Source organism: Phallusia mammillata, chromosome 6, assembly GCF_965637545.1.
Source record: "Phallusia mammillata chromosome 6, kaPhaMamm4.hap1.1, whole genome shotgun sequence".
In the NCBI taxonomy this organism is placed as follows: domain Eukaryota; kingdom Metazoa; phylum Chordata; class Ascidiacea; order Phlebobranchia; family Ascidiidae; genus Phallusia; species Phallusia mammillata.
The window spans coordinates 17,342,994-17,469,124 of NC_137257.1; the positions used below are offsets into that span (position 1 = coordinate 17,342,994).

The following is a 126,131-nucleotide window of genomic DNA, read 5'->3' on the forward strand; positions in this document are numbered from 1 at the left end:
TATTTAACTGAAGCTTTTTCTTCAGCTACTTCAACGGGTGCTTGCTCTAGAGCAGTGGTTCCCAACCTTTTTTTGTCGCCACCCAAATACTTACCAAAATTTAGTTTTGTGGCATCTCGCGACCCATGGATATACTATTTGGGTTGTATTTTTGTTTGTAAATCAGGAAAGTTTTTCGAAAATTACTACGCTAGTTTGTAAAATAAATAACATTAAACAAAAATTATTCGTTTTTAGTCATGAAATTGATATTGGTAAACAATTCATAGCCTTGGGAAACAACAAAATAACGCTACGAAACGTAGATGCTCTTTTTTCACAAAAACTGGCGACCCAACTTTGGGTCGCGACCCGTAGGTTGGGAAACACTGCTCTAGAGCAGTGGTTCCCCGACTTTTTGTGGTCGCGTACCACTTGAAGGACCCATGGTCGCCGTGTAGCATTCATTTTAAAACAAATTTCATCAGACAACTGCATTTTTCTGAATCAAACAATTTAGTTATTTTAGTACAACGAAGACCCCATCACCGTTTAATGGTACAGCAACCATGGTTGCTTTCCACCAGTCGACGAGTGCGGGGCAAAACGTCAGATGACACATTATTTTGTCGGTATTTTAAGTTTTACCTATTTGCAAGATTGCTCAGACGTTTGAACATTCAAATAATAAGGCTTAAGTTAGCCTATTAGGCCTATAGTTAGCCTATAACAATAAGGCTTAAGTTAGCCTATTAGGTTAGCTAGTAAGTTGAATGAAAATTGCAACATAATTGAGTCCGAGTTTGAAGTCAGACCCAAGTCAACCTGGTTTTATTATAATCTAAGCCCGAACCCGATCCGGAGGCAAACACAACCCCAAAAGCCTGGCCCGACTGCAGGTTGATCTGTTTGCGATAATCTTTATCTATAATGATTTCTTGCTATTTAATAAATATTTATTTATTTGTTTAGAAGCTTTATTTGATTTAAAAAACAGCAGGAGTTAGTTGATTTTTTTGCAACTTGGCCTAGCTTGTATTTTGTGTATACCTGTTATGTTTAAATTTAAATGGTACCTGTACGGACTTTAATATAATGTATTTTTTCTCCAGTAGAGCATGGTCATTTTAACTTGTGCTTCTAAAACGCCATTTTTGTTGCAGTGCTTTGGACATGCCGGTAGAGTAATTTACGAAAATAAAATGTTTAACAATTCATCAAGTTTTCATGACTTTGCCCTTTGTCTGCCGATTTGCATTACTGAATGGACGTTGAACCTGATACTACTTGCTGTGGCATTTTACCTCACTGTAGCATCATTTGTTTATCAACTTCAATCACGAAACAAAGGACTTCGAATCAACAACCGGTTTGCCACTTGCTCATGTTTCTTGCTGCTGCTGGCTTTGCTAGATGCTGCAGTTGAAATCGCTCTTGATAGTTTTGATGATACATTGTGTACCTGGATAACTAACATATACATGACGACTGGCACTATTTCATTATTTCTTGTCTGTCTCTCACTATGGATTCGACAACATTCGCTCTACAAGACGATTCGTTCAAAAGATCCATGGGCAAAACGTGCTAAGTTTATAAGCAAGATTGTCCTTCTCGGAATAACAATGTGCTTAATTCTACAACTTTCACCTATTGTTACGTCATCGGCACACTACTACCCTGGTGAAAAATGTGTTATTAACCTGACTGTTATGCCTTTTATGTCAGCTGGGGTGGCAGGATTAACTGTTTTTCAGCTTGCCTTGCTTGTACTGTACTTGCTACCTTTATCTAAGTACTACAGACATCTTACCGGTTGCGATGAAATTCACAAACGTTGCATAATTTCTACAACAGTTTGTGCTGTTTCTAGTCTTCCCCTATCAGCCGGCTTACCGTTTTCAGTGAAACTGATTTTGGAAGTGGATTTTATAACTCAACCAATCTTTGTCAGTCTTTGTCTCAGTTATTACCTTCTTAACGTTGTCGCTTTAATACTGTCTTTTCCCGACTCTCGCAAACGGCTGTTTCCTTTCAAAGCTATGCTTTCCAAGAAACCTATGCGCATTGGGTGCGTTTAAATTTAAACCAACATTCTCAAAATCTTTTGTGGTAAAAAAATATTTGAAACAGTAGTTTTAACTATGTTTTATAGTGTGAAGGAATCGGCTCATTTTTTGTTATTTTACCACGTCTGTAGGCCCATGAGTTATTTTGTGTGACCCGATTTTAACAACTTAGGTAACAATGTGAAGAAATGGTTTTATGAACTAGAACAAATTTTGAATGCCAGACAACAAGTTTGCATAATTTACTACTTTGAACATTTAGTGGAGCTTACACTTCTTGGACTCCTTTTTAAATCATTTTTGGATTTGTAAAAAGTGTATGTATACTTATTTAATGTTTTAAAACGTTTCCTTAAAGTTGAACTGAATCCATTGTTTGTAACACTGCATCAAAAGTATTTTACAATACCCTATGTTTCGCTTGAATTTGTTGTAAATGTAAAGTAAAAGTAAGGGGCAATTCTTTCGCCAACTCAGTTATGGCTTTTGTATGATTGCACAGACAATAGAGAAAAGTGTATGTCAATAAAAGTCATGTATATACCATTTTCGTTATGTTTACAAGGTAAATAAAGGTAACATGCTAGAGTCATTCTTTTAACTGAGGTTTACCCTATTAGTTTATGACATGAGGATCGACGTAAAGAATAGTATCCACTTTCTACAGTAACTTTGCAGTTAACATTTAGCTTTATAATCTTTCAATATTTTTTTTGAACAAAGAAAAACGCCTACCACTTTGAAAAAAGTATGCTTTGTCTTTGGCTGGTTTTGTATTTGCCCATCATGATCCCAAGTTTTGTGCCATTAAATTGTCACACTGAAACATGTCAATATACAACAGATTGATATTACTGCCAAAATTTCCGGTATTTGGGTAAAACGAATGCAGGCCTTATTTTTGAACAAGTTTATTAATACCCAAACATGCAAATATGCGGGTTTAGCTAAAGCGAAAAACTAAACATTAAGGAGTAAGTACATTCGTTCAATTATAAGCATGAAAAGGTATTTTAAGTTAGTGCGCAATTAAAATAACAAGTCAACACCCCAAAATAACATATTCTTATATAGTGCAAACTACACAACGAAGTTCCCTTCCATTAACGTATGGTTCACACTGCAGAGAAGGACACGAGGTCTCCACAGTATACAACAACTCCCCGCCCTGGTCGCCCCCAGATCCGGGGACCACTTGTGGTGTGCCGTCAATACACACGTAATCTGTTGAGTGTTTATGACTATGGGCAGCACCCATTATAAAGCCCGTGTATTCCTTGATCCAACCGGTTGGGCATTTGTCGCTACCAGGAATCATAAGCTGCAAAATAAGTCTGTATTAGACACCGACAACATAGTTAAACTTAAGCATTTTTTGCTAGTGACTTAATTATCGAGAACGACGAGTCCTGTAACCGTTTCGATATTTATACGTGTAATTCTAGCATATTCTTCAGACAATGTACAGTGTTTAGTGCAGGTGTTGATGAATGATAGGCCGTATTGGCTAGTCTTGCCATCCAACGACACTTCGGTTTGTTGGGAGTAGGGGACTAAAAATCCATGCCTCACCTAGTCTGTTCGATGTTGCACTGATGGGACCTGATAGATAGCAACTGTGTTCACTGTCTGCAGCTTATCATTTATTATCTTGAAACATTGTTTAACCCTATTAGGTGGATATAGGGCAGCAGTACCCGTAAAATTAAAGTATAGATTATAAACTTATGTGGTAATACTGAATCTGAGCTATGCAATACCGCTTCATTTTGCTTCAAGTATCCAAAGATTCGCGTCCAATCGTTTTAAAAATCGAGACAAAACAAACTAAATTGGTGGTACCCTAACTTTGCGATGAAACTAGGAAAACTCAACTGTGTGTTAATATGAGAATATTTTCGTAAGAAATAAATGGACTTTGGTTAACTCAAGCTTCGGACGTGAGCTTTAAGAGCACATGTAGTTTAGATCGCAAGTGCTAGTGAAAATTGCAAATGACAGTTCAAAATATTGCAAAAAATATTTGGAAACCACTAATAACGTATTAAGGGAAAAGCAACTGTTCACGGTAGAATCAATAGTGCGAAGTTTCCATTGCAAGTTGTATGGATTTTAACGATAAACTTTTTTGAAAAAAAACGGCAACATATTATGCACTTCAATTCATGTAATATTCGTTTCGGTTTTAGTTCTAAATTTTGCCTTTCTATGCAATAGACGTTACCTGGTTAAGTCGAGCAGAAGCCATACATACTGCACATGGAACAGCGTGCTGGTTAAAATTCGTCCCCTCTGTTTCAGTGAAATCCCACAGACCATACAAAGTAGAGGCTCCTCTATATTCGACACCGTATATGTAGGATGAATCTGCCAAGCATGTTTTCATTTAAACTTAATTCTAACTCAAGCTATAATTGCTTGTTACCTTGAAACCCGTCGACAAATTTTCCATCCTCGTAAGTAACGTTGTAACTCAGATACAGCAAATTGGATCCACCGCCAGTGTGTGTGTAATAGGAGCCAGCTGCCATTCCTGCCAATAATTTCAACAAATACTGTATTAATTGATGTTTTGAAAATATGAATTTGCATTCCATTTTAGGAGCTTGAATTTGACACCGTTTTTTTTCTGCAGATGCGTGAAGTTACGTTTAAGGCTTAAACTTTAAGCAGTAGTCTTCATTCGCTCTTGACAGGTTTTTTATTAACAATATCATGCACCTTTATATCTCCCCGATAAAAGAACGTAAAACCAATATTGTGACATTTGATTTTTGAAAATATGAATTTGCGTCCCATGTTAGGACCTTTAATTTGGCACCGTTTTTTTTTACTGCAGATGTGTGTTTTTTACTGCAATGTGTAAAAAAACGTCATCTAAAATGTGCCCTAAAAAGTCTTGTTTTATGAAATAGTGTAATTCCTATTTCGAAGTGTATGAATTCCATATCAAGGGGATAATCCTGTTGCGGAAAAGTGTTTTTAACCACAATTTACCGCTTCTATTTTATGTAAGTTAGATCAAAGATTTAATTTCTACTACTTTGATATAAATAAGATTTAATATATGTTGCGTAACCAGAATAAAAAAACAAGTAAGAATTGGTCTCGTGGGAATCATGACGGTTCCATGCAGGAATCCTTAATAATCGTGGCAATGAACTTGCTCGCTATGACCCACAGACGACCAATACGAACCACGTTGGAAAGGAGAGACGTCGCTATTAATTGTGGGATCCACTTGCACCCTTAAATTGGTGATATATAGTCTACACGAGTGAGTTTTTAACAAGGTATTCTGCAAGTACCTCCTCCCCCCATATGTGGCAAAATACTGTGTAAGATGATTTGCTGCCACTCTAGGATTGGTAACTTTACCTTGAAGCGTAAAGAAATCTTATTTACCTGTGTATACACGACTTGTATCAATACCCTTTGGACAGTCTCTTCTACCCCATCTAGTGTAAGTAACACCTCCATCTAAAACGCATAGTTTACATTTTTACAGCGAATCTTATTGTGTAAATATATGCAATTTAACGTGGTTTTCTTAACACGAAAGAATTTGCACGTAAAATAAAAATCTTAAGTATAAGTTTTTGACTATTCCTTTCTTATTGATACTTACTGAAAGATCGTGTGATCGCAATTGGTTGATCCTATAAAAACAACGCATGTTTTGTCATTTCTGTTGAGACGAGTCAAACAAAAAAATCAGAACTTTAGTGATAGCCAATTTTTCCCATTTAGAGCTGTTTAAATCACACCGAAAACCCAAGTACTAATTAAGACACCTTTGTTGTCGAGCATTATTTCTTTGAGCTCACAAGGTTGCGGGTTTTAGACCCGTGTCTGCCATTTGACCAGAGTATACTTAAACAGGATTATCCTAACGCAGATAAAACTGATTGGCTGAACTGAATTGAAAACACCATTCCACATAGTTAATAAAATGGAAGAAAAGTTATCCTATTGAGTTGCAATATGCAAACACCTCGTTTCAATAAAATCGTACCTCACTGGCACGCTTGTTGAGGCGCTTTACGAGAGGCACATCTTCTTTTTGTTTCACTTGGACGACTTCTCTCTTTGCTCGCTGTTCGGTTGAAAGACTCTCGATCAAGCTCTTCAGAGTCTCGATTTCATGAGATTCAAATCTGTCACATGCGAACAAAATCAGATTTTGATTTTACACAAAGTTCAGCAAACAATGGATGTCTTTTATTTTTGTGCTGCCTGTTTTTCTATTTTTCTGGATTGAACTACGCTTGTTTTTTCAAGCAATATCAGGTTGTCTTTCTGGTTTGCAAGCAATCACCTTATGTCAGGGGAGGGCAACCTTTGTTACTGTAGGTCCAATTATAAATGTCAAAATTGGATCGAGGGTCGCACATGTGCATCACACAAAGTGATTTTGCTTTGTTTCTTCCCAAATGTGCTTAACTACGCGGGCCGCAGGTTGCCCACCCCCTGCCTTATGTATTTCAAAGCGGTTAGCTCACTTCAGAATACAACGTTGTTTATAAATATTTGAATAAATAGTTTCATTTTGAATTGTGTAATTTCCGTTTACAGGTGCGGTTTAATCGTTCTGCCACACAGCAATATTAGATGCGTCCGAGGGCGCTGTAACCTAAACATATTGGTTAATATTTGGCAAACCCGTTCGGAACTTTTTAGTTGCTATAGGCACCACAATATTGTTCAATTAATTGCTATTAAAAAGTTGTAGACGGCGTTACAAAATTTAAGTTAAATAAACAGTGAAATAGATTGACCATTTCCCGTGCTTGTGTCGCTCAGCTTACAGAGTGTCAGAAACAAAGAGGCTTATGGTATATTTTTTTGCCTATGAAAATGTTTGAGAAACCGGCGTGATTAATATACCTATAGTTTGCCTGGTGTATTATTAATTACATTTTCTATAATGTTTGCTGCAGAATTTGAATTTAAACTCGGTGTGCGTATCATACGTGTCCACTATTTAACTTACTTGTTCGGGTAGTTGGCAGATCCCAAGTAGAAGAACGTGACACATAGGAGCGCGACACCAGCCAATGAGGAAACTGCTTTGAAAGATGCCAGAAAATGCCTCATACTGACGAATCTCCGAGATCTTCTAATCTCAGAAATGTCTTCCATTTCACGTATTCGCATTTTTAAAAAACACGCTGAAAGGATTTATAAAAACACCCTAAAATCGTTTTTGGTGCAGGTTTTATACCCGATTTTTTTGTTTTTCTGTATTGTTTTTCGCAACTTATTTGTCCAAATAAGGAAAAGCTACAGTGTTTTGTTGTTTCTTAGCTACAGGCTAGTCATTTTCGACATGATTATGCTGTACACAGCTGTGTGAGGATAATGTTTGTGGTTTCTGAAAATGTCAAAATTGCATCTGTGACCCACCATCATTAGCGTCATAACACTCAGTTATCGAGTAATTGATTGTGTCAAATGGAATTAAGGCCAAGTGAATTGAGCTTTGAAACGAAAATTGCAGGATGCGAGTCAAATGTGCGTAAAAATAGATTCTTTACATCAAATGCTGCGTGAAAATGTCAGGTTTTAACAGTAACCTTGCAGATTTGCAGCCAATTGCGAACAAAGCCGCCCGTGGTGAGTAAAATTCCCAAAGTTTGACTGTGATTGTTACTCTTGTAGCGGTCACGTGCTTTTAACCCATCATTTTGGCACGTTGGTTTGGCTAAGCATTAAGTAATGGAAAATTTTAAGTTTGCAAGCATGACTTTTCGTCCCATGGAAATTATATGCTGCTTTTGCGACATATGCTACCGAGCGGGGTAACTTTACTGTTCCATGTGTTCTCATGATTCAGTAGCTATTGGAAGCACATATTCGGTGTCGTTGTTACATGTTCCCGTCATCCTCATATGTTCCAACAGCCTGGCCATAAGACAGGCTGTTGCGTAAACCGGGTGTTTCGAAATAGTTGTGCAATCCATTGCAGTGCTGCATATCTTTGCAAGCGTTTAATTTAAAACAAACTAATAACTGATGTGAGTAAAAGAAGGTACTGTTCTGGAATGATCGCACGAAAAACGAGTATCAGTTTAAAAGCCAATGTTTATCGTTGATCTTTCTCTTTTCCATCGTATCCTTTCCTTGAGATAAATGAGACTCGATGTGTGTTGCGTAACCAGAATAAAAGACAAGAACTAAATTGATCTTTTGTGGATCATGTCGGTTCTATGCAGCAAGCGTTGAGAATCGTAATAATGAACTTAATCGCTGCTGCAGACGACCGATACGAGCCACGAGAAGCAGAAGAAACAACGAGGTTTCAAGTAAACAATAACACAGCACGCGCGCGCACACTCGTCCCCGCACTCTCAAGATTGATATAGAATTGATTTCATCAATTTGATTCATTTAACACATTTGAAAAGCAAACCTACGTGTACAGAGAAACTGTAGTGTACATAGATTGGGGGTTTAAAGTTAAGGATGTGTTGGACTAAACTAAATTATAATGTTCTTTGTTCTTGTGGACTTTCTTCTTTTCAAATGTTTACCACATGAACAGTAACTAAAAATCGTATTGATAAATCGAATCACAAAACAAAACTTCTTCTCTGTAAATAATCTTCTCTGTAAACAAAGCGACGTTGTTAGCTTATAAATACTCAGGGTCTACATAAGTGATTTTCAACCTTTTCTTTGTGTTAATTCATGTTGCAATCAAACACACGTGGTTGATATGACAATTACAGGAGCAATTTTAGTTGGTTTACAGGCGTAAAATGTAAATATTATGCCCGAAAAAAAGCAAATGACATTTTAAGAAACAAAACTGCTTTGAAGTGGTGATATGTATGTTATCAAAATTACACTCTGAATTGCCCATGCACACTAGAACAAGTTGTAAATGTGAATTCAATGGTGTGTAAAGTGAACGTGCAAACATACCTCTGGTTTGACGAAATTTACATCGGTGAAACGGGCAGAAGTCTTAATACGCGCCGGAAGGAGCACGAAAGGGATGTGGGCAAGAATGATGCCAAGAAATCAGCGTTGGCAAACCATGCAACTACTCACCACCACAGCATTAATTTTTCTGCTGCACAGGTGTTGGTGAAGGAAACTGATTACCACAAGCGCAGTTTCCTAGAGTCTTGGAACATCCATTCACGCGCCAACACAATGAACGTAAAAACAGATGTTCTAATGCCGATAAATTATCGGGCGCTTTTACAGCACTGAGCTGTGTTATCATTGCGTGGTGCGAGTTTGCAGCCGCGCGATCTTCTTATCGCTATTTTTGTGTGTGTGTTTTGCATTTTGTCGCTTTATAAGAATTTTGTTCTCCAAGTTACGTCATTATCCTGATGAAGGCGTCTTGTATAGGACGTCGAAACGTCGATTATTTATAATAAAAACTGCTGGATGAGCAATACTTTGTTATACCTCTGGTTTATATGTGATATTGTTTTCCAAAAATTCCAAATTTCAAGTCACTAATTTGTCAAACTCAAACACACCTTTAACACTGTCAATTTACAATACGTTGATACTACCGGCAAAGTGTGTAGTAAAACTCAAACACAACACGTCAATTTGATAATAAGAATGCAACCCTTTAATAAACGAAGGTATGTGCACGTAACAACATAGCACAAAAGTGTAAGTAAATCTGTTAAAATTAGCAGTATACAGAGATTCAAGTTAGTGTGTTAGAAAATGACACGAAAACACCAAATACCTTCTCCTTATAAGGCTTATATAGTGCAAACTACACAACGAAGTTCTCTCGCATTAACGTATGGTTCACATTGCAAAGAAGGACATGATGTCTCCACATTGTACAATAGTGCTCCCGACTGGTCACCTCCCGATCCTGGGACAACTTGAGGTGTGTCGTCAATACACACGTAATCTGTTGTGTGTTTATGACTGTGGGCAGAACCCATTATAAAGCCCGTGTATTCCTTGATCCAACCGCTTGGGCATTTGTCGCTGCCAGGAATCATAAGCTGCAAAATAGGCCTCTGTTACACACTGGCAACAGATTTAAACTTTGTATTCTTTATCTTTTAAAACTGACTAAAATTGCCAAGAACAATATAGCTACTAACACTGAAACCTCATGTCAGCCAAATTTGGCCAAAATTCGATAGGTGGCGCAAAGAGCACTAACACCTGTTTAAAACGATATTTCTCCAAAAATGCTGACGGTTAAGTCGGGCTCGGGCTTTGGTTGGATAAAAGAGACTTTATTTCAAACGGAATTCACACTCGGTCATAATTGATGATGAACATATTCATACTGGGATCAGCCCTGAAGCGTCAATGCAGACCAGCGATCACGGCAAACATATCGATAAGTCCCGGAAAAACTCCTGTCGTAGGTTCGAATCCCACCCCAGGCTAGATTTTACCTTTCTTTCTAGATTTTTGCCATATGGGAATGCTTGGGAGACCAGCTGATTCGGCACAACGCCTTTAATAGGCCTGGCATACTATGATTGATCGTTCATAATTATGGCAATAGTTTATCGTGGTATATTTATATTTTGCTTTGAACGCCAAATTTTTAAACAAAATGTTGTCCGTTGTTAAAACTTGTAAACAAATTTGTATTTTTAGTACTTTATTTTATAACTTTCTAAACTTTTGAGGCGAAAATGCCTAAAATGTTACCTGGTTAAGGCGAGCAGAAGCCATACACACTGCACAAGGGACTGCGTGCTGGTTAAAATTTGCTCCTTCAGTGTCTGTAAAATCCCACAGGCCATACAAACCAGACGCACCTCTGTATTCGACACCGTATATGTAGGATGAATCTACCAAACAATGTTTTCATTTAAACTCAATTTTCCAACTAAAGCAATATCGTTTTTACCCTGGTAGCCGTCGACAAACTTCCCATCCTCGTAAGTAACGTTATAACTGAGACACAGTAAATTGGATCCACCGCCAGTGTGGGTATAATGGGAGCCAGCTGCTATTCCTGCCAATAACATTCCAAGGTTGTGTTAAATATTAACGTGTTGGCTGGTATTTTGAAAATTTGCAACTTGTGAGTTAATTTAGGCCATAAAATACGCACATGCTGAAGTGTGCTTAGTAAAAGGAAATGAAGAGGTCTTAATTACTAAAGGCAGTTTCGGTAAATCATTGTTCGCCAAGCTATGTTAAAAGATTCCTTATTCGACATCATCAGTTATGTTTACACCTTGCCGATACAACACAAAGTATAGAAAATTAACATTTCAAAAAAATGCACCACATAGAGCCTTGTTCATAGGACCGAAAATCCTAATTCTTTCCAGGATTTTAAATGGGTAAGTTCTTTTCATAATGAAAACCACTGTTGTAGATGGTTTGTTGCCCGATAGTTACTAACTTTGAGTTAATATGGTAAAGAATTCGTATTTACCTGTGTATACACGACTTGTGTCAATACCCTTTGGACAGTCTCTTCTGCCCCATCTAGTGTAAGTGACACCTCCATCTGAAATATACAGTTTACATTTTTTATAACAAATCTTGTGATTAAGGCTATAATGTGAATTTACTACGTTAGGAATTTATCCACAAGAAAAGTAAATTATGTATCTAAAGTTAAAATTTATGTAATTTTAGTATTATTGTTTATTCATAATTACTTACTGAAGGATCGTGTGATCGCAATTGGTTGATCCTAAAAAAAAATGTTAAATTGTCATTTGTGTAATAGAGAAACAAACACAATTGTCAGTACTGTTTGCACAAAGTTCACTGCTGTTTACATTAGTTTAGTTGTCGAGTGTCTTGCGTTACTGCCTTGTGCTTATATTGTTTTGAGTCTTATCCGGCTTTAGCTATGCCATCTGAGCAAGACGCTTATAATCTACATTGCTTCAATCCTAAAAATACTGACGTGTTGAACTGAATTTAAGTCATTACTCTAGAACAGTGGTTTCCAAACTTTTTCATATTTTTTTCAAAACGGTCCCTTTGCCATTATTTCGAGTGCTCGCGGTCCTTAAGCCTAAATGTGTATTTCATAAAAACGAAAGTTGATTGCAGGATTTTAGCTAGTTATGCAAAATTGCGCATAACAATCATCCAAAGACAGCATGTGACATCACAAACAGGACAAAAACATTACGATTGTGCGCGAACAATTGCATTTTGATAGTTGTCATTCAATAAAAGCCATTGTTTAGCAATGGAGACAGTCGATTCTCAATTCTACTTTGATTTAAACTGATTTAGTGGCACAAACTGACGCCAAATAAGATTAAAGAATTACTTTAACCGCTTCGCGGTCCCCCCAAAATTGCCTCACGGACCCCTAAAGGACCGCGGACCCCAGTTTGGGAACCGCTGCTCTAAAAAGACAAAACATAAAAATAAAAATGATCCAACGGACTTGCATGCAGCTCTACAGCTTATGAGCGCATTTTACACCGGAGATAAACGAAGCGAAACAAAAAAAATGATGCAATAAAATCGTACCTCACTGGCACGTTTTTTGAGACGCTTTACGAGAGGCATATCTTCTTTTTGTTTCACTTGGACGACTTCTCTTTTTTCTCGCTGTTCGGTTGAAAGACTGTTGATCAAGCTCTTCAGAGTCTCAATTTCATGAGATTCAAATCTATCATTTGCAAAAACACAAATGTTAAATTAAGTTAAGACTTTAATACCCTAGTGTACTATAAATTTAACTTTATTTATTGTTATTCTGTATAATTTGTATTTTAAACCACAGCATTCGACTTATACGCAGAAATCACTTGTTTGAGTGATTGGCTGATCCCAAGTAGAAGAATGTGACACATAAGAGGCCGACACCAGCCAATGAAAGGACTCCTTTGAAAGATCCTAGTAAATGCCTCATGCTGACGATTCTCTGAGATCTCCCAAAATCGGAAATGTCTTCCATTTCACGAATTCTCATTCTTTGAAAAAAACTAAAGGAATGCTTTGGTGTCTAGTACAGTTTCTGAAAAATGATGTCATCAAATTTACGTCGCCCTTTTTTAAACTTTGAGTCGCCCTGTATAAAAATTTTAAATGAAGGTAACGCTTGTCAACAAACTGTGCAATAAACTAATTTTTGAACCAAAAATCACAGCTATTGAGCATTGTCGTTTTTGGTGCAGTTTTTATACCCGATTTTAATTTTTTTATTGTTTTTCGCAACTTCGTTTTTCAAACAAGGCTTTTGTTGTTTTGTAGCTGCAGGCTGTTAATTTTGGTCGTGATTTTGCTGTACACGGCTTTGTTATGATATTGGCTCGTAGTTTCTGTGGTTAAGCTTCTTTCTTTAGGAAATCTGCTTCGTCGCCAAGATGATCGGCCGGTTCTAAAAACTTGAAACGCGTGCGGTTCGTGAATTGACTGATCTTTTGAGTATCAACTGAAATAAAACGATCAACAAACAGGAAATAAAAAAAATAAAAAATAAAATAAGAGACTATAGCCGTCTTTATTAGGAAGCCGCCTATTTTTTTAGTTGTTTAAACTTTATTTTTTGAAAAACAAAACATTTGAATTTGTTGCAAAATTGCTTATGTTATCCCTGGTCACAACCGTCGTAACAATAGTCCTGTGGTTGTATGTGTCCATGAAAATTACGGCAAAGTAATATTTACTTTCAGTTCTTTTATTCATAAAAATACATTCATAAAAGAGACACAACCCATTCTCACGATGTGGTTCAATGCTTTTTTTATAGTATCTCTCTTTTTGAGGTTGTTTTGCATTATATGTGAAAATATCACGTTTCAACATTGGCCTTGCAGATTTGCACCAGGTTGCGGACAAAACCGCCCAAGGGTTTGTAAAATTCCCACATATTTTAGCTTTAATCTTGTAGTTTAGCAAACTTGTTTGTAGTGGATTTTTTCTCATTTTTTTGTCAACTGCACAACGATCTCGATCAGAAACGAAATGGCCATCTTTTGAAAGGATGCGACATGTAGTTTCGAGGGGCACAGGTGTATAGGTTCACTAGAAACCATTAGCCAAGAGAGAGAGCCATTTTTCGATTGTGGCATAAACATTTTCTTTCGTAGCACGAAATTAATGGTGTGTTGCAAATAACTTAACAAAATAATTTTGGATTTTTGACGAGTGGAAAGTGGGCGCTGTGCGTGTTTTGGTACGTATATTCAATTTTTTGGGAATGGTTTCGGAGAGTACTTATACGGGATCACGATCTATGAAAGATTAACCGCCCTGACAGTTTGCTGTCCTGTAGTTGATTGTGTCAATGAAAATTATGACAGAGTAATATCAACGTTGAAAAACAACACGCAGAGTTATAGAAAAAAGTCCTATGTGAATAAAGTAAGTACAGCCTAATATCACGATTTGGTCGAATTCTTATTTTATAGCATTTCTATTTTTTGAGGTTATTCTTTGCACCATTTGCTGCGTGAAAATATCACGTTTCAACATTGACCTTGCAAATTTGCAGCAGGTTTGCGAACAAAACCGCCCGAGGGTTTGTAAAAGTCCCGATGATTCAGCTTTAATCTTGTGGTTCAACGAACTGGTTTGTCGTAGATTTTTTCTCATCTGTTTGTCATCTGCGCAGCGATCTTGATCAAAAACAAATTTGCTATCCTTTCAACGGATGCTACCTGTATTCTATGTGTAGGGTGGCTAGAAACATCTGCCAAAATACTTTAGGCTATCTTTCCATTGTGGCATAACTCTTCTCTTTCTTAATGCGCAGAATTAAACGTGTGTTGCAGATATCTTTCCAATTTGGATTTATTGCGAGTGGATAGTGGGCGCTGTGTTTAGGTACGCATTTTCAATTTTTGAGGCATGGTTTCAGGGGTTACTTAAAAAGGATCACGATCTGTATAAGGTTGAGAACCACTGATCTAAACCAACCATGCCAACTAAACTATAAAATAGAGGAAGAACATAAAAATTGCACGAAATAAATAGCTTTGAGGGCCCCGGTTGTAAACACTAAATTACAATTGCGACAAGAAATAAAGCTTCACTTTTAGTTTCAGTTTACAAGGTACAAATGCACATATAACATCCGGCCTGACTTAAATGATATTCCCTTAAAATATTTTGACATATTTACACTCATTATACATGAAAACCAAATGTTTACGTGAAGATCGTAGAATTATTTTCCCCCTTTCAACATGTACCACATTGAAATTTTAAGTTTTTCTGCGAGATAAAACACAATGCAAAGTCAGTATTACCAGAGTCTTCGTTCACAGTGTGGCATGGTTAAACCATATAACAGTAGGCCTGAAAAACAAGTGGTTTCCTATTAAGCATGTCGAACTACAGAAAGTTAGCTTCTTAAACAAACTTGGTTTGATTAGTTTAAACACAAAATGAAGACAAACGCAAAAACGTCTACAACCATTCCCGTGCGACATTTTCAACTCAGTGTTATTTAACCAGGGTACATAATGAACACAAAAGTTTGCAAGTGTGAGTAATTTGCAGTGGGTGCATCACTAGTACATACCACAACTTTAAAACAGTTTCGTTGTTTTAAAAGTGTCACATTTGAGTTTTTTGCGGAAGGTTTATTCATGTCCTAAACCCAGCCCCACTACTCCCTAACTGTGATATTATTCACAATAGTGGATGGAATTTAACAACGGATGCATAAAAAGAATAGAAAAACAGGCTGAAGAGCAGTGGTCTGCATTGCCATACTTGGTGGAACTACTAACGTAAGGACTCACAGTAGCCAGGTTTCTGGATTTCTGATAGGTGACGCAACGGAGTTAGCAATTTGCTAAATCAGCAATTGTTGTTACCGTAAGCGCCTATGCTCCGTTGCGCCACCTATCAGAAATCCCGAAACCTGGCTACTGTAAGTTCTTACGTTAGTAGCTCTATCACCATACTTAAAACGTTATAAATAAAACGTTATAAATATGAACCCGTCGGTTTCAAACAGTGTAACGAAAAATATCATCACGGTAGTAAAGGCAATTTCGGAGAGTTTACGGCAAACGTTCGTCGTTTTCGTTCATCCAGCCACTTTCTTAAGCACGCTATTGGCCGTGAATCAAAATGCGCATCCAGTTTATTGACGAACATCAGCGGCGATTTCGTCAGCCTCTCGAGATCACGTGATCCAAAGACGCAAATATAATGACGCCAGTAACCTGCGAAAAGGAAAATGCTGTGTGATTAATACTGTGGGAATGGATGCTTTTGTCAAATATGAAATAATTGGAAATCCAAAATGTAGCAGCTGAATTCAAAACTAAATAAATTTAGAGAAAGCTTTGCATGATTTTTCCAACCTACGCTTTGTCATTTGTGAATGCCTGGTGAACGGCTTTTTGGTATGACCCCTTCAATGGGTCTGGTCCTGGCGTAATGTGATATCATGCATTTAATTGCGACACATAGTCTATACACATCTCCATTGCAGTTTATTCTAAACGCAAGCGGTTTTGTTTTTGATCTTAAAGTTTTTGCTGATTGAAACTTTTTGGCGCTGGGGATCAAAAAGTTTTCGTCTTGTTTACCACTTGGTAGAATTTATTCCCACATTTCTCTTAACAAGCTAAGCCTGCAAAATGATTGCAAAAACAAATTGTAAGTAAATCCATTGTGTGTGGCCTTGTTAACAGTTTGTTGCTAGATAACATGCGTGTTCATGTAACCCTGTGAAAACAATTTAAACCAAGGCGTATTTGCTACATTTTTGTCAGGAAATATCAGAAACTTTTGTTTCTTTACATTTTACTTCCAAAACATGTTAAATTAACTGCCGACTGAAAACCTTTCAGGTTAACGAAACAAATAACATCATGAAATGGTTAGTTGTAAATATACATTTCATTTTCATTTTTTCCGATTTTTTTCACTGGTTTGTATCAGTATGGCCTGCTAAATCATTTTGCACATAAAATTGCACTAGGGCTAATACATTACAAAAAATGTTTTAATAATTACAATAAAATCGGTAGCTCTACAGCGGACTCTTTGTGACCATATAACGCATTGTTTCCCAACCTGTGAGTCGGACCCTTAAGGGGTTGCCAAGCACTTTTAAGGAAGTCGAGAACACTCATCTCAACTCAAGAGAACTTAATTCGCATCAACAAAGTTTATCAATGAATGTATTTCGCCAAATCTATTTAGGTATTTCTGTGATCTTATTTGATTTCAGATTGTGGAAAGGGACAATATACGTGCATAGTGTGGTCAAATGTACAAGTCTTCAGTGTCAAACCATACTTGTTAATTTATTCACACGTAACAAACGATGACAATTGTTCGCGCAACATTTTATAAAACTGGTGTTTTTTGGTTAAATCAAGCTTTAGCTGAGATATTTAGCATTAAACAACGTATCCTTTTTTGGGCCGCGATAACAAAAAAATGTTTGGAAACCAATAATTTGAATGCTGCGCAGCGAAAGTCCAACTAAATGTTGCAAAATCATTTTAAATACTTTACAATGAACCAACCAACAGAGTATGAAACCAGTAGTTGTGATCCTGTAGTTTAGTAAGCTTAGCTGTTTGTATATGTTGCTCGTTTTGGTGCCTGTGGATGGACCGCTAGGTCATTCGGGGTCAAACTTTGGATAACTAACTAACATGTGTGTAAATGTGAAGACGATTAAAACACTCGTCAGACAAAAAATACAGACAAAAACCATATGCGCCCCTTTCAGGGAAAGCGATTTTATTGATTAGCTGCTCAATTAAAGCGCTGACTATCTTATTGACTTTTGATAGTGAAATTATGCGAAATGAATTCTGGTTGTCGTTTCTATGTTTGTAAACATATGCTGGACGGGTATCGCGTTGTGTTGAAAATTTTGTAAAGTAGATTTGCAAGTACAAAATGTCAAGAACCACTGACATATGTAACGCTTTCAGGCGTTGCCGAGGATAAATTGAAACAAACAAACATAGGGCGTAGGCAGTGGTGGGATTCAAATACTTTGTCAGTCGGTTCTATCACAAAAGTCATATTTTTTAGCCGGTTTACAAAAAGTTACAAAAAGTCCATTCACTGTAACCAGTAATGCTAACCGGTTCACTGATCTCATTAAATTTCGTGAGACGGTTCTATAGAACCGGTGCGAACCGGCTGGATCCTACCACTGGGCGTAGGCTATACCTAGAAATTTTTACTCACCTTTACAAGGTTTTGGCGACCCTCCCCATTGTATGTAACGTGAAACCTGCCATTGATCTTTTCTGAAACCGGCTCCTGGGACATCTTCTTTTAGGTCTTCCAGGGAACGCCAGTAGTGCTCATCGGGGCTGTAGGTGTCCCTTGACCAGTCCAGAAAATCCTTGGCCTTTTTACTGTCTCTTAACGCCCATTTCAGAAACGTCCGAGCGTAGACATTGTATGCAAGGTTTTTGTAAATTGTAATGCCATGTGGAGCCGGAGACTTGAGTTTACTTGTTTTCATGATGGATTTTTCTACTTTTCCGTTCTTGTTTGTAATGTTGTGGATTCTGGTTGACATAAAAAAAACTATTACACCTAAATTGTAAATCCTTTCACATGTAGATAATTAAACTCTTAAGTCTGGTTACAATGGTATTAATACACAAATCATTTTGTTGGCACCTGCATTGGTATTTGGGACAAATTAATGAGATTTGCTTTATGAAGTTCGAATTCGGGACGCTTTCGAATACAAATCCCAAATAGTTTTTCTCTGAATTAAAGTTTAGATTCAGGTCTATACTACATATAGATGTACGGGCTGTACACAATAAATTAATACTTTTTGTTCGCATGTACATTTAACTAAAGTAAAATTCATAACGCAAGTTATAATTCTAGCCTGAATTCAGCAAAGCGCTTTTAAAATGTAAAATCAAAACCAACTCAAAAAGCTATGCCCGACTTACAACTCTGTGCAAACCAATACAAAATGTAGGGATCTGGCTCCTACAATAAGTTTTCTGTCACTTTTGTTCCATTCCGATGCGTTTTACAACCTTACGTATGATTTTGTTGTCTAGAAATAGTATATCTTTATACCTGTACACGTATGTCGTTCGTTCTAAATCTTGTTCTCCAGGAAGGTGACCACCAATCGCGTTTCGACCCTTCAACAGTTTTAACTGTTGTACAATCTCAAAGTTGGTGCTTAAGGGGTAGTCCTGTACATAGAAAACAAAGTTAACGCGTTAGATAAATCTTGATGCCGTTTTTTGTATTTACACCCAGTGTACGCCGAAAAAACTTAACAGTTATGGAATGTATCATAAGTCAGACTCATGAAAGGCGTCATACCAAATCAAGCTGATCTGCCAAGCATTCCTACATGACAAGGCACAAGCTAGAAAAATATATCCAGAGTTGGAATTCGAACCCACTAAAGGAATCTTTCTGGGACTCGAGATCTCCCATCTGAGCTGCACGGGCTCAGTGGTGAACCCGCTGAAAGTCGAATCACAAGCACCGTTTGCCTGTAGTAGGGGATCGCCAGTTCGACTATTGCTCAGGTAAGATGAATGTATTCATACTGCTCTGAAGCGTCCGTGTAGACCAGCGATCACAACACACTCATATATATATATGATTTTATATAAATCATAGTACACCATTAAAGGCGTCACACCTAATCAATCCGGTCTCCCAAGCATTCCCATGTGGCAAGGCACAATTATGTTGTGAATTGATTATAAAGTCTAATGATACGATCCACGCGATACAAAACAGCCTACCTGTGCACATAGGTTGATGAGATGTACCCAGCTGTTTTTGTGATCCAGCAGATCGTTCATACAGTTTATGTCCGCTTGAAGACGAGAAAATCCGGCATAAACCACATCTTCGCTTTTACTGGACCTATACACCAAAATTTTACACAACAAATTGAATAAAGATGGGCGAAGCTTAAAAACCAAAATAGTCCGTGTTGGTATGTCCTGAGGTTTGTCCTTATTTTGAAGAAATGTTCTCGTTTTTTTCTTGGGTACTTGTTTAATTTTATAGTTTCTGTAATTTCGTTTTGAAAGGCCAACTGTACTTTGAATGTCCAAAATTATTTTTTTATTCACTTTATTGTTTACATCAGTTAAATAAAACAAAAGCGTTTTCAGAAAAAAATGTTTAATTTTTAAAGGTAAAATGAACGTATTTTTTCCTCTTAGTCACTACAAAGGGTAAACACAAGTAATATATTTTATTGATCTTGGCACACCTGAAAACGTTTGGAAAACAGGAGTTCAGCTGATCCACCAGCTTTTGCATTGGCTTAGGTGTTTTGGTATCCAGGTGAATACAATAAACATTCTGTGGTGCGTAGATTGCACTTAGCAGTCGGATGAGCTGATGGCTATAGCGGTGGGCAAGAATACTGAACGCTATCGGATAATTCTTTTCATCTTCTGTGATGTAAGTGTCGTTTTCGTTGATTTCAAATAAATATCTGTGTTAGATACACAAGGTAATGATTTTTACCCTGTTAAAACTGTAGCAAACAAGATGAAAAAACAATACATGTATAATTAATGGTGAATTAAAAAATATAACTTCCAAGAGTCCAAGATTGTGTGCATTTTGCTTCGTACCGCCCGCGTGTTTTGGATTTACTCGTTGTGTGTTAGTGTGTTGAGGATAAGCTCGTCGCTGTTTCCTTTAGTAACTTGTGTCAAGACACTTGTGTATCTTGTTGTGCACCTGTTCGTGTTATTTAGTGTCCCGGCATTTATTCTTCAATGTATTTCGTGCCACGTGTTTGTATTCTTTAAAATCCCTTGTATGTTTCGTTTCGCCCCCTTACTCTTACGTTTATCATCTTGGCCTCTTAGTCCCTGACTTTTAGTACACCGTCCCGTTAATAAAGTCAGATCGCCGCTTTACGAGTTCTGCGCGAGTCTTCTAACAGCCTAAGGAAACAGTTAGCGACGACAGACAGACATCCTCACAAGCAATTGAAGCAACATTCTACCGCCTTCAACAAAACCGCAATAGGGTATGCATCATGTACAAAAGGAAATAGGGTATGCATCATGTACAAAAGGAAATAGGGTATGCATCATGTACAAAAGGAAATAGGGTATGCATCATGTACATTTGGCAACAAAGCTATAATTGTATTCAGGGTTTGTGTAACGTCCCGTGAACGCGCCCCGGTTATAGCGCGGAACGTCACACGAGGAGAGAATTGAAACGCGATTCCTAATAGCCTCCAACAACCAGTCCACACAGATAGATGTTTTGCTGATCTTATTAGGCGAATTCTTTGAATGTAGGACGATGAAAACGAATAGGAAACGTATAGGAAACGGTTTCTGCATAAAGCATGACATTAACACACTGCGCTTTAAATGCAGAAATATAGCACAAATCTTACCAACTGTTGTGGTAACCGGAGAGAGTAAATAGCACGGGTATTCAACTCGCATCAATTACTGGTACACACCTAAACATACAATAACATATATCACCACACTGCGCCTTTATGACGTCACACACAGTTCTTACCAAGCTATGTTGGGCGACAGTACAGAATAAGTCACGCTTCACGTGAAGATAAAACAGAAATACTGCGTAAACAAAATGCAACTTAAGCACCTTGTCTAAACCCAATTACACGTACAGTACAACTATTACAAAGCGAATGACATATTAGGTCATTGCGGTTAAGTTCACATTCATTACAATAATTCACATTTTGGAGTCATTAAACACATATGTACAAAGTGACTCACCAATAATCGTCAACACGACAATAAATAGCCTTTTCTAATTCAACCGACGCAGCACCGTGCTCCACGGAAGTCAGCAACAAAAAAGAACTGAACCACGTTGCGTTATCACACAAAACTGGCAGCCGATTATTACGTCACACAACGCCATAGATTACAACACAAGTTGTACTGAGGAAATGCGGGAATCAATAGAAATCTGCAATTACTGGCAAATAAGATGTAACATACCCCCCCACAATGTACGAATCCAAGGAGTACATTTACAACACAACACACAAACATCGGCAGTAATTGCGAACACAAAAACACACAACTAATCACGCAACGCGTCGTCGTGGCATAACAAGCACAATTTTGCAATTGGCCGTCTCAAGGCACCAGTGTGAGTCTTGACCACCACCTGGCGCACTACTCCCTTTCGATCAGGAAGCACATCGGTCACGCGACCCAGAAGCCATTTGCTCCTGGGCTGATTATCATCCGTTACAAGCACAACGTCACCGACTGCGAAATTAGAATGTCCATTTGCCCACTTCGATCTGGGCATTAGCGTCGGCAGGTACTCGCGCGACCATCGTCGCCAAAATTGGTCGGCCAAGTATTGTACTTGGCGCCAACGGTTACGATGGTAACAGTCCTTCCCCGTAAACAGTCCAGGGGGCATATTCGGCGCTGCACGTTGCAGCAGTAGGTGATTTGGTGTAAGGGGCTCATCATCCTTCGAATCGAACGTCACCGGAACCAAGGGACGAGAGTTCAGGATGGCCTCGACCTCCACCATCAGTGTCATCAGTTTCTCATCGGACAATGTCTGTTCCGAAATCAGAGCGTTGAGAATTTTGCGCACAGAGCGTATCATTCGCTCCCAAACCCCACCCATGTGGCTGGCAGTGGGAGGATTGAAGCTCCAGGCAATATCACGTTGCTGCAGATATTTGTAGATCTGCCTTTGGTTCCACCGGTTTAGTTCTTCGCGCAGGATGCGCTCAGCTCCAACGAAGTTTGTGCCGTTGTCGCTGAAGATCTGGTCTGGTCGTCCTCGACGACCGATGAAACGTCGGAGAGCTCCGATAAAGGAGTCCGTAGACAGTGAATGCGCTATCTCGATGTGCGCGGCCCTGGTGGAGAAACAGCTAAAGATGCACCCGTACCTCTTTACCTCACTTCGTCCTTGCTTCACAAGGAAAGGTCCAAAGTAGTCGACACCGACCACTGAGAACGGCGGCCTATCGGTCTGCAGTCTCGCAGCAGGAAGGTCTGCCATCATCTGTTTGCCCAGAGAGCCATTTCTTCGTCGACAGGAAACACACTTGCCGAGAACACGACGAACCGCTACCCCTCCTTTGATGATCCAGTAGCGTTGCCTGAGAGACGACCACGTGTGTCCCATTCCAGAATGGCCAACCTCGTCATGCTGCTGCATAATCACCAGGTCTGTAAATCGATGGTCGTATGGAAGAATCATCGGATGCTTCACATCAAACTCGACACATGCTCGCTCAAGCCTTCCACCAACTCTCATAACTCCATTGACAAAAATTGGGTTAAGCTTTCCAAGAGCCCTCTTTTTCTTTGGTAAACGAACAGGTTCGCCTTTGGCCTTTGACATCGCAGCCATAACGTCTGGGAAACTTCGTCTCTGCACATACTTTACAATCTCAAGCTCGGCAGCCTTGAGTTCAACAACGGTCAGTTGCCCAGTAGGTACTTTATACTTGGCAGGAAACCTCCTTGACATCAACATCGATTTGAATCTGAGCAACCAGCTTACAGCCCTTTTCAGCCGATTGAGTGATGAGTATCTGGCAATGAGTCGATCCGTAGCGGATTCGCTGGCGACCAGACAAAGGGTTTGAGTTTCTTTCTTTAACAAAAGAAATTCGATTGGCAATGAGGACAAGTCCGGACAGGTAGGCCATCCATCTTCTTGCTCCCAGAGAAACTGGGGTCCAGTAAGCCATCGGCTGGACCTAAGGAATTTATTCACACTGAGTCCACGAGACGCCTCGTCCGCTGGATTTACCTTGGTGCTGACGTGTCTCCATTGACTAGGCCGGGAAACATCCTCGATTTTGGCCAAGCGATTTGCAACAAACACTGGAAAGCGCTTATTGCAGTTGCGAATACTTTGAAGAACCGCAGTCGAATCCGTCCAGAACACGGATTGGCATTCGTCCAGTTGCAGCTCCTTTCTCACAAGTTGATCCAACTTGGCTGAAACAACGGCCGCCGTCAACTCCAAGCGGGGAATCGAACATGTCTTCAGGGGGGCAACGCGTGCCTTGCCTATTACAAACGAGCAGTGAATGCGTCCTCGCTCGTCTACCAGCCTCAGATAGGTCACCGCACCGTAAGCTGTAGATGACGCATCTGCAAAATGGTGCAATTCCGTTTTTCGCACCTTACCAAAATCGTGGGGCTTCACGCATCTTGGCAGAACGACGTCTCCTAACCGCGGTAGTTGCTGCAACCATTTTGCCCACGATTCGGAGTCTTCATCGGAAAGAACGTCATCCCATCCCAGCTGCTTTCTGCAGAGATCTCTTTGCATCGTCTTTGCCACCACGATCACAGGCGCTGCAAAGCCAAGAGGGTCGTATAAGGAACTTACCACCGACAGGATTGACCTTCTGGTGTAGGCTGTAAGCTGCTTTACATCGACATTGAAACCGAACTCGTCCGAAGAAACGTTCCATCGAACGCCAAGTACCCTCTCGCACGAGGAACCATCCACGTCCAGCTCCTTCACCGATTTAGCCCGTTCCTCTTCATCAATGGACGCGAGAACTCGCTCGCTGTTGCTAAGCCACTTGGTTAGCCGAAATCCCTTCTTCTTAAGAAGTGCACAGATACCTTTGACCAACTGAACTGCTTCTGCTTCAGTCGACACGGATTTTAAACAGTCGTCAACGTAAAGGTTATTTTCTACAGTCTCGACGACTTCATTAGGAAATTCGCTTCGCAAATCATCAGCGGCTTGTTTAAGACAAAAACTCGCACAGGAAGGTGAAGAAGTTGCTCCAAACAAATGAACAAGCATCCTGTGCGCGGTGGGCCTTTTCGACACATCGCCATCAGGCCACCACAAGAACCGAAGTGCATCGCAATCTGTCGTCTTCACACGTATCTGATGAAACATGGCCTCCACGTCGGCCACGAGAGCTACCTTTTCCATCCGAAACCTTGAAAGAACTCCTACTAAGGAATTGGTCAGATCCGGACCCTGGAGTAGAGCATCATTCAACGACTGGTCGCGGTATTTGGCAGCACAGTCAAAAACTACCCGCACCTTTCCGGGCTTGTGTGGATTTGTAACAGGGTGATGCGGCAGGTACCATACTACCTCTGCTGACTGTTCCTCATCTGGAACTTCTTCGGCATAGCCTTTAGCTATGTAACCCTGCACCGTCTTGGTATACGCATCGCGTAGCACGGCGTCGCGTCTCATGCGACGTTCCAAAGAACCCAAACGATTTAGCGCCATGTCCCGGTTGCACCGAAGCGGTTGTGCGTTCGGGCGCCATGGCAACGGCAACTCGTAATGACCTTGCTTAAATTGCACACTGGTTTTCATTTTATCCAAGACGAACCTGTCTTCACGCGACATAGGCATCGCGTCGGGGTTGGTGTCTTGAAAGTCGGTCTTCCACATTCGCTCTAACTTCCCTTGCAGCGAATCATCGGCAACTTGAGTAAAGTTGACGGAACACAAATCGGTTGACTTGCTAGAGACAGGTCCTGCCAATGCCCATCCAAGTGGAACTCTAAATGCAACAGGTTGCTTCGGTTTTCCCTTTCGTACCTCTTGCACGAGAAAGGCCTCTGGAACGTCCAGCCCGATGAGCAACAAAGCTTCACTGCAATCTACCTGTGGGAATGACAGGTCTCTGATATGTGGCAGCGCATCCAATTCCGCGTTTCTCGGAAACTTGTTGGCGGCAATAGGCAGACAATCAACAGCGAACACCTCGGGAAGTTCCACAGTTGTGGAGCCATCGAGCGAAGCAACAGATAAATTTACTCTTTTGCCCTTGCGCCTGCGACTGTCCCCGTTGATCGTTTTAAGCGTCACGTTGCTAGGTTCACCTTGCAGCCCAAGCTTATCTGCCAGTTTCTTGTCGCACAAGGTAATGCCCGAGCCAGTATCTAAAAGAGCGTATGTATTAACAGCCCTACCGTTAGCACGGACTTTGACCGCAACCATCATCAAGTTGACGCTCTGTCTACCAGAGGAAGCATGACAGTCCTTTCCAATCGCCGACACAACCGAACAAACTGTCCGTTCCAGCGCAGGTCCTTTGACAGGAGACTCGTCCTCTCTCTTCTCTGGCGGATGCAACAAGGTGTGATGGGCTTCATTGCAGTCCCTCACGGTACACGCTTTGGGGCTGTTGCACTTAGTGGCAAAGTGCCCAAATCTGAAACAATTATCACAGAGTCTACGGCGCCGGGTGACGCGCAGACGATCGCGGTAAGGAAGGGATTTAAATTCCTCGCACTTAGCAAGCACGTGGTTTCCCGAACAGCACTGGCACAACGGGGTAGTGGGAAAATGGGAAGGTCCGGCACGAACCTTCGGCCTAGATTCTTGTTCGCTTACAACGACATGACTGGAAGCCTTTACATGACTACTTTTACCTTTCGCCTTCTTAGCTTCGTTGCGATGCTCATCGAGCATGCGGCTGAACAACGAATTTGCAATCCGATCCTCAGTTTCCACAAAGTCGACAAGATGTTCAAACAAAGGTTCACGGCCAGTATCTCTGAGGATTTTCTCAACACGCCGTTTCCAAGCCTCCTGCATCTTAAACGGTAGACGATTCACAACAGCAATCAACGTAGGGTAATTATTCATCTCGGAATGCTCGTCAATGTCTGAAAGTGTAAGTAAACAATCGCGCAGCGACTGCGCAAACTCGCTTAAACCAGCAGCATCGTTCGGTCGCAATTCTGGACCGTTGACAACACACCTCACACATGCATGAGCGATTATGTGTGACTTGCCAAAGTGGTCGTACAGTAACTGTCTCGCTTGTTGGTACCCGTTTACCTTTAGTCTAAAGCAGTGTTCAATCAATTTACGGGCTTTGCCATCACAATGCTGCGCCAAATATGACAATTTGGCACCGTCGTCATCGACCTTGTCGTCGATACGAGAATCAAAATTGCGGACAAACTTCCAATAGTCCATTGGATTGCCGTCAAAAACGAGAACTTTAGGCTTTGGTCTGTTTATGTGCTTCACAAGCGATGCAATCTCATTGTCATGTACGCCAGTTGGCTTGACTGAACCATATATACAAGAATTATTTACAATTGGGTTTGTTGCGGTGAAAGAACCTTTCTCATCAACCGAAGATTTAAATTTAGGCGCATATTGGGACAGGGGATCTGACGGAGCAACATAGTCAACCACATACCGCTGGTCAGGAGGGCTTCTCTGCGACGTGACAGGCGGTGACGTGAACAACACGCGACGTTGATCCCCGAGCGGCTCCTCCAGGGGAGGCGTGGTCGATTCACCAGAACCTTCCTTCACCGTCACGTACTCCGTGTTTCCTGACATCTCGTCCCAAACCTTCTCTTCAATCTCTGCGGCTTGTAGCTGATGCTGCAGTTCCAACATTTCTATTTTATCTCTTTGGCGCCGTTCTTCTTCAGCACGACGGATTTCTTCTTCGGCCCGTCGTCTGTCTTCTTCTGCGCGTAGTATTTCCGTTTGCCTGACCAGCTCCTGCTTCTGCGCAGTCTGTTGAATAGCAAGACGCGCGAGCTGTGTCGTTACTTTAACTCTAGTTCTACTGTTAGTCGAAGAACTCGAGCGCCTACTTCGTCCGCAGAACGAGTCGTTGTCCTTTGGACTCTTATCACCGCTTCCACTCGGACTAGCTATGTTAATAGGTAAAACATTGCTAGATAAAGAATTTACGTCACGAACCCAGTGAGAAACACGGTCATCGAATTCGGTCTTGTTTTTTCTCACGCTTGCTAGTTCTTCGGCAAGATCAGGATGCGCCTCGTAGGCAGCAACAGCATCGACAAAAAGATGTTCAAGCGCAACCAATACCGTCTCGAGCATCTGCTTGTTGTGGTGGTCCTTCATCAGGTACTCGGCGACTAGGTACTGTTCACTGAGACGTCGACGACAATCAGCGACCGTATCAGGAGTCGTGACGTTTGATTGACTCATCTTTGAACCGCTTAAATATTTAACAAACGGTTAAACTTGTCTTCAACACACAGTTGAAGCTTATTTCAAAAAGCAGTTGAAACTTGATTTCAACTGCAGATTGTGTTCAACACCCAGTTGAAACTTGATTTCAACTGTATTGTTCTGTTCAACTAACAGTTGAAACTTATTTTAAGAAGCAGTTGAAACTTGATTTCAACTGCAATTGTCTTCAACAAACAGTTGAAACTTTCATGTAACGTCCCGTGAACGCGCCCCGGTTATAGCGCGGAACGTCACACGAGGAGAGAATTGAAACGCGATTCCTAATAGCCTCCAACAACCAGTCCACACAGATAGATGTTTTGCTGATCTTATTAGGCGAATTCTTTGAATGTAGGACGATGAAAACGAATAGGAAACGTATAGGAAACGGTTTCTGCATAAAGCATGACATTAACACACTGCGCTTTAAATGCAGAAATATAGCACAAATCTTACCAACTGTTGTGGTAACCGGAGAGAGTAAATAGCACGGGTATTCAACTCGCATCAATTACTGGTACACACCTAAACATACAATAACATATATCACCACACTGCGCCTTTATGACGTCACACACAGTTCTTACCAAGCTATGTTGGGCGACAGTACAGAATAAGTCACGCTTCACGTGAAGATAAAACAGAAATACTGCGTAAACAAAATGCAACTTAAGCACCTTGTCTAAACCCAATTACACGTACAGTACAACTATTACAAAGCGAATGACATATTAGGTCATTGCGGTTAAGTTCACATTCATTACAATAATTCACATTTTGGAGTCATTAAACACATATGTACAAAGTGACTCACCAATAATCGTCAACACGACAATAAATAGCCTTTTCTAATTCAACCGACGCAGCACCGTGCTCCACGGAAGTCAGCAACAAAAAAGAACTGAACCACGTTGCGTTATCACACAAAACTGGCAGCCGATTATTACGTCACACAACGCCATAGATTACAACACAAGTTGTACTGAGGAAATGCGGGAATCAATAGAAATCTGCAATTACTGGCAAATAAGATGTAACAGTTTGGTTTGGGTGACCGCTAAGTAGTTTTAAGAGACCGCAAGTGTTTCATTTAAATACCAAAAAATAGCCATATTTGCTTAAACGAATTATTTATTCGGCTACTGGCAAATTTTGGGAAACCGCTGGAGAAATTTGGGGGACCATTTCGGTCCCCCAAAACACCTTAAAAAAACACTGAATTTGTATTGATTTATTACCTTTTCTTAAATTCTTTACATCCCTTTTGCATGACATCTAACACCTGCTGATCCTTTGTATCATCGGGCAAATGGGCTGTTTTATTCCCAGCAGCCGTGCCGTACAAAAGTCCTTGGCACATTTCATCATTTACAAGAGCTTTTTCCTCAAAAACTTTGGCTTCTGTGGTTTCCGACGTTATTTGACTTCTTGAACTCAAGGTCACCGCTTTGTTGGATGAGACCAACTTGAAATTACGATGTATTGCCACGTAAACAAAGACTGACGTGAGACACAAGGCCAACATCGCTGGTGCTTTGGGCATTTTACGTGTCCAATACTTGAACATTGTGCTAATTTATGCTACACTTGTGTCTTCATAACCTCATTTAAAGTGCGTTTTGCACTTGTTTAAACAGATGTAAAACCTCGAAAATAAAAATAGTTCACATTAGGAAAGACACAACATAAACGTTTGTTACTAAGCCCTATTTTGTGTCTGTATAATATTAGCTTTTGTAGCTTATGTAAAAGTATATTATTTCCATTACAACACTTGGAGTCATTTTCCTGGAATATGCACGAAACCGGTCATTTATTCTACTGTTGTTTTAATCTGACTAAATCAGCTTGTTGCCTGTGCAATCTCTGAAAAACCACTGGTAGGGTTGATTGACGTATCCGGAACACGAAGTAAGACCTTTTGACTCAAGCAATTTCCTGTGTCTGCCATTGCCTGGTTAGATCTTGTTTATCAATAAAACACTAAATTGCGCTGCATAGTATAGCACCAAAATTATAGCTTTTTTGGTGATTTGACAAGAAAACACTTTTTTGTCACAAAAGTGAATACTTCAAACAATCTTAAATTCGTGTTCTTTGGATCAATTGTTTTAAACCTTTATAGATTTCCATCAACACAATCATCTCATACTTCACCATAATCAAAACCTATGACTTGCTATATCCAAAAACTAGGACTGCGTAATAAGAGTCAGTTTTTTTAAGGACGGTAAAATGTCTAGCAGGAAAGGAACTCTATCTTTCAAACTCATACCAAGCAGTGAAATGCTAGACTACTCATAAGCCTGGAATAAAAGTTTGCTTACATTGCAGACAAAGGCCAGGTCTAGTTACTGTTGAAGACTTAAATTCGGAACAACAAACAAGCGTGATTTAGCTTCTGTTGCCACAACTCTATTTCTTTGTTTAACTGTTTTTGTGTTCAAACTTGAATCAATAAGCTACACTTTTCTTTAGTTAGTTTTGACTAAGTTCTGCTTGGTAGAAACGGTTATAACTTTCAAACATACTAAACCAGTGAGGAAATTACAAACGTTTGCTTCTAATGGAATTGTGCAAAATGTTTACAAACTTTAGATGACCGTTTCCAAATGTAACTTCCATGACTTTTAACTGGTTTACTTTTTAAACAACTCAATCCTAAACGAAATCTTTCAGCAAGCAAAATAAACTTAAAACTGGTAGCAACTGTACCATGCGCAGTAACGTTTATCAGTCAGTACATGCCTGCTGCGCTTGTGAATAGTCTCTTGCGGATGTCACGCAGTTGTTGGGTGCCATTGTTGATCAAAAGGTTACAAACGCGTCAAAACCCGACTAAACATATTTGCGTGGCCAAGAAAAATCGGTGTAACTGGTTGTATTTTAAACACTAAGTCAATATGTATCGATATTTTGACCTCTTTACTATACAAGCTTCAAAGAAAAATGTAATTGATAACCACATATATTGGTTGAATCGATTTATACCAACACAACTGTTACGACATAGTTGCATCTATTGTTTGTGATTCTACAAGTAGCGTATTACTAGATTGTTACCACCCTCGGTCGTCAGCCGCATATTGAGGTGTCACAAAAATATTGTAAGATTGTAAGCCGCAAAATTTGATACTATTGTTTCACTACACGTGATTTTGTTGTTACATGGTATAACTGTTTGCCTATACTTTAGTCATGTTGATAACTGTGCGCAGCAGAACTTATATCAACGTATAGTCTGTACGTGTAAGCGAATTTTAAACGCAAAATAAATTAAAAAAACAGGGGTGTAGAATCGGTAAAAAATAAAATGTAAACCGCCCTCGATTGAAAGCTGCACAAACCGTAGGGAGAACACTTTATAAGGCGCGGCTTACAATCGAATAAATACGGTATACTGCTTTCAATCGATTGATGCCAAACTCAATTGTTACAAAATAGTGGCATCTATTGTTTGTGATTCAAAAAGTAGCATTAATGAAACTGGGGATATGATTTGAGTCAGATATAGACTGCCAAAGGTACAAGGCCGTGCATCGGCAAGCGTAAATTATTCATGATCAAGTGTTTTTCAAATTTTGTATGTAGCGGCCCTTTAAACAAGCTATAGTCCAATGAAAACAACCCCTTTTACAGACAACTACAAAAACAATAAATTTTATCAGTTTATCAGGATTTTGGGTTAGAAGTATTCAACACAAATATATTCCAAATCGCGAATTTGTTCTCCAGGGCCCACTTTATGACTAAAATGCCTTAGGAATACCACTTTAATAAGAATTATAATAATTTACTAGATAGGCTACGCAAATTCGGCACAAAAGCACGTTGATTGCTGCTGCGCGATCAACTAAAACTGTTATAAATTACTTTTATGGCGGTACTTTTAGTTTCTTTAACACAGTAAAGCAAATTCAACACAGTAAATAAGTAATATTTTGTAAAAGTGCCGTTAAAACCAAACGTAAATAAAGTAATCCATTGCATTGCCTAGCATGTTATGTATCTCTCCTAGCGAAAATCAACAACAATTAATTTAACATCTGCATTGTAATGTCACTGATTTGATCATTTCAATACATCAAAATGAAACCTTGTTTACTTTTCTGCAAACACCTATTTATTTCAGAAAGTCACGTGAACATTAGCGGCCCTGTGATTGGTTGAAACAGCATTTGTACCTCAAAACTGACAAATAAAGAAAAATTGTCTCAAAATCTTCACCCAAAACTTTTGAAAACAGTTGTCAAACCCAAAATGTGTTCATGAAATATTCAAAGAGTTGAATCGAGGTGGTGGACATTAATTGGATTTTGTATAGGTGCCGTGCAAAAACTTAAACTAAAGGCCGACGCACACACGATGCGATGGATGCGATTTTTTGTCGCAAGGCCAAAATAATTGACGTCATTTCCGCTCTTCAGCGACAAATGCGACAAAATCGCAGAGTTCAAATGTTTGCTACAAAATCGCGGTCATCGCAGAGGTCAGTGCGATATTTTGGCTTTCTTTGCTGTCGGTCCACACTCCACAACGAATCAGCAAGTTGCAAAGCTGTAGTGATTTATTTTTGTGCACAGAAAATTAAAACATAATGTTGTAGTGAAAAGTTACAAGAACAAGAACGACATTATAAATTCTGGATCACCAGGTAACTTTCACAAAAGTGTCGTGTTTGTGTTTAGAAGACTTTTGAATAGATTTGCTTAGTAAATCTGAATCACCTTGTAAACTGGATTGGTTTTACTTGGAGAAACAGAAGTAAAAGGATTGTTATGATGTTGTAGATACTAGTTTCACTGACCAGTATTGAAAAAAAAAAGAATTTGGATTTACTGCCTTTCTACTTGGAACATAGACATATTATGAGACAATCCAATTTTTTTGATGTTTTATATTTGTTATTTTATTTGCACAACTGAATATTTTTGTTTCTTTTGAGCAGCACACCTGACAATGTACCAATTCAAGTGCAAGCTGAAAGGGTGTTGTGATGAAACATTGAAACTAGCTACTTTCTACTTGGTTAACATGTAACTTTTGGGTTACATTTGATGTGGAAGGTGTCCACTACACTTGCATCAACAAACCACATCAGTGTCCACCGAACAGATGATTTTGATTATTACTCTCAGAGATAGAAACCTCCCACATAAAAGAATAAAATGACAGGGTTGGACAAGCAGTGATAGAAGCATAAATCAACTGTCACAAACAGCTCACCATGTCTGCTTTCATTTTGTCCTTGGTGTTTTATTTTTTGCAAATGCTCATGTTCATGTATAGGAAATGACTAAAATAATATGTTTTTCTAAACATTGTCAAGACAAAATCAACTCAAATAAGGCTTACTGTTTAATGGACGCTATTTTAAAACTGCTTCCAATTTTTTTACATGATTTATTTACTTACAATTGATTACATTTCCGGTGTCATAAATTTATTAATCAATTTATTGCAAAATGTTTACATAACATCAGTTTTATGAAGAAAAATGCCTTCATTACTGTAACCCATCCAAACAGTTCCATTGAACAATTGTTTTTGTTTTCTTTTTATGTTTATTGTTCAGTAAAGAAATATCTTACTTATTTCGGTCGCAAGGTAGCCTACGCTATATTTGAAGTAGCGGGACCTGGTGTACTATTGTAATTAATAATGCAATATCTGTAAACAGCAGATTTTATATTTCACACAACCAAGAAATATTATGTATGTGTAAAATGTTAGTTTTGTATTTTGGGACAAAAATAGCCTAATGATTTAGAAATACGTTTAAACTGATATTAGACCAATATGTGTGACGTACTTTCACTAGAACCATTAGGACATCCTTGCGTAGATTTTTACAAAATATTTGCTTCGGGGTCCACTTTGCAGGCTGAACGCAATAAACTTATTTTAACTTTTCTGTGATTTTTATGCCTGAATTTGATCAAAAAAGCATTCAATTGGACAGTCACTTTTTTGGTGCGTCCCAAAACTTCAGACGTTGCAACTAAAAGTAAATATTTCTTGACGCATTCGGAAATCTGTCTTTACACATTTTAAAAACATATGGCTAAACCAGTGGTTCTCAACCTTTTTTCTTTCGTGGCCCACTTTCATTGCACAAAAATTCTGTGGCCCAGTAAATTTTTATGAAAGAAAGAAACAACTATAAAATAGGTTCAGAACAAAAAAAGACTGCAGGACATATTTCAAACAGATAATAAGTTCAATATAAGTTAATGCAAAAAATCATAAAACAGCACTTTCCCTTCTTTAATCAAGCACTTTCAGTTATGACCGAATAATTGGACAATTGATATGCTGCTATTATCTGGCTTTATTGTAATCACAAAGTAGTTTATTACATCATAAACATACGGGGTTGCAGAAACTCAAAGTAACTTTATACCTTGAATAGAATAATTAAAAACTAATTTACATTCCTTCTCAATTCCTCCCCAAGCCATTATTCTTGTAAAATTGAGTGCAGTGACACAAATGGAAATTCTTAAAAAAAACTTTCTATTTGATTGGTCTGTGGCCCAATCAAAATGCTTCCGTGGCCCACCATTGGGAATCACCTGGCCAACACACACAAAAAAGTAGGCGTTTAAGATGTTGCCGTAGCACGTACAAAAAATATATGGATTATGCGGCTTAACACTAAGGCATGTTACCGATTTTTCTACATCAGTTAACATTATATACACACAATGTGAAACAACACAAAACAACAATTGTGTTTGATTTAAACGCGCACAAGGATTGCACTTAATAGCACTTGAAGCTTAAATCTATTCAACCGCACTGATGTATTTGGATCATGTTGATTCAAAGCGGTTGCGTAATTGTCGACAATGAACAAGTTACAAATCATTTCGTTCTTTGCTAAAGCTAGATGTTGTATTGCTTTAGTAAATTTTGTGAGATTTAACACTATTTAACTTACTCTGCTGTACATTCAAGTGTAAAGTGAGTTTTAGGGTGCAGGTAAAGATTGCAACCTCTAAATTACAGAAAATTAAACCAAGGCATTTGTTAAAGATTGTTTACCAAAAAGCCTTTTGCAGTGTGCTGCAAGTTGTGACTCGGCAAAACGCTGGTGACCTCAGCAGATTTTGTTTCATTGTACCTGATATGCATGACGACGATTGTTTTTTCAACAACATAAATCCTACAGAAAAATATTTTATTGCATGTCTACAAATAAGTTATTATCATGTCGTTATAAATTGGTCCGAATTCTAGCAAACAATTTCTTATTAAGGCCAAAACAAGGTCATTACATATGTTTGGTTGCGGGGTAAAATGTTTGACACGCCGTATACTTAGTGGGTGGTTAAGGGGGCGTGTTGAGCACTGAAATAAAGTTGATCTTCTTCAAAACGTGGAAAATTACACAAAATATGCTACGAAGGGAGGAACCAGAAATGTCCTGTAACCATAATTTCTAGTTGTGTTTGTTTGTCAGTTGGCAAGATTAAAATTACAAGTAGTACCGTTTAGATTTAAGAGATTGCGTTAATACTTTAAAAATATATAAGATGGTGACAGAAAAGATACTGTTACATTCCATGATTTAATATTGTTTACTTTTTTGTTAAGTGAAAAATTGATAATCATACATTTTGTGATTTGAATGTAACTAAAACGAAATGGTTTGAGGACCTTAAATCTAAAAGTTTCAATTAAAAAAAATCTGCAAGACTTATATTTATGTGGTTTAGTGTACTAGCTTAAATATCCAATGGGTTTATAAGAGAATACAAATCAAATGTAGTAAAACCGCTAACGTTGTACTTCAATCATAAATCTCTTTTATACAAATCACTCAAGAAGAGCGGCAGACGATCAGCGTCATTTAAATCGTTTGTTTATTTACGTGACAGAAATATTAGTTTCGTCCATTTAAAGGCATCGTCAGTTTTCGTCAAAAAAGAACAATAAAATTAAACATAAGCAATAACAGTTCGCAAAACCATATAGTGCGGATAAAAACAATATAAATTAGGTCTTTAACAGACACCAATTCTGACAAACTGCAAGCCGGTGGAAATTAAGGCTTCGGCAAAAACAGCAAAAAACTTCAAAAATACCAAAAAATTAGAAATGTAAAGGACGGTGACATAATTAAGCTTTAAGAGGTGTAGGTGCGTACACGGTATCGAAAAACAGATTCTTATTTCACCTTTATAATCGTATTGTGCATGATGTAACTAATTAACATACAAAATTAATTTATTTTCATGTTTTCAATAGCATTATACATCACTAATTTATAGTACAGAAGTTGCACCTAAAAAGGCATTGCACCACATCAAATATAATTACCAGGATTAGTATTTATTGATGCAACATATCAGTTTAAGTAGAATTTGACCACACTGCATAAATATGGTGTTGTTAACTTAAATGCCTTAAGGCAATTGCAAATTTTTAGAAGTGTTTACGCAACGTTGCAAAAGATTTAATGGTACAGTTGAATTTAATTGCCACGCATGAAATTTATAGTTCTGCACTTCTGCTAAAGTTTAGCAGCTAAACGAATCTTTTTACCACCACCGGTAAAAACAGAAGAAGATAAAAAACAAGTTTTCCCCGGAAACATATAATCTGGACTTACGACGTTTTGCAAATCTAGGGCTAAGGCGTTTGAGCTTTTTTATCCCTTTTCTCAAATAGTTTTCTGGCAGATTTTTAGGTGTACAACATACAACTAAAAAGCTTGTTTAGGTTTTGGCTTGATAACTGCCTATGCAAGAAAATTCTACACTAGTAACAACTGCTGTATTCTGCTGTGTGAAATCAAATTGTCCTGACCACGACGCATTAAAAAGCTACAACCGAGACATGTAAAAGAACCAAGTGCCTTAAAAAAAACTTGAAAACAATGTGCAGATGTAATGGAATTAAAATAACTAGTCGACTGTCACAAAACGTAAGTAACAAAAAAACACAGATCAGTAAAAATTTGGGCAACCCACACTCGATGACCCAGAAATATTCGAAAAAAGCAGCTCTCAAAGGTTCAAATAGGACAACGAAGCACCTATGTCATTGTAATAGACACCCACTTATCGTCAATGCCCCAGTGCAGATCAGCAAGCGTTTCACACAAATGCCAAGCTGACAGACAATGGACAAGTAAGGCAAGTTTTTGCACTATTTTTATGAAATATTAGCGTTTACTTTCATAAGCACTGCCGCTGTTACTATACTTTATGCGGTAAGGTTTAAACTTAGTCCTGAATAAATGTTCCCTTTTTTTCAAATAAAGCATTACAGTATTGTATAGTGAGGCCACGGTAAATTTGTTTACCTGATGGAGACCTCTTCAAGTAGGACTTTGACATTTACATTGTGTGTGTACGTAAATTGGCAGTGCGTGCTTACGGCATAAGTGGCTGATGGCAGCATGCCTTTGACTCCACGTGTCTTTCCTGAGGCGCACGTTTTGTTCTTCACCTTGCAGTTTTTTTGTGGCGTCAGTCATTCTATTTTGGAAACTGTGCTGTGTGGACCTTGCTTAAGAAAATATATGCTTTGAAACTGACTGATGGCTTCGTGGTATCAGCCGAAAAGCTCACAAGGTTATTTTTCACAAAATCGCGTACAACACCAGGTTATAAACGCGACAGACTTAACCAACAACAAACTACTTCTATATAAAAGCTGTTGCTGCCAGGCATAATATAAATTTATAGAGCTCTTCTGACAATTTTATTTTTATTCCGACGTTTCGACTTCCTATATTAGTCGCCTTCATCAGGGTAAATAACACGGAATGCGCGAATAAACAAAGAAAAAAGAATTAACGCAAGCACGTCAACTACTTTATGAGTATAAAAGCATCGAGCCAATACATAACGAGTGTTTTTAATAAGCCTCTTCATCGCTGCAATGCCTTTAACAAAATGCTTGGCAGCGACCCTTTACCGCTCACGTGTGACGTAAAGTTTAATAAAAATGACCCCAAGGTGTCGCTTCGAATGCAATTTTAGAGCGTCCTGGGTACAGAATATTGCAAAAAAAAAATAACCAAGCCACGACATGCATTTGGTCAAATGGTCCGAGGCAGTGGTTCTCAACCAGGGCTAATTGCCCCCCAGGGGAGCCACGAGCTGTGTTTCGGGGGGCCACGAGTGTAGATTCACCAGAAACAGCCACTAAAAGCCATTTTCTTCTTAAATACATTTCCCAATTTAATCGACTATGTCACATACTATTTGTCTATATTGAGGTTTTTCACGATTACGGATTCTTGTTTACTCTATTCGACCTGTTTAAAGCCGAAATTGCTACCGAATTCCAACACGAAAATGCCATTTACATTTTAAGGGGGGCACAGGTTCTACAGGGTTACTTGAAGAGGGCCACGAGTTACTTTTAGGGGACCACGGTCCACAAAAGGTTGAAAACCACTGATCTGTGGGGTATGGTCCATGGACACACATAAATAAGCGACTGAAAAAAAGCTCGTCATAGCGGTCAGTACCTGCGTAAATACATAACAAAATCGAAAGGAATTCGAAATCATTTAATGTCCTCCAAGGCATTGTTAGGCTATTGGGCAAACAATTTATTTCGCTTATAGTTTAAGACAGGGGTCAACACACTGGGCACGCGAGGTGATTTTGCATGGCCCGAGAAACAATTTGCAATATTGGTTTAAATCAGGGATCACCAAACTTTTTTCACGGCGGGCCGAAAAAAACTCAAAATAACATGCGATGGCCACATAGGTTACAAGCCATAACGCAGCGCCGTTCCAAACGGTCCGCTGATCAACAACAGTAGAATCTTATTTAGAGTCAAACAGTGCTACTGTTAAATAATCCAATTGTGTTCACAATTACAAAAGTCACTTATTTTGTCACATTTAACAATAGAAAGGCGTTTGTTCGCGCACAATAACAAATGCATTGATACTTTTAGTACTATCTGTGATGTAACAAACAACCTTGAGATCATTTTATGCGTTCTGTAACACTTGGTGAACTTGACCCTAATGCATGATGTTGCAGAAATATAGCTATTTTAACTTCTATCTTTTAACGGTTAACTCAAGCCTTAAGGCTAATTAGTTTTTTAGACGTATACTAGGACCAAATACGTTCGCGGGCCGGATAAAATGACGTCGTGGGCCGGATCCGTCCCACGGACCGTAGTTTGGTGACCCCTAGTTTAAATAATTGAAGAGCTTATTGAAATAATTAAAAACATTCGATTGCTTGTTTTAATTAGTTCAAAATAGCCCGGAAAATCAAGAATATATGCGTTCTGTGGTTGCTTTATGTAAATCACCTGGCCAACACACACAAAAAAGTAGGCGTTTAAGATGTTGCCGTAGCACGTACAAAAAAGATATGGATTAGGCGGCTTAACACTACGGCATATTACCGCTTTTTCTATGTCAATTAACAGTATATACACACACTGTGAAACAACACAAAACAACAATTGTGTTTGATTTAAACGCGCACAAGGGTTGCACTTAATAGCACTTGAAGCTTTTAATTTATTCAACCGCATTGATATGTTTGAATTATGTCGTTTCAAAGCGTTTTCGTAATGGTCGACAATAGGCAAGTTACAAATCGCTCCATTCTTAGCTAAAGCTAGATTAGGGTTGCCATATTTTATGAAACACAATCCCTGACAAAATTTATCTCGGTTGCGTGAACCCAGTTTTTCTCAAACTTTAACTCTAAATGTGTTAACGTAAGTCTGAATGTGTATTTCAGAAAAACGAAAGTTGATTGCAGGATTATAGCTAGTTATGCAAAATTGCGCATAACGATGATCCAAATCTGACATCACAGACAACACAAAAACATTACAATTGTGCGCGAACAATTGCATTTTTGTTAGTTGGCCTATTGTTTAACAATGGAGACGCTTGATTCTCACTTTCACTTTGATTTCAACTTATTCAGTTGCACAAACGGACGCCAAATAAGAATATAGAATTACTTCCACCTTTTCGAGATCCCCGCAAAATGTCCTAAAGGACCGCGGACCCCAGTTTGAGAACCGCTGCGTTAACTATTTTTGCGATCCAAACACTTCTATTCCGGAATAAATTAGAATATTCGGAATTCACACGGACGGCGACACGAGAAAACGTTACATACGATACTCTGATCCTTGTCAATTACTTTCTGCGCAGGCTTCTGTTTAGTAAATGGGAGTCACAAGGACCTTTTTAAATTGGAAGAAAAATGTTTAATGTTTTTATGTCTCACGCATTCGACTATTAGGTACACAGTTAAGGAAATGAAATTTCCTACGTTCTCATGTAGCATCGAATGCTGTGTTTTCTTGAGACGCAGATTTTTATTTGTGTATTTAACGCATATTGTTAAACATCAAGTAACAAACAGGTATTGTTACGCGCGCACACACACCAAACAGTAACATGTACGTTAACCTGCGCGCCGCCAGTTTACCTCTTTGCGTTTCATGGTATAGACGCGGTTGTAGCTAACTAACTTACTAGAAACTTTCTCCGTTGGTACATTAATTTCAATTCCTGACTTTTAAGTACATTTTAAGATTTCTCCCTGACGCAGATTTAAACACTAAATTCCATGTCAGACGAATGGCAACCCTAGGCTAGATGTTGTGTCGCTTTAGTATGTTTGTTTGTGAGATGTTACATTGTTTGTTATGCTGTACATTTAAGTGTAAAGTGAGTTTGTGGGCCCAGGTAAAGTTTGTAATCTTTAAATTGGAGAAGAGTCATTTGTTAATGGTTGTTTACCACAAATCTTTTGCAGTCTGCTGCAAGTTGTGACTCGGCAAAACGAAGGTGACCTCAGCATATTTTGTTTCATTGTACTTGGCAATGCATGACGATTGTTTTTTTAGCAACAACATAAATCTGACAGAAAAATCGTTTTATTGCATGTGTACAAACAACTTATTTTCCTGTCGTTATAACTTGGTCTGAATTCTAGCAAACAATTTCTAATTAGGGCCAAAACAGGTCATTATATATTTTTTGCTGTTGAATAAAATTTTGACACGCCGTATGCTTAGTGGGTGGATAAGGGGGCGTGTTAAGCACTGAAATAAAGTTCATCTTCTTCAGAACGTGGAAAATTACACAAAAAGTGCTATGAAGGGAGGAACAAGAAATGTCCTGTAGCCAAAATTTCTAGTTGTGTTTGTCTGTCAGTGGGTAGCATTAAAGTTACAAGTAGTACCGTTTAGATTTAAGAGAGATGTTTTGTTTGATTACTTTGAAAATAGGTAAATTGGTAAGACATTTGGCAGGTCCATGACAGGCTAGAATATTTGCTATCGTTCCACATTTCTGGTCTCATATTGGTTTCTTTTTGTTTTGTCCTACTCTTACCTATTTGAAAGGTTTATTTTTTTATTTTTTGCTAAATCATAAATTTTGTGTTTTGAAAGCGAGTGAAATCGAAATGGGTAGCGGACCACCTAAAAATTTTAATGTTACAAACAAAATTTACATTAGGATATAAGTTTTTAAGTTAGTTTCATTTAAATTTTATTGATAATACCCAACCCCAAGCTTGATAGCCCTAATCGGCAGCTTGTTTTGAAACATATCGTTTTAAATAGGATTTACTGCTCTTTGCGTCACCTAAAATAAGCTAAATGTGCGGCTGACGCGAGGTATGGTGTTGGTAGATTTTCCTATTTATTGATGCCACATATCAGTTTTAGCAGAATTTGACCACACCGTATAAATGTGGTGTTATCAACTTAAATGCCTTGGGGGCAATTGCAAATTTTTAGAAGTGTTTACGTAACGTTGCAAAAGATTTTATGGTACAATTTAGTTTAATTGCGACACAAATTTATAGTTCTTCTAAATGGGTCTGGGTGAATTTCAGTTGTATGTCACGTAACAAAGCTTAACGTTGTTTGATTTCGCAATAGATAGCCTACATGACTAAACCTTTCCCGCTCGTTTTGAAACGTCTACATTGCAGACAAGGAGTATACTGTTTCCACCTGTATATCTTATCAGTGCAGCTGGTGACGGGTCGCACAGGCTGTGGGGTGGTCGGTATACTGTACTCCAGTTTATTAAAAGTAATAGGTATAAAAAGTCATGTCTGTATTTGTCTACTCAACCTTTAGGCCTATGCACCTATCGACTTGTACACACCTCTGGTTTATTGAAAAATTTGAGATTGAGAAAAATCTAGAAAGGTAAGAGACAATAAAGAAATAGAAATATGAAAGATAAAGAAAAAATTATAAAATGAACAACAAATGCCAAATTGTGACACAAGAAAAATGTGAAACATAACAGGAGACTCCTACAGGTTTTAAAATTTACAAATTGTTGCAAGCAGAACAGGGTTTGGAATAGTCCTTGTTTATGTTATTACGCATCTTTGAATTCGATTTTAATTATTTAATAAAGTCATATATGAAAATAAACACGTTACGTTTAAGTCTAATAAATTATTGTGTAAAACAAACATCATTTTAAGCTGCTTACTGAAACTGGCGAGCTTTGTGAATTGACCTAGTTAAAGCACTTTGTCGTAACTTAGTATATTTTTGTATATTTTAAAGAAGTTATTTTCGAAGAACGAATGAAAGTGTTTATGTACTTTTTGAAACTCAAATACGTTTACATTATAATACCAAATCAACAAATTTCTTAAACAAAGTTGCCAAAATTACCCAAAAAGTCTCCAAAGTTTAAAAAAATTAGACATTTGATGTTGTTTTTCGTGGTAAAATAATTATTTGTTCGCGAAAACCAAGATAATTATGTAATTCGAAAATTAGCATTTTTGTGGCAATGACGCCTCTCCCGATTGCGCCATGTTATGTAATGTTGTTGGTGTGACTGGGCAAGTCCCAGTTTGAGTAGGTGCCTGTAAGATTTCTGTAAAAAAGTACCTTAATAAGGCAATAAGGTCAAGAGAAACGTTTTGGGATAATGCTACAATTAAAATGCAAACAGATCACCTAATAGCCCATCGCTTTAGGCAAAATTGTAGTTTGAATTTGAGCTTAAATTGACGTGTGCACGTGACAAAACCATACCTCTTTTTACCGGAACACCATGAGTTTACACTTTCTTATTTAAGTGAATAAATTGCATTTAGCTGTGCAAGCTTAGGTTTTTGCGATACACACTAAGAGATCGAAATCCGGTTTAATTCAGGATAAAATTCATGATGTTAAGATAATCTGAATTCCAGTGAGGTTTGTTAAAAAATGTAAACGATAAAAGGATTTTTAATTTGCAACTAAAATTCAAACAAGTCTATATAAAACACTGAATCTAAAACTTTTCCTTTACAATGGTATTATTCATGTACTAAATTGCTCAGAGTTTTGACACTGTAATATGCCTTTGGCGGTGAATAATAATTCAAAATTGTCGATATATGGTGCAACACCCGCTAATTACAAATCTGATAATTATCGAAATTCTATGCAAAGTTGTGAGATCAGTATTAAATCGTAAGTTACAACATTTCTTGTTTTGGGGAAACGGGTAGATGTTTTTGAATTAAAATGAATTGTCGGAAAAACATACAATATTATTACAAAGATATATGAGTGTTCTGCTATTTTTTTGAATAATATATATTTTAAATAGGTTATTGTGTACCTAGGACAAGTATTGTTAGGGCATTTGCAGGTTAAAGTTTAATTTTTTTGTGTAAAATGTATATCTTTGAATTGTTTTACAAAGTTAAAATTGATTTGAGTTTATTTCCGTGATTTTTGTAGATTTCAAGACAAAGTCGCATAAAAACAAGGCTTATATCGTATCGTTCAGACATTATGAGTGGCAACAGATTATTAAGAGTAACAAATAAGTGGCAAAACTAAAACGCTTGTTATCGGTTTAGTACTTCTTTGTACCAAATTTGTCATTCTTGGCATGTTGTGTTTCATACAATAATATTTTAGGGGATTCCTTTTGTTTTTGTCTTGGGTTTATTCGCCCATATGGCTTTAGCGAGTAACAATAAAGGTAATTGTACAAATAACAAACGTTCTTTCGTATAAAAAAACACTATTTATCATTATTATGATAAAATTTAGCATCATCCAAAAAACAACAAGAAATTTATTTCAAAAGATTGAATGGCGGTTTATCTTTGTCATAACTCATAATATTCCTTTGCCCAAATTTTTTACCACCTGTGGATGCGGCAAAGTCACGTAGACCGTCACTCAATCCTTTCAACAACATGTTTACCACATATAGTCAGTTTCACATGGTTGCATAATTGTCCAAAACAATTTTGTTTCTTTCAGTCATCAGCAGTAAGGCAGCATTGAGAAACCGTTTTTCTGTCAAGTCACCCGTGGACACGCTTAAATGCTTCCACGTTTTTTGAATCAGTCGTTTTCTTCGTACGACAACGGGACAAGAGAAACACTCTGTTTCGTCATAATCACGTTGCGTTGTAGCTTTAAGCAGTCATAACTTATTTGGCAGTCGGTTTTACAGCCTTGTGGTTTATGTATAAACTGCTAACTTGCTACTGCTTAATGAAAGTTTAGAATGAACTTGCTTTAACGGCAGGCCTGCATAGTGCGTATGTTAAGTAAGGATAGTAATTTGTTTATAGATGTGCGGTTGTAATACACTAGGTTACAACAATTGAATACGACAGAATAAGCTTTTCAGTCTCAAATTACAGGACAGAATTTGTTTTGAAGTTTACGTGATGTGGTTTACATATGCAGAATTTGTTTAGAAATTTGTATGTGTTTATAGGCAATGGAAGACATGCCTATTTATGCATATCCTTCAATATCTGTTAACTGTATGTATCAAGGTTTCAGTAACAAAGACGTGTCTTATAAAACGCTAAACAAAATGAAAAGCATCATTTGATTGGTTTTGTTGCGATTACCGTAGTCAGATAGAAATTAATTTGGCTTAACCTTGTAATTTCGATTTTGGTCTCCGGGGCACAAAATTGTCAATTGTTTTTGAAAAGGGTACAACAGTACAACTAAACTCGTTAAAGTGCCTCCCGGAAAACCAACTAAGCGATCTTATGTCTTGCTTTAATAGCACTTGATACGATGGCAAGGAAATGAACAGCGACTATAGTGTTTCCAGTAAATAAAACTTCCTTAACCGCTAGTACCGTTCATACATTTTATCACTACCATTTTTTCTCGCACAGAAAAAATATAGCGCGTATATATATAAGTAGGATATTGATTTAAAACCAAACCATGCGGACCGCTATTTTTGTGTATTTCATTTTCCTGAGCGCCACAGCATCTCAGGCTTCTCTTTCGCTCTTGGAACGCGTCACACGCAGCCAGAGAGCCGTCAACTCAACCGTCGAGGATTTAGTTGCCCAGACGTCAAACCAGTCAACTGTAACAGCACTCACGACGACCATAAGGCCGCCATCGATCGATTCGAATAACTCTGAGACAAAGAGGACTGTAGTGGTCGGCGTTGTTGCAGTTGGATTGCTGTTGCTTATGGCTTGCCTTACTCAATTTCGAAGGTCATTGGCAAGAAGATTATGTTGCTGTTGTATTTCCCATGAGAAGGAAAGTGAAAAAGAAATTGAAGACGAACCAGTTAAAACGTAAGTTAACGCTTCAGGTTTTTGTAAGTGATTTAGTTGGATATATATCGATAAACACAGTATCATATTATCTGTTGGCACTTGCTTTTTGTTAAAAAGGTACTTCAGAGTCTTATTGGAGTCAGTTTATTAATCGTATACTGTGAAACATTTAAAATTCGTTTGATTTAAACACACTTGAAGGCTGAAATTACCACTGTCTCCAGCTATACCAATGATTCATCATCAAAAGAAAACGTTTTACATTGTGTTTACCAGTCCATAACTTCAATTTGCATGCTTAAAGCCGATTCACCTATTCTAACTCGGCCGGTCGCGTTGGTATTTGCGGTTTAAACATGCGTTGGTTTATATCGTGTAAGGTTTAGTGGCACTAAATTGCCAATAGCGTTGCTTGTCCTTTAACGAAACCGCGTACCAATTAGGCTGATCAATCTAAAATGTTAAGTTTTGCACGGCCTTTGAATCTGTTTTGCACGAAATGTGCAAAATGTACAACCGCTATTATATGTTGCACGATATTTAAAGCCAACAAAGCCTTGTGGGATTTGAAAAAAATACCATAGCATCGTTAAAAATCGTAACCATGGCAGCGATTGACAACTATCATTATTGGATTTCTGTAAGACCCCTATTAAGCCTCTACCAGAAGCTTCAATATGTTTTATTTAAGCCCTCGTTTCTCAGCCTTGCCATGTTAAGTACAACTTCACCAGTGACGGTTAACGATGCTTAATGACGTCATTTTCAAACCACAGAAATCGTGCTCTGCGTTGTATAAGGTTGGGCCCGTCAAGTATCATAGCCGCTGTGACCAAATATGTCTAGGTCTCGTAAATTTGGTCGTAAATCTGTAATGTAACAAATGAAAGCAATATTACTGATTAAAATAGATTTCATTTGCTCATAAATTTTGTCTGTTGCTACGTTTTTTTATTGTAAATTGATGTTTTTGTATTTCTGTACTGTTAAAATCCCCTAATTTCTTTGTGTTATATGTAATTGGTTTATCTACTATATCAGTGGTTCTTAACCTTTTTCCTTGATGCACCCCTTTCAAATCACTAACCAATTTTCGCACCCCCTTTCAAATCACTAACCAATTTTCGCTCCCCCTTCTGTAATTGCTTAAATAGAATAGACCTAACCAACCTTAATGATTCAGCATCCCCGGGGGTGCGTACACCCCAGGTTAAGAACCCCTGTACTATATGTTAAAATTTGGGGTAAATTTCAATTCTAATTTCAATTAACCAGTGAAGGCTCATAGTACCCTAACTTGATGAAAAATACGTTTTATGGAGGTGCAAATTTGAAAATTCATATTGGTTATCACAAAGCTATTATTACACGTTACCAAAATAAACCGGGCGCACCCAGGCTTAAAGAGTTAGCCAAGCGAAACGATGTACGTAAGACGCCTTTACGTTCTGTTCAACCAAACATTCACTACTTTTCAAACCTTTTGATTCAAATTTAAAATGGGAGTTTTTCGTTAACGGATGACAGCTTCAATTACATGCCATGCCCTTATTATAATGCAACACACCTTAAGTGAACGGCACCGATTCAGGAAAAAGTTTTTTTACGTTTACGGAAAACTTCCAGACTTCAATGAGACCCATATAAAATTGATTAACAAAATAAAAAAGTTTGATTATGTTAGTGACCATGTCTGGTGATGGTAATTCCGTTTTCTGGAAAAAAACAAACTTAAAGCCAAATTACCAAATATCTTGGGTTAGTTGTGGTACAACATTTGCTAAATGCACATTTATCTCACTTTTATACATGGATTACCCACCCCAGTTACTGGCGTATTAAATTGATGGTTGTTTGTTTGAATAAGGGTAAACCCTCCATGACGCCATAATAGGAATCACAGTTGGTTGCGCGCGACTTGACTGGCGTTTCTCGTCATCCGTTGACCTTTCAGATCAGGGGTTGTCGATCTTTATGCCCCAACGCCCAGTTTTTACTTTAGATTTTTATGAAAGCCTTTCACCCACACAAATAGTTTGGACAGAAATAATGTATTGTTGGACCAACAATCCTATTTCCCACCCAATTCCACAAACGCCCAAAAACAAACGATGGGTGTTACCGCCCGGCTTCCTGGTTAAATTTTTAGCCCAGTGCCCCCTGTACTTTTTTAATGTCGGCGATTTAAAGCGAATACAGTTTAATATGTGAGTTATGTAGCCTTATATCACTGATGATGTCATGAATATTTACCGAAACATTTAAACAATAAAGCATGACGCTTTTTACGTATATTTGGGGCGTTATATCCGTCATTAAATTTAAATATATTTTGTAAACACTGTTGGCGCTCAAATTTTGGTTCATCCAGGTTTGCCAGAGACAATTAAGCAACAAAATATGCGTTCATTATAACCATTTGTAGTTTTGTTTGGAGTAGGATAAGGCTTGCGTGGTTGACCAGTCCCCTTATATTTCGAGTAGCGTCATGGGTGCTTTAACTGAACGATACCGAGTATTGTGCTTCAATGCACACCAGCAGCAAATTGGAAAGTACATGTTAAAAATAAACAATTGTCTATTTGCTTTACTTGGAGTAATGGTTTTCGTTTGCCAATATTCGAGATTTCTGTTTCCTACTTTCGTTTTTACAACACCCTTTACAGATCCACAAAATTCTAAACCAACAAGCTATAAGACGCACAAGACCCCACTCAAACGATTCTAGTCATTAAAAAAGCGCATTTATTTCATGTTATTACCTAACGTTTACTCGAACGCATATAGTAACCAGAAATTTTTAACTTAAATTTAAAAATTCTTTTGAATTTCCGGTTTTAGCGACTTTTGGCGGAAGTTTGCATCATGTAACCTGAAGTAAAAGAAAAAGCCCTAATTTAGAAACAACAGAAGTGTTTAGGATTTGGGCTAATACGTGCTCTTCAACATTCCAGTACATGAACCCTTATCGAATTGCCTGTGGGCATTCAAACGCTTGATTTAGCCGGCTACAGATAATCAAACAAATTTGGTGTTTAGCTGGAACTGGGTTAAATACTTCAGGCGAATATTACTTTTTCCGCGAACTGCATTTGATGGTGCACGTTTTCTTGTTGGGTTATCACCAACTGTGTGTCGCATATACATGTTTCACACAAACCTAAGTGTCTTGTTTACAGCTTGGCCATTTTTGAAGATAACACATTTTTTGCAAATTTGTTACAAATTCCAGATCGATCGTTTTTGTTTTGTTAGTGACCTTGTTAGGTTGCTAGCGTGTGACATTGCGAAAACCATAAATAAATGGATTCAGTAAATCAATTTAAGTAAATGATGTTTCATACATAAATCATGTTTCATGCCCTTTATATTTTCCTCAAAGTATGCCAAACTCTTCCCTCAAGAAAAAGTACAGCCTTTATGTTTATAACAGAAAGTTGACTTGCTTTTTAGATACTTTTTCGGGGTCATTGTTACGAAAAATATAATTTTGACACGCTGTGTTATATTGCACAACCTACAGTCTTTACAGCAAGTTGTAATCTAATGTTATTTATTTTACAGACCAGAAGCTTCAGACGAAATCTACGTGCACTACGATTTGTGGGAACGGGAACCGGAAGTGAAAACAGTCTCGGGCACAATCGCGCGTCTGACGTCACAACCAGCCACGCGTCATATTCGACCTAAAGACAGTCGGTCTGTGACGTCATACAGGCGGTCGTTTCGTCAGTTTGTCAAGGAAAAAGGCGGAACGTCGAGTGAAAGCGACGGTTTACCGCACTATTATGACATCACAAAGAACAACCCAGTGTCACGTGATCCACCACCCTCGTACGGTGATTTGCCAGCAACGAGCGGTTTGGCAGCTGGCCACGTGAACGGAACTTTTGTGGCCAACGAATCGGGATAGACCATTAATGGTTATAGGCAGTGGTGGGATTCAGTCGGTTCGCACCGGTTCTATAGAACCGTCTCACGAAACTTTATGAGATCAGCGAACCGGTTAGCATTACTGGTTACTGTCAATGGACTTTTTGTAACAAAACCGGCTGAAAAATATGACTTTTGTGATAGAACCATCTGCCAAAAAAAATGAATCCCACCACTGGTTAAGGGTTGGGACTATCGTTAAATTTTAAGCGACTTTTTATACCGCTGTACTTACACCATAAAAAGTGGAAATGTTTTCCACATTTTTATCTTAATTTTATTTCTTAAAATTTTATTTCTTTCCCAATTTGGTTCATTGCTTGGCTCAAACAACTCACTAATCAAGAACATTTCATATAATGTTGGTTCAGTTTACCATCACACGGACTTGAAATAAAAAAATGTGTTTTATTTTACCACATAAATCTGCTCGAACTGCCCTACAAGGGCTGCGCAGCTTGCAAAAAGAAAAATATATACCTATTATCTTTTTGCCCGGCATGCGTCTTTAAACCTTAAATTATTGTTTCTTTGAAGTTCCTGTATCCTGCAGTACAGTCCTAACTACAGAGGTTGTATTTAATAACCTTTTTGTGTTGCGCGACCTGAGTGTTTTAATTTGTGCAAAAAAAAACATTCATATATAGTGATGTTTTTCAAATTGCCTTTGCAGTTCCCTTCTGTTGTGTTACTAAAAATGTATTTCTCGTCGAATTTCGCTTATATACTGCCAATTTGTTGGTATTTTCTATGCACCATGCTTTTTATGCCGTATTAAATCCCGTTTTTGTTTCCCTATGACCATAGTGACAAATCACAACAAAACTAAAATGCATCGTTCACAAACATCTAATGTGGCATATCCAATCATCCCATTCAGGCCTTATAAAAGTTTTTAAGCCGTGATACCAAATCAAGTCGATCTCTAATGTTATTTCCATGCAACATGGCCTAGGATAGAAAAATGTAGCATTTCAACCCACGAATGTATTTAGCCCATCCGGCTTGCGTTCAAATTCCATACACCGATGACTTTCCCTCATGCTACACATGTCACATGTAAGTTAGGCAGTTTGTGTATAACCTTATCCCAGTATTTTGTCAAGGTGTCGGCGGGCCCGGCTATCTAAGCTGTACATTTGTAGATAAGCATCGATTTCTGGTGCATTTGTTGTTTTTTGTTTGTTTTTCACCTATTTGTATCATTTCCGGGCGTCAAAGTTACTGAGGCATTTCACTGCCAATATTTTTCAATGGCGTTTTTGTTGTTGAGTTTTTTGTACACTGTGGACTTCAAACACGAAATTGTGCACAGATTTTTACGAAAATTTATAACACTACACAAAAGCAAATGAAAGTTTTGTATGCGCCAACAGGCAGTGTTGTGAGGCTTGAAGTCAGAAGGTTGTTGTGAGGCTAATCGGGGATATTTTCTATGTAACACTTTACCTAAAATATAAGGCAATGTTGTAGTTAGATATAGGTATACAACCAGCTTAAAGCATTCACCTGCGGGTACTAATTAGAACAAATGGTTTGGTTGAACATATAGCTTCACATCAATCAGTCTAGCAAACGGGCTCGAAATAAGACCCAAATCCGAAAATGCAAGCCCAAAATTGGTTTTGCTCCGAAAATCTTTCTAAAACGCTAACGTAAGATTTATTAGAGAAAAATTGTCACAGAAATGTAACCAACTAAAAACAAGTCCAATTTAGATCCATTTTTTAAACAGGGGCCTGACTAATAAGTATGATATTGGAATTAAGCTCATTAACAATCTTGTAACATTTTTGCCAATCAATGTGAATTTAACTTTGTAAGGCAAACGTAACAATTGTTTTGTGACGTATCAGCCGGTAAAACAATTAGTGTTCCATTGGTTGGGCTAAATTGCCCGCTTGCCTTGTGTATGTTGCAATCTGTGTAGCTTACCTCGTAGTAAGTGCGTGTTTGCTGTCTATAGGTGTAATATATGTCAAAGCACCCAGACAAGGAATGTAATACTGTTGTTTGGTTGGCGGCTAGAAAATTATAAGTTGTTCTGATTCTTGACTGAGATTTGAGCTGCCTATTTTGCATTGTAGTGGTAAGTTAGGCTTTAACTTATGTTTGTATAGTCTTGATGTCTAAACCTGAAAAATATTTGCTCATTATGCAGGATGTGTTCGGTCTTTCAAATCAATATGTATATATATGCGTTTTTGTTTTCTTGCAGCAGTACATTTTTATTTTGACACGCCGTGTTACATGCACTCCTTCTGGGGTTCTTCGTAGCCTAAAAATAGCATTTATTTTTCGTGTGCAAGGTGCAGCTTGTCAACATTCCCCAGTCCCCGAAAGGGTAAACACCTTCCGGGTAAACAGACTATTTCTTTTCAACGTGAAATCTCATTTCACGTGACTTCCAGAGTGATCACGTTACCTAGGTTGCGTCACGGAATTTAGAATTACGTCAGTTCTAGGCAGTAGAATGCAAATGTGCGCACTGAACTAACTATTAGTCCGAAAACAGTATTTGCATAGATTTTTAGGGAACAATTAGTTAGACACATCATTAATTCTCAAATTATTATTAATCATTAGTTGTTTTTTAGCACTTCATTCAAAATGGAGGTATTGGTCGTATGTATGTTTTTTTAACTTTTCCAATGCAACTTTCTCGATACGAAATCTACATTTTTGTGGTATGCTGTATTTTCTTAGGTGCACGTGCGCAACTTATAAATAGAATTTGGGTTTGAAGATTACCGCCTTATTACGGACAAATCGTGACAAGATATGATCTTGTAGTTTCGCCGGCGATAAAATGAGTAGAAATCTTTTGGTGTTTGGTTTCACATAATTTTTTGCATTTTTGTTTCACATAATTTTTTGCATTTTTGCTGCGATTGTCATATTGATGCTCGAAACTGCCGCTTTAAAGTTACGCCATACCATAAAAACTAAAAAGCGTATTAGATGAAGGGTTTAGCAAAAGTTAACGAAAAAAATTGGTACATGTTAATGAATTTGTTTGGAAAAATAATAAGGTATTGGATATATTTTGTTTTAAAAAATTCTAAAGACATGTTTGGTTGTTTTTCTTCTAATCTTCGCCGCCTTTTCTTCCTGTTATTAGCTGTTAAAAACCGCGATACCAATGGCAAAAACTCTATTTGCATCATTTACACTCGTAACGGGCATGAAAATACTTGACACACACAAAAATACGATAAAAATGCGAGAAAGAAAACGAAACATGAGGGACAGGCGATGTGGCAGCCAATAGATAAATTAATGTTCGTCAATTGGTACCATAAAAGTAAGGAACTTCCACAATAATATCATATTTTCAGAAATAGCCAACAGAATCTCAGTTTTGACAAAGCAACAGTGTGATTTTACGCACGTTGATATGACAAAGACATTTTATGGTACATAAATTTGTTGCTGCTTTTCATAATACGGAAACTTTTTTGCGTTGTTTTAAAAACTGCAACACCTTTCAACAAGATAATAACCTTTTTTGCAATCCCGAATTGGATTATTAAAAAAATGTTTGTTTGTCGTTATTTGTAACAAATATTGATACCATGATAAAAAAGACAGAATTGTGCTAACACAGTAGACAAGTATCTTAACAAGATAAAACAAAATGTGAAAAAAAAATGAGTTTGTTAAAATTACATAAAAATCCCAAGTTTTACGTTGCAATAAGCTTAGCACCAGCATTAATAGCAAGGTAGTTCGCAAATTGAGACCAGCTAGCATTGTTTTTTTACTTGTTTGTTTAAAAGTTTTGATCATGCATTTAGATATCAGTATCATATATAGTCCACAAGTTTCAACCTATCTTCTCTACCAGGCGTTCACATACTGTTGTGCGAGATCATAATCTAACATTTGCGATTTCGCTCTTTTCATCTCACTTCGGCTCTTGTGTGACCTCATGTGGACTCTCTGTTTCAAGGTTTTCAAATCGACTTTGTATTCAACCGACGACAGGTCTTGGTATTTTGGCCGTTGAATGGTGTTGCTCTCTTCAGCTGTCAGGTTGTCGATGACGCTGTGGGGTCTCGCGCTCACCCACTTGGGGCTACGAGCAGGGGAAGTACCCCCGTTGCTGCCGTAGTCGCTAGTGCTGCTCGTCGATCTATAAAAATTAGAAAAATAATGGGTTGCTTTTCATTTCATTGTAATAATAACTTCTATCTCTGATTTGGAGTAACATAAGCTTTTGTTAATTTATCAAGAAGATATAAAATCATTGCTGTAGGAGATTTAAATGTAGTCAACTAAAAAGCATTATTAAATCTGACTTAACTAAACCGTTTTTTTGTTTATGGATTTCATTATCAGGACGTTGTTTAAACGAAAATGGAATGTGGCATAAAAAAATTTAAGGTTTGGGGATTTTTTTTAAAAAAAACGTTGTAAATGTTCTTTTTTTTCGGCCAACGGATAAATGAGACTTAAATTGTTGAATCCTCTGGTTTAATGTCACCAGCCAAGTTTTTCAAACTTAATTTTGAATTTTTATTTATTTATTGCTACACTTAGGTGTGTTTCACTTACCCTGGTCCTGTTTTCTTTTGAGAGTCCCCAATTCGTTTTAGAGTCGATTGACCCAAGTTCGACTCCGGCAGTGGTGTTTCATCTAACTCTTCACAATCGCTTATATTTGTTTCATCATAAAGTTGACGACCTCCACTCAATACGATTTTCGAGTGTCTTAGTCGTTCCACTGGCTTTGGTTTCTCTAGTTTACTTAACTGACGCTTTATTTCTTTCTTAGCCTTGGCTGTTCGCTGACGCCGGTTAATTCGGTCAAAGAAACTCAAATCGGTGCTAATCACATCGGGATTTTTCGGTTTTCCGAAGCTGAGGTCGGGAGTAGACATGGTCATCTTTTTCATGAAGCTTAAACTTCGGGAAGGACGACGCACGGGAACTGAGGTTGGTGGCGGAGGCTCATATCGGAGTAGAGGAGGGGAAATGTACGGTCGGGCTAGGGTAGAACTGCTGTCGGCCGCTGCATATGCATAACGGAAATTATTATAGTTAAATCCCGGTTCCACAGATCTGTTAAAGGGGTGGTGGCGTAAAACAATCAGCTTGACAAAAAGCATTCCCACGCACCATGATAAAGGCAAAGAGTAGTGTACTGGGCTGATATTAAACTGCATACTTGTGCGTAGTTCAGTGGTTCCCAAACTTTTTCATATTTTTTTCAAAACGGTCCCTTTGCCATTATTTCGAGGGCTCGCGGTCCTTAAGCCTAAATGTGTATTTCATAAAAACGAAAGTTGATTGAAGTATTTTAGCTAGTTATGCAAAATTGCGCATAACAATCATCCAAAGACAGCATATGACATCACAGACAGGACAAAAAACATTACGATTATGCGCGAACAATTGCATTTTTGATAGTTGTCATTCAATAAAGGCCATTGTTTAGCAATGGAGACAGTCGATTCTCAATTCTACTTTGATTTAAACTTATTTAGTGGCACAAACTGACGCCAAATAAGATTATAGAATTACTTCAACCGCTTCGCGGTCCCCCCAAAATTGCCTCACGGACCCCAAAAGGACCGCGGACCCCAGTTTGGGAACCGCTGGCGTAGTTAGTTTAACATACATTCGAGAGTAAAACAAAATGTTTTTGGTGAAAGGTTTATTTGAGAATTAAATTTCGTTCAAACCAACTACAAATAGTTTGAGACAGAGTTGTAACCGAGACGGGTTTCGGGCTTAGGATTTTTTCCAAATGGTGTTACTAATCCCCAACAGCCCGAAAACGTCTTGCTTAGGCTGTTGTGTGTTATTGTCCCTTGTGTGCGTCTTCTTATTACATACCTGTCTTTGGGCCCTAAACAAGCTTCTCAAAAACGAATCGGGTTTGTGCCGTGCTTCGAGATTATACATTCGGGTTTGGGCTTACAACTCTGGTTACCAGACGTTTTTTCGCCTTTTATTCATATGGAATTTGTTTTAAACACTTGGTATCTTTAGAGCATGAACAGTTATCATTGGAAAACCCTAATACATCTAGTTGCAATGTACGTTACTTACGTTTTGCGGTGGTGACGGGGGCACTTCCAAATTCAAGTTGACCGTTTAAGTGTCTGGCAGAGGGCGCAATACCGTGCCGTTGAAAGAAGTCATCCGTGTCTTCATCAACCACGAGCAGGTCAACGCTATTCGATCCGCGGATTTTAGCAATGATAAACGCATGGCATTCCTATAAAAAAATTTTTATTTAAAGTTACAATATATTCCACATTATAGTCAACATCCCGAATTACTGTCAGAAGGGATTAAGGGGAATCGAACGGGAAAGTACAAGTCAAAAACCCGACCTTGTCCCTATTATTTTTAAATATTGAACATTGAATATGTCATTTTAAAAAATACGACACAAATGGGGACCGAGTACGCAAGTAAACTCGAAGTTTTTCAAACTCCCGAACCATACAGGTTTAAGCGTCCACCAGGTTGCATATTCATCCAAGCTTTAAAGAAGCCAATCGTTCTGAGTGGGCGAAAAATTCTTTAAAACAACGAGTATTTTGTCTGGTTGATCGATAACTTTGTTAAACACAAGAGACGACAAAAAGCTGTGAAACTGTTGTGACAAACCACAACATATAGCGTAAATATCAGAGCAAAAATTCATGGGTCACTGGGTTAATTGCAGTTCTTAACTCCAGGCCAATAAGCATGATCGTCAATGCACTACTTCTTTGTTTGAGATTTCAAAACTACCAAAAATTGAACGATAAATCTAAGGAGATTTGGTAATTGTTATTCATGGACGCTCGCTATGGAAAACAGATGAACCACTATTTTCTCCCACCTTTTCAATATTCACGCCATTTACTTCAATAACTCGGTGACCAGTTCGTAATCCAGCTGCATATGCTACTCCACTCTTCTCAACAGATCCAACAAAATGACCTACACACGACACAAAAATGTATGTCATATGGTTTTAGTAAGAAACCCAGCCTTTTTAGCATCGACTAAAGGAGTTTCGAAATTGTTCAAAATTAGTTAACTATAAATGGAACTCCATTGAACTTATTCATTGCATTGCAAGTTCTAACAATAAAATTCAGTCAAAAGTTTTTACGCTTTCTCTGTAGACAATTACATTTTTTGAAAGCCTTATGTACAAAAAATGTATGTTTCAAGTTTGTACCTGCCGTTCCTCGTAATTGTTGTCGGTATCTTCCCGTTTCCATGCGTTTAGATTTTCCCACTGTCTGAAGGATAAAGTCAAAACCCTGCAAAATAATATGTTTTAGTTTGTCAGAAAAATTAAACGATGAACAAAAACTATAAAACATCATTTGACATTGTTACATTTTATGAATGGGTTTGGCACTCAGCGTAGCCAACCACCTACAAATTAGTGGCTATATACACGAGTTGGTTTTGAAACACCGCCTTACAGTAATTTACATATGTTTTGGATAAGGTTTTTTGGGGCTATGGACTTTTTTTTGACTCAGGTCCCTAGAACCAGTTATTTAATGAATAAATGTTGCCTTAACATAAATATTTTTACTAAAATACAGTCAATTGTGCAAAAGCGGACAAAAAAACGTTCCAAAACAGAGAACATAATTTGCATTGTAATTCATAATACCTGATTCCTTTTGTTGACTGTAATCAATTTGGGTCTAAGCGATTCATCACAGTTCTCTAGTGGTCGAACTGTCATGCCGTTGCCAGGCTTACGGAAGTAATCACGTGCCGCGTTGCTATGGGCAACTACCAGCTTAACACTTTGTAGGCCTACAAAAAACAATTTGTTTGGTTATATGGTGTCTCATTTAGAGATAAGTAAATTTTACGATACGCAGCTTATAATACTTAATATAAAAGCTGTATAGAAACTTAAATACGCTAAAATAAATGTGTCCACCTTGGGTGCAAACACCGTCAAATTTATGATATTCAGTTTTAGACTAAAAGTTACCCTATTTTACAGAACTCTTATCAATATAGGGTAATGACAGAAAACTCTGGGTTAAATGGTGTCCTGACGTGGATAACCACGTTTCGCTGCATTCTTACCTTGTAATCTCTCCACAACCTCTTTGTGCGACTCGCGTTCCACGTTTAAACCATTCACCTGAAAATTTTAATACAGATCGTAAAAAGAAACACATATAAGTAGAAACAACGATGGGGCAATATTTGTTTTTACACTTTTAGGCTGAAATTTGAACTATTTTAGTACTTTTTAAACGCCTCACCATAAACGTCTTGAGAAATTGGAAATCAGTTTCAAAACCTCTTGCAGTAATTTTTTTTGTTAATATGTTACACCTAAATCATATAGGCCAGGCCCATTGAAGGAAATCAGCCGGTCAGCATTCCCGCATGTCTAATCAGCCGGTCAGCATTCCCACATGTCTAATCAGCCGGTCAGCATTCCCACATGTCAAGTCAAAGGCTAAAAAAATCTAGCGTTCGATGGGATTCGAACCCACGACAGGAGATTCAATGTTTTTTCGCAAAAATATCCAAATTAAAAATACTTCTAGGCGCTAACGAAGATCAGTATTTGTCCATAATAAAGAATCAATAATCATAGAACCCCCCAATTTTGAGAAATGTGTTATTGTCGCAAATCGTTACAATTCGTATAGTCGCGTCATTCAAAACTGTGCTTGCATTGACAGAAAATAAATATATAATAATCTCCTGCCAATATATAATCGTTGACTAAAAACACCATTTTGAATCATTTTTCGAAGAAATCGGTTATCAGACAGGAATCCTATTGGCGACCGCAAGCCCACAGCAGTGTACCACAAGCGTAGAAACATGAAATCCCACGTGATATGGTGGTAATTGGATATTATTTGGCGTGGGGTAATAATCATGAAGCTACGCTATATAATGCGTGGAATTTCCGATCAGCAGCCTCTGTGACGTAAAATTGTGCTTATTTTCCAAACGCCCCCTTCATTAAGTGGTACATAAGAAAGTGAGCGAATTTCCTATTTGTTTTTTTTCCGGCTCTTCGACAAGAGAACATGTCTAATGTAGGTATGTCAATTCCAATAATGCCTATGTTCAGTCAAAGGTTTTTTAAAAGTCCTAACATACACTTTAACAATTTTTACAAAATTTGTTTTCTTTGTTCCGGATTCTACAGGTTAACAAGTTATCTAAATCGGTGATTGAGTAAAAATAGAACAATGTATTACTAGACAAAAAAGTATGACAAAAACACACCAAACCGCTTACTGATATTTCACTTTTTGTAAACGAGACAGAGATTTTATTATATTGCACAAGAAACTTCTAAGCTTATCTCACCACGTCATAATTATATTTGTTCAAAAAGTGATTATGTCGATAGAACACCACTATTTCCGCTATAGTATAAAGTACCCCTAAGTGGCCGCGACCTTTGGGTAACAGGTGTTTATATGTACAAACGCTGTTGTCGTGTAACAATAAATAAACTTTTTGTGGCCCGAAGTCATTTGAACGTAAAGCAAACGTGTGTACGTGATCGTGGTCCTGTCCTGTGTTTAAATTGTTGCTGTCCTAAACGATTGCTGCAGTATTGTAAGCGACCCGGAAATTGAAACCGGAATTCAAAATTAAGCTTACTATTTGAAACTCAACCCGAATCCGAAATGTGTTTAAAACAGTGACGGGCAAGCTACAAGCCCGCAGATATTTTTTAAATTAAACGCTGACAGTTATTAATATGAACAGGCATTGTTTGTTCAAAGACATAACTAACAAGCAAGCACTGTTCACTTGGTAATTGTACACATTCACATCAAACAAATACTAAGTTAAGTTTGTCTATAGTGCTAGGCCATTCCTTTATGTTATTGCATGACAGGGGTCACCAAACCTAAAAAAATCTTTCGTACAGATAAAGTAAATTAATTTTTGAATGCTATTTATGAATATGATTTGACAAACCAAAAAAAAAAAACGGTCGAGGGTCGGATGAAATGACCTTGTGGGTCGTAGTTTGGTGACCCCTGTTGCATGAGTATATGACATTTTTGGACCCCGAATGCAAAATGTTGACCACCACTGTTTCAAAACCAAGAGCGGTATTGGCCCGAAAGTTGTTGGAATTGCGGCACAACTGTCAGGCCCAAAACAAGTCCGTTTTGATCAAACCTTTTCTGACCATGCTGACATATTTACACTTGGCGAAGTCGTTTTGGTCTACATACCTCAATAATCTTGTCTCCAGGCATCAAGTTGGCGTTGCTTGCCGGAGAGGATTTCAAAACGTGAAGCACATAAGTGTCAGTTGTGTCAGTTTCACAACACAGAATAAATCCAAATCCGTTTTCGCCTGTAATAAAGATATAATTTAGTAAAAAATCTATAGACACGGATTGGAAAAGTTACTTAAATAAAATTAAATTCGCAAAGCATCTGTATTTAACAAATTGAACAACAAATGTTTTAACAATCGTTGTTATCTTCAGTGCAAATGGAAATGGTGTAGAGTAAAATTAGGTTTCTTTTTAAGCCTTAGTTCGACTCGGAAAGTCCCTAAAAACGTTTGTTAACAGACATCATTTTCAACAAACTTTATCGGACATTTCTGTCCCAGCATAGAAGTACGTGTCAGTTATATTGAGTACTAAATATTCAATTTGGTCAGCTACTTCTACCTTTCTGGATATGGCAGACACGTTTCTTATTTTCCATGGTAATATCCAGTGACGGACACTTGCACGAAGTAAAATTTGTTTTTAACGAATTAACCTATGTTGATTTCGATCTAAGACACAACAAGAAATGTGTTAACGGCCCAGTAAGGTCGTTTTGTGCTAATTTCCGGAATTAACAAAACCAGCACATTAACCTAGTGTTTTGCAAGAAAATCCGAAATCAGCTGCTTACAATCACCTGACATTCTGTCTTAGTTTTCTCAAACGTAACCCACACTGAGACCAACTTTCAGTTCATAGGAATTCGAGACCTCCATATTCGTATTGGTGGGTTTTGTATGGCCGCGATGGCGCATAGTGAAGGAGGTGCGGTCAAGGCTAATGCGATAGGAGTCATGTTCGCAAGGCCTTATAACGCTTTTAAATAAACAACATTAATTTGTTGCTATAACGACCAGAAGGTTCGATTTGTTAGGCATTGGACACTATCATACATGGTCATACTCTTAAGTCTAAAGAAGGCCATAACGGCCCAAATACAAGTAAAAAGTGGCATGCTTTGTTTCCAAATGATTTGTAAATCCGTATGTCACTTTCAGTGATATAGAAGGCTAAATCAGTCACATTTAACTGCATATAACTGAGTCGTGTGTAACAATAATTACATGGTTCGAGACAAAACGTTACGTCCTAGACCGCCGCAAAAACATGTATCTTTGTCTTTTCGGTCTTTCTTTTCTCATGTAACTTACATGGCATTGAAATTAAGAAAAAGGGCGTTTTAAAGTGGCGCAAGGCAAGCTAAGTTGCCAAGCAAGAAAAGCAAGGTCATGCAGCTAGCGAGTATTACTACTAATACCTAAGTTATTTTTGCAAAATATCTACCTTTCGCTTTGGATTCATATACTTTGTTTAATACTAGTGTACTTCATGTCTACGATTGAATCATCAATGGCATTTTTGCCACAGTAACAACCTATATCGGCTGAACTAAACGACTGCACAAATCTAACCAGTCTCGTACCGGTGTACATATGACATAATGTGGCTAGTATTTCCCATTTCTGCTGCGAAAGCTGATCTGTGAGCAACCAAGCGAGTCTGGTTTCGTTACGGCACCTTGGAAAAGGTAAGCAAATGTTCCCTGTAGCTTTATATGGTCCCACATTTGTCAACTAACCTAAGAAGTAACGTTGACTATCATGTATATTGTTAGTATGGTGTATTGGGACAGCAAATGCATTAAATCTTTACATTTACCAACAAAACTGAAAGTATAGAATACCTTCCTGGCAACTGAACTGTGACAATCAATCTCTTACCAGATTTTTTATCATAAAACTTAAACAAAAGTTGAAATAAGACAAGATTAAATCATCCATAAATCGTTTCAACACAGCTGGACCAAACCACGGCTTTCTACAAACTCCTATCTCTCAGTTTCCGATTTCGGGCGAAAGTCGTGACTCAGTAAAAATCGTCACAAGGTTTCGTGCCGATAACGATTAAGCACTTGGCACAGTTCGTAACCCTTTGTCGAACCGTTCTACTTACTCTGATGACATTTCACTACAAAATTTTTGCAAAAAACGTCAGTTTGTCGGACAATTTGTGTCATGAAACAAAACGTATCTCGTTAAGCGAGATATTAAAAGTCTAGTGTATGTGTTCCATAAGTAGAATAACTTTCATTAAGAAACATGTGCTTGCATTTAAATGACCAAAATATCAATAGGCAAATTTGGTTTGTATAATTTGTACGAACATTGGCATTTGGACGTTTGAACTCCCACCTAACTTTCACGAAAAATGAATGCTTCATAACTAAAAGCGACCAAAATGATCAAAATGCATACGATATGTAGCAACAAACGAGGCTGTACAACAAGCATCTATAAGCACACTTTTATGAGACTTTTTTAAGGCCGAAACCAAGTCAAACAAACTTAAAAAAGTTTACCATTAGCTGCACTTTTCCAATAACAACGACTCATCTAACAGCAACTTTTTTAACCTGGTCTTCTAAACTGAAACAAGGTAACGAAGTACCAGTTATACTGCTGGTCAAACTTTACACTAAACAGTTTATTACTGAATCAAAAGACCGAAGCCGCTCAAACACCTGCTCTCGCGTGTCAAGTCAAGCATAAAATCACGTGTATAACCTCGCGATTACGGTTCGTCGACTTTCACCTCCCAGCCATTCCCAAGTACTGTCATGCTTTCAATCTTCGCATGTTCATATATGGCATATTCCACTGGAGTTCTGGGTATCGTTGGTCACACGTCGTCGTGCAAGATATAATCCGGAAACGTATCGTTACGGAAAGTTGGTATTACCACAAATGGATAAATTGCAAACACCTGTGTTATTTATCTCAATTACTGCCAACAGTTTCTAAGTGATTTATCAAAATAGCTAAGTAACCTTAACTCAAACCAATACAGCTTTTAAACTCTTAACCACCGTTCACAAAAGTAATAACTGGCAGATTTTTTCCACAGACAAAACTGTCATGTTCTTCTTGTCCACACTCAGGTAAAAAAAATTGCCTGAAAACGGCAGTGTTCGTAATCTAGTCTGCAGCGGCCGCAGGGCATTTGCGGAGAATTCAAGTTGAAAATAGACAAGAATTTAAATTCTTTCGCCGGACGCACCAAGTCAAAAACTTCAGGTCATTGAAACACGGTGATCGTTGGTAATGAAATATGCTAAGGTATTGTTTTGAATACAAATTTGCGATTGTTGGTTATGAGAAACGGTCATTCTGGAGAAGGCCACCGCAAACTGCGTATTTACTCCCACTTTAAACAGTTTGGATAAAACTACGTGTGGGGGAACGACTTGTATGACGTCGATAGAACTACGACATAATTTAAACTAAGTTATTACAAGATAGTAAAACTTTTTGAAAAGTGATTTGTACAAACCGGACATGTTTTACCCTTGGTAACTAACTAATCAATACTTTTGACCAGAACTACATACATTAAATTTAAACCAAAGCGATTTCAAACACTGTCTGTTTGCATAAAAACCAGCTTTTATTGGCCTAATTAAACAACAACATATGCAAATCTGTCGTCTTAAAACGGGTGCTAGTGACCCCAGCTACCAAAGATTGTTGCAACACATAACAACCAATGATGTGTTTTTTCCCAAGAGAGAAAGATCAAACAATTTCGTTCCCATGTGGGTCTTTCATATAAGTAGTCAGGCCAATTGCACCAGGAACCCAACGTTAAATTAGACATGGAGCCAGTAAGACTGCATTGCCAACAGCTACATGCAAACTTGCTGTAAAGTCATCTCACAAAAGGTTAAAATGAGGCTTCAATCACTTGTTGTGGTGGTTCGGCAAACGGATTTTTTAACTTTTCGCTAAAGATTATCTAACACTTGGTTGCCAGCATACACATTGGTTTAAAAGTATTGTCACTGCACAGGGCACCTCTAAACACACAGAGCCTATAAATCGTATCATAAATAACGCTATAAAGCGTCTATTTATTATACGCTTGGCGAACTATTCACCTTGTGCAGTAGAGTAAGCGCTGACAATCTCTTCAAGGTTTTTTTTTCAATAAAATGCTCGCTTTGTTACAGGCAGCCACAATGAATTTACAGTGGACAACATTATTATGTTGAGCAATATCAAATTTTACACGATAGACCCAAACAACTGCTTGTTCGCTGAGTGCCATTCGTCTATAGCGGTTCGTAATTTTGTAATTATGTTAAAAAGTACGTCTGCGTCATACAGAACCTTGTATGTGATTCACTACTTTATATAGTCCCAAATTCGGTTGTATAGGAAAACGTATTTCACAATAAACAACCTATGTGGCTTTCTTAGACCCTTCCCTTTCATTATGTGACCACAGTTTATAATGTAGCGCTAATTGTTTTTAATGTTAAAAAAACACCAAATTTTAAGTTCTGTGAGTTGCAGTAACTGAAAATCTTACAAAAAAGATATTTTTTTCTTGCTTCTGACTTTTTGCGGTTCTTGCAACGCTAAACTGATATTCTATGTCTCAAAAATAGTTTGCACAGGTCATGCAAAAATAAGGGCTCTTACTCTCTCTTCGGATTTTCTGTAGACTAACCCATTTCATGGAATTTATCAGAACGAATGACTAAATTAAAAATCATTTCTTCGCCGGAAAGGCTTTACGTATTCGCAAAAGAAAGAAGCCCAATGCTAAAAACCCGGGTCGAATTTGAAAAGTAAACACGATTCATTTATCGTATTGGCCGATCTTATGTTTCTCCCGCAAGCCGCCATTTCCTTTGTATCGGAATAGTTGGGCATTTAGGCTAGTGCCACAGGCAAAATTACATCATAATCTTAACTATTATGTCATAAACCCAACCTACCCTTTTGCGATACACGGCAAAACACTCACCTGTTTTTAACACATGAAATCGCTGCCACACCTTCAATTTTTGAAGCCCAACTATTTTAGCCATGTTGTATATGTAAGGCAAATGGTCACGGTTTGATAATTGCAATTTAAGTTGAAAACGTGCATTTGTTCGGCAAAAGGCGTTATATTCCCCTCAGGCTAAAAAACGTTTGTTTGTATACAGCTCGTGCGTTGGTGCAAATTTGCAATACAGAGTTTGTCATAGTTATATTCAATCTGGTTTGAAACAGCACGAATCTTACGTTGTATTTTGCTTTTGTAATGTATCAGCAAAGAACTAAAGAAAGATGTTAAAACCATAGATGTTAAAATTTATTTTCTCGTTTTAAAGCCTTCTAGAAGACTAGAAAGAGTACTGTAATTACAAATCCACTGATAAACAAAACATCTACATTAAAATATATTAGTTTTGAAACAAAAGTTGCAATGGTTTTAAATAAACAAACATTCTAATAACCCTTTCTTAAAAACGATTCATACATCATAACATGCGTATTTTGTCCATATTGTGCAAAGTTTGCACCAAACGGTGTTCTTAATCTACATATCGTGCAAATAAATACAATCTAACTACTGCTTCTATAGCTGTTTCAGCCCCTTCAATAGTATTTTAATGGTTTCTCAAGTTACAACCGATGGTATACGCTTTACTAAGGTCTGAATCACCTTCTGTGACGAAGCTATAGGCACAAATAGTAAGCAACAGCCTTGTTTGCTGACATCCTTGCGTTGGCCGTTGACTGATAATTTCAGCACTTGCCATAAAGTGCAAACTTCCTTTCAAGAGGAAAATTGCGCTTATTTATGTGTGCGTGGTTCAGGCTTGGTTGCACTTATTGGAGGCATGAAATTAGGCTCTGTGAAACACCTAATTTGCAGATGCCAAATACTGTACCATGAGGTAAAGGCAAATGATAGCGTAGTTTGGCTAAGTTGAAGATAATGTTATGCTTTGTTACGGATGTTTTTTTAACAGTTTTGCTTCATGTACTGCTGTACCAAATGATATTTTGGACTTAATGAACACTTCACGTCTATTTTTTACAACTGAATATAACAAAAACGTAAAAAGTCAAGTTTTAAAAAGTATTTTTTGCCGAATCTAAAATTCCCCTTCTGATCGAATGTTTTCAACAGAACCTTGGGTTGTTGATGCGTGTGAAACAGTTTATGACACTAAAATCACTTTCACAAAGCAAAGAGTATAGAAAACAAGAGTATAGTTTTTAATACTCTTTGCACAAAGCGTAAGCTTTCCGAAACTTTTGGCGCAACAAGCAGTTAATTCATGATGTTTCATATTGGCGATATTGAAAGTTTTGACATCAATTTCTTCCGATCAAAATAAATCAAAAAGTTTGTTTTTGGTCGAATTTTTCAAAAAAATGTTCGGGCCGAAATCGAAACATTAGAATACGGCATTTTCGGCCGAAATGTTTGGGCCAACCGAAACTTCGGTCCTTCACTAGTAGTTGCATTGTGTTTTCAGTAGACGCCAGGGGTGCACAACCTTTTTGCTACGACGGCCGCATCGCTATCTGACCAACGGCCGCCATTTACCTGTTAATTTTCTTTTAAAATTACTAATGTATAAAGAAAATGGTTTATATTACAGATATATATCTTTACCATCTAATGGCCACCAAAAAGCCCAGATTAATTTCTAACTTGGTGCACAGATTGAGCTGCACAGAAAAGTTTTTATGATGTCATAATCTATATTGTGATACTTGTGTTACCTGTTTATTCGCAATGTTTGCACACAATGGGCGTACAAAAAAGCTGATGCATATGGCTACTAGGCTGGTAATACTATTTTTAGTACCACAAAAACTGTTTAGAGCAGTTTAGAAGTCAAAATATTTAGCAAAATAGTATTATTTTCGTCACGGCTGCCAGTACCCATATTTTGATAAACATGTTCGCGGCCGCACAAACTCGTCTCTTCGGCCGCAGGTTGTGCACCCCTGCAGTAGACTATTTTTTTGGCCAACATAAACTCTTACTAAAAACTAAACCGCTACAAACACTGCAACATTTTGTCGAAACTGGTCTTTTTAAACATGTTTTTGTACTCACGGCAAATACCGTTCTTAGTACAATTTGCAATGTAAGTAACAAGGCACATAAATTCCAAAGTTTCAAGTGGTATGCTCAAGTTAAATGCAAAACAAATATATAATACCAGATAGCGATGGAAAAAGGGTTATGTGTGATACTTAGAACAACCAGCATTTATATATGCAACCTAGAAGGAAATTTATTACGAAACTATCTGTTAAACAAATGATTGATTTATACCAAAATAAAAATTTGATTTGATACCAAAATTTTGATTCAATAATGTGAGAATAATCAAATTTTTAGAGCAAAAAGTTCTGCTGTACACGTAATGGCTTGCGCAACAAACGATTTTAGTTTGTAATTATATAAGCTAGCTGTTGAATGGCGTTGACTTGCGCTTGTATAACGATTTTTTTGCCAGTGATGTAATATTTTGGGATTACGCAGCTGACGTAACGTATGTCTCCCAATCATCAAAATTTTGTTGTTTACCAAAAGTAATCTTTAAAATGTTTTCGGAAACATTGCTATCTTAACTGCTTGTAACGTCACTATTGCTGTATTGTTGCGCATTATATGACGCCTTACTTTGATTTTGCTACTTGGCCTGTATTTGTGATTTTTTTTCGATCAAAATCATTTGATTAAAGGAATATTAAATACAATGCTTTTTAATTTTTTTCGAAAACATAACTTCTGTGGAGCAGGTGTATGGAATACATCTGTTAAAACGTGTGCGCTAAAATGTATTCCATATACACAAGCTCTTTGGCAGTTGTGTATTTGATTAGATTATTTTTTAGGCTCGTTCTAGACGAAAAGTTGTCCTTTCTAAGGTTTTTATCAATACAACGCCACCGGTGTGTATTTTACTATTTAATTGCACATTTAATGGCCGCAGAAACTAGTTTTCGGCAACACGAATAAAACGCGGGTGGTCTAGTTCTAGTGTAACAAACCTTTGTATATACAGTGTAAATGCCATTAACATCAAACACACCGTCTTTGTAACTTGACAAAACGAGAATACATAGAGCTGCATGTTGAGCCTTAATTAGAAGCAACGTAATATAGCGTACATTTACATGGGAGTCCTTAAATGCATCTCAATAGCCAAGTGGCATCTACTACTACTACACATACACTTGTGTGGGTAGATGTCTGTACTACATCGCAGCGACTATCCGAATTTAGCCTTGCTTCTTGTCAAAAGAACCCCAGCGTTTTATCTGTGACGTCATAATGGCTGCTTGTGGTATGTTTGGGCCTGAGGCATTACAAAAGACAGATATGTTAGGTAAACACATATTCCTACTCTCAAAACGTGTTTGCAGACTAAATCTATACTGATAAACTTTTTCTTTGTAGACTTTTGAGCAGATATATATTGAAGCACCTTGCTTTTGCCTTGACTTGCAAAATTCTGAAATCCATTATTTTTTTGAATACTTTGCTAAATGGCCATTTGTGGTTAAACAATCAAATAAGTGTACAGTATTATTAAACACTACACATGGATCGCTTCTTAAGTTCAATGACGAATGTAACGGCCCAAATAGACGGAAAAAGCTTTATTATCAAAACGTTTAGGCAAAAAAGCTCATGTCATCTTTAGTGATATATCACTAAATATATAAGGGACCACATCAGTTGCACATTATTTAATCATCACATGTAGCGTGTTGTAAACTAGAAACAAAGTACACTTTCAACACGACAAATTTTTTGTTGAAATCTCGACTGCTTAATGCTGCCATTTTATCTCGCTTATGCTTTGTAAAAATTGCCTCAAATAGTTTTATACGACCTAGCATTTATATTTTCCAATCCTTTTGCACTGAAATTCTAATATAGTACACCTATATCAGCAAGCATCCTAATGCAACCCGCATCTAAAAGCATTATGAACAGTAAACTCAAAACAAATGTAACTTTAAACTCCTGCTAAACTAATAAAACAATCTTCAAATTTTAGGAGGAAACTCAAATGAATCTTTGTCAAATCAACAACACAGCATAACAACTTATTCAATAATATGAATTAGAAGATTTCATTAGGGATAGGCCTCTAATCTTACAGCTGCCGAACAAGATTATGTTTCAAATTACAGGAGCCAAGAGTGATTGCGCCAGGCGGCTTGCGGTGGTCCTGCTGACGTCATACGGCCGGTTTTTCCTCCTATTAATATTGCAGGAAACGAATGTAATTATTCGTTTTTTAGGACCTACGCACGTTTGGATTCAGGTCACATTAGATTTCAGATGTTTTATTGACAAAAAATGAAATTATCATGAAATAAAATCCGGCCTTAAGAAACAACAGTATTTAGGATTTTTTTTACCAAGTGTTCGAATGAGTTGTTGCATTTCCAAGTTTAGAATGATTGTTATTTTTTAAAAAGCAACACTTCTAACTAAAAGGTGAAATTTAGAGTTGGACACACACAAAAACGGATTAGTACTCTGAAATACAGTTATGAAAGAATTTAAAGGATAAAAGATATGTTTGTCAATGTTTTCCGAAATTCTGAGTGATCAAAGTTTTCTGTCAACGCGCCATTTAATTGCCAAGTAGAAATATCACAAGAGAATTCAATTTACCTGAAAATGTCAGAGCGACTTAAACACAAATATATAAAAGTGAATTATTCTACAACAATATATTAAAATGCGAGATGTGCATACTCTTGTTGTTCCTTGCCGAAAGTTTAATCATTTGCTGTAAGAATATACACCAGGGGTGCACAACTTGCGGCCGTGAACGTATAATAAAGTATATGTGTACTGGCGGTCGTGACATAAACAAAACTTTTTTGGCATGTATATTTGGATTTCTGCTCTAAATAGATAATGTGGGACTGGAAAGAATATTACCAGCCTAGTAGCCACATGCATCCGACATTTTGTACGCCTATTGTGTACAAACAACGCGAAAAAAGGCAACACATGCGTCACAATACAGATGGTGACGACATAAAATTTTCAAAAAATACAATTAATAACATTTTTAAGAGTTGTTTTTTGGGGTACTTTTTGTATATACATTGCCATAAAATTCCTCAACGATTGTTTTGACACAATTTGCAGCAATATGCATTTCTTAAAGCTTGTAAAAACAAGAACTATGATACATAGCCAACACATGACATTACTAGATCTTCAGTGACACAGTAGCCCAGGGGTGGCCAACCCGCGGCTCGCGAGCCGCATGCGGCTCTTTGCCTGGTTTTATGCGGCTCTTACGTTGTTGTGGAAGTTTGGGGTCACTGCGGATTTTTTGGTTAGTTTGTGGCCAGGGTTTTTTTAAGGTTTGGTTTGGGTGACCGCTAAGTAGTTTTAAGAGACCGCAAGTGTTTCATTTAAATACCAAAAAATAGCCATATTTAATTTTGGGAAACCGCTGGAGAAATTTGACACCTTTAAAAAAACACTGTTTGTGGCTATGACATTTTGCTTTTAAACAAACTTACTATCGGTATGGCCACAAACCTTGCCCTGAAACTGCAACCTTATTAGGTAAATGGGTTGATTATGATGACCCATATTCAATTGTTCAACAATGAATGATTCCTCATTGTTTCGTACAATGCAAATGCAATATTTTTTTTGATACAATGCAACAGCAATATTTACAACATCGTGTTCCAAAATTAATAATGTTTCAATCCGTTGTTTTTCGGGTTATGACCAACGTTATTTTATGGGCAGTCTGTCTCTTGGTCGTGGGTTTGAGTTGAGCGATTGTTGGTGTTGAATGCATTAGTGACGTCGCAATCAATTTAGTTTCACCACCTTGCATTTTTGTAAAACTCGACGCCTACTTTGGGCGCGTGCGCGTTAAATGAAAGTACCGCAAAGTTCAAAGCAGGGAAAATCTTTTAAGTACCGGTAAGCATTTTTTGTCAAGTTTGCCTTCAAAATGGCAGAGAAAAAAAGATTTCAGTACCTCACCAGACATGAATCTCACCGTCCGTTACTGATAGTAAGAGAAAAAAAGAAAATTTTAATTTGTATTTTTTTGTTTGTGGGATTCGTTAAAATGAGAGATTGTGTGTAAGACAGTGCAAATTATTCATTGTTAAAAATGACTGGCCCGTGGTCTGTACAGGTCAAATTGTGTCATTATTATGTTCGTGTGCGACATTTAGAATAAATCTGGCTAATACAGGTCGCTCATGTTGGCCAATGTTTATAATGTGGCTCTTTGTGGTAACACAATAACAAATGTGGCTCTTAGGCATTGGCCGGTTGGCCACCCCTGCAGTAGCCTATCCGACCAGGCTATATCACGTACAGTGACTCTTATAACCTTAGCTCTTGTCTGCAACGCTTTGAAATCACCAATGGGTCTCGCTTTGAAATCACATAGGCTACAGGTATCGCGCCTCTGTATTGCATGAATTTATAGGCTAATATTTCCTAACTCTAAATTCAACATTCCCTAGGCTAGGAAAAGGCTTCCTTGCAACTGTGGTTACAAAAACGCTACACTAACATCATCTCACGCTTTTTAAATGCTTCTTCGAACAAAAACTTGCAAGCTGCATCTGAAAATAAATAGGTTCGCGCACTTACATGTCTGACAACACACACTCACACACAAATAAACACTTCGCAGTGAAAGCGTACACTCTAAAGCTGCAATATAGCGCCCCAAGCAAACAACTTAGTAGCTGCATGAAACCAGTCTATCAAAGAAACCAGCGACAGCATATTCAACGCCCAACAATTTACATTTTACAGCATTTATCTCCACCCGTTTCAGCACTATAAATCAAGGCGCGTTTCAAAACGTCGAAGGCGCTATTTTAGATGCATGCTGTTGCTTTGAGATGTAAAACCATATAGTAGGGTATAATGTATTGACATCTAACCATTATTCGTTGTGTTGTGATTTAAGCTAAGAAGTTTGCATGTAAAAGGACTTTATTTGATCCAAACACAAATAAATGCTGCGAAAACTGGTTGTTTAAGGGCAAAAATCTCAAAAAATACATCTTGCTAATAAAGTGTTCACAAGTGTGCTTATAAGTAAACTTAACTTACAAATAGGAAAAATCATACTTTTCGTGGAGCCGAATTTATTCCAAAGGGCTAAGCCAGGGGTTCACAGCCCTCATCGCAGATCCTTTATCACTATATCGGGCGCCAAGTATCTGCTTGTTTTTGTTTTAAAATCACTGATTTAAAGAAATTCATTTATATTCCTTCTAAGCGCTATTATCCAGATTAATTTCTAACTTGATGCACAGATGGAGCTTAACAGTCTGAAGATCATTCTTAAATGTTTATGACGTCATCATCTTTTTTGTGACGCTTGTGGAGGGTGTTGTTTTGCATTGATTGCACAAGGCTGACAAATTGTTTTGTCTATATTGCTACTAAGGTGGTAAATACTCTTTACAGCCCCACAAAATCTATGTAAAGCCATTTTAAAATCAAAATGTTAAATGAAAGAGTTTTATTTACGTCAAGGCTGCCAGTTAATATATTTTTGTGCTTATGTTCACGTCCGTATTAACTCGTCTCTGCGGCCGGATTTAGAGCTGCGGGTTGAGCACCCCTGGGCTAAGCCATGACTGATGGTTTGCACCAGCCTTGACTAATAATATAATTTTTGAGACATTTGATACACTTAGGCCTACTGCGTATAAAATGTGTAAAGCAGGAGCTTAAGTTTTTACCATTTCACCAGTTGAAGTAACTTTTTAGGTTGAATCAAAACTAAAGAATTTCAAAAGCCAGTTTACATGGTTTTTTTCCGCTAAAGTCTCAAAAAATCAACAGGAAACGTTCTTGGTTTTAATTACTCCTCTTAAACATGTTCAAACAGTTTTGGGATAAATGCAATTTCTTTGAATAATTGTTTTCGTGGTTTGAATTTTCTTTGCCTAAATGTTTTTTTTTGGCACACCCGTATTCACATTTTTGGTTTTCTGAAAATGTAAAGTATACGTTCCGTGTGATTTGCTTCAATGGTATTGGTATCACAAAAATTCAAAAATTTTCTAGGCTTCTGCTAGATCATATATCAGGGAGATATAGGCCCATCAAGGAATCGATACGGAACTAAACCTGTATGGGAGAACCGGTCTATGTGCGGAACCGAATGAAGGTCGTTAAAAATTTCCAAAACGTAACGTACAACCTGGACATAAAGTAATTTTTTTTGACAATATACTCAAAAGGATTTCATTTCCTTAAAAAATCTAAAGTGGATCGACTCGGTTTTGCATTCTAAGTTTGCCTGGGTGTAATGCACTGATCTAGAAAAAGAGTGGTGAAATGCCAAATGCTACGTGATGTCAAATGCGCGTAATTTACGTTATCCTCATCCGATTACTACATTTTAGGATTTTGTCATTCGTAGTTGAATGAAAAGTTTTTGCAACTTACTTTCAGATAAGGTTTGCAAATTATGTTAAATGTTTTTTGCGCTTTGATTTGTTCTGGTAGATGTAATAATCTCCCGCGTATCTTTTAGTTCGTTTCGTAACGTTGCGTTTTCTAGCATGTTGATCGTGCGACGGGATATGTTTTTGTTAAACAACATAGTTTGTAATTCAAACTTCCGTTTTTCATGATTTTAAAATTCGCAGTTTAGCCTTACGGTTTCTTTTTGAATTTGATCCAATCTTACTTAGTATATCAAATTTGTTACCTACTGCATTTCATAAAAAAATGCTTGTTAAACTTATAAAGTGTGAAGGCGTTTGATAAAAGGTGAAATTGATTTGCATTAGTGTTTATCAATTAAAGCATGCTTTTAATAATTAGTTTGTGGTATTTTGTATTCAGATTATCTTTGCTACTTGTAAACGCATCTGATAGAGCTATTTTTGTGTAATTTGTAAATTCCAACACAATCATGTCGGAGAAGCCTGCACCTGAAGTTATCCGTGGGCAGGTTTTTGATGTTGGACCACGTTATACTGGACTAAGCTATATTGGGGAAGGGGCTTATGGAATGGTGGTGTAAGTATTTTGCCGTTCTGTGATTGACGGAAAAATATCTGCAGCAAAAAGGCCTTATATCAGCAAATTTGTACAAAGGCAAAACTAAAACTGCATATAAATTGAATTATGAGGGCTGCAATAGATAATTAAACTTAAAACAATACTATTGTTTTCTAGTTAATATTTGTATTTGTTTGTAGTTTAAATTTTTATTTCTGTGGGTTGTACAATGCCAAAATCTGTCATGGTTGTATAACTTACTTTAATATGGATTAAAACAAACAACACCAAATACTAATTTATAACTCTTTAGACCATGTGTTCTATTTATTGTAATGCATCTCAATAATTTGTTCTTGATGCAAACTTTTTATTATCTCATTAACTTGTCAAACAATAATTTAGTAGTATTGAAGGTGTGTTCAAAGAAAACATTACAAAAATCATTTCGGATAATTTCATGGCCGGTAGTATGCTCCGGCAGTGGAGCAGATGTATTTAGTTTATCAGGTTGTGTCCAACTAGCTTTGGTACAATTAGTATGCAACATATTTTATTATATTTTATTTGGTTTCTTTGCAACAAGTATTTAACATTTTTGCATAATGTTTTATTTTACATTTTAGTTCAGCCAACGACAGTCGTCAAACTCAAAAGGTGGCAATAAAGAAAATCAGTCCATTTGAACATCAAACCTACTGTCAGCGGACGTTTCGTGAAATTAAGATTCTACTGAGCTTCAACCATGAGAACATTATCTCCATAAAAGACATTCTGCGTGCTCCATCTATTGACACCATGAAGGATGTGTATCCTTTCCTACATTTTTAGACCAACACGTTTTTTTCATGTGGTTAATAGTAGGTATTGTTTTTCAAATGTGTGCCAATAATTCTCCAGATTAAATCATATATAAACCATACAAATATTGTTTAAAATTTGGTATTTCCAGAGCTGAAGTGTCTGTTTACAAACCACATGTACAATTTAAAGTAAATTCCTTCCCTAAAATTTTAAAATTTCTCCCTGTTTGGGAACCACAAATTTAAGGGACCAAATCAGTTCCTAATATTTAAAATATAGTAGTCAAAGAACTTAATCAATTTGGTTGCTTAAAGTAGTTTAACAGGCATAATGTTTAATCTCTTTTAAGTAAGTAAACTGTCTTATCCTCAAAAAGCTCAGATGATTTTTTGTTTTTTCTTATGTTTTAATGAGGATTTAACAAATGTTGTACAATTGCAACAGATTTTTTATAATGCACCATTAATGCAGTAACAGATGTGTTGCATTTATATTTCATTTTATATCACTGCTTCATAAATCTAACTACTTTGAAATAGGTGCTTTCCTTAACCAGATCTTACAGATACATTGTCCAGGATTTGATGGAAACTGATTTGTACAAGTTGCTGAAGACTCAGCATCTTAGCAACGACCACATCTGTTACTTTCTCTATCAAATACTGAGAGGTCTCAAATACATTCATTCAGCCCATGTCATTCATCGCGATCTAAAGCCAAGCAATCTACTGCTCAACACAACATGTGATTTGAAGGTACTGCACATAATTAAAATTGGTAAAAATATTAAAGCGCACAAAATGTGGCATTCAGATCCATAATATGAGCCCTTTATTAGTGTAAAAAATGGAATGCTTAAGGTGTGTTTAGTAACTATGACAAATAAGTTCATGAACTAAATGCCTTTGCATAGGTTGCGAGATGCATTTCCTAGTGCATTTATTGTCCGGTGATACGACATGTTGAATGAAGGGTATGTGGAAAGGTTCATAAATATAATTCATATAGTAGTAGGGGACTAGAGTCGTATAAGAAATTTTGGTCCTTGACCCAATTGAAAAATTTTATTCTTGCCCTAACCTAGCAAAACAAACACAGAACTTTTGGTTTTATTATTTATTTGAGTTTCTGGCAGTATTGACCTTTTGAACAGAAAGGCAAACACAAATTGGTAACAGGGTCTATAGATTGTATGAGCCAATCTGCAAGTGTTTCGTGGAGAATATATATCTCTACGAGTTTGAAAAATGTTAACCTGCACTGTTAACAAATGTCTCTACTCTCTATAGCACATTTGTTAAGCACTTATATATATCATTATATTTAAAAACAAAATTTAAGTTAAAACATACTATTTATCTTTGTTGGAATAAAATAATCATACAAAGTTAAGTGAAGAGTAAAGAAAACAAATATTTGACAGACCCTTTGTACATTTTTCATCTTTGTTTATATTTAGGCCCCTTAGTACCACTCTTTGACCCTTTTGCATTGTTTTATGGCTTTGTGTGAAAGCTGTATAACTTATGATTGTCAGTTATTGTTTAGAGGCATTCTTTAGAAGCTTGGGTTCATTCCAGTTCATGCTATGTTGCTGCAATTAAGTCCTATGCATTAGCAGGGCAATGCTATATATGTATAAAATCTAATGTGCAGGTTCTGCATAACTCACATGCAAACATACATGCCTAAAGCCATGACCATATTTGCAGGTCAATTAAGTGCATTTGCATGTTGGTGTAATGTTATAGCTTTTTCAGTAGGACCCACTGGGCATTTGCAATGTGGTGGAAAAGTGATTCATTGCAAATGGTAAATGACAGTCTTTTTTCCACTGTTGCGTAGGCCGTCAACAAACTGACTAATTGGTGTTATAAAACTGGTTGTATTAAATTTAGGTTACATACATTTGAAATTTAACATGAAATCCATGAAATGTATATATTTGGCAATGATTTAAAATTTTATATGTTCACAATAACAAAATATTTCTTTCAATCTTTGCGCGTTAATGTTGTGGCTTTCTGTTTTACATTTGAAAACTTTTTTTGCACTATTGGTGCATATAGGTATTTGTGTCTTTTTTGGAAATACAATTTAAAGGCACTTTATTAAATAATATACTTTTGCTAAATTTTTGTTTTTATGGGTTGACTTTCTAATTCTTACATACGTAAATGCTTTTGTTTTCGTGTTCAATCAATAGGCACCTACACAATATTTCTTTAACATGCATTTTGACAATGGATAACAGCGTCGATCAGAAAGTCATTAGCAAGTTTTTTTGTTTTGGGTTGGATGAATTAAGATCGCCAAGTTTGCATAAATTGTAAATGTAAAATCTTGTATAAAAGCAAGATTGTTAATATTGCTTGTCAAGAACACTATGTGTTTAGAAGTATCTGAAAAAAAATATTTTAGATTTATTTTACTGTCGTTTACATGAATATGCAACCAAGTGTGTTTTTTATAAACATCAACCTTTCGATCTCCTAACACCTATTATAGTGTGTAAACAAGCTGTTAGCAGGGTAAACCTGTCAAAGCAGAGTCGTCTGGTGTTTATATTGCAGCTAATAGACTTCCTTGATGTGTACATCCAGGCATGCAGTGTCGCATGTACTGGAACTGTGTTGTTACTTGAAAATGCTGGTGCAAAGTTAGTTGTCAAGCCATGATTTATGCGCCCCAAAAGGTTTTATGTTAGCACGGTGACTTTAACACTATGGGTCTAACGTTTTTTGTCATCGAACCTATACTTCTTAGAAACCAGCAATTTTTCCAGTACATTGACGTTTTTAATGAAATGTCAAACTGTTTTTAATTAAATATATTAAGTGTCTTTTATATTCCAATACACACTAATAACATATATGATTATTTGTCCTCATATGAACTATATTGCTTCCAAATTTGTATTCAAAATTTTTTGTCACTAAATTTAAAAAGTTTTGTTTACTTAACTAAATTCAGTACAGCTCTCTGTGATTGTTAGACTAAACAATTTGCACCATTAGGCAAAATCTAAGGTGATGTATAGAATTCTCCAAATAAAAGTAATTTGGTCTAGGTGCACACAATATATAGAGTTGCAGGCCAAAGTTTTTTATACACATCTTGTAGCATACCATCTTCATCTGATGCTTGTATGATGTATCTAAAAAATCTATATATTTTGCACTATTTTATTCAAATAAACTGTGATCATTAGTTCCAGTACAGTCAACAATCTAAAAAAAGGATTTCATTACCCACATTTTTAGTCATAGTAACAATGGAGACTTAATGAATGTAATTTTATTCCTATTAAAGGGTACAATCGCATCCCAAGCCCCATTGTGAACACTCAAATTTGCGAAACAAACTTATTCAGGTTAAATTTTTAAAAATGGTTGAAGCAGCATAGATTTTTGATGGAAGACAACATTTAAAATACAGTAAAACCCGGTTAACCTGGACCTAAAAATTGTCTGGTTTCAGTGCAAATCCACATTAACTGATATCAATCTGTTCAATCCTTACCACATTACAAATCATTTGTATCTCAATCTTTGTCCAAATTAGGCTAAAATCCGGATTAACTTAATCTGGTTTAACCGACGTTTACTGTATGTGCAGAAAGATAATATCCTTTTGACTGTTGCAAAACCAGTGCCGCATTTAATGTACATTTTTTCATGTTGCTATTTCAGATCTGTGATTTTGGATTGGCTCGTGTAGCGGACCCTGAACATGACCACACTGGATTTTTGACTGAATATGTGGCCACTAGATGGTACAGAGCTCCGGAGATTATGCTTAACTCCAAGGGATACACCAAATCAATTGATATTTGGTCTGTTGGATGCATCCTTGCTGAGATGATTAGCAACAGACCGATATTTCCTGGAAAACATTACCTTGATCAACTGAATCTTATTCTTGGTGAGCTACGAGATAAATAAATCTTGGTTTTACAGCTGCAAACTGCAATTAATCCAGATTTGTTTAATTTTAATCTTTGCCTAGTTCAGACAAAACTTCAGGTACAAATGATTTGTAATGTGGTAAGACTTGAACTAATCGACATGTGTTAATCCATAGCTTTGCCTACATCGGAAAATTTTTTGGTCCAACCAGGTCTGGATTAACCAAGGTTTACTTTTTATGGCAGATATAGTGCTTAATGTTGTATATTGCATTAGGACAACAAAAAAACGATGGTTTAAACTGGCTTGCATTAAATTTGTTATAAAGCAGCGGTTTTCAAACTTTTTTAGCATGTGGTGCATTACCAAACTACACTTTCATTTCGCGGCACACTTTGCAAGCCAACATAACAAACGTTGTTGAAAGAAATTTTATTTGCACCTTAAGTTTAATGTGTAGGTTGCTTTTTATAACCAATAAATAACAAGTCCAGACATGCCAGAAAGTAGTTGCACTTGTAAAATAGCAAAAATATCATGGCAAACTTAGAAGACATTTTTTTCCAAGGTTTAACGTTGTGATACAAAAATGTTTTGTTTTTTAAAAAACCTGACATTTTTGGTACATGCCAATAGTTTAAATAAGAACCATATATTGTGCTAGTGAGTGTTGCGTTTCCATATATTGTGCTAGTGAGAGAAGTGTAACGTTTGTCTTTAAATCTGTTTTATGTGCAAAAGTATTAAAACAAGTAGTTTTGGAAGGCATTGAATAATTTCTCCATTTAAACAATGTCTCGTACACTAAACTTTCAAATTAAAATTCCAAATGTTTTATTAACCCATTATTTGCATTTTCTATTTAGGTACCCTTGGATCTCCTTCTGATGCAGATTTACGGTGTATTATCAATGAGAAGGCTCGTGCCTACCTGGTTTCTCTACCCACCCGTCCTAAAGTTCCATGGTCACGACTTTATGCCAAAGCTGACCCGAAAGGTACATTTTATGTCGTTTATAAAAAGGTGTATGGTTAGAAGCTTGGCCCATTATATATTTTACAGGTTTTTAGCCTGAAAACTTGTCTACTTAAATGATAAAACTATTGTGTGCAATCCAATACAAGTTAATCTGGGTAAATGTACACAACAAATAAACAAGCCTATTTATGCAATTAACAATAAAACAGCTGGAAAATAAATAAACCTCCAATGTCAGGTAGTGTCGCAATTAACCCCAGTATTAAAATACACTTTGTTTAATAATTAACTTAACAAAACTCCTGGGAATGATTTTTGTTTCTTTGTGAAAATGCTGTGTGTCGACATCTAAATGTCATTTTTGATTGTTGAAAAAGATGATGTTTTTATCTGTGCTGTATATTGGTATTTTTGCTCATTGTGGTGTATGTGGGAAAATGTTAGGTACAGCTTTCTCTAAAGCAGTGGTTCTCAACCTTTCGTGGACCGTGACCCCCTAAAGCAGGGCTACTCAAACTTTCTTGCTCTGCGACCCCATTTTAAAACAGAAATTTCTATGCGACCCCTTGATGGGTATGATGTAAAGAAATATATACTTATATTTTATATATATATCATCTAATGGCGCCTAAAAGGCCTAAATTAATTTCTAACTAGACACAGATTGACAGTCTTAGTTTTTATGACTTCATAATCTATGCTTGTGGTATCTGCTTTTTCGCATTGTTTGCACACAATAGGCATAAAAAAGTCTGGCACATATGGCTAATAGGCTGGTAATACTCTTTTAAGTTCTACAAAATGTGTTTACAGCAGTTTGCATACACGGGAATTATGTTTAATCAATGAATGTACGCATACCATTTATTGTGACTGACATAATAACCCATAATGTTTCGCGACCTCAAAATTATATTACTGTTTTTTTTTATATATTACCAATTGGGGTCGCGACCCACAGTTTGAGAAGCCCTGCCCTAAAGTAACTTTTTGACCTTGTGGCCCCCTTCAAGTTATCCTGTAAGTCCTGTGGCCCCCTTAAAAAATGAAATGGCAATCCGTGTTGGAATTCGGTACTAATTTCGGCTTTAAACAGATCGAATAGAGTAAACAAGAATCTGTAAACGTGAAAAACCTTAATATAGGCAAATAGTGTGTGAAATATTCGATTAAATTAGGAATAGAGTTATTTGCAACAAAAACTTAATTATGCGCATTAAAAAAGAAAATGGCTTTTTGTGGGTGTTGCTGGTGAATATACACCTGTGGCCCCCCAGAACACAGCTTGTGCCCAAAATAACCAAGTAACCGGATTTATTTTTGCGTGGTTTTCAGCTAATGTAAAGTTACTTTTTGTGTGAAGCCAAATTGTTCATATTTGTCCAGGTCTTGTCACTAACAGTTAATGTCAATTTTATAGCACTTGATTTACTGGACAAAATGCTGACATTTAACCCATCAAAGCGCATCAATGTGGAAGATGCTCTTGCCCATCCATACTTGGAGCAGTACTATGATCCTGCAGATGAACCAGTTGCTGAACAGCCTTTTACTTTGGAAGAAGAATTTGATGATTTGCCCAAAGAAAAACTCAAGGAACTAATATTTGAGGTATGTTATCCAACACTTTTTTTTGAATACTGTGTTTTTCCTCCTGCCGATACTGCCAATAAGGTGAATTGTTAAAAAAAAGTTTTTTTTCATAATTTTCTCTCTTAACGATTTCAAAACATTTATGTTTTTATTGAATATCATTTCAAATGCTGTGTTTGTCTTTGTGCTAAAACTGCAAATAGGTGAATTTTTAACAAAAGTTGTCTATTTTTGTAGCTGGGTACTTGAAATCAATTAATGTTTAGAACAGTTGTTCCCAATCTTTTCAGATGAATTCCTTTCCTTATGACTCAAAACATTTTTATTCCTCCCTAATATACTACATAGTGGATGCTTAACCATTCAAAGATCATTTAAAAAGTGGTCGTATATTAACTTCACAGGTTGTATTCCCAAAATGGAGTGTACATTTACAAACCAAATCTAACAATTTAGGTAAAATCCTCTCCTCAAGTTTTTAAATTTCTCCCTTGAGAGGAATTCCTCTATGGTTGGAAACCACTTTAGAGTGCAACCCATATTGCTTTTGTGCATTATACTTATAAATTTACACTTTTGACAAATAGTGTTTTTAACCTAGTTTGGTCCAGTGATTGACCCAAAGGCCTCTACAACAATAATTTGTTGCTAACTGATCAACTAAATTTAGCATTGTTGACGCACTGCACTTATACAACATGTCCATTTTTCCATGATTTTTAAAATTAGTGAAAAAAAAACAACAACTTTGCCTTACTATTGAAATTTCTTTTTTAGATATTTTAAACCAGGCAAGTTGTTTGCGTTGGGTAAACACATTAACACATGGTTTTAAGGGTGATCAAGAGAATCCTATGATTTATATGTGTGTTTTGCAAACAGGGACATAAGGACATTAAATGGCTGTGTATCAAGTTATTTTATTGCTGTCAGTTCTTTCCCTTAACTTCCACTTTTTCAAGTTCAGTTCCTTTGGACCAGTGATTCCTAAACTTTTCCTAGTTGTATAACATCCAGAGGTAACAAGAACTCTACATTTAAAAAAGCTCAAAAACATGCCAAAGGATGATAAAGTTTATCAAATAATAATTTAATGCCAGTTTTGAAAGAAAAATTATGAACCACCAAAAATAAAATTTTGGACTAAATTCTTTAAAACTTAAGTACCACTTAAAGGACCTTGGTATGTCACTAGTGGCATATATTCCAGAGTTTGAAAACCACCAAGGTGCAACAAAACTTGGTTTAAAATTTGTAGTTCATGTTTTAGTGGTAAATCTTAGCACAGAAACCACTGTATTATTAGGCCGTGTCAAAAACTTTATGGGATTACTTTTAAAAATATCTTTGACGGTATGAAAACTGCCTTACACAAAAGGTTGTAAAAGTATCCAATTTCATAGAAGAACCTTTATTTCATTTATGTACAAGGAGTCTGTGTGGCCTTGGAATAAATTTTGCACCTCTTTGACTTCACTATTAGGAGTATGTTTGGCCTTGTTGGACTTTATATTGTGACATATTTGACACTATACTTGCTTTTTTGCCAAACCGAAAAAAATGTACCCTTTTTCCTTTGGGTTACAGTGCCAATATAACACACATATGTCAGGATAAGTGTTAAAATAGTGGTTTTACAAAGTATGCAAAGCAAATCGAAAATAGAGATAGACCGATTATAATAATCGGTGCGGTGCCGATTTCCGGCATATCGCCGACTATCGGTATGAACCTTTTTGTCCTTGGACGGCCGATAAACGGCTCGTCGTTTTGCCCACGACGTCGAAATCTTGGATGCTCTGACGTGGCTTTGGTTAATTCCGTTTTACACGGTTACGTTCGTTTATATGTACAGCAAAGCACGACCTCTGTATTTACAATTTTTTGTAACTTTGTCGTACAATCCATTACGTTTGCATTTTAAACATCGTTCAAGTTTTATGCCACCAAAAAGGCACAAATTTAAGCCTTTTTTACTGCAAACAAAATATCGGTTCAAATATCGATTATCGGTCATTTTTATACCGAAATACCGAAAATCGGTATCGGCCTTAAAAAAACACATCGGTCTAAATATAGTCCAAATTAAACTAAAAATTGTGTATTTTGCGCAGGTCAACATGCACTGAGTTGCAAACTTTGCACTACATCTTAACTCTCCTACCAGCTTGCTTGCTACATGTGGCTCTGGAAATGTACATAATTACCAACAGTACCACTGGCACAGGCTAGTGACCAACCAAGTGAATTGTTTTTTGTGGCGAGTTTCGTTAACAGTTAGCGTACCTTGTTTCATGTTTTTGTCCCGCTTTGAGTAAAGTACAATTTTCTGCCTTAACTTAATTGCTCAAACCAGCGATTGATAACCATGGTGTGATTATACTAATGTGCCTATTCTTGTTGAATTATAAGTTTGACCCTGTTTTCTATAGTGCTTCCAAAAATATTTGACATTTTGGAAATAAGTCAACTAACGTTTGCCAAAACAGCATTTCTTAACTGGTAGCTTTCTTTTCACAGGCAATATTTTTGACAGAACCCAATGGTGTGACAAATATAACTACATTTTATTTGTAAAATTAAAAAAAAAATTATTAAGGATTTGTCCTCATAACTAATTGTTGTAATTTTTTTTGGAAACACTGCAGTAAAATGTTCCGAATAGTTTCAAACGAGACTCCACCCAAAAATTTTTGTTGTTGTTTTTTCGCACAAAGCACAAAAATACTTTGAACGCTTATTTGGGCATTATTGTTTCCAAGGCATATGTGTTTCTGTCTGCAATCGTTAAAAAACAAGATTTCTCAACCTTTTTCTGAAACATTGGTCTAAAAGTTTTGTTATAAGTGGAAATTAATCGAATACTCATCCCCAGTTTCTTAAAACCAGCATGGCCGTTTAATACAGCTACCGAAAAATTGTTTTTGCTTTTGTTAAAACGCAGCAGTTTTTTTTTGCTTTTTCGCTTGCGTAGAATGTTTGCACCAAAAATATAATCCGCTTTATATCGACTTGTCAAGCGCCGTGACGTAATGGTACATCCGCCAGGTGACGTCATTGTTTTGTCGGGAAATTTCTTTTTTTTTGTTTCACACTTTTTCCAGACAAAATGTGTAAAATAAGTGAATCCATTTGGCCAAGAACCACCGTTAAATTGGAAAAGCAAGTTTTTCTTGCGAAATTTAACATGAAAGAACGTTTCTTTTTTATGTTTCAATTTTGCATTTCTTTCTGTTCGCGGATCGTGGTATATTTTGCCATTTCCTTTGTCATCTCAAAATTGTACATTTTTAAAATTGTGTGAAAACGGGTTCCAAACGATCTTCGTGCACTCTGTCGCAAGGTTTTTTGGGGAAAAACTCTTTGTTTTAGGGCTATTTGTGCAAATGCACATTAAGGTAGATTGATAAGTACCTTAAAATACATTTTTGCGATTCTAACCACGAAAAAGACTTCTTTAACACAACACTCTCCCAGTTGTATTTTTTTTGCTTATAGACGCTCACCGCCAGGGGGAATTCCCTCCGCTTTTTGCTTTTGGTCACGTGTGTATATAAGCGACCATATTATTCTTACTATTACTCCCTGTTTATTCGTTCGTTTTTTCTAGTAATTTTCGTTGGACCGATCGACCAAGCCTTCAATAAGAGCATCACTAATTTGTATTTTTGTTTCTGTCGCAATTTTTCGCGCAAGAAATCCAGCAAGAATTAAAACCAAATCTTTTGTGAAAATTTTTGACACGGCGTGTGAGGAAGGCAAGGTGTTATGTTTTTTAGATGCATAGCTACTATAAACATAAGCAGGTAGTCGAACCGGAACCCGCGAACCGGTTTGAACATTCTATTTCATTAAACTTGAGTGGTAAATTTTCTGGAGTTGGATCCTATATTTTGTTTGGCGTTGGACCCGAACCAGTAATTCGGAATGAACTGTGAATTGTGATTTTTTTTGCACTAAAGAATACGCGATAAAATATCTATTTAGGCGTTTTAAAATAAACAAATTTGTAGGTGTCGCGTGGGTCTAAACTGGTTTAAAACTTGATAAGACCGTGTAGGTCACGGGTAGAATTAAAATTAAACGAACAGGGATTTGAACCGGTCTAAAAACCGCAAACCGGTTCGGACCGGGTAATTTTTCCTAATGGGAATAAAACCCGAAAATGTACCTTCTTAAAACCTGAACCGAACCCAAATCCCTAAAAACGATAAAAACTGAACCAGAACCGAACTTGAACCCATACGACAAACAGTTCGAATCCCTGAACATAAAAACTCACAACTGACAAAGTAAGTTTAGTAAAGAACACAGTTATTTAAATTAACAACAATACTGGCTTAGGGCTAGGAGCAAAGTTTGTATGGCTCTAACCAGTGCCGGATTAAGGGTCTGCTGGCCTGTGGGAACATTTTATAAGTGGCCCGAAAATCAGGACAGCCCAGTGCCGGATTAAGGGTCTGCTGGCCTGTAGGCATTTCTACTGATTTTAAAGTGGCCTGGACTTTTGACTGGCCTGTAGGCACGTGCCTACTTTGTCTAATGGTTAATCCGGCACTGGCTCTAACTGTCAGCATTTCCACACAATTCGCTTCTAACTATTTTCCTATATGCTCAATCGGTATTTCGCAAATTTTCGCAAAGAGTTCTTACGTCAGTAGAATTTCTACTTTCTGAGTGTGATTTTAGTTTTGAGGTGCTTTATCCAGTACAGCATAAGGTTTCCAAACCTGCATTGCACTATGCGGTGAGTTTGACATGCTTAGGAAATAAATACAAGAAGCATAATTTTTAACACGCATTGGGAGAAGAAAAGGAAATTGATTTAGGTTACCTGCAGGTAACAAGGCCCCTTAAAAAACTATTTTTAGTGAAAAACATTTAAGAGTTTGACCTGAATGTCCCCTATACCGACATATCTTGAAAAGTTTTTATTCCGACAACAAAGCGTCTCTATTTTTGTGACCCATTTTTTTTTCACAAATTGCACAAATTTGTAAACAAACACTTTAAAATTTGGTTGGTCGTAGCAACGAATATACAGAAACCTACAGGTCCAAATCTTAACAAATTATTGTATATTTTCTTCGTATATATTTCAAAAATATTTTTGAACGGAAACATTTTTACCTGCATATCAAAAATACGAGCAGTGGGCCTTTTTACCTTCAGGGCCTATATACTTTCCTTAGTGCAGGGTTGTAAGTCGGACCGGGCTTCGTTTTTCTTTAACAAAGGCCGAGATTCCGAGCTGATTTTACAGTAATTGTTTTAAATATAAATTAACCTACTTAGCTAAGGAGCTGGATATAACCTCAAACCCAATGCCCAACAGCCCTAAAACATCTTGTTTAGGCCATTTGTAATACTTTTTTAAACCCTAAAAACTATATGTTTATCAAGCACTCTTTCAATTAAATTTTGGACCAACTTTAGTGGTAATTAAACTGCTGACACTTGTTCGGAAGGTTTTAAGGATTGTAAGTTGCAGGAATACTGCGTAAACAAAATGCAACTTGTCTAAACCCAACTACACGTACAGTACAACTATTACAAAGCGAACAGACATTATAGGTCATTGCAGTTAAGTTCGCATTCATTATAGTAATTCCCATTTTGGAGTCATTAAACACATATATACAAAGTGACTCACCAATAATCGTCAACACGACAATAAACAGCTTTTCTGCAACAACCGACGCAGCACCGTGCTCCACGGAAGTCACCAATGAAAAGAACTAAACCACGTTGCGTTTTCACACAAAACTTGAAGTCGATTATTACGTCACACAACGCAATAGATTACAACAGAAGTTGGAGTGAGGAAAAGCGGGAATCAATAGAAATCAGTAATTACTGGCAAAAAGATGTAACATTTAGCATAGAAAGTATTAGAAACGGGTCACAATGATTGTATTGCATAAAAAAATCTCTTTGCTTTTTGGTTCCAAGTATCTAGCGAAGTGCAAAGGGGTTTAATACAAAGTTGTAAGTCGGCCAAGGCTCGGGCTTAGGTTTCTTTAAAAAGGCGGGCTTGAGGCCTGACTTTACACTCTATCAACCTATTTTTTGAATAAGTTTTACGAGCTGGCCCAATGTCAAACATCCCTAAAACGCCTTGTTCAAGACCATTTGTCTATTATTATCTATTGTGTTTGTTGTTTTGGTCTTTCCCGGGGCTTTATTTAATGTATAACCACATGTTGCTTTAATATATAAGCCTGTCAATCAAACTTTTGGGCCTAGACGGCCTTCTCAAAAACTACTGGAGTTCGGGCGTATAGTTTCGGGTTGGGCCCGTTTATAACTCTGGTTTCACTACGTAATAGCGATCAACATTTTTAGCGCCGATCAGCCAAAACAAAAGTTGAAACAAAATGTGTGGAAAAGTAATTGTGTTGAAGGTACAATTTCTCGGTTTTCAAATTTTGTCTGTTTATGCAATACCCCTTTACTAACTTGGAAAAGTTTAAAGTTCATTTTAGTAGCCTAATAAAAGAGGAAACCCGTTTGTATTCTTCAGCACATGCTACACCGTGTGTCTTTTTGGATTAGAAGAATAGCCAAATGAGTGTGGCGAGCTGCATTTGATGTAATTAACACACGCCCGCGCACATTTCATTTGCATTGCGTCTGTTCAGCAATATAACGCAACACAATTTGATTTTTCATCAAATTTACTCCCAAACCGTAATGTGAACCATCAAAACTATGTATGTATTTTGTGAGTTGTCGAAAGTCGAAGAGAGGTATGTGGTGCTTATCACAGTAAACTTGCATTTGCTTGGCATAATTAGCAACTGCCTCGTTGTTTTGTGTTCGCATATACGCTGGTGGCTTTAGAAGACCCATTAGAGGCGGCAACATGAAGAAAATTCGTGGCCAACGGGAGTGCACCGAAATGTATGAGTCTTTGTAAAATTCGTCCCGGATTTTCACAGCAGGGTCCAGGTATTGTTTAATGACGGTTGAAGCTTCGAAGTTCATGTGAACACCAACTCCAATCATCACAAGACTACCTTTGGTAAATATTATTTCACTCTTTCTATTTAAGATATATAATATGACAACTAAGTAGTATTTCAACAGGTTTTGATAAGTGAGCTGCAGACAATGCACTCGATTTCGACCGATAAGGTCTCATGAGTGCAGTTGCTAACAAAACATAGGCCGTATTGACTAGTGTAGTCATTTAGGTTCTAAGAATTGCCTAATTCTTATGTTTTATGAGTTTAGTTAAATGTATTTCGATAGCCATTTCACCTAAACAATCACCTAGCCGTTATTACAGAAACTGCACCGTATGGCAACCATTTTACCTTTATGAAATTTCAAGCATGGTCAAAGCAATAAGTAGATTATTGCCCCCACAATAACAAACACTTGCTTGAACAAAATGCAAACGAATCATAAATTACTGACAGTTTTATATTTAATTTGATAAGACATAGATGGTGCTTAAGAATTAAGGCGAGGTATAGCAGGGATCGGCAATCTTTTTTGCACTGCGGACCGTTTTTGAAACTGAAATTTTGATCGCGGACCGGCCTTCAAAAAACTACAAATATTTAGAAATAAAAACACCTAAGATGAACATAAATTCATAACTGGGATCAGCCCTACGCAGACCAGCGATTACGGCACACTCTGGCTAGGCGTTGGCTAAAAAAATCTAGCCTGGTAATGCGATATAAAACGCATTACAACAAAGTCAACGGTTACCTTGTTTTCCTTTCAAACTCTGCATGAGATTACGAAAATTCCCGCTTTGCGATAAATCATAAAAACCGCTGTCGGTGACGTTAAAATTCACTTTCTTGCCACCGCATAGCTTTTCTGGGTGAAGTAAATCGCTCATGGCCCCGATAAGCGTTCTACATTCATTCCAAAAGAAAAACTCTTCGCCAACGCAAGTCTTTTTCTGTTTCGCGGTCATTTTCATGCCCCAACCTCCCCGCACGGTGTCATCAGAGAGCAACATCATAAAAGCGCCAAACATGCTACGCATGATTGAGTCACCGACGAAATGTAGGTCGTCATAGGGTGAGCTTTCTATGACGTCACAAGCTTGGGAGCCTGTATATGGGGTCAAGGTGCATCGCGGATCCTTTGGTTTCCACTGAGACAGCTCGGCGTAGAGGTACTTCCGCGTATCCACGCAGCTGCAAAGAATTTTAAACTTTATTAGTTTTTTTTGTCTTGGGTATAAAGAAAACCTAAGTTAAACCGGAATCTTTTAATCTGAATCTTCGCCTAATTCGGACAAAACTGTAGGTGCATATTATTTGTAATGTGGTAAGGCTTTAACTAATCGAAATCGGCTAAACCGGATCTTCGTCTAATTCTGGCAAAAGTGTCCAAACGGTTCAGGGGTTAACAGAGGTTTACTGCATTTGTAACCTAAAAGTGCCATAAATTCCTGTGAAGATTATGTAACGGTTTGGACTTGTTGTTTTTTAGTTAAATGCAGCGATACATTTGAGGCATTTAGGCCGCATTTGTTACGTAGATGTAATTTTAGAGCATATTTCGCTACAGTGGTATAATTTATGTTCGTTTACCACTTTCCCACGTCTGTAAATAATCGTATTTTTTCATTTTGATCTATTTGAATCAGGTTATTGAATAGAAGTGAATATAGGTAACATGAAAGGTTTATTGCCGATCATAGCACCAGTGTTGAGGAACTTCACATACAGTTAGTCCCACTTTTAGCGTACCTGCGAATGACACATATAAGAAACATGCATATTTTTAAAGTAACATATTACCCTTTGCAGTCGCAAGCTGCTTCTGAAGGTGCTGCACATATTCCATCATGTAGATCGGTACAGCATGGTTGGGGTCCGTCTTTATCACACCAGCTTCCTACTGCTGGCCATTTGCTGCCTTCAACCTTTGTCTGCAAGCTTTAAAATTATCAGGTTTAAAATGTTAAGGTGGAGCGAAATAGTTTCTGATTAACTGCCCAGAAGCCATATGCGACAGACTTTTTGTATAGGCCTATTGTACAATAGGACACGTGTGCGAACAACGCAAAAAAACAGGCACCTTAAGCGTCACAATATAACTTAGATGATGATGTAATATCCGGTTAAAAATGGTCACCAGACTATTCAGCTGAATCTGTGGATCAAGTTAGAAGTAAATCTTGGCTTTTCAGGCCAATATATATATGAGATAAACCTATGTCTTTACATTAATATTTTGTTGCCGAAACCAAAATACACTTGGCGACCGTTGGTGAAAACGGGTTTTACAATGCGGCCGTCACTGCGGAATGGTTGTTTTAGGGTAGCCCCAAAACAAGCAAAATGTGGCGTTTTAAATAGTTGCACTTCCCTGAAACAGTTTGTTTGAATTTGGTTACAGCAGGGGTCGGCAATCCCTGGCACGCGAGGTGATTTTTCATGGCACGCCATCCGATTTGCGTGTTTATATTAAAGTACTATTTAACTTGTTTCACTGCTTGTTTACAATTTTTTTTCACCCCATTGTCTTAAAATCCAGCCTTACATGCACAAAACGCTCATTTGGCTAAAAATACCTGTTTTATGTTTTTTTCACGTGCTATAGCCTTTTCCGGAAACGCATCGCCCAATGGACCGTACCGAGTTCTGACACTTTCCAAACCGGCCTTTTCTTGGTACTTATTTAAATTACGCTTGGACTACAATGAAATGGTTTTGCCACGATATATTTTTTATGTTGGTGTTATATATTTCTTAACTCAGTGCTTGTCAACCTTTTTTTGAAATGGCCCACCTTTTTAACGTTTCCTCAAATATTGTAGCCTATACACACGTAAAAAATGTATTTAGTCGTGTAATACACTGAATCTGTGGTCCCAGCAGAAATAAGATGAGGACAATGTTAATTCATTAGTATTATTCATTTTGTGGCAAAAAGCTCTGTAAAAACTGTAACTTGTAATTATCTTTCTAATGCAAAATGTACCATTACCAATGACGTATCAAGTGTATTAAATTATGACGTCATAAATAAAATGTAGTAACTAACAAGCTACTTACACTTGAGATACAGTTGTACATTGGTTTTGTACACATAAACATGTCTATTGTGATACCTGGTCGTAGGTATATTGTATTACTGCATCTGGTACAGCCCAGTACACCCCTCCAAAGTGGTACACCCTTTTACATACACTTTGTTTAATAAAAGGATTTAACAAGGGCAAGTAGAGAGAAAAAACACTTACTTTTTGTAGCCACATTTTCCATCGCTTCGCCACATCGAACTTGTGATTCCCTTTTTGAGCCGATACTTTTCAAAAGTTAAATCCAAACGTGTTATGTTGGCATTGGACAAACCAACCCAGTTACCAGCAGTCAAATTTAACAGCAATTTGTCACACGTTTCAGTGACGTCAGTAGCTATGTGACGTCGTGGGTACTCATAGTAATGGTTGATTTTCATCTTTACCTGATCATTCTTTCCCCAGCAAATCCATCCTAGTGTTAAGACTGCTGTCAATACTAAGGCTTGAAACAAACGCTGTGCTGATTCTGGGTTCATTGCTAAAAGAATGTTTGATAAACAGTTAAACAATGGGGTCTTAAATTTATTCTTCACTACAGCCACAATTACACAACAAACTTAGTGACTCGTGATTTCTTTAGCAAACAACCACAAACTTGCGCTTTCTCTGTCATTAAATACCGTCTATTTTTGCGATGACTTTTAGCGAACAAAAGCTTTTCTCTATAACGTTTCCTACTTTACATTTCATTACTGTAGTTGCTCGTTGTTTCTTGTTTTTCAAAAAAAGCTAAAAACGTCACATATTGTAAATCAATTGAGTATGTTTGAAGCCGTTTCCCGTTACTTTTAAGTTGGTGTAGAAGCCATGGCCAGGCCATTGTTTTTCCCAAAAGGCCATACTGTCTGATTAAGATAACGCCGCCCTCGCATTTTAGCAACAATATACCAGGATTATTGTTCTCAACGGTCTTTACTTTGTAAAACATTTTCATATTTCTAGCCAATTGCTAATGAGAAAAATTATAACGTCTGAAAATAAACTATTTTTGTCCGTGCCTTACCTGCAAAACAATCTACCTAAGTATGTGTCTTTAGGGCAGAGTGGTACAACTTGTTGTTATAAGACTTTGTGTATTCATACACCTGAACAACATAATGCTGACTGACCTAAGGTGTTCTAATTAATTGCAAATCTACTTAACTCTATACTTCACGCATTTAATAAATTTATAAAATTGAAACAACATTGCAATGTAAACTATAGCGTACGTTTACCACATCAAGAATTAAACACGGCATGCAGTAGCCCAGTGTTAAGGTACAGTAACCAGCTCCAGTAGACCTAAACCTACATCAATAGAAAAAAGGGGCGTCTTCAGTGTAGAGAGTGTCTACTCTACAGTCTTCTACACCAAGCGACTGCTGTTTGCCCAGAGCCGTGAAAATGGTTTAGGTCAGTGATCTCCGAACTTTTAATTTTGGTATGAAGGCGTTACGACATAAATAGCGACACATTTTATGGATAAAATATAACACAGATAGCGACATTTTTACGGCCAAAATACAACATATAGCGGCATATTTTACAGCCAAAATACAGTATAAATAGCGGCATATTTTACGGCCAAAATACAACATAAACAGCGACATATATCACGGTCAAAATACAACATAAACAGCGACATATTCTACGGCCAAAATACATTGACGAGTGCAAGTAAATCATTGGCGAACGCTGATTCCTATATTCAAACAATCTACAAATCAGGTCGGCTGGCTTGAGCAACTTTTCAGTGAGTAGCCAGGCAGGTAACATTTTGTAGACCGGTCTTTAATGGAACAAAGAATGTCTTACAATTGTTATATTTTATTTTACCACTAATAAATGAAGTCAAGTTGTTTTTATTCGCAAAACTGTGGTTTAATCTAAAGATCATGACAGTCATTTTGCACACTCAGTACACTGCTATGTAAAGTAAATCAAAACAATGTATAGGCTACTACGTAAACCCCATCCTTCCTGTGAGAAGAGAAAATAGATTCAACCTATGTTCGTACAGAAGCTGATACATTTGAAACACGGCAATAGTGCAGAGCTTTTGTTTGATGAGGTAAATGGAGTTCATTTAATAGTTGATGGAATTCGTTGCAACACAATTAGGCTAAAATATTTGAAAGTGCAAATGTTTTATAGATTCTCAAGGCTTACATTCCGCAACTATAAAAAACGCACGCTAGATTTAGTTTACCGAAGGACGCGCAAAACTCAAGCTAAATGGAAAAGCTCGATTTGAGGAAAGATTGAAAAAGTCCGTTTTATTTGTCAAGTCGATTTAAGCTAAGTCGTTAGGCACAGACAGGGTTGCCAACGACATGGACCCCGAACTAAGGACAACCAAAAACATAAATTTCATTTAAAACAAAACAAACATTTTTGAATAAATCTTTCCATTCGTACGAACCGTGACACATAGCACTTGTTCGTAGAAATAACTTTGTGCGTCTCACAGCATCTTAGGTCTAGGTTCACAATTACTTGTAGCAGGTTTTCTTTGTGATTGTTGAAACTAAGACAAAATTATAATTCAAGACAAAAACTAGGACATTCCTAGAAATAAGGACTATAAATTTTTCTACGAATTTGTAGTTTAAAATAAGGACGGTATGGCAACCCTGCCTATAGGGCCAATATAGTCAAGGCTTTTTTCCAAAGTTTTATTTTACGTCTTCAAACCGACCAAAAAGGTCAACTATTAGATCGATTTCAAAGATGCATTTAATCGCAGCATTAACTAGATGAAACAGGCTTTTTGAAAAGATTGAAAAAAGTCATTTGTCGAGTCGATTGAAGCTAAGATTATATGGCCAACATAGTCAAGGCTTTTAATTTCGTTTAGTATATGTGAAAATCACATTTACGAGCTGTGTTCCAGGGGGCCACGGATGTGAAAACCACAAACACCCACTAAAAGCCATTTCCTAATTTATTTGACTGTTTCACATACTATTTCTCTAAATTGAGGTTTTTCATGATTACGGATTCTTGTTTACTCTATCCGACCTGTTTGAAGCCGAAATTTGTACCGAATTCCAACACGAAATTGCCATTTATATTTTTAAGGGGGCCACAGGTCTTACAGGGTTACTTGAAGGGGGGCCACGAAGACCAAAAGTTACTTTTAAGGGGGCCACGTTCCACGAAAGGTTGAGAACCACTGCTCTAGTGCATATATATTCACTTATTTAATCCTGCGTAGTTTGAGAGGAAGGCAAATATATAAACTACACATGAAGGCTATGAGTTTAGTACATGTGGTATCAGACCAAGATAGGATAAAAGTAGAATTTGTTTTCCATACCAATTTAGCTGGCTAGTAACGGCGATATACTTAAATACCTAATAAAAGAATAATAAATCGTGTGACCCCACAATTGTAATGATTGATACTAGCATTGTGTTTGTGTTTGGTTAGTTACGGAAATATCATGACAAGAGCGAAAATAGGCGAAGAAAAAAGGCTTTTCGTTCGGTAAAGTGCAATAGCGTTCTCACATTACAGAACAAATGTGTGAGAAAAGACGCTATAGGCACTGTTTATGTTTTATTCAAAGAATCTCAAAGTGATGTTTTTATAAGAACACTACCAGTTCAATATACTTGATGTGTTAGGAGTTCGTTACCGGTCCGTGTGTATTTTTTAGATTGAATGCTTTGAAACATGGTGTTAAATTCGCGTTAAAGCTCTCCAGTTTGCAAAAATCAGGCGTTTCATTTGTTATTCCTACACCCGTTGGATTATTTTTGACACAACAAGACGTTGATGACTCTACGCGTAACATAGGGTTGGACAACTTATGCCTTATGTTCACCTTGATAGTGGTTACCTTTTCAGATCGCTTTGTCTGTGTTGCAGTAATGGAGTTTTACTTTATTTACGCATTTGCAGTCGTTTGTAATATGACATGTAAAGAATAATTGTAAAAAATGTTTTTGTTTTGTGGTTTGTCATAACTGGGTAATATTGCGTGTAATATTATGCTGAAACGCCACGATAGCCTACCTGCCAATAAAATATTGACTTTTCACCTGTGTGAAAAACGACAAATGTTGACTTTTTTTTCGTGTGAAAACGACAAATGTTGACTTTTTGTCAGTGGGAAAAAACGACAATGTTTCACAATTATTATCGCAATAATAAGCATGCCTAGTTTGAAAGATTGCGTGGTATTTTATTAGGATTCGATTTCGGCAGAATCGCAACAAAATTTTTCGGCTCAAACCGAATCTTTTGTTTTAGGATTGTAAAATAGACCGTTTTGGCCTAGTAAATTCGGCAAACCACATATTCGGTACATCTCGACCTTTTAGCAGTTGGGTTAGGTAAGCTAATAGTCTAGCGGCTCCCATAAAAACATCCAAAAGTTTGCTATCATTTTCAACATACGGATGGCAGCAACCAAGACGAAATCGCGAAACAGACTGGACGTGAATTGTGTTCAATAATTCCCTAGTTGGGAGCCCCTCGTTACGACAAAACAAGCTCAATGTTCGTATTTCATTAATTATGTGGCGACTTTCATTGCTTAAAGTTTACTGTTTTGTGAAGACCGGTCCGCGATAAAAATTTAGTAACCGGTCCGCAGTGAAAAAAAGGTTGTCGCTAAACAAAACTGGTAGAATGTCCCCCATTTACGTGGTTGCTGCGTTGCCGGTCAGCTAGGAAGTATGGAGGTGTTGATTTCCTAAAATCGTGTTTGGCATAACTGCTTTTATGTTCGGCTTTTATGTTTGGTTGACAGCAAGCTTTGTATTCGTGCTACAGTTGACAAGTATTGGAATAAAAACAGGTGGCAGTTGAATTTAAGTTACTAATATGTAACGAATGTGGAAAACTGTAAACCCTTTTTAGGTGTCCGTATTTGACTCTTTCAGGGTAGAAAACATAGGAAAATGAACATAAAATTTACCCAAAGTCTGTTTCAAACACTAGTGCTTGTGGCAGTTTTGGCGTTAGGCTGGATTTGCTGGGGAAAGAATGATCTAACCTCAAATGAAGTTACTACAAGCAAATTCAGATTTTTACCCCGAAGAAAGGCCACAGAAGAGGTTACCATCAGGAATTCCACTTCGTTACTCACTGAGGAATGTACGAATGTGCTGCATAACCTGACTGTGGGTTCTTGGATAGGTTTACCGGATGCAAACATCACTGCATTTGATTTTACTTATCGCAATTATTGGAGAGAGAAAGGAATTTTGAAGAATATGTGGCGCGATGATGGGAAATGTGGCTATAAGAAGTAAGACATAAAATAAAAGACAACAATTCACTAGTTTCAAAAATTAAATAAACTGCTAATTTACATCGCCTGATATTCGAAAAAAAAAATGATTCCTGCCTGTTTTTTTCTGCATCCCTTTAAAATCAATAACCGGTTTTCGCACCCTTGAATTTTCAAGGAATTTAATTAATATTTTTCAACGCTAATGATTCATCGTTTTTTTCAAACCCTGTAAGAAGTGAGCGCCTTCGGTAACAAAATAGTCTGCGTTTAAAAAATAGTACATTGCACGCAGACGTTCTGCATGACGTAACAAGACTTGGTATAACTCTGATAACCATGTGCTTTACACTAGCTTACAAAAAAGGAAAAAAATAGCATTTGGATTGTGGCATATAAACGCCGAACGTTGGTTTATATGATCCCGACTAATCCGTTTAAAAAACACAAGCCTTGTAATTTTTGTATTTTTGTTGAGATTTCCCTTAAACCTAATACGAAGGGTTCAACGGTCTAATTTGGTCTGCATCAGCTGCTTTTCGATACGATTTGTGGTTTACCATGGCACCCGTGGTTCCCAAACTTGGCCAACTTTGCTCGCTAAGGGAGAATTTTTTGATTCTTGCGAGGAAATTTGAGACAGGGGGATTTGGGGAGGAAAAGCTGATGATAAAAACGCGATTAACGTTTGTATATTTCACACAGCGTTTCTCAATAAACTGTGGGAAAATTGGCAAAAGTCTCGCATTACTTCTAGCCTCATAAACAACAGACCTTTTGCACATTTGATTTAACGGTGACTAATTTGCAAAAGAAAATTCTGCAAATAACATTAAATAAATAAGCTATTGCTGCCAGGCATAATATCAAGTTTGTAGAGCTCTTCTGGCAAATGTAATTTTCGAAAATTGAGATCATGTCAACGTACTTTCTGATGGTGGAAAGCAGTGTTTTTTTAAGGTGTTTTCAAATTTCTCCAGCGGTTTCCCAAAATTTGGACTTTGGATTTTTTGGTATTTAAATGAAGCGGTCTCTTAAAACTACTTAGCGGTCACCCAAACCAAACCTTTAAAAAAACCTGGTGGAAAGCACCTCGGGTCCATACAGACCTCTCAATTTTCGAAAACTACATTCCATACAGTCCTCTCAAGTTTCGACAACATTGAATACAGTGGCATACAGTCATGGGCGCCGGCAGAAAATTTTTGCAAGAGGGGGCAAATTTTGGTTGATCCTTTACCGCATCAAGAATTTGTTACATATGAAGCCATAAATCGTGTACTTCACAATTGAGTTGCCTAAAAGTTAAAGCATTAAACCATGTCACGAATCCCCGCGCTGCCACTTTAATTAGGTTTGCTGCTAAATATGTTAAATTGAGGTACACTGAAATTCCAAGGGGGGGCAAGTGCCCCCTCTTGCCCCTACGTGGCGGCGCCCATGCATACAGTCCGAAGGACATTTATGTTACAAAAAGCATAGGGCATTGGCATTGCCTTAAGATAATATCACACAAAGCAAATCTTAATCTTAGAAGTTTTGTAAATGCGATTGAGTTGTTTTGTTTTAATGTCATACTAAATTATCATGTTGACATTCAATTTTATTTTCCCGAATCTGGTGTAAAACAACACAATTTTGTTGCCCTGCCAATTTTGGTAATTATTAAAATTTGTAAAAATTAAAATTTTCTTTTGACTTTTTTAAGCTTTTGAGACCTGGTTTCTATGGTTATGGCTATAGTTATGCATCGCAGTTTAGAAATATTCCGGCCAAATACGCCCTGTCGGTAATGAAAACGTTTTTAGGGCGTTTGCAAGAGTTCTGAGACTTTTGTGATGCACAATGCCTGAGGTGCGACAGACCGTAAACTAGTGTAACAAGAGACCTTGACCGTTAAGACCAACATTCGGCCACATGCGCCCGTAGAGACGAGTTTCCCAATTTCGGTACGGTCCATTGGGCGATGAATTACCGGGAAAGGCTATAGTGCGTAAAATAACGCAAAACAGGTGTTTGCAGCAAAATAATTGTAACTGTTTGTTTGCCAAAAAATGGGTTCGGTTGCTGCTTGCCGGCGACTGTAACCGGTTTGAAATAAAACGTCATTCTGGATTCTGTAACCTTTTAAAACGCCACATGCCAATTTATTTGTTTTGGGGCTACACAAAAACGCTGAATTACCGGACATCGCAGTAACTGCTGAATCGTGGGTAAAATGATAACAGTTAGTGCTAGAAAGGTTGGGATGGGGTTTGATAATAATGTAACAAGGGTTTCCATCGACTTGGACCCCAAAAAAGGACAACCGAAGAATTAATTTTAGATACCAAACAAACGTTTTTGAACAAATCTTTGCATTTACACGAGCCATGACAAATTACATGCCTTTTTGCCAGAAACAATCTGTTCCAGCAACTACTTGTAGTAGAGATTTGACTTGTGAATCTCGAAAATAAGACAAAATAAGGACCCAACTCAAAAACAAGGACATTTCTTAGATATAAGGACAATATTTTTGCGTTTATGAGACGTTTAGGTTCAATAACAATTGTGTTTGTTTTTACAGTGCACAGACAAAGGTTGAAGGCAGCAAATGGCCAGCCGTAGGAAGCTGGTGTAATAAAGATGGGCCCCAACCATGCTGCACTGATCTACATAATGGAATATGCACAGCACCCTCAGAAGCTGCTTGTGACTGCGAAAAGTATAACCAACTTTTTGTTTTTGTGGTCAAGATTTTTTCAAATACTTTTTTTCTGGAAATTGCTCAAACAAGATGTATGTTTGCTGCTTAATTTTGTGATTAGTAGTAGTAGTATTTTTTTTAAATAATTGTTTGTTTGCATTATAAATCTTACAAGACTGCGCAAGTTTGAACAATAAGGGGGATAAGAATCAATAGTTAGTGCAACAAGCATCCTGTGAAACGAAATGCCAATGTATTTTTGGTTAAATGTAACCTCATTGAAATTGTCAGTTTGGTCATTTCCTTCCACCAGCAGACACCATTGGTGGTCTTTAAAATAGGCAGAATGCTTAAATAAAATACAATAAAAAATAAAATAGCTAAAACCGTAGAAAATCCACTGCTTTATTGTCTCTACAGAAAGCTTCAGCCTTGCCTAACAAAGTTTTGACGTTTTTTTTAAATATTTTTTAAACTATTTTGATCCGTTGACCTAATATTTGTCTAAAATATCTTTATGTCTCGCTACGTGCCGTTGGGAGGCTATACACAGGATCCGTTTCGGTCCGTCGTGCGTATATACGCGCATAAGCTTCAATTTGTCTTCCATTGACGTTTATGCCGCAGCGCAGACAATCCGATGTAATATAACATGTTCTTTTTTACGCATGTGATTTTCTGTCTTGTGAACAGCACTTTATGCAGCCACTTTCCGAAACAAAAATCGTTCCGTTTGCGCGTTTATCGCATGCCGTTACGTACGTTAACGCCATACATACATTTTCTTCGTAAAAGAAATCACCTGTAGAGTCTAAAATTAACTACATACGGTTGGTGGTCAAATGGCTCTCTGGCTCATTAAAATTGCATTGTTTGACTATGACCCAAAGCTTTAATAAAGCTTCCTGTCAGTTCGATTTATTCCAGTCCACAGTGTAAACAATGAGTATTGCTCTTCCAGCAGTTTTTAAAAGTAGCCGACGTTTCGACGTCTCATACGAGACACCTAAATCACGATAATGACAAACACAAAACCACTTCAAAGCAACCACAGCATCGGCAGCACACATAAAACAGCAATAACAAGTTTTTTGTGTGTTTTGATGTTTTTACAGGTTTATAAGAAATTTGTGTTGCAAGATCTGCCATTATACTAATGAAGGCGTCTGATGTAGGACATCGAAACGTCGTTTTTTATAATGAAATCTGCTGGAAGAGCAATACTGGTTTATACATTATGCCTAGCAGCATGAGCTTGTTTACTTTTAGAAGTCTTTGCCTTAAGCTTACAACATACACCAGTGGGAACCAAATTTAAATTGCTGTCATACAAATGTCCACAAGGACGTAAACACGCCTTTTTCGAACGTTTCATGTAAAATGGTCGCATTGTCATGTGAACGGTGTTGTTTGACATTATTTTGCTATTGTTCTACTGATTCGGTTCGCATGAGATCAAACGACATTGACACATCGTGTCAAATTTGTATTTATTTGGCCTGACCGTGACAATGAACTTCCGTATAAGCTTTGATTTGCTCAAATAACGCCAAATCGGTGGCCAGCGCTTCTGGGGGTTCAAAGCACCCTCTGTAAGTTCCGTTACTGGCGTTTTAAGTCCAGGAGAGCTAGAGCAAAATAACTGGCACCAAGCGAGTGGTATTATAACCTGCATCTGTGTTTACCAATTCGCGAACCTAATTGTTTGTGTCAGAAACAAACAGCATACGACAAACGGGTCCCAAATTAACAAATAATTTAATTTGTAGGTCGTGACCAGAGCTCTAAACGGGTCTGCAATTGAAGCCCAAACCCGGCCTGAACCCGAAAGTATACCCGAGGCCCGTTTTGGCACGAAAGTTTGATTGACAGGCCTATCATAAATAAGACAAACAAAATGGACAGTAATAGACAATGGCCTAAACGTGGTGTTTTAGAACTGTTGAGCATTAGGTTTTGACCAGCAACTAGCTGCTTAGCTAGGTAATTTATATTTTAAAAATTACTGACACAGAGTGTAAATTCAACCCCGAGTCAAGCCCGTTTGTCATAAAAAACGGAAACCGGCCCGAACTCGACCCGAACCCGACCCGAAAAACCCGGCCCGACTTAGAACTTGGTATAATGTGCACCTGTGTTTACTGAAAACAGAATAACACTAAAAACAAAAATCATATAGAACCAATTTGCGAACCTCCATGTTTGTGTCAGAAACAAACAGCAAACGAAAAACGGGCCCCGAAGAAATGCCTTGTGCGTCGGGAATATATTCTGACTGTTTTAATAAACACGTGGATATTTTTACCAAATGTAAGTTTAGCTTGCACTGCTAAACAGTAAAACCAATAGGCGACAAAATCCTTGGTTAAAACCAATGACGTCTCGTGTTTAAGCACTGCGGAACTGCAAATAAAATTGCAAATGTACGATCTCAAGTCAGATTCCATTTAATAATCAATAGTTAAAACAAGGCACTGCGACTTGCACTACTGTCGAATTTTTTAATTAAAATTACTAAGTAAAAATTATTAATAGAGTTATTATGTTAGAAATGTATGTTCCTTTTTCCTAAAACTGGCTGATTTTTTTCCACCGTTTATAGGCCCATGGTTTTATTGTTTTGTAGCTGAATAAGGCAAACAGTGATCGTCAGTTTAATCCCTGCTCTTGCATGATGATTTTGATCTAACTTATTACTGAAACTGTTGTTTTCATATACTTCTGGAACACTTATCTACCAATATAAAATAAAAGCCCAAGATTTTTATTCAAAAATATCACTTATTTGGGCTCAAAGTAAGCCTTCGAATCAAGTCAATTAATAATGCTTGTGATCAAAAATTCTTTGCAGTTGCGTCGATACAAGGAAGTACCTCTACGCCGAGCTGTCTCAGTGGAAACCAAGGGATCCGCGATGCATCTGGAATCCATATTCAGGTTCCCAAGCATGTGAAGTCATAAAAAGATCACCCTTCGACGACATATATTTTGTCGGGGACTCATTAATGCGAAACATGTTCGCTGGCTTCGCCATGACGCTCAATGATGACACCGTGCGGGGAGCCTGGGGCAAAGGAATGACAGGCAAACAGAAAGAAAAGTGTGTTGCGGAGAGGTTCTTCTTTTGGGACGATTGTCGAACGGTGATAAAAACTCTGGACGACGTACTTCAACCGGAAAAGTTATGTAGTGGAGTCAGTAAACCCAACTTTACAGCCACTACTCACGTGTATTTTAGTTTAACGGAAAGCGCGAAGTTTCGTGAATTGATGAAAAGTTTAATCGGAAAACGAGGTTTGTTGAGATCTTTTAATAAAATTTTGTCGAAACGTGCATTCAGTTGTCGCTAAAGGAAGTGTCACATAGTGACTTGGCTTTGTACTGCACCTGCACATGAATTTCTGCTAAAATATTTACAAGCCATAATTTCTGTCATCGAAGGTAGCTGAGTGGGTTTTAAGGAACCTCGCCACTTAGAAACAATATAAAAAATAAATTTACGCATCTATAGCATGCGGTGGGATTCGAACTCCGAAGGTAAAATGTGCAACATACAAGGCAGGCAACAGTACTTGTAATTCGACTCTCGGCGTGTACATCACTGAGCCTGAGTAGCTCAGTTGGTAAAGCGCGAGTCCCGAAAAGACTCCTGTTGTGGATTCAATTCCCACCACAGGTGCCTTGCCATTTGGGAATGCTTAAAATCAGGCTTGATTCGGTATAAAGCCTTCATTGTGCCTGCTATGACCTATAAATGAGTATGCCATGCTCGCTGGTCTGTATATCTGCTCTAGGGCTGATCCTAGTACTTGTGTATGTTCACCTTAGCTGATAAACCGACGATAAAGTGAAAACTCTTTATGGACTGACAAAACCAACATATCTTGCGCTTTTACAGATCAGCTATAACAGTAAAAAAAAATCTTAATCACAGTTCACCAGTCCTACACGTTAGCCCGTACTATCTCTTACAGACCTGTTATGAGTTAACTATCGTTTTATGCTGGTTTCTGATTCCTGTTTAATATATTTGATAGTTCGGTTTCTAAATACCTTATTCTCATATGTTTAACACTTCCATTTTTTCCTATAGGTTCGCTGTTGTTAGTGGGGGTAGGCGTTCACATGAACCTACAAGCTCCATCAGTCATCAACAAATACTTGGAACCGGCTCTAAAAATCCGAAACGATTTCTACAAAAACACCAATGCTTCGATAGATTCTCGCTGGCCACGAGTTTTCTTTATTCTACCTCTTCTCACTGGCTTATTAAAGCCAATTTCGCACATTTCTTACCAAAACAACCAAGCTTCGGCCAAGTACAGCAGAGAGATGCGAGTTTATTGTGAGAAGCACAACATACCTTTGTTTGACTTTCGACAAATCACAAAACTTGTTCACAGTTTTGACGGTTCACATTACGGTCTGGGAGTGAATTTGATGAAAAACCAAATTCTTCTACATTACCTTGCTGAGCAAACGTATACAAGTTAGAACGAATGACACTCCATTGGCAATGCTGTGGTGACAAAAGGGCCAGGGACAGAATTCACATGCTGTGTTTGGTCTAAACAAATTCCAGGCATTAAATTACAAATCACAGATGCTGTTTCACATGCATTTTGGTGCCATTGGGTAGTTGGTGCTTTGGTTTGACCTTGCTAAATGCTGCCTCTGTCAAGAATCTAGGCACAAAAAGTAGCATTTCGGTTGAGCCAACAATCAAATACTACGGAATGCGTAATTGTTTTTTTTTAGCGGCTCGGGTGCTGTTTATGGGACTATAACCTGTCACTGTAAGACACAATTTGCACGCATTATTGTTATAGGTCGCTTAATTTGCATTTTGCTCATAGTAAGTCCGGCGTAGAGCTTCCCACCTTATTATGAGTCAATTTGATCACGTTCTTTTTTTAGAATTTGGTGATCAGTGACTTGAATTATGCACAATACAGTTGCTTAAATCATTTATGCAAGGGATGTTAGGATTATAACATTTATTCCCGTGTCGTTTTATTGATATTTCTGCTGTTACCCTCAACATGTTGCCTACCTTCTGTAAACATGCACAACGTGCACTACATTTACTTGCAAAGTGATTTGACTTGTTTTTGTTTGATGAGAATAATGCACAATAAAAAAAATATGTTATAAAATTTAAAATAAAGGTTTTATTTTTAGCAAGAAGATAAAAGCCAAATATCTAAGTGTTCAACATTACAACGTTTCGACAGTTTCTATTGTTATCATCAGGCAGATAAAAGCCACAGAAGAGACCCAACTTGGTGCGGTAGATCTGAGTCAGCAAGTTGCAAATTGCTGAATCAGCACTTATTGACAGCGTAAACGCCTATGCTTCGTTGCGTCACCTACCAGAAATTCCCAACCTGACGTGTAACTCCTTTGTAAGTACCACTACCACTTGGTGCCGCTTAACAAATATGAAAGTGGTCGACGCGAAGTTACTGAATAAAACAATTAATCGGTGATAAAACCCAAATGAATTGGAAGCAGGCGCGTTGATATCTAAGGCATTGACATGTTTGTTAAATAGGTACAGTGATACAGTGGTGCAGATCAGTGCTCTTCAACCTTTTTTGGTTTTGTGAACCCTTAAAGTTGTTAAGCATGACGGATTCATGGAACCTGTTTGCTTAAAAGATAAACTGAGGTAAAAAGCGATACGAAAAATGGCGTGGACTGTTTGGTCTCGACGTACATTAACAGGCAGCCGCATTTCTGATCAAAAACTTTTGACGTAAATTAACGTCAATTCGCACTTTGCGCAAAATGTCTTTTGACGTAGATATACATCAACCGCACTGAAAGTGTTATAGACATCAACATTGTTTAAAAAATACAAAGGTTCATTTACACATCAGTTGAAACCTACATCTTTTTTCTAATATCCTGAAAGTTAAATCTTAATGGTTCATTAAAAGTTTGTGATGCACCCTTGTATACCTTGGCGTACTGGTGCACCCCATGCATATTTTGGTGAAATCAGGGTGCATCGTGCACACCGGTTGAAGAGTACTGGTGTAGATTCCTGATCTTTGTTTAAGTTCGGATTGTATTATTGTGTAAACAAAGATTCGAGCAACATTAGTTTTTATCGGTGCTTAGAGCTGCTTGGAGCAATACTCAGTGGCTTTCATTTTACCTGACGATGAGAATAGAGGTGTCGAAACGTTGTAATGTTTTACACTCTGATGTTGCTTGTATCTTTTGTTAAAAATATTTAGGACCGTGAATTGTGTACCCATGTCTTTATTGTTTAATAAGGTTCACAGTTTACACAGTTTAAACTAAACTACATAACCACATTTCAACTTCAATGTAACATAAATCACTCAACCGTATATCTGCGTCACATCTCATGTCGTGTGATTGCACCACAATGCTATGACCTCACAATGCGATTGTAGTTTCTTTCTCTCTGCTGCACTTTTGGTCATTTAGTGTTGAGTTGAGTTGAGTTTTAGGCCACGTGTAGTTAGTTAGTTGCTGGCTTGAATTTGTGAATTTTAGATAAAGCAATCGAAAGTAACTAAATATAATTTGTTTGTCATTAACAGATCGTTATGCTAAATTTATAACTCTGATGGAAGATATAATGTTGCTTCTACAAGGTGAGCTTGATTTTGGGAATGGACTAGATTTGAAAGATTGAGAACCACCGATTAATCCAGTCACAATACTGAAACTTTGTGTTGCATTTTTACCGCTGTTATGAGTTGGTCCTTTCTCTTGTGCAAGGTCAACCGCTGTGTACAATAATCCAGTTTAGCCAGGCCAATTTCTGTTTTATGCAGTAGTTGTTGCCTATGGAAGGTAATACTCATGCGTTGAACAGGATACAAGTATTTTCAGTTCAATATAACCAACGGTTGTCTGTAGTTGCCATTGTTTTAAAATAAACTGTAGATAAATTTAGTAGCAAGATCATTTTTGTCTTCGTCAACATCTTGTTTTGTATTTTTTTATGGAATTGCCCTTTCCGAAAACATTGCTGCCCACAAGATTTCAAGTGCCTAAAATACAAAGGTCTGTGCCCGATTGTAAGGATGATTGTATATAAAGATGATCGAATAGTTCGCGAAGCAAAATGGCCGAATGGTAAGTCGAAAAACTAAAATAAAAAATGATTTTCAACACCGAGTATGAAACAAACAAAATACTGCACGCACGGAGCTTTATCAAGTCTAAACAACATACAATAATTGCTTGTTTGCTGCAATAATTAAGTATATTATTGAAAGGATTCTTGATTAATATAATTAAGCAAAACTTGATTTTTCATTAAATTCACACCCAGACCATAATGTGAACCATCAAAACAGTGCACAAGTCTTGTCAGTTGCCTGAAATCAAACAAAGGAATATGCGACTTTTCACATCGAACTTGCATGTCCTTGGCAAAAGCCTCAGTTTGTTCGTCATTCTGTGTCCTAATGCGCTCAGAAGGCTTCAGCAAGCCCGTAAGTAGAGGGAGAACAAAGATAATGCGCGGCCATTGGGCTTTTGGTGGCACTTTTGATTTCATGTAAAGCTTGGCTCGCATTCTGATAGCCGGACCCAAGTATTGCTGGAATACTGATGAAGCCTGCATGTTGGTATGCAATCCAATACCCAATAGCACCAGAGAGCCTAAAATACAAAACAGTGTGACCCATCAGCAGGGAAGACTTAATTTGGGAAAAATAGGCAAAGCAGGTAACAGTAAGTTACAAATTGCGAATAAAAGATTTGTTAACAGGTTTTAATAGTAGAAAGTGTGAAAGCTGGCTATAGCTAGTTGTACACGACTTAACTTGCGAATACCTTTCCATCCACCTAAATTTTTTGATTATCTTTAAATTATTTATAGCCAGCAACACAAAATAGCAGCCAAACGAAGTTTTAATTACCTTTCTTTCCACTTAAATCTTTGACAAGTTGATGAAACTCGTTACTTTGGCCGAAGCTGAAGAAATGATGGTGATACGCAGTAAAGTTAGGTTTTATTGCTCCACCACATAACTTTTCAGGGGCAAGCAAATCGTCAAACTGTCGGACAATTTGCCGACAATGGTCCCAAAAGAAAAACCGCTCAGCGACGCATAATTCTTTCTGTATATCGGTCATCGTTTTACTCCAAGATCCCCGCTCGAGGTCGGCAGAGAGCAACATCATAAAAGCAGAGAACATGTTTCGCACAAGCGAGTCGCCGACGAAGTGAAAATCGTCATACTGTGACGCGTGTATGACGTCACAAGCTTGGGCAGCGTCATAGTGCACCCAATGGCACCGCGTATCTTTTGGCTTCCATTCAGACAGCTCGGCGTGGACATACTTTCTTGTATCGACGCAACTAAAAACTTACATAGATTTGGTCACAATTTTTGGGTATGTTAGTAATTTTGCTTACCCTTTGCATTCACATGTTGCTTCTGTTGATGCCTGACAAGTACCATTTTGAATATTCGTGCAACACGGTTTGGGTCCATTTTTGTCGCACCAGCTTCCAACTGACGGCCAATGGGCGCCTGGAACTTTTGGCAAATTGCTGCAAAAAATATATTCAACATTCATGTTTACAACAAAAATCAGTTTTGTTTAACGTTGTATGCGGGCCTGTAATTAAGGGGCCCGATCTGAAAACGCTACAACTCGATTTTTTTAAATGATGCCCAAATTAGGCCTGAAAGTTGGAAAAATGCGACAAAAATGGTGAAAGTAAAGTCAGCCACGAATCAAGTCCGTTTTATTTAAAATTAATGCCCAGCCGAAAGCCCGGCCTCACTTGCAACTCTGTACTAGAGGGTCCAACGCTTCTCAAATATTTGCTACACATTGACTTCGATAAACTTACAACGTACTCAAAGCAATGATTTCGTACTTACTTATTATAACCGCATTTTTCATCGTCTCTCCACAAATTTGTCAATATTTTTTTCTGCCGCCAAAAATTCAGATAAGTTGCATCCAAAACTGAAGGGTTTGAACCTGGCAGAATTTCCCAAGAACCCTGAGTAAGGTTTTCCAACAAATTTAAGCAAACTTGTGGACCAGAACTGCTTGTTGGAAGAAATTGCAAATGGCGTTTTTCATGTTTTCCCCAGACGTGTTGAACAAAGAATACTTGGACAAAAACCAATACCAAACCGGCTATAACTGAACCGATAACGAACTTAAAGAGCCGTTTTTTGTATACCATTGCTTCCTATAAATTGCATTGCCAACTAATGAATATGTAGAAGGCATTTAGAAACAGCTCTCTTGCTAAGTATGACAATTGATCCCCATACTATTGATTATAAAAAACGCTATGTAATTTTTACAGAAACGTTGATTTAATGTCGTATTAGTCTTCTTATTGTGGTAAAAAAAGGTTTGTTTTGCTGTTTCTGCCTGACAATGCTTTGCAACAGTAAAGGTTAATAAGCAACTCTCCTTTGCGGCCACTCGAAAGATAAGAGCATGTGCATGTTAGCCTTTGGTTATTCATTAACTGACTTTGTAAAGATTCAGATGTTCTTACGATCGCCTCTTATGTAGTGTTCCAAATTATTCGGTGTTTCATGACATTAACAACGTAAAAACGGTCTGTTAAAGATTAAGCTACGTTACCTTTTTTATTTTAACTTTTTGTGCTACACACAGAGTTTTCTTCTACAGAAGCTAATTTTGAAGTTTACGTCCAAAAATGATTGCTGGACTAACCTTGCTGTACACTTTAACTAGAGGTGTCATCTGCCCTGTAATGAATGAACTGTAGACTCTACGGTACACAGTTATTCTAAACATACAAATATAACTCTTGCCCACATGAATCAAAACAATGAGTTTCCTGTTATGTACTCAATATGTAGCCTTATATTCCACATTGAACTGCTGGTGAACTACACTGCAAGCGGGTACATTTGTTTCACATTTACAAACTGGCTGGTTCTTGTCTGTTGCGTAACCTTGCTCTGTAACCATGCGAAACAGTGACATTGTTTTGTGAATGCTCTTTACCCGAAAACAAAACAAGCAACGGTTGCCTATAGCACGACGGTTTGCCTGAATTGAAATACTTTTTCATAGCCTTACTAATATCCAGGGTCACTTCGCAAACAAAAGCTGGTACTAGGCATCCAGTGTTTGTTTTCTCGCCATACTAGACGTAAAAGCTGTCCCTAACTGCTGAAATATGTTCATTAGGACTTTTGCTTTAAGATGCTTTTCATCACTAAACAATGTTATTTCATGTAAACTCTTGCTGAGATAAAGTCGCTTCTCAAACTTTGCACCTAAAAAGGCCATCCTAATGGCATTTTTCTTACTCCAGTATTTGGCCTTAGAAAGAAAGCTATAGAAAGCTTACATTTGAGGATCTGTTATCACATTGCTTGCTTTGTTACAATAGTAGCTAAGCTATCTGACTTAATTTGCGCATAACGCGGTCTTATATGACTGTACCAAATAAGTATAGCCTCCTTGGTAACACAATAGCATACTTGCTGTAAACTGCTTGTGAATGATCAGACTCAGCTTTACGACTTAATGACTTACGATTCATTCCCTGACAAAAAAGCAAACTCATTGGAAATCTTATTCAGCAAGGTTTGGCTGAGCTACCACTAAGGACAGCACATACATTGTCCAAACCAATCTCGTGTTTCATTAAATCGCTTGCGATTCACACAATAGAGGTAAAGCTTACACATAAAGCGAAATCCGATCGGTGTGAATATATACGATTTCTATGAACCGGCAAAGAATTTCGTTGCAATCGCAAGAAAATCAAATGGCTCTGTACAGAAAAATCCAAGTTTATGTACGACAATGTTTGGTCTAAAGTTAATTGAAATAGCCGCAGATGTTGAGGGAGATGAAATAGCTGATGGAAAAAGACAAGTACAGATAGCAACTTGCTACCACATATTAGGTGCGTTAATATTTAAAAAAAGTGGTGATATGATTAGATACAAGTCTTATTTGATTTTTAGTAGTGTTGTATTTATGCGCTGTTGACTGCAACAATATAAAAAAAAACTCTAGGAATTGCAGTGTTTAATCTGAAATGATGTCCAGACCATTAAAAGATTACAGCACTTATTTTATCCTTACTCTCACCTTATGTGCTACACTTAAACATACCCTTGGAAGATAGTAGGGCAAAAAACAGGCACACTTGATTAATAAGTTGAGGAACTTAGGTGCAAGTTTTATTTTTAAAATCTAACAAGTGGTAAACTAAGGTCAGAACGCTTTAATGTACTTTGTCTTTTACAAAAAGGAATGACTACCTCAGGCTTAAACCATTTTCAAGAAGGGCGAGGACCGAGCTCGTCACGGAGTATGTTTTGTGGCCTTGCGCCCATTTTACCAACATCTTTACTTTTGCCTACTCCAGAAGTTTTATTTTAGAAACAAAATTTCCATTTTTTGCAAGGGGTAGGGAAAACTGCCTTTAAAATCTTAAACAAAACATATTTTGACTGTGTATTTTATTCCATCGTAAACCCGACAATAAATTTGCGACACCGGTCACCTGTTTCGTGAATCTGTGGCAAAAATGTACTACTCCAGTGGTTCCCAAACTATTCGCCGCGGCACACTGGTGCGCCGCCAGATGTCATTAGGTGTGCCGCAAAAAATATTGAAATTAAAATCAATCAAGTAAAGTAGTAGTACCAGGTGCTTAGACCACTAGGCCAACATGCTCCACGTCTCTGAGATGTTCAACTAGGCTATTTAACTATGAAAGTGGCCTGTATAGCGGCTTTATGACCTCATAGTTAGTGCCTTTGTCAGCTAAAAAAAATATTCAAATGTTCGAAGTGCGCCAAATAATTTTTGTTTTTCTAAAATGCGCCTTAAAAGAAAAAAGTTTGGGAACCACTGTACTACTGGGCCGCAATCTTTTTACCGTAAAAACCGAAATCTTAAATGTGAACGACAATCTTACTAACTAAGTGTGAACGATATTAAACTTGCAAGCACCTAGCCTTAAATTTACCTAAAAAAACTGTAGAAAATACAACTTTTCGTGCTGTCTTGTATTGCAATCTACCACTTCGAACGTTGTGTACGAAACGCATTGCGGCCTCCTAAAACATTGTGGGTCTTTTATGACAATCGCGTATCTTTAAATTTTGCGTAAAGTGGTACTTTTCCGTATTTTTTGGCCCATTTTCCCGTTTTTTACGCATTCCGAAATTCCTGTTGCCAAAGTCCGTTTTTACATAAACCGTGGCGGCGCTACTACCTTTACCCAAAACTATGCGCTACAGTGTTTGACACCTATATCTTCCGTGCACCCAGCAGTGCTTTAGACGCACACCCTAACCCAGTGGTTCCTAAACTATGCCCATAGAGCTGTATAAACGATTGTTTAACCAAACTACATTTTGAAATGACACTACAAATTGGTAATGTGATATATAATATTTGTTCTTGTATAGTAGGGTAATACGCTGCTAAGAACAAATAGGCATTATGTTTTAAGCTTGTTGGTTGCTAAGTTAAATGTAGAATTTAATTCCTTCAATTCTTTTCGAAATTAACCATGACAAATACGGTAGGAAAAATCAATTTCCACAGAGCAATGCTTGTTTCTTTCTCTTTAGCTTCCGCGGGAAGTGAACAAAATTCACTAATTGGTGCAACAAGGCTTGCCATTGGTCGGCTGAAGGGCGCCAGGGTGACGTTTCACAAGCAAGCGTTCTAAAAGGGGGAACGGGACCACGTACCACGGAAGCGTGCAATCGTTCATTCTTCTTCTGCTGCTCGCGTTGAAGTTGGATGTTCAAATGGAGTTCGTAAAGGTAATTTTGTTTTTATAAAAGTTTGATACGAATTTCTTTTTAATGTAACGGTATTGATGTGGAGGCAAACTTGGGTGCACACTGGTTTGCTTTTGCGGCAATACCGAATTGCAATGTTTGATAAATTCAATACATATGTAAATTTACCCGACAAAAAGATAGTAAATATAGTGAAAACCAGTGTAATACATGTGTACAAGTTCAAAATAAATTGTAAGTCTGTGCGTAGTTTATGGTTACAATCTGGTAATACTACAAAAAATACTCGCGGATTTTGTTACGTGATACTTTCCTATTCATAGATTGTTTATTTTGCTGCGGTATGATGGCACGTTTAATATGGTAATCAAACCAGTTCTCTTGCCTGAGCTATTAGTCATCGTCGGAAAGTCCAAAAATAAAACAAATAGATGCTGAAACTGCGCTGCTATTCTGGTCGAATGACCAACCGCATGCAATCCACTAAAATAGACATAAAGAGGGTAAAAATTACGTGCATCTTGCTATTAGCGAAGAGAGATCTGTTGTTTTATGTATCTTAAGAAAGCTGCGCAGCCGTACAATGCATTTGTATGAAGAGCCATCTCGCCTACAACAGGAAACCTTTAACAATCAAGGTCAAACTCAGAATGGAGGTAAGGTCTCATGTTAAATTAATATGGAGTAAGCTATCTAGCGATTAATTCTAGCAAGAAATCAGTTGGAGGCCTTAAAGGCGTAAATTATGCAGACATGGGTATTGCTTAAAACAGTGCTCTTCAACCTTTTTTTGGTGTGGTGACGAGCTCATGCACCCTGTTTACTTAGAAGATAAACTTAGATAAAAAGCGATATGAAAAATCGTGTTGCATATCATCTTGTCAATTAACTCAATTAAAAAGTATTTATTCGCGAATTTTCTATGTAACATGGGCGAAAAAACCAACACTCGATATCCTTACATCACCCGAATGTAACACAGCCACTATCAAACTATACACGAGGATAAACCATCGAAAAAGTTTACCTGGGTTATGCATCAGTTGAAACCTACATCTTTTTTTCTAATATCTTGAAAGTCAAATAATGGTTCATTAAAAGTTTGTGATGCACCCTTGTATACCTTTTCGTACCGGTTGAAGAGCACTGGCTTAAAACATCTAATCACATATTGTAACCAAGAGTGACTTGAAAGAGAAGCTGCTTTATGTTCATAAACAGAAACTGGTGTTCGGCACGTTGGCAAAAACTAAAATACAGTAGTTTTGATTTTCATTCTTTGATTTTGTTTACCTGGCTTAATTAATATAATAAGCAAATAGCAGTGTACTTTCCGAAGCTCGTTTCTTGTAAAAGTATCAATCTCTATTTCTTGATACAATTGTTTATAATACCCTTTGAAAGACGTTAATTATTTCATATTTTTTAGGCGACCCGTTTGATCCTAGAACTGTTCGGAAGCCACAAACATGGGAAAAATATAGTAGCACAGTCTCAAAGAAGTTGTTTTTGATAGTAATCATTGTCTTGATGATTGTAACTGTTGGTGGATTTATTGGAGTCTATGTTATGGTGGGTTAAGAGGCAAATAGCTAAACCGTTTTTACACAGTTGCTGGGACTTTGTAACAATTTTCAGCTGTAATTTTCCAAGCTTTTCCGGTCAAGGCGTAAAACAATTTCGATTTTCACTTGCTTGTTTAATAATGACCTTAGTTCCGAATAACCAAATAATGTAGTTATAAAGTAGCTATACTCTGCTTACCTTTGATTGTTGATTTCAGTTTCTTGATTTGCGAAATTTGCATGCAAGCAACGCAGTTCCTTTAGGATCTAATTCCTCTGTCATAGGTGCTTCATTGGGGACCCAAAACGGTAAGCAACGAGGCATATTGACAATGTGGTTGCGAGCGTTTGAATGTTTCTATTAATGTAAAAAGCACATATACAAAATTCCTTCTCACGTTTTAAAATTATAAAAATTCTACTAGTCATTGAACATTTAACGTAAAGATAATAGACATCGTTTTTGTAATTTTTAACGTATTTTTTATGTATGTTGTACACCTTAACATACATGTTGTTCTAATGCCGATAAATTATCGGTCGCTTTTACACCACTGAGCTTGTTTTATCGCTACGGTGGTGCGTGTTTGCAGCCGCGCGATCTTGTTATCGCTGTTTTACATGTGTGTGTTTTGCATTTTGTCGCTTTAAAAGAAATTTGTCTTGCAAGTTATGTCATTATCCTGATGAAGGCGTCTTGTATATAGGACGTCGAAACGTCGATTGTTTACAATAAAACTGCTGGATGAGCAATACTTGGTCATACATGTTGTTTAATAGAATTGTAAGTAAGGTCGGGCCTTGCGATCGAGTTCGGGCCTGAGTTGAAACAAAACAAGCTTAGTCTGGACCTGATTTCACACACGGCAACTTTAGTGTTATAATTTAACGTTGATAACACTTTTGGGTCAAGTTTGGGCTTTAAGCTTCAAAATGCAATGAATTTAAACCAGCAATCAGAAACCGCTGGTAAATCTTTTGCTTAACTTTAAAACTGAATCCACATTAAAATTGCAAATTAACCTCAACGTGTTATTTAAAGTTGCGCTACCGGTTCGATGTGCTGACAATCCTGCAGTTTGTAATCACAACGGGACATGCTATGACACATCGACTGGATACGTATGTTTGTGCAATGCTTGGTACACAGGAAGGAATTGCGAGACAGGTAATAATTTAGCATCCATTCGCAGCCGTTGGTTCACATTCGGGCCTAAACATGTTTTAAGCGCCAGACCTAAGTATATTTGATATATAAAGACATAAATATATTAATAACCTACACAACGTTTTTTTGCATGTGCATAAATGATTTTCCTGAAAGTAGGTTATACCAAATTTCATATGATATGCCAGCACGTTTCTTCTGAAATCTTCATCAACAAATCAGACCATACTATACGAAGACAAAAAATGCTTGTCGAATATTTGGCGATTTTAAAACTGGTTTTGGCAGAAAGTTATTGGTAAGCTTATTTAAAGACAAAATCATACAACTCTTCGAGGACACCTAAGCTTATATAAGGGTTTTAAATTGTCAAATCTTGTTCGGCAAAAGACCTTAAAACATTGTTTTAAACTAGTGAGGCCATACTCAACAACGTATCGTTCACCATGACGTCTTGTTACAAATTGGGCGAAATGGAAACGAGTCATGCCATGTTAATAAGTTAGTACTTAGCTTTGCCCCTTCCAAGAAGGCTGAAGAAAGAGCATTTTTTGTTATATATGGTTAGGACTTCAAGGAATAATCTGGTGATTAATGCAAAGCAATGCCATAAATGGGGTGAAAAATTTCGCTGTTTTGTCTCATACACTAAAATCGTTGAAATAAAATTGAAATAAGCACACAGTCAGTTCTTAAAGGTTTTAAACAAGTTACATTTTTCCAGTGCTTCGCGATCATCTGGTTGTTACAACGCTAAACACGTGGGTGGACGCGCGGAATTACTGCAAGCTCATTGGTGGAGACTTGGTGACGTGGGGAATAAGAAATGCAGCTGTTCGTAGGTAAATGAAGTTCCATCTGTCAGGCAATATAAGGAAGTTTTTTGATTTCTTATCTTACCTTATTTTTAAAAAGCTACGTTTAATTATAAAGATTGAAGTAAATTAAACATTATTAATTCAGTCTACACATTATATAAAAATTAAATACCATAAATGCGAATCATTTTTAATTCAGCGATTTAATTATGGCAGTATACTGCAAAACAGACTTATTTAGATCAAAGCTGAATTTGGCCTGATGGTTTCAGCCCCGTTGCAGTGCAGTTGGAGCGAATTATTCCCAATACGTTTCCCTAAAAAGCATGTCACTAAACCCCCTTGTGGATAATGATATTAATTATGCGACATTTGTGCTGCTTTTTAGATCTATCATAAACCAACTTTTGAGACCAATAAAGGGGGACGGCTTCTGGATTGGGTTAACGGACAGACAAAAAGAAAGCAGGTGGGTTTACGTTGATGGAGTTTCGGCGACTTTAAACAACACCGATTTTTACAACTTGGAACCTAACAACCTAGGAAGTATTACCGGAAGTGCCAACTGCGCTCAAGTGTTTCGCGGATTCAGTTTTCAAATGGACGACGACGTTTGCAGAGCACTAAAATTTCCGATTTGTGAACGCCGTTAAATTCTTTAAAGTTCGTTTTGATTTAAATTGCTGTGTGTTACTAGTTTGTCCACAAAGAGCGTACGAGAGCTGTAAAAGCTGGGGGCGATTAGGCCTCGTTCGAGCATAACTTTTTGTACAACGGGCCTAATTTTAACCGGACTTTTTACTTGGCCACATTTGTGTCACAATTTTAAGTTGGGTATTCAAGAACTTAACCCAAAATTTAGATTGTTTGGATTAATACAGGATTTCGGTAGAATTCGGACTATTTCTTTCGTGTTTGGGTCTAAATTTAGGCCGCTTACAGTTTCGATGCGTTACTTGGTCGGCTGACTTGTAAAAACAAGTCAAGATAGATGGACCAAAAGTGATAGGTTAATTGACAAACCTCCCAGTAAAAAGGACAAAGTTGCAAACTATGGTTGTTCAACCCTTACAATTTCATTGGATACAACATTATGTAGGGCATGAAATGATGATGAATACAAAACATGTCAACTCTGGGGGAAAAAACAAAATAGTCTGAGTTTGGAGTTAGACCATTAGCCGCGTTTGGACCATTAGCTCATAACGAAGTACCTAAACACATTTTTTGTTTATTCTATTAAAATCATTTGAGGTCGTTTGTAGGTGCCAGTGCTGGTCACCATGATACGATATGCATCAAGTTTACATTTTAGTAGGTCACCATAGATCAAAACTGTGGTACGCGTACCACTAGTGGCCAGCCGGGACTTTTTAGGTGGTACGCGAGTAGCTTTCTGTGATTCCTAATTTAAGTCCGATCTAAAATTGCAACTGAACTGACCTAACTGATCAGCCCTGGTTTGGTTGAAACTCGTGTTTTGGACATTCTTTTGAAATTGCTAAATATGCTAGCCAGGGGCTGAGAAAGTGGGCTTATTTCTTGGTCTATCCATTCAGACAGGGTTTAGGTTTGGGTGGTACGCAGCGATAGAAAAAAATGTCAGGTTGTGCGCGATCCGTACATAATTGAGAACCACTGCCATAGATGAATAAAACCATTAGGAAAAGCGACTTCTTCCAGAGAAGAGAGAAGAAAGGAAGGAATTTAAAAATGACACATTAGGAAAATGGTCACCAAGCAAACAACCAAATGTGGGCGTATCAAGCGACTGGCTTTAGTATTAAATGTAATCGTTTGTTTAAAAGCGGTTTGCCCCCGCAAACCAATCAGTTACTGTATGTTGAGGTATGACTCAATAGAGGAAGTGAGGTGAATATCTATTAACGGTAATCTTAGAACGAAAGTCATCTATAGATAGAGTAGGGGAGCATGCAACTGTACCTATAAAAATGAGCATCAGTTGGTTCAAATCAAGGAATATACATTTCGCCTGTGTGGCATCATTAGTTCCTGGAAATCGAATACAAATCGATATAAAAATTATTTTTAAACAAACACTCCAAAATAAATAAAAGCACTAAAACAGCATAACAATAAAGTAAGGGATTGCTGTGACTAACTGCCAAAGCTATATCTGAACCAATCTCAAAACCCAAACAAAAACAAGCGCTCTGGACACCGAATCGAGAGAAAAAAAGAAAAGGCGTAAAAAGTAGGACAGGCACGCGCATGCTGGGAGATACCAACAGCGGTGGGTGCCGATGAAGTTTTAAACGTACTCGAGGCAGGACCATTTCTTGAATATTTATTTTAGAGTCCAATATTTTTGCTATTTGGCCTCGCACATGTCTAATTTTTCTTTTTTAGGGATTTCAACAAAGGTAACACGGAAACATGTGGCGATGTCAAGTTTCCTTTTCAAAATATTAATGTGGTTGCTGTAATTAAATGTTTTCCAAATCGCCCTGTGTCCTACCATCGTACAGCAAAAGGAATTGTTGGTTTGGTCAACATAGAAAGCATGGTATTCATTGCATTTAGCCACATAAATACCGTTGTCGGGTAACCAAGGGTTTGTTTGAGACGCGATGCGCCTTCAGCTTTCCAGGCTGGTATGGTAGAGCTCATCATTTTAGTTAAGTCTGCGCTCCCCAACAACAACGGACTTAAATATGCTAAGTGAGTAATGTGATGTTCCGTGTAAAAAAGGCGATTGATTGCAGTGGGCTTAACAAAATCAGTCTGAATAAATCCGAAATGATTTTGCGAAAAAAAAAACATATATGCAGTACGTCCAGGAATTCCACCTGCTCATCTTTCTTTGCAGTGCAGAGGCTGCGAAACCTAGGCTTCAGATTGTAGTTCTCCAGTCCCATAATCAGTGCAGCCTGTATATGTCAATTTGAAGCAGGGCTACATTAGCTAAAGACACCGAATGGTTGTCTCCGGTTATTATTCCCTCGGTTTGTTTGTGATATTTTCCATCATGCTCGGTAACGATATTGTCAACGGTAACCAGTATTAGGTGCAGTAGCAACGACGTCTGCAGCCGTTATAATAATGCTACTTCCTATTTGTTCAGCTCTGTTTAGGTTTGCTTCTTTCCAATTTTTCACAGCATCCACATATTGCCTGCTATCCCGAGAGTATTCCTTGATTCCCGATTGACAGTATCTCACTGCAATAGGTTGCAGGATGTTGGGATCATCGATGTAACCCGCGACATCATTGTGTGACCAACCGTTTGCACCAGTCTTACGGGAATGTCTCGGGCCACAACAGTTGTAAGCTCGTTTTGTGTTAGCTTGGGTGTTTTTAGAAGTGGTTAAGCATAAGCAGGGTCTAAGTATTCCGCGCGAGCATCTGAAACTCTATGGTAGTTATGCCCAATAACCTTCATACCAACAGCACACAAGAGTATTTTCTTCTGATATTACAGATTTCAGAGTTCTTTTGCATAACATTCGCAGGTTTCTCTAATTGCACCGCACGTTTAGTTTTTTTTATCATGTAGTCATAGTCTTTAAAGTCCACTAACACAATTTTGCCATCTTTGTCAATTTTGCATATTACTAACTTATATCTTGTTTATTAACTAGCTTTCTTAGCTCTTGCAGTGCTTTGCGTCGTTAGGTTGTTTCTCAGTATGGAAATGAACATTTACGACAATAATCGGCCTGATAACTTGGAAGCAAACAACCATGGACCTTCACAACAAGAAGACGGTAAATGGCTTAACTTATTTGTTTGTTGTGATAAATATAAACATTAAATTAAATGAGTTTGTAGCCCTAACAATTTAAAAGAGATTTTTTTACATTCGTTATTCCAAAGGCTACTTCATATTTTTTTCAAAACGGTCCCTTTGCCATTATTTCGAGGGCTCGCGGTCCTTAAGCCTAAATGTGTATTTCATAAAAACTAAAGTTGGTTGCAGGATTTTAGCTAATTATGCAAAATTGCGCATAACAATCATCCAAAGACAGCATATGACATCACAAACAGGACAAAAAACATTACGATTGTGCGCGAACAATTGCATTTTTGATAGTTGTCATTCAATAAAGGCCATTGTTTAGCAATGGAGACTTATATTTTTGATGGAGAGGTGGGAAGTATATTGATGGAGAGGTGGTCACCGACAATAGCGCTGTCTTCCCTCCTGGGCAACCGGACAACTATAACGGAGAGCACTGCGCTGAGATTCGAAACGCCAACTATGATTATACATTGAATGATAATAATTGTATGGTTTCTCTACTTTCAATTTGCGAGCGAATTTAAGTTCGACATCTAGTGGTTTGGTAATGGTAAAGTTTCACAAACCAACTTTATGTTGGGAAAACCGAGAATTAAAAAACACTAATCAAAGTTGCTATAGCAACTATACTACTATAATGTTGTAGGCTTAACTGCAAACGATCCACTAACCATTTCGTTTAGCGATTAAAGTCGTTTTAACTATCTAGGTTCATTTGATCTTTTGGATGGTCACCCAAAAGATTATGCATATATAATTAATTAGCAAACACATGTTCAGCACACAAAAAAACACTTGTAAGCAAATTGCAAACCAAAGTCTTATTTCATTTAACAAAAATGTAAAAATAATTTCCGCAATTTCTTTTTTATTTCATTTACCAATTAGGATTTTAAATCATTTGTATTTTGTAATTCTGTAAATGAATGCATTTAACGCATGGCTTTCAGGACATAACAATCTAACTACGTTTACAACAATTTTCGGTTTCTAACTTACATCAATTATGTTTGTCGAAAATATAACGTAGGCTGTTAAGATATTTAAAGGTATTGACACAGAAAGTAAAAAATGGAGCAACGAGCTTTTATCAACATACGTTTGCGCCACAGTTTCAAAACTTACAACTTCTGCAAGCAAAAGCTCACCCTTTAATGTGCTTTGCGTCTAGAGTTTTTGCTTTTGTACAGTTGCAGATTTTTTCGTGTCGTATTTTGAATGAAGATTCGGGTTAAAAAGCAATGTTTCAAAAAAATCCAATAAGACCGGATTGAATGCAATGTTCTGTCACTTGTTTGCAGTTTTGTGTTTAGATATAACTTACAACTCACACAGTTGAATTGCGTTATCACGATCATTTTTTGGTTATTACAATATATTTGTCGTTGTTCATTAAACAGTCTTGGTAGTAAATTATTTTTCCTTGTAAATCTGTAAATACACACATGCAAAAATAAATTACGATTCGAACTATATTTGTTTTTTTTACGAAAATAAAAAATACCTTATATGACATATCTCATAGAAAGTCGAATAAAGCAAACAGGTTCAGCAAAGCATACTCTAGCAATGTATACCAATTTGGTAAAAAGCCAAATTCAAAACCTATACTTAACGTATAAGAGTTTCGATTTTTAACCAGTTAGACATTAAAACCTTCTCTTGAGGCCCAATAGATGCAGTTTAACGTCTTGTCCAGGGCAACCTTAATTCAGTACAACTGTTTCATACAACTCTATATTCCAAAGATCAAGTTTTCTCTGTACAAATAACACAGGCTATACACAATAAACGACCATTCGTTTTCAGTACAAGATAGTAACATTAGACTTTAATATTTCGACAAACAATTGGGGACTAATACGTGGCATAATACTTAGTTGAAGTCGAGTAACCATAGCTGTAACCTATACACAATTAATTAGCAACCTGTTTTACACCCACAGCATAAATCCCAAAACTTATACAACCAATAATTGGTATACACTACAACATACACTACACAAACAAAATTTCAACACATTTACAAATAATATGTTCAAAATCATCTACGTGTAGATTGAAGACAGATCGGTGGCAAAAAAAGATAAAAAATGAAAAAAAAACACCTACATGATTGGTTTGTGTCGGTGCTCAGATCTGCGCAATATACTGTAGGTTTCTTTTTACCTGACAATAGTAATTGTCGAAACGTTGTAATGTTTTTCACTTAGATATGGCTTGTATCTTTTCGCTGAGAATATATACCTGCATTTAAAGTTTAAAATGTGACAAGTGTGTTCTGTTCTTATGCATAATTAAAGTTACTGATCACCAAATTTCGAAAAAAAAACAGAACATGATCAAACAGAGTCATAATAAGGTAGGCAGCTGAACGCCAGGCTTCTTTGAGCATAAGGCAAATTAGGCGACCTATGACAATAATGCGTGCGAATTCTTACAGTGACAAGTCTAGAAGTGCCAGGTATACATCAGTCCCATCAACCGCACCCGAGCCGTTATGAAAATTATAATTTTTCAATTACACAGTCAGTGGTACAAAACAGCAATAATGTTAATGTTCCTGTTTTTAAAGGTTTTAGCTTAGTACCACTTTTTTACAGTTTCGTTCTGGTTTTGGACTTTTTAACTTTAGTAACAGGAGTTACATTTTGTCGTCTTGTGGTAATTTTTGTTTTACGAATTTTGATAATTGCCCAAACCCAAAATTTTACTTTTTTGCCTAGATTTCTAACACAGGCAGCATTTAGCAACCACCAACATCTGAATTGTACCAAAATGCAGAAACAACGTGGTCGAGTGAGGCTGTATTTCGCTATGGTACTGTAGCTGGGTGCCATCTAAACTCTCCGAAAACCACTTATTTGGTGCAATACTTCAAAGTTACGAAGATAACGCCACATAAAATGTCTATGATACAATAATTCAGTCATAACTAGGAATTGAAAATATTTGAAAAATGAAATGAAAAAAGTTCATTTAGGCAGAATTGAATCACCATAGTGCGACCCATTTTTTGACCCTGCGCGACCCATGTTTGGGTCGCGACCCATACTTTGAGAACCAATGATATAACGCATAGTTAAAACAATGTAAATGAATTTGTAGGCAAGGCTGTTGAGGTTTTTTTCCCCAGGAATTTCGAATCATTCGTAATTCAACGCTTGAAATTGGTTTGGGCCAAACACAACGTGTGAATTCTGTCTTTGGCCCTATAGTCACTGCAGTATTGTCATTTGGAGTGTTATTCATTGGAACGTGTATGCGTTAGCTCAGCAAGGTAATGTAGCAAGATTTGGTTTTTCATCAAATTCACTCCCAGGCCGTAATGCGAACCGTCAAAACTGTGAACAAGCTTTGTGATTTGACGAAAGTCGAACAAAGGTATGTTGTGCTTTTCACAATAAACTCGCATCTCTCTGCTGTACTTGGCCGAGGCTTGGTTGTTTTGGTAAGGAATGTACTCAATTGGCCTTAATAAGCCAGTGAGAAGAGGTAGAATAAAGAAAACTCGTGGCCAGCGGGAGTCTATCGAAGCATTGGTGTTTTTGTAGAAATCTTTGCGGATTTTTAGAGCCGGTTCCAAGTATTTGTTGATGACTGATGGAGCGTGTAGGTTCATATGAACGCCGACCCCCACTAACAAAAGCGAACCTATAGGAAAACATGGGAATATTTAAACATATGAGAATAAGGTATTTCGAAACCAAAATATCAAGTATACTTAACAAGAATCACAGCTTACAATGATAGATAAAGAATATCGGGTCTGTAAGAGATAGGACGGGCTATGTAACGTGTAGGACTACCGTTATAGCTTGTCTGTAAAAACGCAGGATATGTTGGTTTTGTCAGTCCATGAAGACCAGCGAGCACGGCATACTCATTTATAAATCACGGTACGACAGGCACAATGAAGGCGTTATACCGAAATAAGTCTGTTTTTAAGACATTCTCAAATGGCAAGGCACCTGTGGTGGGATTCGAATCCACAAAAGGAGTCTTTTCGAGACACATTTTAAGCGAGGTTGCTTAAAACCCACTCAGCTTCCTTCGATGACAGAAATTATGGCTTGTAAATATTTTAGCAGAAGTTCATGTGCAGATGCACCATAAAGCCAAGTCACTATGTGACACTTCCTTTAGCGACAACTGAATGCACTTTTCGACAAAATTTTATTAAAAGATCTCAACAAACCTCGTTTTCCGATTAAACTTTTCATCAATTCACGAAACTTCGCGCTTTCCGTTAAACTAAAATACACGTGAGTAGTGGCTGTAAAGTTGGGTTTACTGACTCCACTACATAACTTTTCCGGTTGAAGTACGTCGTCCAGAGTTTTTATCACCGTTCGACAATCGTCCCAAAAGAAGAACCTCTCCGCAACACACTTTTCTTTCTGTTTGCCCGTCATTCCTTTGCCCCAGGCTCCCCGCACGGTGTCATCATTGAGCGTCATGGCAAAGCCAGCAAACATGTTTCGCATTAATGAGTCCCCGACAAAATATATGTCGTCGAAGGGTGATCTTTTAATGACTTCACATGCTTGGAAACCAGAAAATCGAATCCAGGTGCATCGCGGATCCCATGGTTTCCACTGAGACAGCTCGGCGTAGAGGTACATCCTTGTATCCACGCAACTGCACGAATTTTTGATCACAATTATTATAAACTGATTTGACTTAAAAGTTTAATTTGAGCCCGATTAAGTGATCGTTTCTTAATAACACTTTCGGGCCTCATCAAATTGGTGGATACAAGTCTTTCAGAAATGACAACAGGAATTGAACTGACGATCAATGTTTGTCTTTTTCAACTGCAAAACAGTAAAACCGAGGGCCGACAAACCTTGAAAACGAAATCGGCCAGTTTTAGGAAAAGGAGCATACATTTCGTCTGAATGGCATTATTGTTACTTTTAATTTTTAATTAAGTTAGTAATTTTAATTACAAAAATGGGCATTAGGGTATGTCGCAGTGCCCTTTTTGAACTGTTGAACTATAGAATGGCATCTGACCTGCTAATGTTTTTTAGGAAACACGGGTGGTTATAACATTGGTGCCAGTAGTTTATAACATTCGGTGCCAGTATTACAGAGTTAGTTTTGTACCCCTAGGAGCGCTGGCGACCGTGTTGATGTTATTAGAGCAAATCAAAACCTATAGGGAAGTCCATTGTCACGGACAGGTCAAAATAAAAACAAATTTGAACCGATGTGTCAATGTCATTTGATCTCATGCGAACCGAGCCTATAGAACAATGGCAAAATAATGTCAACACCGCTCACGTGACTATTTTACATGAAACGTTCGAAAAAAGCGTGTTGGACATTTTTTATGTGGACATTTTTTATGACAGTAATTTAGATTTGGTTCCCACTAGTTTATTTTTTAAGCTGGACGCAAAGAACTTCTAAAAGTCTTTCCATTTGAATGAGTTTATAATTAACATAAGTGCATGGTCATTTTGTTTACAAAATGCTTGAGTCACTAACGCTTGATTTTACGCCCATCCTGTTTAAACTTGCGCAGTGTTGTTAGATTTACGATGCAAATAAACAATTATTTGTAACCATTTTTTATAAAAATAGTGTAGTATTAACGAAATTCAGCAGTAAACTTACATTTTATTTAAGCAATTTCTCGTAAAACATATTTGAAAAAAATTACATAACTAAAACAAAACAAAAAGTTGAGTATACCTTTGGCAGTCGCAAGGTGCTTTTGAAGGTGCTACACACATTCCATCATGTAGATCAGTGCAGCATGGTCGGGGTCCATCTTTATTGCACCAGCTCCCTACGGCTGGCCATTTGCTGGCTACAACCTTGGTTTGTGCACTGCAAAAAAACGCACATAATGTTTTATAGAAGGAGGATTTGTTTTATAGAGGAAGATTGTCCCAGACCAGTAATTTTTAACCGGTGAAAGATCTTTAGGTGCCCTGCACGAAATCAACTAGTTTGGCTAGTATTCCATGGAATACCTGTGCGTTATTTTACGCGCTATTGGCCTCTGCAGGGCGAAGTAACACGTCGCCCAATAGATCGTACCGACTTTTGATACTTGTCAAACTAATGCAAGATTTCCGTGACTCAAAAGGGTTGAAAAACACTGATCTAGATTAACAGCATATCGAATGTCCAATAGCAGTGGTCGGCAACCACCGGGCCACAGCCGGTGCCTGTCCGTGAAGAGTTTGTTTCCGGGCATCATAAAATTTGCTCATGGTTTACATTGAAGTTGTGATAACTGTAATTAGTTTTCAGTGCTGAACATTTGTGGTTTTTAAAGACCGGTCCGCGATAAAAAAAATTCAGTTTCAAACCGGTCTGCAGTGCAAAAAAAGATTAGTCGGAGCATATAAACCAACGTTCGGCGTTTTAGTTTTTTTCTCTTTTCATTGTAAGTTAGTGTAAAGCACATTGTTATCAGAGTTAGACCAAGTCTTATTACGTCTTGCAGAACGTCTGCGTGTTATGAACCATTTTTTTAGCCGCAGACTATTAATAGTCTAAATACCACAATTGTGGTCCCATTTGCTTCTAGGGCTTGAAAAAACGCTGAATCATTAGCGTTGAAAAATATTAATTAAATACCTTATAAATTCAAGGGTGAGAAAAACTGTCAATGATTTTAAAGGGATGCAGACGATTAAAGGTAGGAATTATTTTAGTTACTGCTTTAGTTGTGTTAATACCAGGGGATGTAAATTTGCAATTTTTTTTGAAATTTTGAAATAAGTGTGGTCTTTTATTTTATGACTTACTTCTTATAGCCACATTTCCCATCATCGCGCCACATATTCTTCAAAATTCCTTTCTCTCTCCAATAATTGCGATAAGTAAGATCAAATGCAGTGATGTTTGCATCCGGTAAACTTATCCAAGAACCCACAGTCAGGTTATACAGCACATTCATACATTCTTTAGTGAGTAACGAAGTGGAATTGCTGATGGTAACCTCTTCTGTGCCCTTTCTTCAGGGTAAAAATCTGAATTTGCTGGTAGTAACTTCATTTGAGGTTAGATCATTCCGTCCCCAGCAAATCCAGCCCAACGCCAAAACTGCCACAAGCACTAGTGTTTGAAACAGACTTTGGGTAAATTTTATGTTCATTTTCCTATGTTTTCTACCCAGAAAGAGTCAAATAAGGACACCTGAAAACGTTTAAAATCAAGTTTTTCACATTCATAAAGGTTTTTGCTTTAGGGTCCTTTTCATCACTAAATATTGTTATTTCAAAGAAACTCCAGCCAAAAACAATTGT

General features: G+C 37.4%; 11 protein-coding genes across 20 annotated transcripts; 3 read left to right on the forward strand and 8 right to left on the reverse strand.

Moving 5' to 3' along the window:
* Nucleotides 1-3,077: 3,077 nt before the first annotated feature.
* Nucleotides 3,078-7,190, reverse strand: LOC145234416 (uncharacterized). Its single transcript, XM_080099151.1, has 7 exons — nt 7,042-7,190; nt 6,064-6,205; nt 5,677-5,707; nt 5,454-5,528; nt 4,474-4,581; nt 4,273-4,415; nt 3,078-3,369 (listed from the first exon to the last, which is right to left on the reverse strand). The coding sequence occupies exons 1-7, from the start codon at nt 7,188-7,190 to the stop codon at nt 3,115-3,117; spliced, it is 903 nt and encodes a 300-aa protein (XP_079955277.1). The 3' UTR covers nt 3,078-3,114.
* Nucleotides 7,191-9,777: 2,587 nt separating this feature from the next.
* Nucleotides 9,778-12,954, reverse strand: LOC145234417 (uncharacterized). Its single transcript, XM_080099152.1, has 7 exons — nt 12,791-12,954; nt 12,510-12,651; nt 11,679-11,709; nt 11,446-11,520; nt 10,909-11,016; nt 10,707-10,849; nt 9,778-10,039 (listed from the first exon to the last, which is right to left on the reverse strand). Exons 1-7 carry the CDS (start codon nt 12,952-12,954, stop codon nt 9,785-9,787), a joined length of 918 nt encoding a protein of 305 aa, XP_079955278.1. The 3' UTR covers nt 9,778-9,784.
* Nucleotides 12,955-14,759: 1,805 nt separating this feature from the next.
* Nucleotides 14,760-29,559, reverse strand: LOC145232489 (N-acetyllactosaminide beta-1,6-N-acetylglucosaminyl-transferase-like). The gene is made up of 6 exons (XM_080097122.1): nt 29,156-29,559; nt 20,191-20,418; nt 19,712-19,835; nt 19,023-19,144; nt 18,159-18,487; nt 14,760-16,162 (listed from the first exon to the last, which is right to left on the reverse strand). The coding sequence occupies exons 1-6, from the start codon at nt 29,482-29,484 to the stop codon at nt 15,969-15,971; spliced, it is 1,326 nt and encodes a 441-aa protein (XP_079953248.1). The 5' UTR covers nt 29,485-29,559; the 3' UTR covers nt 14,760-15,968.
* LOC145232488 (uncharacterized) lies at nt 21,202-29,147 on the reverse strand. Of its 8 annotated transcripts, none has more exons than XR_013860893.1 (3): nt 28,374-29,145; nt 21,704-27,903; nt 21,202-21,414 (listed from the first exon to the last, which is right to left on the reverse strand). XR_013860893.1 is itself a non-coding variant. In XM_080097121.1 (3 exons), the coding sequence occupies exon 3, from the start codon at nt 27,891-27,893 to the stop codon at nt 22,017-22,019; it is 5,877 nt and encodes a 1,958-aa protein (XP_079953247.1). In that variant the 5' UTR covers nt 27,894-27,903; nt 28,374-28,442; nt 28,732-29,146; the 3' UTR covers nt 21,202-22,016. The 8 variants fall into 8 exon arrangements, 3 of the variants coding, with proteins under 3 accessions (XP_079953247.1, XP_079953245.1, XP_079953246.1); XR_013860891.1 differs by having other exon boundaries at nt 21,202-21,538; XR_013860892.1 differs by having other exon boundaries at nt 21,477-27,903.
* A 12,903-nt stretch (nt 29,560-42,462) lies between the features above and the next one.
* On the forward strand, nt 42,463-50,718 carry LOC145234583 (uncharacterized). Its single transcript, XM_080099294.1, has 2 exons — nt 42,463-45,487; nt 49,034-50,718. Exons 1-2 carry the CDS (start codon nt 45,120-45,122, stop codon nt 49,380-49,382), a joined length of 717 nt encoding a protein of 238 aa, XP_079955420.1. The 5' UTR covers nt 42,463-45,119; the 3' UTR covers nt 49,383-50,718.
* A 1,821-nt stretch (nt 50,719-52,539) lies between these two features.
* Nucleotides 52,540-60,618, reverse strand: LOC145232560 (uncharacterized). Its single transcript, XM_080097207.1, has 9 exons — nt 60,061-60,618; nt 59,611-59,735; nt 57,470-57,527; nt 57,039-57,187; nt 56,589-56,673; nt 56,244-56,344; nt 55,460-55,628; nt 53,960-54,416; nt 52,540-53,537 (listed from the first exon to the last, which is right to left on the reverse strand). The coding sequence occupies exons 1-9, from the start codon at nt 60,095-60,097 to the stop codon at nt 53,243-53,245; spliced, it is 1,476 nt and encodes a 491-aa protein (XP_079953333.1). The 5' UTR covers nt 60,098-60,618; the 3' UTR covers nt 52,540-53,242.
* A 12,711-nt stretch (nt 60,619-73,329) lies between these two features.
* On the forward strand, nt 73,330-84,530 carry LOC145233125 (mitogen-activated protein kinase 1-like). The gene is made up of 7 exons (XM_080097784.1): nt 73,330-73,530; nt 74,139-74,321; nt 74,882-75,071; nt 78,009-78,240; nt 79,091-79,222; nt 80,624-80,814; nt 82,911-84,530. The coding sequence occupies exons 1-7, from the start codon at nt 73,424-73,426 to the stop codon at nt 82,923-82,925; spliced, it is 1,050 nt and encodes a 349-aa protein (XP_079953910.1). The 5' UTR covers nt 73,330-73,423; the 3' UTR covers nt 82,926-84,530.
* Nucleotides 84,531-87,414: 2,884 nt separating this feature from the next.
* On the reverse strand, nt 87,415-91,233 carry LOC145234418 (uncharacterized). The gene is made up of 4 exons (XM_080099153.1): nt 91,016-91,233; nt 89,568-89,705; nt 88,519-88,958; nt 87,415-87,815 (listed from the first exon to the last, which is right to left on the reverse strand). Exons 1-4 carry the CDS (start codon nt 91,231-91,233, stop codon nt 87,415-87,417), a joined length of 1,197 nt encoding a protein of 398 aa, XP_079955279.1.
* Nucleotides 91,234-105,822: 14,589 nt separating this feature from the next.
* On the reverse strand, nt 105,823-108,038 carry LOC145233409 (uncharacterized). Of its 2 annotated transcripts, none has more exons than XM_080098130.1 (4): nt 107,656-108,038; nt 107,181-107,318; nt 106,681-107,123; nt 105,823-106,420 (listed from the first exon to the last, which is right to left on the reverse strand). In XM_080098130.1, exons 1-4 carry the CDS (start codon nt 107,967-107,969, stop codon nt 106,023-106,025), a joined length of 1,293 nt encoding a protein of 430 aa, XP_079954256.1. In that variant the 5' UTR covers nt 107,970-108,038; the 3' UTR covers nt 105,823-106,022. The 2 variants fall into 2 exon arrangements, with proteins under 2 accessions (XP_079954256.1, XP_079954257.1); XM_080098131.1 differs by having other exon boundaries at nt 106,681-107,130; nt 107,656-107,737.
* A 3,577-nt stretch (nt 108,039-111,615) lies between these two features.
* Nucleotides 111,616-119,713, forward strand: LOC145234013 (CD209 antigen-like protein B). Of its 2 annotated transcripts, XM_080098787.1 has the most exons (7): nt 111,616-112,202; nt 112,976-113,118; nt 113,330-114,080; nt 114,154-114,279; nt 115,004-115,121; nt 115,486-115,566; nt 115,641-119,713. In XM_080098787.1, exons 3-7 carry the CDS (start codon nt 114,050-114,052, stop codon nt 115,738-115,740), a joined length of 456 nt encoding a protein of 151 aa, XP_079954913.1. In that variant the 5' UTR covers nt 111,616-112,202; nt 112,976-113,118; nt 113,330-114,049; the 3' UTR covers nt 115,741-119,713. The 2 variants fall into 2 exon arrangements, with proteins under 2 accessions (XP_079954913.1, XP_079954912.1); XM_080098786.1 differs by lacking the exons at nt 111,616-112,202; nt 112,976-113,118 and having other exon boundaries at nt 113,292-114,080; nt 115,486-119,713.
* Nucleotides 119,714-121,858: 2,145 nt separating this feature from the next.
* Nucleotides 121,859-123,485, reverse strand: LOC145234419 (uncharacterized). The gene is made up of 2 exons (XM_080099154.1): nt 123,059-123,485; nt 121,859-122,514 (listed from the first exon to the last, which is right to left on the reverse strand). Exons 1-2 carry the CDS (start codon nt 123,483-123,485, stop codon nt 122,105-122,107), a joined length of 837 nt encoding a protein of 278 aa, XP_079955280.1. The 3' UTR covers nt 121,859-122,104.
* Between the last annotated feature and the right edge of the window lie 2,646 nt (nt 123,486-126,131).

Excerpts from the sequence above, each read along its gene's own strand:
- LOC145234416 (XM_080099151.1), bottom strand. The coding sequence starts at position 7,190 with ATGGAAGACATTTCTGAGATTAGAAGATCTCGGAGATTCGTCAGTATG. Across the intron at positions 6,206-7,041 it reads TCTGCCAACTACCCGAACAA|ATTTGAATCTCATGAAATCG; the intron begins GTAAGTTAAATA and ends CGCATGTGACAG. Across the intron at positions 4,582-5,453 it reads TACAAGTCGTGTATACACAG|GAATGGCAGCTGGCTCCTAT; the intron begins GTAAATAAGATT and ends AATTATTGGCAG.
- LOC145234417 (XM_080099152.1), bottom strand. The coding sequence starts at position 12,954 with ATGAGAATTCGTGAAATGGAAGACATTTCCGATTTTGGGAGATCTCAG. Across the intron at positions 10,850-10,908 it reads GTTTGTCGACGGCTACCAGG|ATTCATCCTACATATACGGT; the intron begins GTAAAAACGATA and ends ATTGTTTGGTAG. Across the intron at positions 10,040-10,706 it reads CTTCTGCTCGCCTTAACCAG|CTTATGATTCCTGGCAGCGA; the intron begins GTAACATTTTAG and ends CCTATTTTGCAG.
- LOC145232488 (XM_080097121.1), bottom strand. The coding sequence starts at position 27,893 with ATGAGTCAATCAAACGTCACGACTCCTGATACGGTCGCTGATTGTCGT.
- LOC145232489 (XM_080097122.1), bottom strand. The coding sequence starts at position 29,484 with ATGTTCAAGTATTGGACACGTAAAATGCCCAAAGCACCAGCGATGTTG. Across the intron at positions 19,145-19,711 it reads TCATCAACCTATGTGCACAG|GACTACCCCTTAAGCACCAA; the intron begins GTAGGCTGTTTT and ends TTCTATGTACAG. Across the intron at positions 16,163-18,158 it reads GTCGCCAAAACCTTGTAAAG|GTTACTGGCGTCATTATATT; the intron begins GTGAGTAAAAAT and ends TCCTTTTCGCAG.
- LOC145234583 (XM_080099294.1), top strand. The coding sequence starts at position 45,120 with ATGCGGACCGCTATTTTTGTGTATTTCATTTTCCTGAGCGCCACAGCA. Across the intron at positions 45,488-49,033 it reads GAAGACGAACCAGTTAAAAC|ACCAGAAGCTTCAGACGAAA; the intron begins GTAAGTTAACGC and ends TTTATTTTACAG.
- LOC145232560 (XM_080097207.1), bottom strand. The coding sequence starts at position 60,097 with ATGGAAAATAAGAAACGTGTCTGCCATATCCAGAAAG. Across the intron at positions 56,674-57,038 it reads CAGTCAACAAAAGGAATCAG|GGTTTTGACTTTATCCTTCA; the intron begins GTATTATGAATT and ends ATTATTTTGCAG. Across the intron at positions 55,629-56,243 it reads ATGGCGTGAATATTGAAAAG|GAATGCCATGCGTTTATCAT; the intron begins GTGGGAGAAAAT and ends ATTTTTTTATAG.
- LOC145233125 (XM_080097784.1), top strand. The coding sequence starts at position 73,424 with ATGTCGGAGAAGCCTGCACCTGAAGTTATCCGTGGGCAGGTTTTTGAT. Across the intron at positions 74,322-74,881 it reads ATTGACACCATGAAGGATGT|ATACATTGTCCAGGATTTGA; the intron begins GTATCCTTTCCT and ends CAGATCTTACAG. Across the intron at positions 75,072-78,008 it reads ACACAACATGTGATTTGAAG|ATCTGTGATTTTGGATTGGC; the intron begins GTACTGCACATA and ends TTGCTATTTCAG.
- LOC145234418 (XM_080099153.1), bottom strand. The coding sequence starts at position 91,233 with ATGAAAATCAACCATTACTATGAGTACCCACGACGTCACATAGCTACT. Across the intron at positions 89,706-91,015 it reads GGAAAATGTGGCTACAAAAA|CTTGCAGACAAAGGTTGAAG; the intron begins GTAAGTGTTTTT and ends ATAATTTTAAAG. Across the intron at positions 87,816-88,518 it reads GAGTTTGAAAGGAAAACAAG|GTAGTCTTGTGATGATTGGA; the intron begins GTAACCGTTGAC and ends TATTTACCAAAG.
- LOC145233409 (XM_080098130.1), bottom strand. The coding sequence starts at position 107,969 with ATGGTATACAAAAAACGGCTCTTTAAGTTCGTTATCGGTTCAGTTATA. Across the intron at positions 107,319-107,655 it reads GAAAAATGCGGTTATAATAA|CAATTTGCCAAAAGTTCCAG; the intron begins GTAAGTACGAAA and ends TATTTTTTGCAG. Across the intron at positions 106,421-106,680 it reads AGATTTAAGTGGAAAGAAAG|GCTCTCTGGTGCTATTGGGT; the intron begins GTAATTAAAACT and ends TTTGTATTTTAG.
- LOC145234013 (XM_080098786.1), top strand. The coding sequence starts at position 114,050 with ATGAATTTAAACCAGCAATCAGAAACCGCTG. Across the intron at positions 114,280-115,003 it reads AGGAAGGAATTGCGAGACAG|TGCTTCGCGATCATCTGGTT; the intron begins GTAATAATTTAG and ends ACATTTTTCCAG. Across the intron at positions 115,122-115,485 it reads AGAAATGCAGCTGTTCGTAG|ATCTATCATAAACCAACTTT; the intron begins GTAAATGAAGTT and ends GCTGCTTTTTAG.
- LOC145234419 (XM_080099154.1), bottom strand. The coding sequence starts at position 123,485 with ATGTACCTCTACGCCGAGCTGTCTCAGTGGAAACCATGGGATCCGCGA. Across the intron at positions 122,515-123,058 it reads AAGTTTAATCGGAAAACGAG|GTTCGCTTTTGTTAGTGGGG; the intron begins GTTTGTTGAGAT and ends GTTTTCCTATAG.